Raw genomic sequence first — 123026 nt, 5'->3', positions numbered from 1 at the left:
TCACTGAGTGACCTTGAGCAAGTAACTTCACCTCTGGGTGCCTCCGTTTTCCCAGCTGTAAAATAGGATAACACTGACCTATCTCACAGGGAAGTTGAGAGGTTTCTTTAATGGTTTCATCTTTCACTCACTTAACAAACAAGGGAGTTCTCTCACTAGCCTGTGCCTATTCATTAATGTTTCCTTTCTTAGGCTGCTTTTGTTTATTAACTCAAAGTCTTTTGGATACAATTTTCTGAGTGAGCTGGGAAATGAGGGCCTGATCCTGAACTCCTCAATCAGTCCCAACTCCTATTGGCCTCCCGGGATGTGTGACATGCTAGCAAATGAATGTAACGATGAAGAACCAGGGGTCAGGTGCAGTGTGGATTCCCCACGCTCTAAAATAACAACCTATTGTGCAAACTAGAACCGACAGGCTCTGCAGCAGCATTCCTAAGCCATGCCATAAAGCTCACGCATGCCACGCTGACACATGGGCCAGAACTAACCCATCCACCCTGGCTGGACTCTGGGACACTGCTTTGCCTGGGAAGAGTGTTCGAACAATCACTGGTCAGGGGCTAAATGGGTGATCAGCTTTACTACTATGGGCATGGGGCTAAAGTTAAGCGGATGCATACATGTTTGCAGGTGCAGGGCCTTAGTGGGTTTTCCGCTTGCTGTAAAGAGCCTTTTAAGCCACACTAGGGGAAGAAGAAGCCCAGAACAAAAGTGGGTTTGTTTTTTCCCCCCCGGGTTTCTTTTAAAAGCCTCCAGATAGGCCATGTAAAGGGCGAAGGGCCTAGAAACTAACCCAACATTCAGCTGGGTGGCCTCCCTTCTGAAAGCCTGAGCCATGAGCTCGGGGCCCAGGCTGCTGGAGCCCTCCTGGCTGACACTTCACTGCAGCCCAGCCCAGGGGTGCAGGGAAATCTGTGGGGGGGCGGGGAAGGCTGAGAGCCACTGAACCAAACTGTAAACCCCGCACATGATGCAAACCGCTTCAAGCCAGGGGGGTGCAAAGGCAGCGCCCCTAGTTCCAGCACCTGTGGCCTAGGCTCCAGCAGGGCCAGGGCCAGGGCTGCTGGGCGCTCACATTTCCCTTTGCTGCAGCCTGACGGAGCCCACGATCCAGCGGGCAGAGGGACCTGACCCAGTGCCTGGCCGGGGCGGGGATTTCCCCGCTTTCCTCCTTGCACAGGACCAATAACCCAAATCCCCGGTCTCCGCCCCCCACTCTACAAACTGCTCCAGCCCCGCAGCTCCTTGCCCAGGCTCCGACCCGCTGGCCTCTGGGCACCGCGGCGAGCCCCCGCCCCCGCCCCGCTGCTGCCCCGGGAGGCGGTGGCCGCTGCCCCCCGGGCCCAGGGGCGGGGCCAGCGCCCGAGTCCAGCAGCGCTGCCTGCCCGCGCCAGGCACATCCCTGCTGCCCGGGGAGCGGAGCGCCGGCTGCAGCGAAAGCGGAGCGACTCCGGATTGCCCGGGGAGCGGGAGAAGGGCTCCCGGGCGCATGAGATCCGGCGCGCTGTCCACCCGCCGGCCCCCGCGCTGAGCTGAGCCGAGCCGAGCCCTGCCCGTGGCCGGGAACCCGCTGCGGGCGGCTCTCCTCGCCGGAGCCCGAGCCCAGGATGGTGTGGGATGAGCGGGTGGCTGCCCTGTTCCGGAGGAACCTGCAGCCCACCCTCACCTACTGGAGCGTCTTCTTCAGCTTCGGGCTCTGCATCGCCTTCCTGGGGCCCACCCTGCTGGACCTGCGCTGCCAGACCCAGAGCTCGCTCTCCCAGATCACCTGGGTCTTCTTCTCGCAGCAGTTCTGCCTCCTGCTCGGCAGCTGCCTCGGGGGCGTCTTCAAGAGAACGTAAGGCCCCTGGCGAGCTCAGGGCCCCCCCGATCAGCCTCACCCCCCCGGCCCGGGGGCCGTGCCGGCTCTGATCGAGAACCGAGCGCCTGCCCTGTCCCCCTGCTCACACCTCCTTCCCTCTCCGGCCAGCTTCGGGACCCTGCACTTCCCAGCGGCTTGGCTGTAGCCTCCCTCCCGGCGCTGTATGGGGCCTTGTGGGGACGCTCCTTTCTGGGCCCCCCTAAGTCAGCCGGGAGAGCAGGGCCCTAGTTCAGGTTGTACCGTCACTTTTGCTCTAACAGCTCCAATTTTTATTTCATGTTCCTCCAGCAGCTTGCAACTCTCCCCCTTCTGGCTTGAGACACCCCATGTGTGGGCTCCACGTCTCCGGTCCCTATTTCACATCACCTCTGAAAACATGTCTTTCATTTCTCCTCTTTTCCCTCTCTCTCCACTCCCCCCTGACTTTCTCTTTGCTTTTGTCTATTTCTCTGATTGGGGTATGGAACTCAAAGCATCTGGGGAGACAAGTTGTGTGAAAGATCCTGCACCAGCTAAACCCTTTGTAATGGACCCGTAGCCCTCACTCACCTGAGCAGTTCCATTGAAGTCAGTGGAATTGCTCATGAGAGTAAAGGCTGCAGGTTTCATTCTGTAGGAGCCTGATTCTGTACTTGGGTCCATCCAGCTAGTACCTCGCTGCATCCATGTGGAGTGTCATTGATTTTATTGAGCTCAGTGCAGAGATGGTGCATGCAGCGGGGAAACTGCAAGTCTGACTCCAGACTTCCCAATCTATTTATTTAACCCAATCGTTTAAAAACATTGTGGAAAGCCTGTTTTAATAACCCCAGTGTCAGCAATCACACTGTTATCTTACGCACGGGGAGGTTGGCCAAACAAGATTCAACCTCAAACAATAACACTCTAAACATGAAGTTGCTACAGGGTTGAAGAGGGTACAGTCCGATTTCAACTTCACACAAGGCATGTGTGAGGGACAGCAGCATTCTTCACAAATCACTGAGGCTTCCAAGTGCAGCCAGGCAGGGGATCTGTAGCAAATCTTGTGTTAAGATCTCGCTTAAATAGAAAATGTGCAACAGCACTGTGAGAGGTTTCCACACAGACGTGGACACTTGGATGTGAGGACAGCTATTGCATATCAAAATCAGCTGATTATTTACCATCTTACTGATCCCTGTAGCTGACTTTTGTAGTCTCTACCTGTATCATTATTTACATGATACTCTTGTGGATATAAAGTGTTTGTTTTGAAACTGTTCTCTTGACTTATGAAGGAGGCATTCGGTAGATAATTCTGATTAGTACCTGTAAATAGTCTTGGAATTAGAATAGAGGGGCAATTGCCATCCCAGCTGGCACTCCCGGAGCTGCATTGATGGCATTTTGAGCAGAGGAGCCAAGGGCTGTATGTACTTGGAGATGAAATAGTCCTAGAGGAGATCAGCAGAAGCATCTTGACTAGGAGACCAAACTATTTGCCAAGTCAGGGGTGGTGCGTATTGGAAGGGGACGGTGCGCGGGAAGCTTGCCCAGCCTGTGATATGGATAGTGGATTTCAGATTCCCAGGTCAGTATCTTTTGCCAGCACTTAATTTACTGCCTGTGTGTTCAAAGGTGAGATTATGCAAATACAGACCAATGATTGCTCAGTTGGAAATGCCACGTTCATGTTGATATGCTTCTTCCTGGTGTCCAGCCTGTGCTGCATGGGCCTTTTAGGGTTTCCCTAAGAATGGATTTTTGGTGTCTTGGATTTATAACCCTGTGCGGGGCAAAATGAGCAACCCCCTCCTGCCTTAATAAACCAGGGCCCTGTTTGTGGCTCTTCAGTGCACGGGCAAGATTCTTAAAACGGTTGCTGACATTCTTATTGGGAAGTGGCAGGTATTTTGGGCAGTGGGGGGTGTTTCCCATGTGTCCGAGGTGCACTGAGCAGCATTACAGAGCTATCTTCAAAATGTGCCATGGCACTCGACTTTACATATATTAGATATTAGCTATTTAAATCACAACACCCTGCTGCAGTTGGTATTATCGCTATTTTACAGATGGGCAAACTGAAGCACAAGGTGGTAAAGTGACTTGCCTGAAGTCACCGCTTGCTAGAATGCTGCATGGTTATAAAGGTTAGAACTCAGGAGCTCCTGGCTCCCAGTCCCGTGGTCAGAGCACTAGTCCATGCCTCCTACGGTTCAGAAGGTGATAGCTTCTACTAGAGCTTGCTAAGGCCCCATTGACATAACAGTCACAATCAAGCAGGAGACCTGGCTCTAATTCGTAGTGCAGATGGCATCTAGGCTTTGTTTCTTATATGGGCTAAATCCTAAGACATGGTTCTGGTTCTGTCTGCTCTACAAAATGGAATGTTATAATCAAGTCAGGGGATAACAGTGCTGTTCACTGGGCCACTGGTTGTAACTGTAGCATAGATGGGGCTCAAGATGGCCTTTCGTTCCTCTAAGCAGAGAGCTGAATTAACGTTGGGCCAAACTCTGAGCTTGTGTAACCCCACTGAAATCTAGACATTTGCAGGCATGTAACAGAGCAGAACATAAGCTACTGTGCCTGAGTTGTTATGAAAATATCAGTCTTGTACACCCCTCTTACTGACGCTGGGAGCTGCCCTTTCGTCTTACTCTTGCAATGTGCTACACTGAAACTGTAGGGCGAGAAATGCCCTGTATAACTGAAAGGAACAGAATTCAGCTAAAATTGTGAGCCTTATTCATAAGACTGGCATGTTACTGTCTTATGACTCAGTGTGTTTGTAGTTTTTATATTGCACCGTGGTACAGAGTTCAGAAGAATATAGCTTTTAGAAGATGACATGAACAGGGTATTCTCTTGCATGGGTGGTAACAGCTTTTAAGCCTATTGCGCACCCTGGATCACACCCTAGCACTACCTTAGCTTTGTTAGAGAGATGCTAAATTATATGTCAGATCCGTTAGGGTAAAGGAGGTCTATGTGCATCTTCCAGTTGGCTGGTTGGCTTCTTGTAAGCAGCCCCGTAGCTCACTGTGGCTGGAAATGCATTAAAGAATCCCATTTTATTGTGTCCTCTGGACCGGATTATCAGATGAGCTGAGCACAGTGGGTACCCGCTGAGAGCTGAGCGCTTGTGAAAATCTGGCCATAAGTGTCACACGGGGAGCTGGTCCGGGTGGAGCCTTTCTGCAAATCTGGCCCTGATTTAGGTGCTTGAATAGGAGCTGATCTCTTTGGAAAATCCAGCTCTGACTGTGGGTGCTGAATGCTAGGAAACCTGGCCCTGCGCTCTTTTGAGAAGCTCTTGTCTCACTCTCTGCTTACCCCCACCTTCCTCTGTTCCTCTAACTTCTCCTGATGGTTGATTTGAATACTGGGTCCTGCCATTATTAATACTAATATCTTATTTCCCCCCTCCACCTTGCACTCCTCTGTGCTGCCCTTCCATTGCCATCTAGTCTCTGCTCTCCTGCCGCTCCCATTGCAGTGGTATTCGGGCGCCTGGGCCCTTGTTTGCCTTTTCAGTGGCTGCGTCTGTGCTGAGAGTTGGTAGCGTTTCTCCCGCTGTTGGCACAGCACCGAGCTAGCCCCACTGAGGCTAGCCAAGCTGGGGGTGTTAATGTGGATCGGCACAGGCATGTTTGGCCCTGTGTGGTGTAACCCTGCTCAGGCTTCCTCCAAAGGTGTGTTCCCCTAGGTGGTCCTGGGAGGGCAGATGAGACAAGGTTCTTCAACTTTCCGTAATCCTAAACTCTCTCCACTCTTGGGGCCTGATCCTGCCCCAGTGAAGCCAAGGCCTGTGTCTGTCACTAGGGAAGGCAACAGTGGGAAACACCAGGACTGGTCCTACAACCACTTCCTCCTCCACCCTTCCCATCTTTCTAAGGTTTTTGTTTCAGCGTCTCCTTCGTTTGGCACCGTGTGTGGCTCCAGTATTGGGAGGGACTGAGGGTGGCACATTTGTATAGTGTCTTTCATTCCTAAGCACCCTGGGAAAGCTCTCTGAGCATTGGGCCTGACTTTGCAGGGAAACCGAACATCTGCGGCTCATAGGAATTGCCAGGCGGACTTAGACCCGTGGTCCATCTAGCCCAGTATCCTGTCTCTGACAGTGGCCAGCACCAGCTACTTCAAAGACAGTGCGAGAAACCCTGCAGTTGACGGATGTAGGATAGTCTGTCTCCCTGTGAAGGTCTCATCGTACCCCATCATTATGAGACTGGCTGAAACCCTGAAGCATGAGGTTCCATATCCCTTCCCCTAGCTCCCCTTGGCTTCAACAAAACGTGGACACTTCTGAAAATCAGATTCTCTGTTTGTACAGGAATCCCTTCCCCGCAGTGCAATGCAGCCTCGGGGGGCGGGGGGAGAGGTAGCCAATGTTTATGCAAGGCAATGCTCCACAACTGGTTAGCACAGGTTACCACTGTATCCCACTGCAGCCAGATGTAGGGGAGACAGAGAGTTAACTGTCTGGTGAGGGGTGCAATGATTTTTCATGTTCAAGACCTGGGTTTATGTCATGCCTGTTACAAAGATATAGGGAAAGAGCTGAGATTTTCAAAGGAACCTAACAGGTTAGACATCCAACTCGCACTGCCTTTCAGTGGGAGTCCAAATCCCACCTTTGGTGTTGAGGAGTCCACTCTTCAAACTTACCTGAAAGCAAATGACTTCATTTTGGATTCAGTGGCTGGAAGAGAGCAATTCCTTCATACTCACTAATGCCAGAGTTGGGGATGTGGGGGTCGATGGGCGCAATGCAAAGTGGGTTCTCTTGGTGCTTGCTCCGGGGGCTGTATAAAGAAGCGATGGGATCATTAGTGGTATGTTGCTGGAGGCACACATTTTTGCTATTTAAAAAAAAAATCTTTTTAGTGCTTTTTAAGGACATGAAATAATTAGCGATTAATGTTTAACTCCAGTAATGAATGCACTCTCTAACCAAGCCGAGGCAGCTCTGCAGTTGTTTTGCTAACACTGCAGAACATAAAAGGCACTTCTGGGATCTCTTGGTGCATGTTTCTACCATCTCATATTCACTGGCTGCTAATCCCTACAGTTCTCTTCCCCAGTGGGCTCTTGCCATACCCCACGGGTGCTGCCTTGTACCTCTGTGGCTCCTTTCTCTTATTTGCCTGTTGTTTTATTCCATGGCCTTATGTCTTTGGGGTTTGTTTTTTCTTTGTCTTGTGAATTTGCTCATGGGGATCAGGGTTTTGAAAAGGGCTAAACTGCATGAGAGGCTGGGTTAGTGCCCTGCAAAATGTTGGACCCTCAAAACCAATTACATTAGTTTTTTAATTTGAATACATGGAGCTGGGCTCCAAGATAAAATGTGTCTGTGAGTCCAGAATACCAAGTTTATGCCATCCAGCAGAGTAGGAAAGTAAATTTGCACTTAGGTCTGTTTTGCCCGAGGATGTCAAAGTGTGTTATAAACTATTCAGCCTCATGCACTCTGTGAGGCAGGAATTACCCTCATTTTGCAGATGGGGGAACGGAAGTGCAGAGAGGAGAAGGGGCCTGTCCAAGGCCAGCCCGCCAGCAAATAGCAGTCAGGACTACATAGCAGATGTCCTGGCTCCTGGCCGGCTGCTCTAGGCAACCTGCTTTGGAGAATGGATTTTGGTTTCCACAGCCCTTTTCAGCCTCTTATCTTAAAGCCCTTGGCAAGGCAGGGAGATAGCTACAGAAGCATTCAAATGAGCTTGGCGATCAGCTGCTGCCCAGCCGGGAGTCTTGCCTGTTGAGTGACAGGGGGCAGCACGTTGGCTAGGACACACAAGTTATTCCCCTATGACCCAAAACACTCGCCTCAGCGACCCCCAGAAACGGGCCCAGGGTCCCTCTGATCCGGGTCTCCTCTCTGCAGCTGCGGCGTCGCGAATGGCCCAGGTGTCCCTCTGTGCTGCCTGGCAGTGGCAGTTCGGAGTGGGGGTGGGGGTGGGGGGAAGCTGTGACTTGTGACCTAGAGATGCTGCCCCCAAGCCAAGCTGCTCCCCAAGGAGACGTGGCTGTGGATTTCCTCTGTGCTGCGAGTTGCTTGGGAGCGAGGGGAATGGATTGTGCATGCAGACGATATGGTTTGCATGCCTGTGCGAGGGGGGGCTTGGCTGTTACTGCTGATCCCGCTCTCTGTCTCCAGCCAGAACTGGAGTGGCTTGCATCACCCAGCAACGCCCCCCTCTGGTCGGTTAATGAGTGATGCTTTCATGTGCCAAAGGGACCAGCCCTGCTCCATCAGAAAGCTGTGGGTGCCTAAAGGTGGGGAGAGGTGCTAATTGGGATGCGATCTCTCCAGGGGGACCTGTCTGTGCTAGCTGTTCTCTGCTGAAGTTTTACAGTCTCACATTTTGCTACTCTTGGTCTTTTCAGTGCTTTGCTGTCTGGTCTCTGTTTCCTTCCTTCCTTCCTGCCTTCAGACTTGGCAGCTTTGCAGCGGTGCAATGCCAGCCTGGGCTCGGTTCTCTAACTCAGCGAGCTGGCCGGCTCTCAGCTGACAGTGAGAGCAGCCTTGCTCCCTGTTTAGCTCATAGCAGTCCGGACAGAAGGCAGGGAGTGGGCTTATTACCCACAGGATCTGTGACGCGATGCACTTGCCCGCCTTATGCTAAGGTCCTTTAAGCGTTTCCATACCACTCGCTTGTGGGAGTGCCTAGGGAAGTAGGAGTTCGGGACCTTTTCAGTTGGTTACTGGGGAAAGACTGAACAGGTCCTGCTGTTGTGATGTAGAGGTGATCCTCACAGGGGATGTAACCAGACTGTGAACGGAGGAAGGGATCCACTGGGGAAGATGGAACTTCTGGCACCTGGGTGGGTTCTAGCTGGGGCTTTGGGGAAGGTATTGTAGGAATAGCAAATATTTGTTATGGTAGAACCCAGAGGCCCCAGTCAGGACTGTGGCCCCACTGTGCTAGGGGCTATACAAGCACAGAAAAGAGACAGTTCAGCCTCTTACAGTCTAAGCTGAGGTTAGGTCAGATGTATTATGATGTTAAAATGATCAGTAATGGAAACAGTTGATACTGAACCTGGTATCAGTAGGTTTCAGAATTAACACTCACTGAGAGGACCACAGCAGGTCACGACTCCTGGAGCTCTCATTTCAGGCTGTCTGCAGACTCAGGCTGGCACTGCTGCACCATTTACACTCAGGTCACGGTTGGAAGGCTCTCTTCACACCTGTCCGGTCTAGAAACTTTTAATTTCAAAAGAAACTTGAGAGTCTGCAGCAAATAATGGACCTGCAGCATGTCAGATACACACGAGGCTGGGTACAGTCTGACTCCATCTCATGGTCACAATGTGCAATATAACGCTTGTGGTGTAGAGGGGCCCTAGTGGAGCAAAACCCTCCTGAACGTAGGGCACGTCCCACTGGCTTGCAGCCTGTCCTCTAGCCATCCTACAACCATTAGGTACCTGGGTAAATTCCACCTGATTAAAGAGGTTTCAGCCCTTGACATGGTGATCAAGGTTATCACCTCCCCTCCATGCAAACATTGGGTGAGATCATGGGATGTGGGCACGAGAACCTTTAACGTGGTGCCTGGGGCTGGGTGTGCAGGGCAAAGCTTGGAAGAAAGCCTCAGACGGGCGTCCTGCTTGCTCTGTGGTGGTGCAGCCAGGAAAGGAAGGAGGAAGGGTTGAACTCCCAGAAGGCAGGTTCTTGCGGAGATCCAAAGTTAGGGCACGAGACAAGCCAAATGGGGAGATGACTAAAGCAATAAATGAGCTGTTGAAATCAGACATTATGGTGCCCAGGACCCTAGCTGGGTTATATGTGGCCTACAGGCAGCAGCAAATAGAGCACCATGTCATGGTTTAAATAAAAACGGAATGGATGTAGCTTTTCCTAATGTGACATCAGTGCGATTGGTGGTCCTGGGGGCTGGAGACTGCCCACAGCGCAGGTGCAGCATGGTCAGCGCCATAGTCTCCCTGCCAATATGCCCCCTCTGGGCCTCTACAGGGGAGCAAGGAGTTAAGTGTCCATGATGCATTCAGTCCACAGTGCCTCTGAGACTAGCAAGAGATGGGGGTGGCTGGAGGGATAGGGTAGTGATGGGACATATTTCTGTGGCCTGTGTTGGACAGGAGGTCAGACTAGGTGATTGTAATGGTCCCGTCTGGGCTTAACATGTGTGGAAACCATGCTAAGGGCCACATCCTGCCTCCCTGCAGCGTAGCTGGATCCTATGTCCATTGTCTGATCAAGGAATATCCCTCATAATCCTTTCCCCACCATGTGCTGAATGGTAACGTAGCCAGCGTAGTGAATGGTACGTGCACCATGGGCTGATGTGCCATGCTCAAGTGACTCCGAGTGCACGGGGGACGGGGCAGGCCTGTTAATAGACTAAGAATGCTACTGCCAGGGGATAGCTATGGGTGTGTCCCTAGTGAGCAGGTTGATGTCATTGCTGGACAGGGCTCTCCCCAAGGTAACTCTGTCCCTCTGTTTCCCCTCTCCCTGCTCAGGTTGTCTCAGTCCCTGGTCGCCCTCTTTGCGTCGTCCCTCGCCATCTCTGTGGTCTTTGCCATCATCCCTCTCTGCCACAATGTGGTGGTGCTGGCTGTGGTCATGGCCGTGGCGGGACTGGCTATGGGATGCATCGACACCATCTCCAACATGCAGCTGGTGAAGATCTACCAGAAGGACTCGGCCATCTTCCTGCAGGTGAGGCAGATGCGTTGGCTTCCCCTTGGGGCAGTTCTGTCGGGACGCGGCAGCTCTTGCTGTATTTCTGTTGTCGGGTCTCGTTCTTTCAGGAGGAGGTTCCAGCAACTTCCCTGCAGGGGAGAGCAGAAAATTAACCTCTTGGCATTTGTCCTTTCTTCCAGGCCCTTCACTTCTTTGTGGGGTTCGGGGCCCTGCTGAGCCCACTGATAGCTGACCCTTTCCTCTCGGACACCAACTGCATCCTGTCTAACTCCACGCTCAACGCCACCAGCAACCTCCCTCACATCCGCAAGTCGTTGGTCCCCCACCATCCCGGCAACCTGTCGCAGTACGAGCTGCCAATGAAAGGGATGGTGGTGACGCGCGTGTCCTATGCTTTCTGGATCATGGCCCTGATCAACGTGAGTATCGTGGTGTGGTGGACCAACGGGAGTCCTCTGTGTCCCATGCCTTAGCTCTTCCTCTTGTTGTTCCCGCTTCCCTCCGGGCACCGTGGTTTGCCTGCCTCCAAGCAGCAGCGGGAAGCACCAGGGCCATAGAGTCCCTCCAGCAGCCAGGCTGGAGTTGAGGCTGTGGATTAGCTCCGTGGCCGGGGAATAAGTAGGCAGGAGAAGAATTCACACCCTCTTTTCTCATAGGGAGCTCTCCAGGGCCTAGCTGAGTTACTGAGGCCCAAGACTGGGCCATAGGGACTCAGTTCCTTTGTGATTTTACCGTACAATTGAGGGCCAGCACTAAACTGTGAGGGTTAATGCTTTGTGGGATGGTGACTTTAAGGCCCTGTCCCCGTCCCATTGCATCCTGACCTGGAATAACAGGCAGTGAGATGCTGGGAGCCCCTCCATGCCCCCGCCAGGAACTAGATCCCCTGAGTGGTCATTGCCCCAGCACTGGAATCCAGTCCAGTTCCCAGCTCTCCCCTCTCATCCCGCAGCCATACAGGGCCCCCAGGTTGGGGGTGGAGATCGCTGCAAAGGTCGCACTGGCAGCTCAGCCATCCGGCACGGGTGACTGCGGTTGGTGAATGTTCAGACAGGGAAGTAGGATTCCTGCCAGCAGCCCCCTCGGAGCTTTCCAATTTGCGCCGGACATTGGAACCTCTGTGTGAGGGCCCCTCCACTACCCGCCCCCGTCCCTGCTCACCCCATGCAGGGCAAAGGTTTAATAGGGTTGCTGTGGTGTTTCCCAGCAGCTATCTGGGAAATCTGGATGGCTTGGGATCCTGGGCCCTTCCATGCCCTCAAGGCTCTTCTGGTGTAAACCTCCCACATGCCCAGCCTGGGCCTTTTCCCTGGGAGATGGGCAGCAAGGAATCCGCTGTCAGCCCAGCCCAGCTCCTCTCGCTCGCTCAGCCGTCTGGTCCTCGTGTGCCAGGCTCTCCCCTGCGGCACGTTCCTGGGGTGGCCCGGACCAACTGTTGATCATCAGCCTGTGGTGCAGCCAGACTTCCCGCTCGTCACTGATGTGCGGCCATGAGGGGGGAGCTGCGCGTTTGCCCTGAAGGGGAGTGTGATGCAGAATGTGAAACAATAAATCCTGTTCTTCCCACCTGATGCCGAGACCCAGAGTTCAGCAGGGCCAGGGCAGGGCAGTGCTTGAATGGGAGACCTGGAAGGAGCAGGGAGGGTGCAGTGGGAAGCTGTGTTAATGGTTCAATAGGTGGCATTTTTCTATCTCGCACTGTTTGCAAGAGTAGAGGTGTTAGCCCCAGTGTCCTGGCCAGCGACCAACCTAGGGACCTGCCTCCTGCCTCCCCCACTCCCCCCCCCCCCCCGCAACCCCTCTTTTGGATTCAATAATCTTCACTTCCTGTCCTGAGGACTGGGATTAGTTAGATTCACACGTGGTCTGGTGCCAGGAGACCGTTCCTAGAGATCAGAGAAAGGATGAGTGGGTTTGGTGTCTTGCAAACATCCACGGGGAGACAAGTGTTGTAAGTTGCAAGGAAGCTGAGAGCCCAGCTCTCCATCGGTGGATGTCGCGTTATTCTGGCCTTGACAAGTTGTACAATCTCTGACCTGGGCTTACCCTTTCAGACTGCCTGAGGGCTTTCCCTCCCTACTTCAATTCAAATGGATATTAAGGGGTCATCGTCTTGAGAGTCTGTACAGCTAGAATCCACTGCGCTATACTCTCTTGGCGCTGAGGATCTTGGCTTTCCAACGGCATGAAGCAGTAATGCCCAGTTTGTCAGAGATCAGCTGCTGAAAATGGCACCTGAACTGAAATGAGAGAAGACAAGATGGTATCTAGAATGACACGGCTTTGCCTTGTCACCAACTGGGGCTGGAAACATTCTGACATTACGATTGTTTTGTGTAGCACCTCCAGGCCCCAGCTGAGATCAGGCTGTGCAAGGTGTATTGTGAGAGACAGTCCCTGCCCTGAGTAGCTTGCAGTCCAAGTAGCCCAGCACAGGTAGGAGACAGGGAGCAGTAGTATCCCTGTGTGACCGGTGGAGAACTGAGGCACAGAGTGTTAAAGTGATTTGGCTGAGGCCCCACAGGGAGTCTGTGGCAGAGGCAGGACCCAGATCTCCTGAGTCACAATGCCTTAACTCCCCACCCTGTCGGTATTTCAGCAGAATGGGTCAGTGTGATGTTTCCAAGTAGTGCTCAGAGAGGGAATGTTAATCTTCACATGCAGCAGTGAGTCCCAGACATGTGTCTCTCCGTCTGCCCCCGGAGACGGAGTCTGGCCATTCTCGGGCAGCGAGCCGCACTTGAGTTACAGCTGGAATACACTTGCAGGAAATGCGCTCAGTTGGCTGACGCCATGTACACACCAGCTTTTGCTGGTGAAACAAAGGGGTGTTTCGCACTCTTCTCACCAGGCAACCAGATCTCTCCTTCTGTACCGCTGGTCTCAAGCCCAATGGCCTGCCTGGGTAAGGGGCTCATGTTTTCCTCCACCCACTCTGTTCTGATACCCCTGACGTACCCTCTTCTCGTAGGCCGCCAAAGCTGACGGCCTCATCCTCCCGCTGGGGCTGAGTGCCCTCCCTGGAGGTGCTAGCCGCAAGAGAGTCAGTAAATGATGCTGATCAAGCAGATGAGCACTTCCTGTCTGCCTGCTCTGCAACCCATCTGAGCTCAGCTGTCCAAAGCATGCTCTGACCCCAGGGCTCAGAAGCAAGCAATGCAGGTAATCCATAGGGCTGGATGGAGTGCGCCAAAAGAGAGGAGACCTTGTGGTTAAGGCACTTGACTGGGACTCGGGTGTTCTGGGTTCCGTTCCAGGCTTTGCCACAGTCTGACTGTGTGGCCTTGGGTGAGTCACTTCAGCTGCGTGTGCCTCAGGCCCTCCTTTTTAATGGGGGGAATGGCCCTGCCTATGAGGAGAGGTTGTGAGGATGCGTTCATTAACGATTGTAAGGTGTTTGGATAGCATGGTGGTGGGGCCAGAGAAATTCCAGGAGAGAGAGAGAGAGTGATGATAATTCTCTGCATCCCTGTGGCACCATCCCTCGAAAGATCTCAAAGCACAGCCATGAGTGGTGGGTGAATTCAGTTCATTTTATTTATCTCTATTATTTCCATGTGCTTGCCAGGACAGTCCTGCTCTCCCAGAGCATTGACCGCGGCTGCCCACCTAGCCAAGCTGTCTAAGATCCCATCCCATTCCCTCTCCCAGCCCCAGACTGAAGCGGGGAGCAGCCCGTGGTCCCAGTACATACATGCTGTGCTAGGCAGGGGATCAGGTGTCTTCAAACCATCTTGATCTGTCCATGTGCTTATAAACCAAAACACAGCTCAAGTGCATCTCACAGCTGGTGTTCATTAGGCTGGGGTACAGGCAGCCTGTTTGATGCACTTCTCGTTGCATCAGTGAAGCAAATGGTACAAAGCGAGAATGTCATTGCAGAAGAACTCAACGAGGTGCAGCCTCCTTCGGGTGAGAATCCAGTGTTACTTACCTCTAACTCTGGGTCTGCTGTGGCGGGAGGTGTCCTCTCTATTTTAGCAATCATCCCTGATCATCCGAGTAAAGGCTGCAGTTAATGTAGGCTTTGAAGTGCAGAGGCAGTGCTTGATGGGTTAGTTTTCGTTGGGGCCCGATCCTGTTCCCAGCGAAGTCAATGGGAGCTTTGCTGTTGATTTCATGAGGAGCAGGACTGGGCCCCAAACGATGTCTCGGTTCAGATGTTCCGAAATGGCCTCTAGAATTGTATTCACCATTTTCTTTGCATCCTGGTTTTTGTGCATGCAAACTCGGGGTGTCTCTACTGCAATCACAGCGTGTGACTGCAGCTTGAGGAGACCTGCATGAAGTTAGCTCGGGTCACGGAGCAACGAAGCTGCAGCAGCGCACACTTCAGCATGGGCTGTGTAAACCCACCTGAAGCCCTGGATAACCCAGGGGCTAGCCCTGAATCCCAGGGCTAGCCCCTGCTTCGTTACTGTGATACCAGAGCAGAGCTAGGTAGATTAAAGCCAGCGTGGGTATGTCTATTTGAGCTGCCGTCACATCCTGTGGTTGCCGTATGGGCATACCCTCAGAAACCACATCTGTGCACACCAAGGAAGAAGTGTGGTGTGTAACTAGTTGACTCACAAGCACAAATCCAGTTTGCACTTCCATCAGGGTGGGGTTTTCAAACATGCAGACTTGGGCTTGAAAAATTGTGGATGCAAAAACGGAATGATGTCCACTGGAGGCCCATTTAGTGAAGCCCTCTTTGAAACTTAGTCCTTTATGTGGCATGAGACGTTGATAACAAATGTGAAGGAAAGCTGGGAAGCAGGGCACACCTTCTGTAAACTTCTTGGGGTGTGTGTTTGTCTCCTGCCAAAGTAGCGTCCTTGTTCTCTTTCCCTAGTTGTCCTATGGCACAGGGACAAAATTTGGCCTTCCTGTTGAATTATATAATCCAAATCAGTAATTCTAGTTTAACAAGAGCAGTGTGAGATTGGGATTGGCACGGTCTCTGCCACATTTCAGAGAAAATACGGGCATAATCTGGGCAAATAGCTGGAAGGGATCTGGTTAGATTGAAGGCAGAAGGTGGGAGGAGATACTAGCCTCATATAGGGAAACTTTATAGTTTCCACTTCTCTCTTCAATGAAGTTTTTATCCCTGATGAAGGGAGATAAATCCAGATCTCAAATACTTTAGGAATTTTGCATTCCGGAGTTCCCAAAGCAAGTTCTTCTCTTTATGCATCCCTGCCTTGCCACCAAACATGCTGAAAATCTTTTTAGATGGAAAGAATCAAACTTTAATCAGGTTAATATATGTAGCTAGAAAAAGGGGTGATCACACCACCCCTGTTTGAATGGTGTAAACATCAAGGAAAGAGAGAGAAACTAATTAGTACAATGAAATTGGGAACAAGGGGATGAAATGAAGTAGGCTTTAGAGGTGGCCGAAAAACTTTTGGCTATTTTCCATTGAAAAATGCAGTTTTGTCAAAATCTAAACATTTTGGGGGGAATGTGTCTTAATGTGACACCATTTCCTATAGGAAAAAGTCAAAATGAATTGTTGTGACTTTCTTGTTTCAACTTTTATTTGATATTAAAACCCTAATATTCCTGTTTATTGTATTACCCAATATTTTGTGTTATGTTTTGAAATGATCAAAAACGAAACATTTGTGTCTTATCAAAGCAAAATGATTCAACATTACCAAAGCGTTTCAATGGTTTTCAATCAAAAATGTTCAGAACCTTCATTTTGCAGGAGATGTTGACATTTCAGCTTTTCGTTCTGATTTGAACAAAAGCAAGATTCAACGCATCAGGGTTCTCCGCAGAATGGAAACTCCATTCCCGCGTTGGCAGTGCAAGTTCCTGAGGGTGGGATCTGTTTGTCTGTGGGGTAATTATCCCAAAGGAACTGGTGGAAGCTCCTTTGCTCGCGTTCTTAAGAAGAAGGCTGGGGGTAATCCATGCTCCGGGAGGGAGATTGGCTGAAATAGAATCTAGAGATGGAAGAGAGTTATGATTATAACTGCATTTGCCGCCTTGATCAACCAATTTATTGAGTTTTGAATAAAGAGCCAGTTGAGACAAATTGAGGGGAAGTTTGGTCCAATGATTGGGGTTCTACCCTGGGACTCAGAAGAGCTGGGTTCAGTTCCCTGTTCCACTACGAACTGAGTGTCCTTGGGCAAGTTACTTAGTCTCTTTGTGCCTAATTCCCCATGTCTAAAATGAGAACAGTAGCAGTGCCTACTGTCCAGGGGTGTTGTGAGGATAAATAGAGCAAAGATTGTGATACACTCACATATTTTGGTGATGTGGGCTATAAGAAGTCCCTAAGAGAGACCAGGAGAGAGGAATAACACCTGAGTTTATTGAGAGCTGATGCAAAACAGCAAGATCAGGAGAGAGATTCTGACCGCTTCCTTAGCAATGCAACCCACCAGCATTTCCCAGCAAGAGGCTAAGCTGAAAAAAACTCTGGGCCAAATTCATTGCTGCTGAAGTCTTGGGATTACCCCATGGAAGAATGAGCCAGGAACCAACTTTCATTGCCTGGCTGTACCCCGAATGGCTGGCTCTGCTAGCTGCTTGGGGAAGCAGGAGCCTTTCCAAAGGTAGACTGAGCCTTGAAAAGGTTATCCTTTCAATGAGTGTTACCACATCCATGGGGGTGCATCTCCAGCCCCGGGGGTGGGGCAGTTAGCCATGTAACGCCTGTGTCTGCTGTCTGTTCCTTTATAGTTCTGTTTAGGATCGCTGCAGGGTATAAGGAAGTCTCATTAAACCATGTGCCAAGCAGCCCAGGTGACCAGTGTGTTAGCCTAAGAAAACCAAGCCTCTCCAAGGAGCAAGTTCCTGTAATAAACGCCTCAGCCCTGCCCCATATATCTTGGCAAACAAATCACATCCGTGAGCCAACCCCGCTCCTCGCTGTTTGCCCTTTTCTGGTGGAACATAGGGAAATATCAAAGGAGGACAGAGGGCAGCTGGCTCTATAAGACACTTGGCTGGACTCAGGCAAGCAGCAAAAGCGCGCTCCAGAAGGTGCGAGTAACTAATGAGAAATCCCAGGGTAAAGCCTTAGGGACCAGTTTGTCCCCTTGTGTGACTCCACTAAAGTCAATGCACTTTGTGCCAGGGGTGAGTTTGGCTCCTTGCTTAGTGAAACATTCCCTTACAAAGCTAGCGTGGTGATCTCTGTTTGCTCGTCTGACCAACCAGCTGCTTCGATTGGCTGACTCCCCACCCCATGCACTCGCCCTGTGCTGGTTTGAGTGACATCAGCCTCTCCCACACCGCCTGGACGTTGCCCCAGGCTGTTATCCAACAGGCCAGGAGCTGGTTTAAGATCAGAGCCGCCTCTGGGGATCGGGAGCCTGCTCTCTTGGTTCCCCCATTGTCTGCACAGAGCCCCTTTCCGATTGCTCCTTCCGCTTCAAATGCCCAATCTCAGCGGCAGCCAGGCACACCGGTGTCCTGACTTCCGGCACAAGGCTAGGAATCAATCCATGCTTCAGCAGGGCCTTTCCCATCAGTAGCTGTTTGCTGTGGTAGGTGTAATCCCATTGATTTCAGCGGGGCCAGGATTTCACCCTGTATTTTCTAATATGTGAGAGGGAATGGTGTGTCTAATGGCTACAGCAGGAGACCGGGACTCAAGACTCCTGGGTTCTATTCTTGCCCCAGGCACCGACTTGCTGTGTGATCTGTGGCGAGTCACTTATTCGCCCTGTGCCTCAGTTTCCTCTCTCCTGTGAAATGAAGATGATCTTTACCTTCCTCGTATGAGGGTTGCAATAATACTAATAATACGTGGCACTTAGGAAGCGCTTCTCATCCAGAGGTCTCAAAGTGCTTTACAGTGATCCGTGCCATGCTCCCAAATGGGGATAATCTGAGGCACAGAGAAACTAAGAGACTTGCCCAAAGTCACTTGATTAGTCACTAGTGGAGCTGGGACTGGAACCTGATTCCCAGGTCTGTGTCCTGTCCGCTGCACCAGACTGTTATCAGACTTGAACAGCTAATGCCCGCAAAGCTCTTTGAGCACCTTGCACCAAAGGTGCTGCAGAAAGGCAAAGAACGAATATGTTTTGTGCATTAAACCAAATGTATGCGGAGACTACGACCTTCTCCTGGAGGAATTAAACATCTCCTGACACTTTGCTGTTGGGAACATTGGATTGCTTGAGTACCAGGATGGGACTGATGTGTATGTATGTGCTTGGTCAGTGGTACTCATACATCCTAGAGTTAGGGTAGCCTCATCTCAGGACTTGGAAGCTCAACTGATCTCTCTCTTGCTCTGCACTGCACAGCTGGCTATGGTGGCCTTCTAGAGAAGCATCCGGTCTTGGCCACTGCTGGAGTCAGGGTAGCAGATTTGAATGACCTGATATCCTGATCCAATCTGGCTGTAGAGAAACCCCATCCATCTTCATGAATGAAGCAGCTCGCGACTGAGCAGCTGATGTGCCATTCTGATTCACTTTGTTGCATGTAGTTGGCTGCCATGTTTCACTCCAGAGGTGGCTGCGCTGTGGTGGTGGGTGATAATCTGACTGTGGGTGGTATCAGAGAGGGCTCTGAATGTTTGTTACACAGTTCTTGGGTTTGGTTTAGGCCCACTGCTAATTCTGGTGTGTGTGAGTAAGGTACACGTGGTATTATTTGTATTAAGGTAAGGCCCCATTCTGCTATGGGCTATACATACACATAATGAGACAGTCCCTGCTCTGAAGAGAGAGGACGATTATTATCCCTGTTTCACGGATGGGCCCTGATGCCCAGAGAGGTCAAATGACTTGTCCAAGGTCACACAGGGAGTCTTTGAACCCTGGATTCTTGACTCTCAGTCTAGTACCTTACCCACAGTGGCCTCCCTTTTATTCACACACACTTTGGATCCTTTAGGCTGGCAGGTGCTGTGTAAATACATGGTGAGAATGTCTGCAAGGTCTGCTAAACTGGTATTTTATTATTGTGGCAAATCCGCAATTAAAATATGGTCCTGACCTCCGGAAGGATTAGAACTATCAAGTGAATACATTTTTCTTCCATGGGACTGAACTAATTGTTCCCATTCCCATTGTTCCTAGAACAATGGAGTCCTCGTAAATGAATTCAGTGCGGGGAGCGGGTGGGGTGGAGGGGAGAGAAATCCTCCATACGTTTAAATAACACCCTGAGCCAACAAAAACCAGGAAATTCAGCGTTAGCGCTCACACTTGCTCACAGATGTGTAGAAAACAAAACCAAGTAGCCAGAACTGGGACAGAGTGTGAGCCGTAACTTATGGATTTCCTGGCTTTCTCCCTTGGTTTGTCACAGAATAAACAGGACTTCAATTAAGCGGTGAAGGAGGGGACGTGACTTTACTTAATTCCCTTTATTTTCCCTTCAAACAAAAAGGAATAAATCCCTGTGGGTCTAAAGGCACCACTGAGTCGTGGGTGTGAGAAGCCCAACCTAAGCCGTGACCTTGGACTGATGCTGCAGGGAAGAGCCAGGTGGCATAGCACCAATGTGTGTTTGCACAGTGACAGCCCGGAGACTGTTCACCAGTGAGCTGCAGCTCTGTCCGGGAAGGACTAAAGTTAGCGAGCTCTTTGCAGCAGTGACTGTCCTTGACGACCCCCGGCACAAGGGAGACTCTGAATTCAGTGGGAGCTTCTAGGTGACACTGCAGTATAAAAACGCCAAGAGGGGCAGCTCAGTCTCCATTCAGGCCAGGGTCTTTCAGCTGAGGCTGCCAAAGAGGAGGCCAGTGAAAGCTGCTTGTGGGAGTGCCACGATCCTTGTGATGTGGGCACTGGGTGGAGACTCACAAACTCATCTGATGCCAGACACTAGTTAGCCACTGAGTGCTAACAATGAGGGCTGGCTGCAGAGGTCCCGTCCAAACTGGCTCTTTGTCTGAACAACACTTTGTGTGCAAACTGTCTGCTTTCCACAGGAGAACTTGGATATTTTTCATCAAAACCATAATTCCCAGGAACCAAAGTATTTCAGTTGTGAAATGCTGCCGCGATGCTTCATGGGATTTGTATTTCAGGAGCCTTCATCTTCCCATTCCCTTCTATGAGCTGGGCTCCCCAGCTGGACTTCACCCCCCATGATGCATCTTGGCCACAATGCTTGGCCTCCTCTCACTAAGAGGTGAGACCATGGCGCACCCTGAGGAATGGAGTCCTCACTGGGCTGGGCTCCCTGGTGGGAGCCTGAGGCACTGCTGCCGCATTTCACAACTGAAGTATTTCAGCTTTTGAAATGCTGCTGAAAAACTTGACATTTGTCAGCCAGTTCTTCGTTCACCCCCAACCTGCCAGGTGGCAAGTGACAGCCTCCTTCTCTCACTGCCAGCCCCCCGAGCCCTCCAGCCCTTCCTTCATTCCCCAGTTGGTTGGGACAGAGGGAAGGTGGGATATATGCTAGCCAAGGGTCTTTGCTCTGCTACCTGCAGCTTCGAGGACGCTTACACCCACTAGGCTTGCTTCAAATTCACACAAGCTCATGCCCTTTGGAAGTTGAGTCCAACACCATAACCCCCCTAGGCGGGAGCAGCTCCTGCCCCTGGAGGAACAAATCTGGAGATTGGGCAGGGGACATCTGAGTCAGAGGGAGAATAAATCCAGGCTGGCTGACCTGCCTTTTCCCATTGCTCCACCAGCTGCCAGTCCCCATCGCGGTGTTCTTCCTGCTCTACAAGGAAAGGCTGGTGCCCTGTTTCAATAACGGGCGCCGCCCGCTGCTGTCTGCAGACGAACTGGCAATGGAAACGCAGCCAGCCGAGAAGGAGAATCATTCCGTCGCGTTGCAGAGAGCCCCGCCAGACAGAGGTGAGATGACTACAGCCCCTTCCCCCTAAGGAATGTGGTTTCCAAGAAGGGGACACGGGATGGGCTCAAACTGAACCTCTGCAGGTGGGGAGGTGCCATGGAAAAGTCAAGCCAGTGTAACACCTGCAAAGGGGCCCCAATCGCCCATAGCTCCCATTCATATCAGCAGGCATCCTGCAGGCAGTGGTGAACCTAGTCTGTTGCTATCGCTGGGGTGTGCAGAAAAGCTATGTGCTCAGCCCTGCATGCTCTTGTGGATTTCCTTTGTGGTGTTCTACTCTAGTGGCTTGACCTGCATTTTGGGTCACAGATCCAGGTTGGGGGGATTGGGCTTGGCTGGGGACTGGCTTTCCCTTTAAACTATCTGGCTTGGCCAGCAGGTCCATCGGGCATTGAATTACTGCCCAATGCACCTATTCCTGCACGTGAGTTTTGCCCAAAACAGGACTGCAGATTTTATTATTGTTTATATTATGGTAGCATCTAAAAGCCCTAACCAGGATCATCATGCTAGGCCCTGTACTCACCCAGAGAGTCAGTCTCTGCCTGAAAGAGACAAGACAGACAGCAAGTGGGAGGGGGAGCAGAGGCACTGAAAGTGGTGAAGTGACTCACCTGAGGCCACACAGCCAGTGGGTGGCAGAGCTGTGAATAGTTTCCTGACTCCTCTGTTCACTGCTTGAGCTGCGGGAGTGCAATGCCAACCCTGTAGGTAGAGCGCTAGACTATGGGTAAGATGTCTGAGAGCCTAAGCAACTTAGGCCCCGAACCTGTGGCATGGAAGTCAAGGGGGGTTTGGCCACTGAATTGAAGGCAAGGGCCCTCATGACTAAGGGCAAAACTTTCAAGAGCACCCAAGTGATTTAGGAGCCCCAGCCATTTTCAATGACACTGTACTGCTCTCTAAGCTTTTATACTATGCCCAGACGGTAGTACCTGGCCACCTTCCGGTGGTGCATTAAGCAATGTGACTACATAACTATCCCATATTACTAAGTGCCTCCCTCACTTTTGGAAAGGAGACTTGGGCTGCTAAATCACATAAGCTCTTTTGAACATTGAACTCTATTTCTTTTGTTGTTGTTGTTTGCTGAGTTTGAAACAAACTCCTCTCGGCTGGATTTCTGTTTCCTTCTGAGCCATTCTCACGAGGTAGGGAGTAAAGCAAGCAAAGGAATTTCACCTGTTTGGTCCTGAATTTTGACTTTGTAGGAAGCAAGCTTATATAAAACCCAAGACCAAAAGAAATTATTTCCTTGATTTTGCTTAAATTCAGCTGTTCTTAAATGAATGTGGGGGCTCCTTTGCATTGTGTGCATCCCAAAAGCTGCTGCAGCAAACCAAACACACGTAACTGATTCTTTACCAAGCTGAGAGAAACAAATGCCAAGTATATTTAACCATTGGGATAACTAGTGGTAAGTGAATGGGTATTTTAAAATGCTTTGTTTCAGTATCTACGTTAAAGCTAGGCCATGTCTATATTCGGAGCACTTTACGGGTTAGAAATACGGGTATGCTATACCAAAAAAGCACTCCTGGTTGTGTATGCAGCTATACTGGCAAGCTACAATTGATAGGTGCAGTAAAACCACCCCTCTGAGCGGAATAAGCAATATCCATAGAAGTCCAGCTTTGCCAACAGAACTGCATTTACACTAGGGACTGCTGCTGGCATAGCTGTCGGTCAGGGGCACACCTTGACCAACAGCTAGCCTGACAGAGGTCTACAGGGTAGACCTGGCCTTCATAACGCAGGTAAAGACACTTCTTTCTTTACAATGAAGTAAAGGTGAGTCTTTTAGACAGAGAGAATTAGGGGCAGGGAGAGAGGAGGTACTGCAGAGAGGGAAGTGGATGCTTGACCACATCTATGCTACAGACTTCCGGTGGCTTCCGTTTGTCAGTCAGGGGTATGCAGAGATGTGATTCCTGACCAACAGAGCTGTCCTGGTAAAATCCCTACTGTAGACTCAGTGACATCAACTATGCTGGCAAAAGCACAGCTGCTCGTATAATCTGTGTCCACACTTGGTGAGCTTTGCCGGTGTAGTATATTAAGTACTTGTGTAGACGTAGAACAGGGTCCAAAGCTGTGTGCACCTTAACTCTAATCTTTTACCCTGTCTAGAGATTTGTACTAATGAGAAATGTGGTCAAAGCACAGGATGGATGGCCATGGATTCCTAGCGGCTAATCTTAAATGACTTTTGAGGCCACTGTTGGGTGTAAATTTATTCAGATGCAGCTATCTGTGTTATCTTGTCCTCCCCACAGTTTGTTGGTCTGTCCGCCTCTCAGGTATTTTCTAATTGAGCTCTTTGGGGCAGTCAGTCTTGGTAGTGTTTGTCTGTGTTTGCACAATGGAGCCCTGATCCTGGACTGGGGTCTTTAGGCACTCGTACAGTAGAAAGAATGGGCCTGATTCTCTATTGTCCTGCACCTTGTGTTGTCATTTATACCAGTGCAAAAGTGCAGGTGAAGCATGACTCACTAGCGCTGGCTGAAACTTTTGAGTCAAAAGGTTTTTTTGTGGAAAAATGTCTGATTTTCCAAAAAAGAAATTTTGCACAGAAAATTCTACTTTTTTTCAATTTTTTTTTTAAACCCCAAATGGCTGCCAAATTTTCATTTAACGAACAGCAGGTTTTTGGCAACTGAAATGTGTCTGGTTAGTGACATTTTTCACTTGCCAAAAACCTGCTTTGTGATCGTGTTTCAATAAAATCACCCCCCCCCAATATTTTTTTAAAGGGGGCGGAGGGCGGAAAGTCCAATTCAGATGCCCTGAAATCGAAACAAAATTGATTTTATTTATTGGTAAACCCAGGTTTTATCTTTTAACCAGCTCTTGTTCTAACTCAGCATGGTCACAACAGTGCAGGGGACTGGACTAGATGACCTCCCGAGGTCCCTTCCTGTTCTGATTTTGTCTTACACATGCCGTCTAGGCTGGAGTAAATGACGACACAAGATGCCAGGCAGGAGAGAATCGAGCGCCATATATAATGATGCTAATTCCTTTTGTGGCCTCGGGCAAATCCTTTCACTTCCCTGTCATGCCATTCCCCCCCCACACGCACACACACACAAGGTGGGATAGTTACTACTTTATAAACTGTGTTGTAGACGAAAAATACACTCAATGTGCCAAGCACTTCATTAACTTTATTGAAAGCTACCATGGTTTTTTCACTCCACCCCCCCATTTATTCTTTGTGCAGCATTAGTCCCAGCCAAGATCATGGCCCTACTGTATAGATACATACCTTGCCCCAAATAACTTACAGTCTGCATAGACCAAGGGTTGTTATCCCCATTTTACTGAGGACTAGCGAGACTCAGGGATTTGGTCCCAGAGGCATCAGGGCATGGGGTCCAGGGCCTCTCTCCAATGCGATCAGAGTGGTGACTGCAGCCCATGTGGACATACTGAGCTAGCTTTCGTCTATCAATAGCAGTGAAGTTGCAGCAGCATGACCCCGCCGAGGGCCCTGGGTTTGTACTAACACTGATTGCAGTGTAGACCCATCCTCAGCCTGTCAGCTCTTGGGACAGGGATTTTCTCTCGCTGTGTACAATGCCCCGCACAATGGAGCCTTGATTTCGGGCAGGACCTCAAGGAGCTACCGCAATGTAAATAATAAGAATAATAAGTCCATGGCTGAGCTGGACTTGAACCCAGATTTTCTAAATCATCAGCCAGGCTAGTGCTCCCCAAGTCCATCCTCCTCAGCTTCCGAGAGCTTTGAGGTGACGCTACCTGCTCCCTAGATGGCATGTGCTATGGCAAGATTTCACATGGGCACCTCTGCATAGCATAGCATAGCATACTGATAACCTCTTATCAGTGTTCCAGCTCGTACGCAACCCAGAACAGAGCTGTATGTTTGTTCTCCATTTGTCCAGGGGCAGGTGACAGAACAAATCCCCATTGTGAGTGGTAGGGCGAGCAGCTAGTTGGGAGCTCCACTTACATTTGCTTTGAATTCTTTTTTTTAACCCAGCGCATGACGACCTATTTAGCTGCTGCCAAAGCAAAAACTTCAGAGGAGCTCCTTACTCCTACTTCGCAGTCCACGTCGCTGGGGCTCTTGTCCTCTTCATGAGTGACGGGATCATAGTAAGTACTGCTGGCCAAGAAATCCTCTCTGAATCAAAGCTATGTGGCACTCTCTCCACCCTGAATCCTTTACAACCAGGCTAACCCTCAGGCAAAATACACATATACAAAAATGTTCATTGCGCACAGTGCGGGCTGGACTTCAGTGGGGTTTGAAGGAATCCTTTCTCATCACCCCACTCATGGATTGAGAGCAGCTGTGCTTTGCAGATGCAATGGCTGCTAGCTCTGTGTTCAGGGAGCTTTCCTGAGCCTACAGGGGCTGGGCTGGAAGTTCCCACCTGGATTGTTTCAGAGCATACTGTGCATTCTCTACATGCCCCTCCTCTACCCTGATCAGTGGCATCACTCTGGCTCTGCTGCATCTGGATTCCTTTCTACTTGTGGGGGATGCAGGGAGGATTCCCCCATCCCACCCCCAAAAATGGGCAGTATGGCCAAGAACTGAGGTGTGGCTGCTCGTCCTACCTTTGTAAATTGTGCCTGATTTTGCCCCATCTGTGTGAGGGAAAGTGCAAAACTCACCGAGCCTTACTGGGGCATTAAACAGTCTTGAAAACGTGCTTCGCTGTGAAAAGCAGATATGGCAGCTGCTGCTAGAACACAGCTGGCCCTCCATTTTTAGACGTAACTGACGACTTTGGGTACCCCTCCTGTGGCTCTTATCTTTCCCCTGCATCAGAATAGCTTGTTTTTGAGCCTCTGGTATTATTACATCTTTTAGGAACTGCCAGCCCCCTTCAGAGAGAACCTTTTTCTATCCCATCTGCTGACACAGGCATCCCTGGCCCTCACCCAGGCACCATCTATCACACTAACTCAGCAGCCTACTTGCCTGCTTTTGCAATCCATGTAACCGTTACAAAGGACAATGCATAGAAGGCTTAGTTCTGCCATAGCAGCTCCAGGAGAAAGCCACTCTCATAATGCAGTCAGGAAACAGGCTTGTATTTCTTGCCTAAGTCCCACACAACAGCAATTCAGGAGATGTAGAGCGGTTTTATTATTACTTATTGTAACAGCGTGCAGAATTTAGCCCTTCATTCTCTAGGTCTTACACTGCACTTTTCAGTAATAGATATCAAAGCACTTTACAAAGGAGGTCAGTGTTATCATCCACACTGCAGCTGAAGCTTTTCCACTTTAATTCATTACCAGTTGGGCCAGTAAAAGGCTCAGAATTGCTCTAAGGACTGGTGGTTAGGCTGCTGATCGCCAAGGGAGGAGACTCTGCTTCACCTCCTTCCTCTGTCTGTTAAGAACAGGTTGAAGGAGGGAGCTTCTTTTCTCTTGAGACTGTTCCCCTTTAATTAACTAGGCCAAAACAAGCCTCATTTGCAAGAAGTCCTACGTAGCCTGGTGGTTAGGGTGCGGACATTGGGTACAGGAGAGCCTGGTTCAATCCCTGTCTGTGTGAGAAAGGTTTGGCATAGCAATATTCTTTCCTATTGCAGTTGTTCTACTTTAATTAACTCTTAAATGGTCCAAAGCAAATATCATTAGCAAGCAGCCTTGTATAGCCTGGTGGCCAGGGCCTGCACCTATGGTGTTGGAGAGCCTGGTTCAAGTCCCTGGTCCTGAAGGAGCTAGGATTTGAGCTGCGTGTATCTTTTCTGTTGAAGCTGTTCTACTTTAGTTAACTATGAACTGGGCCAGGCAACAGTCTAGGGTCACTCTATAGTCCAGTGGTTAAGTTGCTTGCTTAAGAGGTGGAGGATTCTGGTTCAAATCCTTCCTCTGACTATTTAAAAGGATTTGGAGAAGGCTGTCCCACCTCCCAGGAGAGAAGTGGGAGGTTCCTGTTTAGGTCCCCTTTCGTTTGCGGAAGGCCCTTGTCTTTCTGGAAACAGAAGGGGGTTTGAACAGAGATCGCTCACTTCACAAGAGTGGTGGGTGGGGGCAAGGGCGGGAGGGGCTGGAGGGGTGGGCCTGGGAGGCGGGAGGGGCGGTGACTGGGGGGCCAGGTGGGGGTGGGGCTGGGAGGTGTAAGCGGGAGGTGGGAGGCGGGTGGTCTCCTGGGAGGTGGGAGAGCCTTGGCACAACCCCTTGCAGAGGAGGGGTTGAGCCTGGGGTCTCCCACAGCCTGGGCGGGTAGCCTAGCCGCGGGGGACAAAAGAGTGACTTGCTTTTTTAAGGTGCGCCCCCCCACTCCCAACAAATATTTAAGTAAAAGGCCCCAGAGGCAGCCAATACATGTTGTAAACCCCTTCCCCGTGGCAGGGATTGAACCAGGGCCCTCAGCATCCTAGGGGAGTGCCCAAACCTCTACACCAGAGAAGGCATCTCTTTAGAGGAGCTTGCTTTGGAGTAATTCATAGTTAAAGTGAAACCAGCTTCAAGAGGAAAGGTTGGGGGCGCTCCCGCCTCAAATGTCCGTCCCTCCCCAGGCAGAAGGAGGGATTGAACTAGAGGCTTTGCTAGCCCAGGGGAGTACCCAAACCACTACACCACAAAAGGCATCTCTTTGGGGGTACTTGCTTTGGCCCAATTCATAGTTAATTAAAGTGGAACCAGATTCGCGAGGAAAGGACAAGAGAGCGTCCTCTTCAAATCCTGCCCCACAGGAGTGAGAGAGAGAGAGAAGAACTGAAACCAGGGCATCAACATCTCAAGAAAGAAGGTTAACCCCTGAGCTAGTGAGGATGTCTCATTTTTGTTTGGCCCAATTTATAGTTCAGTAACAAGGAAACACTTCCACAGGAAAGGCTGAAGGTGCTTCCCCCTTCAGATCCCTGCCCTTCACCAGGGTCTTCATCCCACAAAAAACCCCAAGTCTGAGCTACTGCGGGCGCCTCACCTTTACATCTTGCTTTGGCCCAATTCATAGTTCATTAAAGTGGAACAGTTTCACGAGGAAAGGTTGAGAGGGGTAGGGGCCCACATCAGAACACCTTATAATCCAGCAGTTGGGCCAGCTACTTGAGAGGTAGGTGGCTGTTATTCAAATCCTTTTTCCTCAAGCAGCTGGGGGTTTGAGTCAGACTCTCCCCCAGCCGTGGTGAGTACCCAAACCACTGGACGATACAGTGATTCTCAGGCTGTCTGTGGCCCCATTACTACAGTGGAACAGTTTCAACAAGAGATGAAGAGCAGCCCACATCAGAATATCTCCTATCTTAGGGCACTTACATGAGAGACAACAGATCCCTGTTCATCTCCATCCTTATAAGGGGGCAGGTGGGGAGTGGGTGGGTGTGAGAGAGAGAGAAGCAACAGCTACCATTTAGGTGCCCATTTCCATGTGCAGACAAGCGATCATATCTGGTAAATCAGATGCATGATTCATGGCTCAAGATTTCTAACATGAATTAACTATCCTTATATTCTGAACCTGGGTAAGCATCCCAGCTGCACTGCCATGGCACGCACACATCTCCTTGCTGTGCTGTGTCTATTTGCTGTGGCTCAGTAACGTTAAGGAAAGGAGGATACATGCAGTATCCTGTCTGGAGACTGAGGTTCAAAGCCAGACTAGCATAGCTTACAAAGGGAAGAGTTTGTGGTGGCCTGCAGGGGAGCAGCATTGTTTCAGGACAGGATACAGCTCTCTAGAGGTTTGCATGGCATCCCCCACTTTCAGAAGCAGTACGTTTCCCTTCCTTTTCCCTTAGGGTTCAGTCCTGCAAGCCCTCCATGGACTCTTACTTGAATTGTATGCTCTTTGAAGCAGAGAGCATCTCTTTGTTCTGTTTGTACAGCACCTATCACAATGGGGGACACACGATAAACAGCATCACAGAGGACATATTAGAGCAGGCCCGTATTCTTCAGGGGGCTAGGGCTATGAGATGTAAAATTAATGCAGAGTGCTGTTTGCTTTCCCTGCAGGGCGAGTACTCTGGGTTCGTATACAGCTATGCAGTGGAGGAACCTCTCTCTGTGGTTCACAAGGTGGCTGGCTACCTGCCGAGCTTATTCTGGGGGTTCATCACACTAGGCAGGCTCGTCTCCATCCCTGTGTCCTACCGAATGAAACCTGCAACCATGGTGACCATAAATGTGGTAAGGCCAACTGTACTGTCACCCTCTGCATAGCGCTTCTGATCTGGAGGGGAAAGAATCTTCCCCAGAAGTTGACTGAGCTAGCTCAAAGGCTTGGTTACTCTGGGAAGTCTTGCACCAATGTAGCTACATATCCCTTATGTGGATATGCCTCAGCAATGCAAGCAGTGATTTGCACCCCAATTTAGGCAAGGCGGCACAAATCACCATGTACACCACTGCTAACCGAGTACAAAGAACCCAAAGCAAGACAAAGGACTTAGTCTGAAAACATTTTTTTAACTTTTATTGCATTGTTGATTTCTCTCATAGGCTAAAATCTGTCCGACTAGAACTCAGTGGAAATGTTGAGTGACGTGGACGTCAACTTTACTTACTCTTACGTCCTCTGACAGGACAACAGAAGACTCAAAGTCCATAAATATTTCAATACAGCCCACTGTGCCCATAATTCTGGTTGCAGTGCCCCTCGCCTTATAATGAAATCATTCTGTAGAAATAAGTAATTTAACGGAGTGCTCCAACCAATCTGTATTGTTGTCTAGTAATTAGGCAATGTCATGATCACAAATGCAAACTAACTAACGCCCATTGGAAGGAATAATTTTAACTACTCCATCTACTTTGCTGGGTTCTAATGACTGCTAATCACTTGGAGGGGTGCTCTGCCTGTCTCAGTGAAATGCTCAGCATGCAGTAACAGTCAAAAAGCAAATGATATGAGGATGTGTAAGGAATTGGATAGAAAACGCTAAAGTAATCATGCCTTTATGTAAATCAGTGGTGCACCTCTACCTAGAATACTGTTAGCTGTGGTCACCTCATCTCAAAAAAGGCAGTGGAAGATGGACTAGACGAGAGGCAACAAAAATTATTAGAGGCCAGGAGAGAGTGTTATGTGACAAGGGATTGAGAAGATTTAGAGTGGTTGAAGAGGAGATGAGATGAGGCAGAGAAATTCAGGCTCTCCTAATCACCCCTCCTTCTAATATAAGAACCAGGGGGAAAACAGCTAAATAGAAACAATTTACCAAGATGTGTGGTGGATTCTCCACCCCTGGCAATTTTTAAATCGAGATTGGATGTTTTTCTAAAAGATATGCTCTAGTTTAATCAGGAATTAATTCAGGGAAGTTCTCTGGCCTGTGTTTTACAGAAGGTCAGACTAGATGATCATAGTGGTCCCTTCTGGCCCTATAATTATGCATCTGTAAGGCAATTCATTTAAAATTGGGAGAAAAAAAGGAAACCTTTTATAGAATGTATAGTTAACCTGGGGAATTCACTGCCACAATATACATGTGAAGCTAAGAGCATGGTAGAATCATGGGAAAATGGGACTGGATATTTATGGGTCTAATTTTTCAAAAGTGAGGAGTGCTTTCTAAAAACCAAGTGCTTTTGAGGTGTTTTAAATTGGGCATCCAAACACTGAGGCACCGAATCACAAATTGCTTTAAAAAAAAATCAGGCCACAGAGGAACAGCCACGTCACTTCATTTTTTAAGATTAAGAATATCTGAAGCCCAGAGGGCTTCAGAACATAAATCAGTCACTAACAGCCTGAATTAGGGAGAAACTTCCCCCTACTGCCAGGTTATTTCCATAGTTCTGACAATTCTTGCAATTTCCTCTGAAGTGTTTTACTAGTCACCAGACTAGGTAGACCACTCCCTGGTTTGATCTGGCACGACTAAACATCTGAGGACTAAGGATCCAGACTCCTGGGTTCTGTTGTTAACAAGAACTGATTTGGGGGGCTCCTTCTAGTCCTGTTGAATTTATTGGAAGTTTTGCCTTTTACTTCAATGGCAACCAAATCTGCATTACGCAAGTATACTCACAGATAGAAAATTATGTACCTATTTTGACTGCCTGTGATCACTGAATAAAATTTGTTCTAGAATTGCAATTATTAATATTGTATGTACACAGTTTTGACAGTCATTTAGGATTAAAATTTGACTTAACTCTCATATTAAGTTAAATTTAGAGGAATGGCTTTTAGATTCCAGGTTGCTCTGTGTGTTTTTATACATGCACACATTTTTAAAACCACCTATCACTTAGTCCTGAAGGAATTAAGGGGAAAAAACAGCGCCTTGGTTTTTGGCTGGGATTACAAAATGTGGTGAGAGCTCCCCCTGCTGGGTGGTCACTAGCAATTCAGCAAAACAGCACAGAGTTGTGGCTTGAAGAACAATTGTGTGCAAATGAGGGAAATCGCAAAAATCTGCATTTAAGGCTCACTCGAAACACCAAATTGCAACATCTAGAAAATCAGAGGGATCTTGAGGGTAATCTTAATTCTTTGTCTAATGAACTTGGGACAGATGGTTCTGCTTGGCTTTTTGACCAGAATCCAAAGTAGCTGGCTTATGTCCCTCTAGTGAGGGTATTGAATACTGCATTTGAAGGTGAATCGACTCTGATTTCTAGCTGTGAGCTCAGTCAGTGAATAGTTATTCCTATGTGACGTGCAGATTATGCCTGTAACTCAATGTTCAAGAGACAAAGCTCAGTTAAGCTAGCTCGCTTAGACCAGATAAATATACTTCTTTTCCAGGCCCTCAACTATTCTTTTTAAAAGCCCGCTAGAGCCCAGTGCTACCTCAGCGATTATTTTCTTCCCTGACAGTGACTCTGGGCTTGTATTGTTGCAGGTTGGAGTGCTTGCAACTTTCCTCCTGCTCCTGATTTTCTCCTACAGCATTGTCTTCCTGTTTGTGGGCACAGCGTGCCTGGGTCTCTTCCTCAGCAGCACCTTCCCCAGCATGCTGGCCTACACGGAAGACATCCTCCAATACAAAGGTGAGCATCCCTACCCCCTGTCAGATTCTGAGCAGAAAAAGTACCAGCAGCAAGCAAGCCCCTTTTCACCTTCCTAAGATCATGCTTTGCAGGTTACCCAGGAATAGCTCCAGCTAAATTAGGATGGTGATTTCCACTACCAGTTAGCACCCCGTGGAACCATCCACAGCTCCTGGCTCCATGCACCACGTGGTAGGGTAGATATGTGGGAAAATGGAGAATGAATGGCTAACAGGGAGCACAGGTCCTTCTGCACACAGTGGAGAGTGGGAGGATCAGGTAACTTTTTACTGGTACCCTGGCTGGCTGCAGGCATTATTTTTTTAATATCCTCTGCTGTCCATAAGGAAGCAAAGGGCTTACAGCACAAGAGGTTGCCAGGCAGTAACCTGCGGTATAGACAAGCCTTGATAGAATATCAGAATGCAAAAGGGCCATATTTGTGCAGGCTCATGAATGTAGAACCGGTGGGTCTCACCTCACAGAGCTCTAGCCTGGGGACATTCTTGGCCCTCTGAAGCTATTCATTTCAGCAGTTCCTAGAACTTGTACCATTTGTTTTCAGGCTGTGCCACGACAGTATTAGTCACTGGAGCTGCAATTGGAGAGATGGTGCTACAGTTACTCGTGGGGTCGGTAAGTGCAGAAAAAAGGAAAAACCCAGGATATGCCCTGAATTGATGAGAATTTTAATTCAAGCACATACAGATCTGTATTTGAGTGAATGGAAGTCTTAAGGCTTGCCTACACAAGATGAGGCGTACACGTACCTCACAACAGCCTGCTGCCATGCACTAAAAGTCCCCTAGTGCTCTTTAAATCTACCCGATTTAGTGGATTAAAGCACACTAGGAGGCGTGTATTGCACGGCAGTAGGGTTTACATGAACACTTAGTGCATGGCCGTTTTATACAATCATGCTCAGACAGTTCTGAAAGCTACATAGTCATTCTGCAAGGAAAGAGGGGGCAGTCTTCTGTAGAGAAAACAGGCAATACAATCAGTGGGAGCTGCTAAGAGACAACTACCATCAAGCGCTGAAGAGTGCTAGGTGTAATTATAAAAGTGCCCACTCTTACAGCAGTATGCCTACAGTGGAACTGTGGTTGCCAGGTTTCCAGGGTAAATCTAGCCCAAAAAGCAGTAGAGTCATGGTGGGATGGGCTAGCTGCTCCACTCCACACCTTACCATCACCAAGCAATGCTGCTACAGCTATGGGTTGTTTCGCATTACCTCTTGTGTTAGAAATTCAGTTGTCCAAGTTGGGAGAACTGTGGAAGCAACATATTCATTGAGTGAAGTTCCTTAGAGCAGTAATGCCCCTGTAGTGGAGCAGCTGCCTCACTCCAATAAACAGGAGTTAAAAGCAGCCAGGCTAGGCTGATTGGGGAAGCAGCCACAGCTGTGGCCTGCTCAATTAGGGCCCAGCTGGCCCTGATAAGAGGGCTGTGGGTTAGAAGCTGGAAGAGTCTCTCTCTGGTCCTGGAGGGAAAGGGGCTAGCTGCCTGAGAGGAAGGTACCTGAACTGGAGCAGTGCTGGGGAATAGGGCAAGGGAACTCCAGCCTGGTAAAACGCCAGGTTGCAGGCCATGTGTTGAAGGCCTACAGAGGTGCTGGACTGCGGAGATACAGCCTGGGAATAGGCAAAGGCAGTAGGTCCTACCCCCTGGCCAAAGATGAGTGGCTATTACAGACTGTAGTCTGCCCCGGTGAGCAAGGAGAGATGATGACTGGCAGTAGCCACTGAGGCAAGGTGGGTTTAGAGGGTTGGGGATTCCCCTAGGAGGGGAGACCCAGTGTGTGGGGGTACTGTGGGGGCAGAACCCTGAGGTAAAGGGGCACCAGGAGGGACACGGGGGCCTGAGGCAGGTGAGATACCAGCCTGCAGAGGGTGCTCTGAAGCTGGAAAAGAGCTAATTCCAAGATGACCAGCAGGAGGCACCATGGTGGTGAGTCAAGCTTCGCTACATGCCCTAAATGTAAATCTACCCAGTTCCAGGGCTTCCAAAAGCTCCATTCCCCACTGTTCTTTCTGCCATGAGTTTATATAACCTTTTTTTTTTTTTTGGGGGGGGGGGGGATGGAGGAGTAAGCAGAGTCTGCCAGGTGGTAAAACAAGAATATCAATTCGCCTTGTATCTGGTTCAGGTAGGTCTTGGTTAGGCCATTTCATGGCAGGATTTATTTGTATAACACACATATAATACATGTGCATAAAACAGGCCATCTGTACAGATGGATAGCAAGAGAGTCTAGAGAGCCAACACAGCCTGTGAAAACAGATGGGCCTTGGCACCCGCCTTGCAGGCCAACAGATTGGCTTGGCCAGACCAGCAGGGGAAATGGATTCCTGAGCTGAAGGTTCCCCTATGTTCAAACAAAGGAACACTGCTGACCTCTGCCAGGCATGATGTAAACAGCCTGCTGCTCCCTGTGGCTTGCCCTGGTATGAAGTACCTCTCCCACTGGACTTAAGATCCTTATTTTTCTTTATTGCAGATTATCCATGATCAGGGCAGCTACAGTTTCCTGGTTTGTGGGATGATCTTTGGAGGTTTGGCCTTTATGTTCTACACTTTCCTTTTGTTTTTCCACAGGATGTACCCCAAGCCCTCATCAGGTAAGAAAATGCCAGCAGTTAGGCCTGCTTTAGAATGACAGGAAAAATGACATGTGCATTAACATACAGCCAGTGTGCAGCGTTCCAAGTAAAATGCAAGGAAATGTTTATTTTCCTGCTGCTTCCTGTTCCCTCTTCCTGCTCTGACTTGCCCACAAAACCCTGGCAGACACACTTTGCTGATATGGGAAGACATCAAGCAGGTTTTGAGGGGTAAGGGAGGAACCATAAATTGAGTGGGATGATAGCTGAGAAACCAAATCACTCTGCTATGTAACTAGTAGAAGCAAGTCCTGACAGTTGCAACCTGTACCGTCTCTCTGGCCTGCTTCCTAGCTAAGCCCACGAATAATGCAACCTTCCCTCTGAAAGACACAAAGCCAGAGCTTGTAATAGTGTTGACGTAACATGCTTAGACTTGGTGCCACATGACATGTTGTGTAACAAACTAGAATGATATAAAATAAACATGGCACCCATTAAATGGGGTGAGCTGATAGGTCTCAAAACATAACTGTAAATGGGCAATAGTCACAGAGCAGGTGTTCCCAATGGAGGACTGTAGGGATTGATTCTTGGCCCTATGCTAGTTAACATTATCAACAGTGACCTGTCAGAAAACACACCATCAGTTTGCAGATGACACACAAACTGGGGAGTGATAAATAAGAGAAAAGGTCGCTCACAGAGAGCAATCCAGAGCACTTGGTGAACTGGATGCAAGCAAACAATATGTCTTTTAATACAGCTAAATTTAAATGTATACATGTAGGAACAAAGAAGGTGGTAGATACTTGCAGGATAAGGGACTGCATTCTGGGAAGCAGTCGATTATCCACCACAACCTCCAGACCTTTTTCTGACCAACAGAACATGAGCGCCCAGTGTTGAGCTTTGGCCAAAAGAACTAATTTGATTCTGGGATGCAAGAATGGGAATCTCAAGTAGGCAGAGAGATTATTTCACCTCTGCATTTAGGACTCAGTGACTACTGTGTCCAGTTTGGGGCCCCACAATTCAGAAAGGATATTGAACTCATTCCAATTGATCAGAGAAGAGCAATGAGAATGATTAAAGGAATAGAAAACATGCCTTATAAAAACAGATTCAAAGTGCTCACCTGATTAAGTCTAAATATCTACAGTGGGAACAAATATTTAATAATGGGCTCTTCAACCGAGGAGAGGAAGATATAACATGATCAAATGGCTGGAAGCTAAAGCTAGACAAATTCAGACTGGAAATAAGGTGTACATTTTTAACAGTGAGTAATTCATCTTTAGAACAATTTAACAAAGATTATGGTGGATTTTCCATCACTGACCAATCACAATTGGATTTCTTGTTTAAAGCTCTGCTCTAGGAATTATTTTGGGGAAATTCTATAGCCTTGGTTATACAGGTCAGACTAGATTATCAGTGACCCATTCTGGCCTTGGAATCTATGAAATGTCTTAGTTGCAAACTCTAGATGGGCAGCTGCTTTCTTTGAAAGCTAAAGACAGCATTGATAAATTCTATCCAGGTGAGAGATGGAACATTTCCTGTGTTGTCTCTGATACAGTGGGCTGTTACAGCACCCTTTGCACCAACATCCCTGTTCCCCAGAAAGGAATTAAGCCTCCTGACACCCCTATGAAGTAAACCCATTTTGAAAGCAAGTGACTAGAGGTCCTGCAAAGTTGTGACTTACCCAAGATAAGTCAGGCAGTCCCAATGCTAGGAATAGATTGAACTTGTGCTGTGTAAACCATCCGACACTCCCCCTTACTTTTTATTGATTGGTACTAGGGATGCCTCCCAAAATTAAACCTCTCTAAGGCAGAGGAAACTGCCTCTGCACCAATAACTTCAAGAACTACTGCAACTAGCAGTAACAACTAGACTAACACGGCTGTTACTCTGGAATACTGCAACTAGGTATCCAATAGAGAGAGGGCCTCATTTTATGTTCAAACATGTCAGAATGAATGCTCATTGATTCTGTACATAGTGTTATACTGACAGGTGAACTAATCTTATTTTGCAGCAGTGGATGCCTCCTCATCTGACAAGCCAGCAATGATGGGCGACCCTAGACTTTATCAGCGCTAAAATGAAAGTATAACCCTGGACAACGAGTTATGTATTTGCAATAAACGCAAATCATCAAGCATTACTAGGAAGGATGATTTCACACTAATGACATGGTAAATTACCTGAGTTTTCTGCAATCAAAAATGTTAAATTTGAATAAGTCAGAACCAACCAAACATCCCAAGTCACCTTGGGAGGCTAAGTACAGCCAGCAGAAGTTGCTCATGTCTGTTATTCCACTAAGAAGGTCAAACTGCAGAATCCTGGAAATCTGCAATTTATGGCAGCTTGGTGGAGAAAAATTCCTCTTGTAAGCAAGCTTCTCTTCAGAGGAAAGGCTGGAAGTTGTAAGTCTTACTGTTTCATGTGTCCTATTTTGGGTATCATCACCTGGTTTAGAGTTACTATAACCAATAGGTTTCTCTATTGGTGTGTAAGCACAGGACCCATTTGTAGCCATGGTCCTGACAACCTACAGCACCAATTCTAGCTTTTAATTAATACAGAACAATCCTCTGCGTAAGGCTGCACTGCAAGAGTGGTTCAGAATTAGTTTTCCAGCAGTATCCAGAGTTTCAAATATGAGTATCCAGGCTTCAAATATGCTCCCAAATGGGAAATCACAATATTAGCAGAAAACACCAGGTGCACTTTGATAACAGGATCAATCTATATTACACAGTATCAGATATGTTCATTGCAGCAGAGCCATAATCAATGGGCTCTAGCATACAAAGTATTTAAATTAGTTATATAGCAGAGGAAAAAGTGACTTTTGCTTAAGTCACTGGTAAGCTGCAAAAGTGACTGGTTCAAGTAGCAGTGTTTTGGGGAGGTTTGTAGTCTTGCTTCTATCTGAAACCTTAAGCAGATGCATCTAGGCTCCACCTCCACCCATTTAATCTGTGCAATAACCTCTACAAAAGGTGCCTTCCATGAGAGAAACTCTCGAGGTACTGTATACCCCAAGAAAGATCTGTTACAAGACAATACTAGCAAATCTAAAGATGCTAGCTTTCTGGAGATACTTTAGGAAAGTTTGAAGAGATAAAGGCTTTAGTGTGATTGTATGTGGATGGATGTACATATGTGTGTGTATATAAAGCAATGTTAATTAAAAGTGATTACTATATTCTCACTAGGCTCTGAGTGTAACTGTTACAGGACCTGAACAATTTGAACCAAACCCCTTCCAGCCAGACAACCCTGAGGCTGAGATTAGGATGGGTTCTCCAATGAAACAATTTCAATTGTTATCTAGAGCAATTTGACTAAGTCCTTATTTATTCTGTTCAGTATGCACAATTCACTTTGGAATTCCAAACTGCAGTGCCCTCTATAAATCCAGTTGCAGTGCCCTTTGGAATTTGTATCCCACCTACTGTTTTCCCCATACTTAACAATGCAAAATCTCTTCCCAGAAAGCTCCCTTAGGAGGTAGTACTTTTGTAAAACTAGTTTATGGCCATACATTATGTAAGGTGAGCACACACTGGTCCTCACCAAAGAGAGGAAACAGAATGGAGGTGTTAGATTAAATACAAAATAAATCATTACGGGTAGGTGTCCTCCAGAAGAACAGTTTTCAGTTAGTGTGACTTTACTCCTTCAGGTGGAACTGGACATGCACTGTAATTCCTCTGTGCCACCAGCTGGTGCCACTCTTACTGTACAAGTGGTTCAGTGAGGCAGGACAACAGGTCTTAGTAATTGTTCTGCAAATATTCCCCATTACAGCCAATCAATAGCTGGTATTAGGGTGCATTTCAAACTCCTCTTACAGTAGGAAAACCCTTCTTTAACAGAGGGCCTGAGATAAGAGATCCTTTCCCACCCTCATAAGACACAAGTCCTCAGACATGTCTCTTTCCTGCATTTGGGGGGGGGGGGGGGGGGGAAAGAGTCAACCACCTGTCTCTGTAGGTACAACTGGACTGAATTAGGTTATGCACCAACACAATACAGGATTAATATGAAAAACTTTTTAAATATCCAGTCATTTGCTATCTTCAAAGGGGTCTACTCCAAATAAGACATTACCTGTATTAGAGATCCTAGTATTTCATCCTTAAAAAAACAGAGCTTGGTCTTTGCAGCATGATAGCAGTAGGCTAAATACTGTTGCCATGTTTCACATTCCCTAGCACTATAAATCCAGCTTTTTACCATCTCCAAATCCTTAAGAAGGGTGCTGTCATAGGAGATCTTACCTGGAGGAAACCAGCACTGAGCTCTCCAATAGGATCTTTACCTCTGCTAGACAAGATGCCAGTAAACACTTGAAGGTAATGAACATTCCTCATTATCAGGGGGTTAATTACAGCCGCTGTAACTGTTTCCTCTAAAGGACAGAAGAGCAAAGACTTTGTTAAAAATATTTATTTAAAAAAATACAATTGTTTTCCATGTCTGGTTGCAGGTATCTATTAACATATGATTGACTTGAATAGTTTGCTACAATGCTTTTTTCTTAAAAGCCGGCTTGCATTATTGTACAAAGCAAATCCCTCTGTCAATTCTTACACAAAATAGATTTCCACAACCATTCCCTACCCCATTTTTAAAAAAAACTGCCATACATTGTATTTTCTTCTGCACAAAAAAATTGAAGCAATAGACAAGTCACCTGCTTCCTCAGGGAAGACCTTCATTAGGTTTGAATAATGTACTTTAGCCAATGCACCAACCTTTTAAAGCAAAGTGTCGCTGACGTGCAATTCCTCAACAATTGGCTCTGCACCTTAGCATTTAGTAACTCTGCCCCAATAATTCTTCTCAAAGCTGAAACACACTCAAGTGCATAATCAGCCATAGTCAGTGTCTCAAATTCCATCAGATGAGTTTTGATCACATCTTAATATGCTGAAGGTCTCCCTAATCTCTTATGCAAGGAGGTTAAATAAAACCAGGTTTAGTAACACTGAACCGTTTCTCAGAACTTGGCTATTTATGCACTTGCATTACATTAAAAAATGCTGGTAACAGCACAATGGCATTAAGATAACTGGATAGTATAAAAGTACAATTTTCAAAAGAACAGAGAGTTACACTAAAAAGCTGCTTTATTCCCAGTTAAGTTTACCCTAGTGTACTCAGAGCACCAGGACTATCTAATATTACAGTATTTGTCCAAAACTAAGAGATCATGTGTAGTATGCATAGGAGGTTAATAGATGTACGCAACTCTGCCTCAGAGCAGAAATTTCCTTTATCTGCTGACTCTGTTTAAGATTAAAGTGCAATTCTACTCTGGAAAGAATAAGTGAAAAATGGCATCTACTGCCCCCGTGTATTCAGTCAGAGCAGCTGATTTTACTGCTTAAGGTTAGATTTTACCATTGTGGGCTCTGCAGGTAAGTAAGAGGGGTTCTTTTCAGAGTTAAAAAAATAAAATCAAATTACAAGGTGATAATTCTGCCCTCTGCTCCACGAGTTCACCATCAGTGAAGACAATAGGGCTGCATCAATGAAAATGACTGCAGAGTTTAGGCTACGGACATCATCCACAGGTGATGATACACAAAGAAGAAAAGAACCCAGCTCAACTTTCAGATCCTAGTTTGAGTTTGCAGGTGTTTTTTGTTTTGTTTTTTCCAACTTGTAAACAAAGCAAATTTAAATCTGAAGTTACTGACAAACATGATTATACTTTATTAATTTTAAAAAATTACTGTGCCATGTTACCATGTTGCTTAAGCTCTCCCAAAATTAACTCATGTCCCCCTGCTCTGAACCTTTTAGATAAAAAGCTACAGGGCCAGATTTTCTGCTGGTGTACATCAGCTCAGGTCTACTGGAGTCAATTATTCCAAGTTACTCCTGCTACAGATCTGGCCCACAATTCAAACTTTCCATCAAGAGGGCATCAGCTCGCTCAAAATACCCCAACAAAGTCTCGTGCTCATTGACTCTCTTTAAGAGTTTTCTGTCAGTATTTCCTGCTGTCTTAATACAGCTCAATGCAGATAACCAGCGCTCAAGTCAGTCCTCATAATACAAGTGGAGAGTTTTCTTGTATGCTTATCTCTATTACCAAGACTATACACCTCAGCTATACACACAAAAGTAAGAGGAGGGATAAGCATTAAATACACAACTGTACCTATCACAAACACTGTGACGTATATAAGGCCATCTGGTAACACTGCAATAAAAATACAAGTTTTTAAAGGGAACTTGAAGTGAGCTATAGCTCACGAAAGCTCATGCTCAAATAAATTGTTTAGAATATGACTTTTTTTTAAACTATAGAGAATAACCGCAACTATGGTTACAAAGAATTAACATTAGAATCTAGTACATCATATAGAAAACTTTGTGCAACTGAACAATAGCAGAACAAAGTCAACACAACTGTATAAAGCAGTAGCCTATAGATTTAAGACTTCTAGCCAAAAAAACCCCAAAACCAACAACCAAAACAAAAAAAACCACAACACATCAAGGAACCTACCACCAAAACTGGGTATTCTAATCCTTTTTCTCTCTCTCACACACACGCACACGCAGTACAAGTTTTAGAAACCATGCAAAGGCCATTCAGAAAGCCTTCTTGTGTGAAATTGTTCACAATAATAGCTTCCAGTTATTAGTATAGTGCTCCTTTAAGTATTGCTCAAGGACTGAATGGGGCTACAACAGAACTCCTGCCAACTTTTTTTCCCTCCATCAATGCCATGCAACTTAAAGTCATGTCAGCATCTCTGCTAAAAGAACTGTGCTTTCCGGAGGTTCAGAGTTCTGCTGTTAAGCCATTTGCTTTGCAGTGACCCTTCCTAATGCAAGGTCTCAACTGAGAGGCAATTATTTATTTCCAAGTTTTAAAAATAAAATCTGTGTCCAAATTTAAGGTCTATGAGGATAAAACTAATCAAGGACCAATTTAAGACACTTTTGGGGAGATGTACATCATGTCAAAGACAGATTTAAAAAAATAAAATTTGGCAAGTGGTTAGCCCATAATATGGCACAACAGATTTTAGTATTTATTTCTATTTTAAAAAATAATTGAAATGTGCAAGACATTAAAAAGTGGCAACTGCCAAGTGCAGTATTTATTTTTAATCTACATCTTAAGCATTATTTATATGATACAAATCTGGAAGGTAGTCTAAAAAGTGAACATATGTCCCTCAAAAAAAAAAAAATATATATATATATAAATATGCATATTCATGAGATTAGAGCTGTTCCAGTCAATTAAATAACATGCATAAAAACAAATCTTCAGCTGTCAAAAAATTGTGCATTTACCCAGGTGACTGGAATAACTTCAAAGTCAGTTAATGTGTTCTACAGCATTCTTTTGGTTAGAGAGGAGGGAATTAAGTTTAATATTAAATCTAGTTAACGTATGGGCTTTTGTAGAACTATCCAAGTTAAAACTGACATCATAAAAGGAGGAGACGTACAATGGTGTGCACGTCCACAAAAGAACGTCAGGTTTTGCTTGGTTTTCTTACCTCGTGTCACTTTTTTAAAAGCATTGTCACGGTCAGCAAAACTGTGGCCTCCAGAAAGGATCTGTGTTCCGCATCGACTCCGTTCTCGGACATGAATATGTTCATTTCACAAGCCAGCGCCATGGCGTTTCTAACTTCAAGCTCCATCAGTCATCTGAAGATAAAGTTCTGTTCTTTCTGCTTCATGAACCACCAGAGACAGAGCCAAAAAATTTAAACAGCAAACCGGTTGATGCACAAGGCAGACAGCAAGGCTGTTTTCTTTCCTGCAATTACAACTGCTCTGTAGTGCCAAAAGCATTACGTTCTTGTTGCTGACAGCAGGTTATGGGGAGAAGAATGCACAAACAAGGTGTCATCTTGAAAGACTTTTCTCTGTACTGAACCACCACCCTCTAAAAGAGGCCCTATCAAGAATGACTAGCTCAAGGCATAACCATTTTATTACCTAGTAGAATTCTCTCACTAGGCAACTCACTGCCATGACCCAACAGTTCCAATTAAGAAAAGACCTTTAAAAACAACAGTCTTCAAGAACTGCATACAATATTAAAAGAATAAAAGCAACTGTCACTGTATTGCATCTCTAAATCTTCATTTGGCAGTGTCTGTACTGAAAGGACCAAAACTTAGCATTTTACACAATAACCACTACTTAAGCCACTGGCACTAGCCAAACGCTTCCACATTAAGTGAAAGTTTTGCTAATCCTGTCCAGAAGAAGCAGCAGTCACTGGTATCCACCATCATTAAGTTAAAATCAGTTCCTCAAGAGACTTCCTATTTACAGGGTGACCTGCTTACCTTTTTATTTTTCAGGTATCCCAAATCAGCTTCCCAAAGACCAGGATTGCAACAGTGATGGCATATTCACCTTTGCTGGTGGGTCATGGGTTTTCTTTACAATAATGGACATACTATGCCCTGGGCTCCATTCTTAAGACAGAGTAAAAATATACATAACCCTAGGTCTCAGAGACCAGAATTTGGGTATATTTCTTGCACGAGAAGGAAAGATGCCGAGCAAAATCCTTGCAGATATCCACAAACCCAAACATCAAGTTTTAATGTCTGTCAACCTTGACAGTGTCCCTTAACTACTGAATTAGTTTATTTTGTGTTTGACACATACCAAGATAGCCTCTTGATACAACATTGAGATGTGTCTTGTAAACAAATATGCATCAATTGAACAATTTGTGAAGCTGTATAGTAAAATAGGATTACATATAAAAATACTATAAAACGGTAGCAAAAAGATAACTAAAAAGTAGATATATGATGATACAGATATATGATAAGACCTGAAGAAGAGCTCCATAGAGCTCAGACGCCTAACTCTTTACCAACAGAAGTTGGTCCAATAAAAGACATTACCTCACCCACCTTGTCCCTCCCATACCCTGGGACCAAAACGGCTATGAGAACACTGCAAATATCCAATAGATGGTCAGAACTGTAGACTGTTGAATGTAGCATTGGAAAACCTTTACATCAATAGACCAGAATTATAAATTTGTGTTCACCGGGTGAGTGGAATTACACAGATGCTACGATCAAGTTCTTGTATATCATTTTGGTTTGCCCCAGAAGTGTTTGCATGAAAGATGATTGCATGAGATATTCTTCCCACGTTAAGTAATCGTTTATGTAACACATTAACTTTTCAAAGGAGGATATACATACCACAGAATTGGATACAAATGGCCTTCACTGTGGTTAAGCTCAATTTAAAAAGACCAAAAAAGAATCTATTTGCTAGATAATTTTGAGGCTGTGAAATCATAGCAGAGATATAACTTTTCCCAAGCAAAGTCATTGAATGCCAAGGCCTTTCAGAATGCAAACCCCGTTCATAAGCCAAGGAGTGCACAGTTGTTGAAGCCTTGGAAGTTTGGGACACAAGCAAGAGTTCCCAAATTTAAGGAATCCATCTTTCATTATTTCCTAAGTTTCTGCAAAACACAACCTGAACTAACTGAAGATGACACATAGCAATAAGTGCTGTCAGGAATGTGCCAATCGGAAAAGCTGGCAATTGTACGCAATTACAGGATACAGTATTTCACTACAAAGCACCATATACAGAAGACAATGACACTTTTTTAAAGTGACCTGAAAAGTTATGAAGGGGAAAGAGAAAATGCTATGTAAACTAATCTCATAGCAAGCCTCTTCTTACCCACCTCAACCTGCTTCCCTTCTTTAACTCATATTTCCACTGCTTTCCAAACATACTTCCTGACAGTATTTAACCCTACATGGGAATTTTTTTCTCCATAGTCATTAAGGGGCAGCAATAATAGTCCTCAACAGTATCTGTTAGGAAGTAGGCAGTTAGAGTGACACTGACATATGCACACAAGCTGCATTTGCAACTTGGCTTCTCTTGTTAACTACCTCCACAGAAGGTATCCTCCTGTAATGAGAACACAACTCCCCATCCATAAGGTGGTGAATGTCCATCATCACAGACGGTGCATGTTACGAGTCAGCCAGCTATGGCAGTGCATCCCTTCAAAGCTGCTGAGAGGGGAACATGAAACTGGACCAAGCAAAACTGATGCCTGCACCAACGTGCATATGCATTTGGTTCTCTTGCATACATGTACTCAGAGATCTATGCCACACACATATGAAAAACAACACACACACAAAAACGTGCAATCTTTACACACAAAGAACCTGGCTTTTCTCCATGGAGGAAAGGGAAGCAATCAAATTGCAATTCTTTAGTGCTCATGAAATTTTTTTAAAATATACATCTTCATTCTACAATACTACCCTCCAGTCTGCACACTTACTGGGCATAAAGCTAATCAGCCTAATACAACCATCACAAAGTGCTGCTGATTATATATATATATATTTTTTTAAGTAGGCAATAAGCTATCCTGCAAACCAAAGAATCCCAGATGCCTGCTCTTAATTACTACCTGCAGCTTTCTTTCTGCATTACTACCTTAAAAAGTAGTAAATATTGCACATTGTAATTTTGAGAGCCACAGGCATGGGACTTCCTAACCATTAGCTACTGATGTTCAAAAACCAGTAACATGCCTTTAACTTGATCTGGCAGGGAGGCAACAGACTCCCTTCTGCTCTCATCAAAAGCCAGATATTCCTCTCCTCTGAATTCACTTGGGACAGGAGATTTTCTGGCTGAACAGTCCAAAGAGGAACTCTAACATCCATTTCTCAGGGGTGAAATATTAAAGATACATGATACATTGATTTATGTATTTCAGTGCTGGAATATAACAAGCTACTTTCATCTTACTACATTCAGTTTTGGGCATTCTCAAACACACATGCTTTAAAGTGAATTCAGAGCTTGCAAAACATGTCAGATTGAAAGCTCTGGAGAATGAAGTCCTCTCTTTGTCTTAAGGCCAGGTGCAATGAAAGGAGTAACACTGCAAGCTTCCCTCACTAACAAGACTCAACTTTGTTCTGAAGATACTGCCTCTCCATGCTCATCCCATCTTCAGCATCTCTTCTGAAACAGCTAATAAGGGTTGGGTGACCAGAGAGCAAGTGTGAAAAATCAGGACGGGGGTGGGGAGTAATAGGCGCCTGTACAAGACTAAGCCCCAAATATCGGGACTGTCCCTATAAAATCAGGACATCTGGTCACCCTAAATAAGGGTGACCGAGAGAAGCGCAGTCTCAGTCCACTTTCTAGTGGACAGGTTATCCAGGTGCATCCTCATTGCATATACATTGGTAGCAAGAGGAATCTGTTGCCTGACAGACAGTGGATGGCAGAAGTCCAACTGCAAACACCTGAGACATCCCCCAGTCTTAGGCGCTCTTTTCATATCTCAGACTGATTGACGTTATTGCCCTAGTTGCTGGTCTTAACTCATCAGCGTGAAATGGCTTTCAAGAACCCTCATATTAATCCTCCAACACACACCTCCACCTACCCACCACCAAAAGATAGGCATGTTTACCTGGAACATGCATGATTTTACCTCACTGTTGATACTGCATAATTCTCTTCCCATTTTAGCTGCAGACATCAAACCCAAATTTTCATGAATTCCAACACTTCCTCCACTTAAAAAGCAATGCGTTTAAAGTAGAACTTAAGACTACAAGAGCTAGGCAAAGGGGCTCCTCCACTTCTGGTTCCTCATTTCTGGGAAAAGCAGAGAATTTAAGTGTTCTTTCCCCTTGAGCTGCAGACCAGAACATCAAGCAGCAACCAGCCCCAGAGTGTCATTTGCCAAATACACAGACAACCCTCAATCTCACACCGAATATCCAATACCAGGGACAGGGGTGGGGAGAGTCCTAGGTTAGCATGATTTCTTAATCCTCTAGCAGCCAATTTACAGGCTTTACACAGATATCAGGCATCAGAGATGTGTGTATATATAACCATCAAGAAATACCAAAGAATTCAAACAGTTCAAGAACCCCAAATAATTCATGCCATGATCCATTTGTCTCAGAGCCCTGCTTGCTCACAGTATCACAAGTAGCCTCTGGGAGCTCACCAGCCCCCTCTCAAAGAGTAAAACTTAACTGCTGGATTACCTGTGTGCAACACTATCCAAACAATGGTCTGCTTTTCACCTATACCACCATAAGTACTCCTCGAAAATTTCTCCCTGCAAAAAGTTTAGATGTTTTTATAGCATGAGACATTTGCTCTTTTTGTTGTTGCAGGAGAAGTTATCATTGCCCCATAGCAAAGCTGCACTCAAACCCTTTTCTTCTTCATGCCCAGCACAGGAAGCAGAAGAATGGAGGTGTTGGAATGAGAGAGGAGAGACTTCTTAGATCTTGTTTTGCTGCAATCAATACAAATGCAGTCACTGCATCCCACCAGAAACTCCCTTTCAGAGACTTCTTAACCAAGGGGGCAAGGAAAAGATTGTGGAGCCTGGACTCCCATTAAGGCATTTCCATCTGCAGTCCCAACTGAGTCTTCAAAAAAGAGAATTTTGCAAAAAAGGCAGCTGAACTGGGAATGGCAAAAATTATGACCGTTCATGATCTGGGTGGAATTATAAATTGCTCATTTAAAAATGGATTACATTTAATGTCATCTCTTTCCATTGTTCCCCAATTTGTCCTTTCCAGGAGTTCATGTGCTATGTCTTCTGCAGATCTGGGGAAAATGGCCCAGGAGTGGAGGGTCCATCCAGTCCAGACAGAGTAAATGGCCCATGGCTGCTCAGTACTGATGGAAACTAAGAAACAAAACAGAGAGTTAGGGTTGCTTTTTTTAGTTTAGATTCTTTGTTCTCATGTCTCAGGATCTCTCCACAAGAAGTTCTACAAAGAGCCCAAAAGGCTTTGAAAAAGTCCATATAGCTTCCTCCACTACCAAGGGCTTTTACAGATCACCATCTGGCAATGGAAACTTTAATTGCTAATGCATCCAGGTGTCCCTGGACCCCAGCATTACTATCAGTGTAGCTGCAGTAGACACAGTGATTAAGTTTGTAAGTTAGACTCAGACTTTAAGGCAAGAAGGGATCATCATGATCAGCTAGTCAGACCTCCTGCACATTGCAGGCCACAGAACCTCGCCCACTCACTCCTGTAAGACACATACAACCTCTAGCTGAGGGATTCTCAAACTGTGGGTTGGGACCCCAAAGGGGGTTACGATCCCATTTTAATGGGGTCACCAAGGCTGTGTTAGCCCTGGGCCCTAGCAAGTCTGAAACCCAAACCCCACCACCCAGGGCTAAAGTTACATGCCCCCAGTCCAGGGCAGAAGTCCTTGGGCTTCAGCTTTGGCCCCCCACCCAGAGCAGTGGGGCTCGTGCGGGCCTGGTCTACGGTCCCCCATCCTGGGGTCGTGTAGTAATTTTTGTTGTCAGAAGGGAGTCACAGTGCAAGGAAGTTGGAGGACTGCTGCTCTAGCTAAGTCAATGAAGTCCTCATATCATGATTTAAAGACTTCAAGTTACAGCATATCCACCCTTTACAGTAGTTGAAATGTTCAAGTGACCCATGCTGCAGAGGAAGATGAAAAACCCCAGGGTCTCTGCCACTCTGATCCGGGGGAAAATTCCTTCCCGACCCCAAACATGGCAATCAATTAGACCCTGAGCATGTGAGCAAGAAGCCAGACACCTCAAGAAGAATTCTCTGTAGTAACTCAGAGCCCTCCCTATCTACTGTCTAGTGATATTTGCTACAGTTGCAGGTCGGCTCCATGCCATTGTAGGCAGTCTCATCATACTATACCCTCCATAATCTTATCAAGATGAGTCTTGGAGCCAGTTAGGTTTTTTTGCCCCCGCTGCTCCCCTTGGAAGGCTGTTCCAGAACTTCACTCCTCAGATGGTTAGAAACCGTCATCTAATTTCAATCCTAAACTTGTTGATGGCCAGTTTATATCTGTACTGAGCAGAGCCTTTATCTCGACTAATAAAATAATCACAGTTCTATGACTCTTGAATGCAAGTATCTGCACAGCAGAACAAGCATTCCACACTGTGCCTCAATATTATTCACAGGTATTTAGACAGTGGGGAGTCCAACTGTTCTGCAGATACACTCATTAAAAAAAACGTACACTGACAATGTCAGTACATGTAAGCTACTCCCTTCATCTCCATGGAGATGTTAAGTTCAAAACACAAAGATGGCCAGTAAAATGTCACTGTTCATTTTCACAGAATCAAGCAGAAGACGTGCTTATCCCAGTTCCATTTAATAGCACCAAGTACCAACTGTATAATTTGTATTCACATGTAGTTCATTAAAAAAAAAATCCATTTAAAGAAAAAAAACAATGAAGCTGACGGAATTTCCAGTCCATTGCAATAAAGTGGTGCAGAATCCAGGGTCCATGAAGAAAACCTGTGGTCCAGGTTGTCACAGACCTGTACAATAGGAACACTCTCCCCCTCCCAATACTCTGAAGATTGCATTAGAGAGAAAGATGTAATAAACTACACAAAGTGTTATATCATTGTCACTTACACTGTAACACTATTACTTAAGCTGACATACAATTATGGCTATTGAGTAACAAATTGCCACTGCTAGTGAAGTCTCAACTAATGAATCTACAATTTGATAGTTATTGGCAATTTATGATTTTACTGTTGATTCAATGGCAAATATTTCTTGCATAATCTTGCACTAAAAATTTTAGACCAACCCTACCCCTCACATTTCCACAAAGTGCGCTGAGAAGGCAGTCATAAGTGGAGCTCAACTGGACAGGCCCGGCTAGTCTTGCTGGAGCTTACCTGAAAAAGGGTGTTAGCACCTTGCAATCTGGCTGGACTGAGAGGAGCTACTGGACTGAGCGTGCTCCAGAAGTGAATACTCGAGAGCAAAGGGCTTGGGGTCAGCAAGATGGGAGTCTGAGAGAGATACAAAACACAGTCATTTATGTTATAGGTTATTACATCTTGTAATACTTAGTTATTCTTAACACTTGTACCCTTAGGCCAAAGTTCTCAAGCCCTAGGTGCCAGCAGTTAGATATCTAATTCCACATGAAAGAAACAAAACAAAAGAGGCCTGATTTTCAAATGTGTTGAGCAACTACAGCTCCCCCTGATTTCAAAAGGGATTTGCGGGTGCTCTGCACTGCTGAGAAATCAGGCCAATCATTTCAGTCCCTACATATACACCTAAGAATAGGCACCTAGGTCAGAAAACTTTGTTCTTAGCACCTGCATAGTTCTTTACAAAAAACCAAGGTGCCCATAGGAGGCAGGAATTATCCTCATTTTACAGGTGAAAAGAGTGGAGCCGCAAAGGTGACATGACCTGGCTCCCGGCTGCCTGCTCTAATTGGGATTCAGTGCACAGTATCCTTAAGCTGATATTTCCAAAACCACCAAAGCGATTAAAATTAAAGGGAATTTGAACATCCAAATGCCCGAGGTGGCACTCTAAACCTCAGCCGTAGATCTGGAATAACTAGTGTCCTACTTTGGCGCATTCTCTAGATTTTTCATGAGTCGCCAACAAGTATTTTGGCAAGTCCAACCAAGAATGGCTAAGTAACAGTGCAATGGTTCTCTCTCCCACATCTTCAGCAGTTTGTACTTCCAATACTGTGAATTTAGGGAAGCACCTACTTTCAATTTACTACTAGGAAAGAGATTAAAACCAACCAGAACAATGTAACAACCAGATTCAGAGCTCTCTGGATATTCTGCACATTTTCCCAAGAGATGTAAAAGCCTGGTTTTCCACAGAAGAGTAACCCCCATATTATGCTGCCACTCGGCCTCCTTTTTGTTGAAAGTAGCTTCCGACTGGATAGAGTGAAGGAACAGTTAGGCTGAGGTTTCAACATTTCTCTATTAAATCATCTAAAACACAAACGTTTTTAAGTCTGCCTGAAGTGCATCATGACATGGCCCTGGAGTGAGAACACTGGGTCACCTTCAAAGTATTTTTAATCGTGCCTCCTATGCAAATGATTTAACAACAGAGGCAGCTGGGTACCCCAGTTTGTCTTCCTCCTGTACACCAATACTGTACAGACGTCCATGGTTGAAGAACTGCTGAGCACTTTTCAAATAGGATGCCAGTAACACTGGTCATTTATGTTCCAGAATAGATTTGTTTTAAAAGAGGCAGACACACCTCATTTCAGGAGTCCAAACACAACCATTGCCATTGGCTATTCATTTTTTAACCTGCCCTCCCTTACTGTTGTCAAGTACAACAGATGCTGTTAACAGAAACAAGAGAAGGGAATAAGGTTACCTGTGAAAAAAATGCTGGAGTAAGAGAAGCAGTAGGGAGAGAAGGGCTTAGTATCCCCAGTGGGCTTGGATCACTGCCTGTAATGACAAGAGTGGGAGCAAGCTCCAGCCCTTTGGGTTTTTTAGCTCTGGAGAGGTGATTGGCAAGATCCTTCTCTAGCACAGACGAATCGTGCTCTCTGGGCTCTGGTGATAGGTGCTGAGGGTTCTGAGACTGCTCCAACTGCTGAGAAGCCACCGACTCTATGTCCGTGTCAATGTCCAGGTCAGGGTTAGAACTCAAGGGTGGTGAAGGGGGTGTGGAAGGAACCTCCAGAGTGGGAGAAATGGAAGATACAGGTGGTGTTGGGGTGAAGGTGGTGGTGAAGTTTGGCAAAGGGGCTGGAGCTTCAGTGGGAGTTAATTTTGGTGGAACTAGAGTCTCCAAGGTCGGGAGAGTTTCTTCTGATTCTGTAGGAAGAGTGGAGACAATTGAAGTGGCCGAGGCAAGGGGTGAAACTGTAGGCCTTTTGGAGGGCATGGTCACAAACTTTATGACTGAAGGTGTCAGATCCTGAGCAGGTTTTTTCTCCATCAGTTTCTCAGCTGGATTCTCAATCTTGACCGACCTGAAGAGCTTCACACTGGAGGAGTTCAGGGAGTTCAAAGTAAAAGAAGAGTACAGGCCTGAATGGATATAGTCATTGCGGCTGGATGATTTAGCACAGGTCTGGGGCTTCTCTTTCACACCATTTTCCAGGTCCTTCGGAGTGCAGCTGACTTCTGCAAAGCCAGCCATCACTGGGTCTCCCTCAATCCTGCCCACCATCAGTGGAGCAATATTCAAAATCTCCGGATAAGAAACAAACTTGTACACAAACTTCTGACCATTCACTTTTTTGATGATATTCTGTGGGTAGAGAAAATAATTTTCCATCATTCCACCTACTAATTTTCTTGCTACAGATGCTCCCCAAAACTGACTAATGCGTAGGTGGCATCTTTACTTCAGTAGGAAAAAAATTTCACTTTTAGGAGCATTAGGATTCCAACAACCAAAAAAATACCCACCAAAACTATTATTTCTAAAATACCCCAACCAAAACACAAGGAAATCTCACCTGAAATGCATTACTAGCAAGGTGGATTTGATTTAACTCACCTGTCAGGAAGACTCGATTTAATAATGGTTTTCTACATAAAAGTGCATTCTTGTTGGTTGTTATAACCTTCATACATATTCTTCACAACTTAGGGATAGATGTAGGTTTCATTTTTAGAAGGTACACACGATACATTTTTAAGCAGTGATTTATTTTGAAAACTTTTCAGATTAGTTTTACAGCTATATCAGAAAATTAATGACTGTTTGGTTATTTCGTTTACCAAAGGTAATTGAAGCAGATATTTATGAAGTCACTGGGAGGTGAACTATCTCCAATTCAACAGGTTAATCATTAATATTTGGAGGATTTTCTTGCCATCCTGTGTTAGGAGGAGAACAACACCAGACAGACATTTAAATTGTTTTATTTAACTAAAACAACGTTATGTATTCTGGATTTTTTTCTTCAACAGCAAACATAATATTTTAACAAAACAAGCATATAGGTCCCTTGCTTCTCACATTTATCTCCAGACTTCTTCTCCTTGTCCAGATTTATTCTGCCCCCAACAATCTTCTATTCATTGCACTTTTAGAGAGAGTTAAGGGATTGACCCTGCGTACACAAATTTGCAAAGGGACAATAGAGTTGAGGTCTGTTATTTCTCACCTCTATATGTTATTTATTTATTTAAAAACATTTTTGCTGTTAACAAGCATGTTAACTCTGGAGACACAAATCCACAGTTTGAGAACTGCAAAACTAATCATCTCTGATGGTATCTTCTAGACTGAGCACTGAGTCCCATTGGGTAAATAGAAAGATTAATTTAAATAATCTATACAGAAGCCTGTGGAACACCATGAGATTGGGTCCCTAATCCATGAACTATTGGAACTCATTTACAAAACTTTTCTTAAGCATTACATGAATATATTGTCCCATACTATGGAATTAGAATTTATAATCCCTATTCCATGATGAGATATCTTTGAGCTATAATGTATCTTAATTAAAGCTATCTTTAGATAAATTTTTTCCTCAAAAAGCATTTTAATCAAAAAAAAATCCGATTTACATAAAAAAAATCCAATTTAAATTGGAAAAATCAGATTTTTTTTTAAATCATTGATTTTTATCCACCCTGATTACTAGCAAGGACCTTAAAGCTACTCAGCAATTATTTTTTAGTCTCATAATAAAAAAAAAAAGGTACAATTAGCAACAACAAACAGATGCAGATAACGTCACCTGTCACCAGCATCAAGGTCAAATGCAATGAGTCAAGTACACAGCAGGTAATCACAAACGTAGGCTCCAATCCTGCAAATACGCCTCTTAACTGACATCAGTAGAACTACTCATGTGCAGAAGTGTTTGCAGGATCAGGGGGTGAGTATTCAAAACAGACCATGCTTATTTTAATAAGATGTTATAATAAAAGCAAAAGAAATAGGCAAGATGAAGTATTCAGCAGAACAGTATGCTAAACTGCAGCCAACCTATGCAGCATTTGTTGTTACTTATTTTTGTATGTATTGAAAAGAATACACAAACATTTTTGGTCTACATGGATTCTTATTTATTGTACAGCTACCTACGACCAACTAAGATTTTTTAATACAAGAACAGATTAAGGAAACTGTGCAGTCCTGGTAACAATAAATTCTGAGCAACCGACTAACAGTTAGCTCAGAAACTGTATGTTATTTTCTTATCTTAAACACCACATAATAAGAGTTGTGGGATAAACCACTTATTGAGAGGTTATTGAAATTATGGTCACTACCCCGTTTCTAATTCTAATTCAGCTCCTTCAAGTCTTTTGTCAATGCCTGGGTGGTGCCTGCGACTTTCAAAAGGTAACAAGAACTAAAATCATTAGCTAAACAAGAGAAGCTTCTCTGAGCTTCATTGACTCATTCTGTACTATAGAGGTGCGGATTTATACTGAGCACAAGAAGAAGAAAAAAATAAAAGATTTTGGGCTACGTTGGAAACCTGTTTTTCTACCGGCCACTTTGTAGAAACAGTTGCAGGAAAGATCTGAAGTAGATAGAGGGACACAAAATTCTCACAGTTATTGGCAAGATTTTAATTAGTTTTCAGCATTCAAGACTTTAAACCCTTTCAAAATATACACCTGTTTTTGTGGACTATTAATAAAGGAGTGTGTGATACAAGTAAGTTAAAGAGGTGATATTTCACTTGGAGCTCTCTGGAATCTCTGAACAATTAAAACAGTAACACTGCGGTAGGGGGGACCTTTGGTCACACCTCACCTAAGCCAAAGACACAACTGACATCTATCTTTTTGAAGAGAATGAAAAAGGAAACAAAGCTCATTAGGCAGAAGCTGGTGTAAGAGGGATAAGATCTGAGGTGGACTAATGGGTGTTGTTACCTTCACATAGTAGTATCTGAGAGCACGACTGAGTTTGTCATAGTTCATGCTGGGCTTGTTCTTGCGGATTCCCCAAAGCCGGGCCACCTCCTCTGCCTGCAGCAATTTGAACTCCCCGTCGTTGGAGGTCCAACAGATGATATGCTTGTTCTGAGGCTCCTGGAGGAGTTGGAGGAGGAACTGCCACAAGGTGATCGTACTGTCCATAGCAGTGAGCTGAAATGCAGAAGGGGTAGAGATCAGACAGGCAAGGGGTTATGAACTGTACCATTTCCTACATCTCACCAGGACAGGGAGCGGGCAAGGATGTTATTTCCACAGGCAGCAAGAGTCAAAAATTATTTGTCACCAGCTGTGGAAGACATTTCCTGCCGAATGACAGCCTAGGAGCCGGGTGCCATCGTCGCCTCCCACATCGCAGTCTCTCTCACAAGGTCTATATTTAGCCACATTTAACTAAATCAGGTCACTTTGGGAAAGTCACACTGAATCATTAGAAAAAAGGATTTCTAAACTGCTCTGTGCTCACCCACTTCTGGCTTCTGTTGCCTCCTGAAAAACAGTGCAGGTGCAGCAGTGTTAAAGAGCTCCTTCTCCCCTCCCACAAAGCCCAGATCTTTCTTCGAAAGAAAAGAGATGGCTGGTCAAGTCCCTCCAAAACAATTACAATTAGCAGGAATTAGAGAGAAAACACTGATACTGCAGGATAGTTCATTTTTCCCTTGGGCATTCAGAGCCTCTGTTACCTCCTCTGTATGGAAAAGTCTCTCAATCCCAGTGCACTAGTCCCCATTCTCTCCTAAATCAAATCCCACAAATTGGCTCTTCCCCAAATTTTTGAGAGGGTTTGAAAACAGGGAAGAAAATAAAGATCCAAATGAACACCTATTGCATCTTGTCCTATCTGTGTCTGTCTTTTACATTGCGCTCTCCTAGGGCTAGGGCTAGGGCCCCGCAGGTCTGAACACATCACCTGCACGTCAATCATGCCCGTATAGGTAAATACACAGTCCAATATACACTTCCTAGCGCTGTCTACACCAGGGCTAGGTCAGCTTAACTACGGTGCTCAGGGATGTGGTAAAATTAACTTTCCTTTCTTCTATGGGTAGATGTGAATTTAAGCCAATATAGTCATACTGGTATAACTCCCCGTGTGGACACTCTTATTCCAGCATAGTGGAGCCTTTTCCCCTGTTTGGCTCACATTGCTTTGGAAGGAGTTTAAGATAAACCAAAAAGGCACTTCTATTCCAGAATGAAGAGCCATAGTTATACTGGTATATCGGTTTAACTATATCAGAAGTAACTGTTGGCTTGGCTACATGGGAAAATACTATTGGACAGGCAAACCTAAGGGTGTAGTTGTGTACCAAAGCGAATGAATCAGACAAAAGATAAATTATCATTCATGTGTAGGCATTGTACTCCAAGTGGTTCTTGAGCAAGGTGACACTGTGTCAGGATTCTCCAAGATGCCGGTTACCTGCATTGGTAAGTTTAAGATTCAGTTGGGGTTGCCAGTGAAATAAAAGGCTTTGGTAATGATTTCATTACTACCAAGCACCTACCCACCCACAGGCCAGAAGACAGCCCCTACCTAAGGAAGAGAGCAGGCAGTCTAAATGTCTGAGTGTCAGATTTTAGTCAGTCCTGTAAATGGATTACAGCTGACAGCTTACACAGGGCTCTACATTCCTACTTAAATTAGGTGCCTCAGGGAAGGCACTTTTTTGGGCAGATCCTAATTCAGTTAATCTATTTTTGAAGTGTACCTGCCCAAAGAAGCACTTTCTCTCCCTTCTCCCAGAATGACTAAGTGAGAAAGAGCGCAAATGGAGTACCAAGAGAGTAAAGCAGCACTTCTCTGCCCCTAGAAGAGAGGAAAGTTAATTTTACCACTCTAAGGAAAAAAAAAAAAAAAGACAGGCAGACAAAACAGAAAAGACAGAGGGAAGAGTGAAAACAGGAAGTGAAAAAATAGGAGAAAAAGCACTACAGAAATGAGTCAGGATAAAGGAGATATGCTAGTGAGATGTTTCAGAGTAACAGCCATGTTAGTCTGTATTCGCAAAAAGAAAAGCTCATGCTCAAATAAACTGGTTAGTCTCTAAGGTGCCACAAGTACTCCTTTTCTTTTAGTGAGATGTTGTATCCTTCTGGACAATACCTGCAGCTCCAATATACTGGAAAGGGAAGGAGGTGTTAATGGCTTATCAACCTGTAATGAGGTTAACCAGGCAGATATTTGATTAGCACAGTTCTTAAAATGTAATATCCAGTTATCGCTAATCCTTTCATATAAATACTTCTAAGCCTTAGGGAAATGGATTCTCCTGCATTACTGCTCTTAATGTTTTATCTTATGTACAAGTTTATTCATTTTACCTAGAATAAAGTAAGGACCTTAGTGCCTATTATATGTGGGACACCATCTCCATGCTAGTCCTTAAGGTCACTATCTAGCTACTTGCATTTCCATGCCCACATCATTGTAGTATCTGAGCATCTCCCAAGTATTTCTCTATCTATTATTGTGATTCATTATTTGTACCACTATAGTGTCTAGGTGCCTAGTTATAGACAAGGACCCCATTATGACAGGCACTGTACAGATATAGAACAAAAAGATGGTCCCCTTGCTCAAGAAGTTTACAACCTAAGTACAGACAAAAGACAACTTTACTAAAATGCAAGATGTACCAGAGCAACATCTGGACTTCTTCTGCCTGCATCAGCTAGTATTTTGATGGCAAGCCACAACTCAGCATTACACATTGCCTTAAAACTCAGTAAGGCTTCCAGTTCAAACAGGCATTTGCCAGTAAAAGCCTGTTTACAATAAAAATTAAGGTAAGCAATTCACTGCAGATATTAACTTAAACTAGAGACCTGGATTTCCACACTCCCAACCAAAAGTCTGAACAAAACAAAACACCTTGTTAGTTCCCAGGGAATATCCTTCAAGTAACTTTTTCACTAAAAGTAAATGCTGAAATCCAGAAGCCAGACTTCAAAAATAAAGAATTAAAAAATCCAGCCTTCTTATCTCTCTGGCTTCCACTGAACACTGGGTTTCATGCCAGACAGAAAAACATGCCTGCTCTGCAAGAGAAACTGTGGCCAGCAAGGCAGGAGGCACCTCTGAGGACAAGACTGGAGGAGACACCCTTATGATAAGAGCTTGTCTATAATTTTCACCTTTCATGTTTTATCATTTGACAGTTATGTCTACTTCAGACTCACACTGCACAGGAGCCTCCAACTCCATATCGCAAAATTAAGTTGCAATTTTACACCAAAGGTTTTTAGAACTAAAGGTGAAATATACATCCCCCCCAAGAACTAGTACATTTACCATCAAGTAAATAAATATATCCTTGTCTTCTGTACTTTATACATTTCCATGGGAAAGTCTTGCTTGTTTCCAACACACACTGTAGGAAGATGAGCCATTGGTAACAATTTCAATTGGGATCGCCTAGACACCCTGGAATTGAAGACCACAGGCTGCTACACCAGATGGACCAACATTGTTTTTCCAACATCATTACAGAAAGCATGATTGAGACAATCTTCCATGCTTGTTGCAATGTCGTTGAAAACAATTTTGTCTTGCCTAAACTAGCATTTAAAACATTTCAATCCCTGTTCGGAGGTGACAAGTAGGGAGGACTCTTGTGATCAAGAATAATTTTCCATGCATTTCCTCCAGTTGTTGCAATCATTCTGATCCACCAGCTTTCTTGGCTGCAGACGTGATAACTCCCCAATGAGATGAGTTATGTAGTCATTGGACCTAACTTTCATAGTTTGTTTCAACATGATTGGAAGTCTGAATTTCCATGATCACCCTCACCCCACAAGGGGATACTAGACTTAAAGGGAGACATCACAGGAGTCATTCGAACTGAAATAGAAAACATTATGAGCTAAATGCCTTTATCTGGTTTTTAACCTTCCCAATGTGGGAAAGAAGACAATTATATTTTTTGTTTCCAGGATGTATTATAAAACCCTTATTTCTAAGGACACTCAGCTCTCAGTAAACTATACATGTTTTCTCCTGGTCCGCAGGCACAAAAAGGAAAAAGTGTTTATCAGCTGCATATGAAATTAGCTATGATATGCACATCTGCTAAAAGTAAAAGCATCCTTGTTTATGACTGAATGGACAATTCTCTGTAGCATGCTGTTGAATACTCCCTGAACAAAAAGGTTAAATGTCTGAATGTTGACCCTAACTTTATTATGAAAAGGAAGTCTCATTTAGGATGGAAAAGGTTTCCTTTAATAATGTTTATAGTACACATAGCCTGGTTGCTACGGTGACAGGACAACTATTCTCTACAAACAGGAGCTAAGACCCTAAAAATAAACAGGCTGACCAAAATCATGAACACGCAGTTCAGTCAGGGAGTGTCAGTGTGCTATATGGATCATGTTTGTTTTGAATACATTAGGAAGATAAGTAAATTGTAACCACTACAATCTGCACATAGTGAATGAGGCATTGTCTTGTAATTCGATCCCTTTACATTTCAGAAGCTGCTATTTAACACCAAGATCTTGTACCCACACTTGAGTGGGAAGAGATCGAAAATAAAATTAAGGAATTAGCTCAGTGGAAGCAAAAAATACATACTGTGAATGTAATATGTATACACTAGTACACACATACCCAACAATACACACGCTAATAAAACATATCATCTTGAACTTATATAATGCTATAATCCAAGGCCCTCAAACTAATTTATCAAGATGGGTATCAGCCTCATTATACAGATGAAAATACTGAGGGGAGAAGCATGCAAAAACTTGCCTATGATCACAAACAGACCATGGCAAACTTTGGAACAGAAACCATGGCCCTGCTCTAACTCACATCATCACATTGATGAGCCAAATAAGTAATAAGTACCAAATGGCAAAGGGCTTAAGTCTTGTAATTAAAATACTACATCAGAAAGGAAATAGTCCTAGTTTTAGAGGAAAGTGTTCCACTAAAAATGCCTCGATAAAAAGGCTGAGGGATGACTGCTGGATAACTGTAAATCTGAGACTAGGCATTCATACAGTAACGACTGTAGAAGTGTGTGTAAATTAGGTATATCCTCATTATCAACAACTGTATTCCGTTAAAAAAGAAATTTTTTTTAAAGCACTTCAAGCAAGGAGAGAGAGAAAGGAAACTTCACACCAGATAAAGGGAGAGCTTCCACCAATCATGAAACAACTGTGATGGTAGTGACACAGATCAAAGTCCTGAGGAGAGCTACACCATTTCAAAGCTTTTAACAGAGTTGCTTTCATTTTCCAACTTCCTGGCAAACACACAGAAATCCCCTCCACCCCGTGTCAACCCCCATCCTTTTCATACAAATAAAGCAAACACCCACCCATAAAGAACGGTACCTTACTTGCCATTTAAAAATCAGTTTATGTTTCCACAAGTTTGCTAATATGAACCATGCGGGTGTTTAGACACACAAACGAACCCAATACAGAGTGTGTATAGTTACTATAGATCTTTAGCTTTCTTTTCACTGTGACAGACTCAAAATAAGCCACTTACTGCCTCCTCTTCTGAGAGGATTCAGACCAATCCCCAAGACACCCCATCCTCAAACTTATTCAGTGGCACCAGCACCTAAATTTGTTTATTTTTCCACCCAATCCCTACCAGCCATAAAAACATCCTGTTATGTCTGGCGCCTTCCTCCTGCAGCCGCCCACTGCTGCTGCCCCATCTCCCAGCCAGGGTGGCAAGCTGGTGCGGGGGCAAGCAGTTTAGTGGGGTGCAGGGGAAGAAGGGAATGGGGGAAGAAAGAGGGGAAATGGGCAGCGGCAGAGAGCAAGGTGAGTGCAGATCATGGGGTAATTGCTTGGGAAAGGGGGCTGGGATGCATGGGGTGACTGGGAGGGGCAGGAGGCGCAAGCACTGGGCCAGAAAACGGGGCTGGGGGGGTGAGATCAGGAAGAAGAGGGACAGGATGTATGGGGAGACTCAGGGGACAAGACGGGGGGGGGGATATGGAGAGAGACTGTTGGGGTCCATGGGGTGACTCAGGAGGACAGGGCCGTTGAGCAGGAGGGGGAGCGTTAGGGTCCAGGGAGTGACTCAGGAGGGAAGAGGGCTGGACTGGGAGGAAGGGGGGTGCGTGCATGGGGGACTCAGCGAAGGGGAACGGCTGGGGTACATGGGGGAAGGCAAGAGAGGGGAAGTGTTAGGATCCATGTAGTGACTTAGAGGGGCAGGATTGAGGGACACGGAGGGAGGGGTGCAGAGTGACTCAAGGGTCGGGGGCAGGACTGGGTGGACACGGGGAGGGGGGACAGGGCACACAGCGTGACTTGGGTGTTGGGGGCAGGACTGGGGGAGGAGGGGTGCATGGGGTCACTCGGGGGAGGGGGCAGGACTGGAGGGGTACGGGGGGAGGAGGAGTGCACAGGGGACACGCGGGGGTCGGGGCACACGGGGTGGCTCACGGGGAGGGGGCAGGACTGGGGGACACAAGGGAAGGAGGGGTGCACGAGGAGGTCAGGCAACACGGGGTCGGGGGCAGGACTGGGGGGTACGGGGGTCGGGGCAGGACTGGGGTTACAGGGGATGGGCAAGGGGGGTCGGGGCAGGACCGGGGGACACGGGGGAGGGGCACGGGAGGGTCAGGGCGCGCGGGGGGAGGGGGCAGGACTAGGCGGGCGGGGGCGATTTCCGGGGGGGGGGGGGGGAGGGACCGGACCGGGGTCCCGGGCAGGGTCGGCTCCGCAGCCCCCAGAGCCCGCACTCACCGAAGCGGAGCCCCCGCTCCCCGAGCGGCGTGGTCGCTGGCAGCGGCAGGTACCGGGCTCCCCTCATGGCCGGGGGCCCCCCTGTCGGGACGGGAGCCGGGCCCCCATCCCGGGCGCTGGAACCGAACCAGAGCGGAGGCGGCAGCGCTCTACATGGCGGGACACAGGGCACATTCGCTCACACGCGACACGGGCCCGCCCGGCCGCCGTAAGCCCCACTTCCGCCCCGCGGGGAGGGGCGGGAGGCCAGAATAGACTTAGCCAATCACGGCTCGGCTCTGGGGAAAGGACTGACCTATTAAAAGGCTTGTTCCACCCCCTTCGCTGCAGAGCATTATGGGGAATGTAGTTTTTTTTGGGGGGGGGGTTGGCTCTAGTAGAGGCCAGCCAGACCATGTGCCTAAGGACTGGCCAGGGGGCTAAGACTGAGGGTGGATTCCTGGCTTCTGAGGCCAGCTGTTGAGCAGCCTGTAAGACCCAGAAGGAGTCCTGGGTGGGTTGTCTGGCTGGATCCCCCAGTCCCTGCTTGAGCCTGGGCAAATCACAGCACTGAACCTTTGTGTGCCCACCTTCCCAGGTGAGCGCCAGCAGCTCCCTACCCCAACAGCTGGAACGTGGGGGGCGCTCAGCCTTTCTGAAACCACACCAAAGACCACGGCTGTTGTGTATGCAGCATTCGTAGGCACAAGAAAGGTGTCTTTGAGAGCCTTGGCAGTGCTTTTACAAAACCCGCATGATGATACTGGCTCATTTCAGAGGGGGAATGGAGGTTGCTTCATTCATTAACAAGGGGAGTATGCGTTGGAATCCTCAGGGGAAAAAGCAGACGGACATTCAAGGTTTAGGTTGATTATGCTAATGTTTTTACATACAAACTTAAAGACTTTCTCGGTACCTGGTGTATCATCCACTGTTTTCACATGTGCACAATTACAAAACTAAATAAAAACATAAGAAGGTGAGTGAGAAAAGTAGGAGACAGCTAGTGTCAGCTGCCTGAGACTAAGAATTTTTGAGGCAGAGAGGTACAGGGAAGCTACTGGAGAGGACAGATGCTGAACAAACCATTCATCCCAGGGGTGGGCAGGGAGAGGAACAGAGGCAGGGGATGGAAGATCAGTTTGGGAAAGGAAGAGGTGAATGACTGAAATAAACAAGAGCCACGCCCTCGAAGATTTTAAAAATCCCTGCACTTTTGAAGCACATGATTGAATAAGTATCAAGTAGAGTTGTTGAAAGGAATGATGCACTAACAGATGGGAGGCAGCATTTTCCCCCAGCCAGAATATGGGAAGCTGAGACTTTAGGCCCTAAAGAAGGAAAGCTCAATAAGCAAAGTGAAAGGCGATCAAGTCACACATGACAGCATGAGCAGTGGCAGGAGTACAGCCCTAGATGGGCAACACTGTGGAAGGAGCGAGAAGGCCATAATGAGGACAGAAGAGGTGCAGGAAGAGAAGCAAGTTTCAGAATTAAGTCTACAGTCCATGGAAGGGAATGGGAGAGCGCGTGCTGTGATTGAGGATGAGGATCTTGCCCAAGAGAATTGCTTCCATCCTTGAGGTGCTTAGTTTGAAGAAAGCAGAAGTGAAGTCACAAGTTTGTGGTCAAGAGAAACTGAAGAGGCAAGGAAGGGGAACCCCTTGAAACTCGTAAAAGATGAGTGGAGTATCAGCATGAAAATGGTAGTGAAGGGTAAAAGATAAGAGCAGCAGAAAAGATCCTGAAAAGTGATAAAAGAGCAGAAGATCAGGCCCTGAGCCAGAGAGGGGAATCTTGCTAAAGCTAGGAGCTACCATCAGACAGTGTCACTTTTCTCACTAACTCTCTCTCTTCACTGCTCTCTGCTTTTGAAAGTCACTGTCTGTGCTACTGAGACAGGTTTATAAGCAAAATATTTCCTCACTGAGGAATGACACTGGTTCTTTTTGGTCATTAGGAAACACAGTAGAGCTTGGAGCAGTAGAGTCACTATATTACATAATAAATAAATTTTTTTTAAAACCCCACAGAAATCTATTCCTTGTGCAAGAATATCAGGTTCCCCAACCTCTCTCTAGACAGCTTTCTGTTCCTGTATCTTGTATATGGTTCACTCAACCTATGGTACTGGAACATGCACTGCTTTTAGGTACCCTGAGACTCCATTTTTATTAACACACCATTCCTTTAAAAGGGAAGTTAGGAGACTACACCCTCAGTGGGGAGCGGTTCTCCTGAAATCAACTGAATTCCTCATGAACTCCATTAGATTATTCACAAATGTAAGGTCTGCAAAATTGGAACCCTTACCTTGTGAGTTCCTGAAGGCGGGGACTGTAACCCCTCATTTGCTTGTACAGCATCAAGCATGGCTAACTGCTGCCAGTTTGTAACCTCAGTGATTGGTGCTGAAGGTTAATCTTTCGTAAGAGCAGAAATAGCCAACAAACCTACTAGAACTGTACATTAAATACAGATCCTAGCTCCTGGAAACTGATCTCATCACATACACCCAACACAGTAGGGGTCACATGAACAGAAATGGGATCCTAATACTGTGCCTGGCAAGTCAGTTGCATGGTGGAACATGGAGATGCTGAACTCAATCTTTTCTAGTTCTTTTTCCCCAAACCCAGCTATATTAGAAAGTCAAGTAAAGAAAGGAGAGAGTCAAAGTTTGTTCTGAAATGTACCATGACCCACTCAACGTCTGCTGGCACTGTAACTTCTGCTTGCCACTGTGCTATGGAGTGGGGGGCTAGCTGGACTCCGCTTACTTCAGTGGAGTTATCCTTGATTTACACCAGTGAAATCAGAAACAGTCCCTAAGTCAATTCATTATTAGTTTGTACTGCAGTAGCACAGAGAGACCCTGATTGGGCACTTAAGTGCTGGGCACCACACACACGATTGCCACATAAAAATCAAAAACAGGCCCAGTTCTGATCTATCTCCACGCAACTCTATTGACTTCACTAGAGTTACTCCCAATTTTTAGCAGCATAAAATAATAGGATCAGGGTTGATTAGCAGAATACACTCAGAGAGTGAATAACGTTAGAACCCTACAGGAAGGAGCATAAGTCCCAAAAAAAAAATAACTATCAGTGACATTATGTGCACAAACAATCTGGATCTGTGGGGGGAAGAAATGTCAGGAACTTTTCATCACATTCATGAGTGACTTGGATATTACTGGGTTAGTGTCCTGTTTAGATGAGACTGGAGGGAGCGGGGGGGAGGCAAAACAAGGCAGAGCAGGGAACAAGGCAGAGTTTAAAAAAAAATATGCAGAGAAGCTTAGAAGGAGTAAAAACAGTTTAATGGTTAAAGATTTATACTGGCATGGTTGGGGCCCCTTTGTGGAAGGCTTTGTATAGAGAGTACATAGTAGTTCCTGTCCCAAAGAGCAATTCTAGAAAGACAAAATCCAGTAAGATCACTGCAAGGAAAAAAAAAGTTTTTGAAAAGCATTGGCATATCAGAAATCTCACAGCAAGTTCCTGACTTCACAACCCTATAATCTTTGGCTGGGCTGGTTGAGGGAGACTCGTAGATGTGGGGGTAGCCAACACACTATGCAAAAGCAGGTCAGGCACTTCAGCCCTAGCCTGTTCCATAATTCAACAGTGCTCTTTTAAAACAGCTTTGAACTCAGCAGCTGACTCGAACAAGTGAGCTGAAAATCTGCATATCTGGCAATTTTCTGAATGACCCTAAGAGTTTCGTACCTTACTAGCAACCACCACAGTCCCAAGTAAAGGAGGAAAAAAAAAAAAAAAACCAGTCTCATTAACAGTAAGAGTTTGGGTTGCTTTGGTTTTGTGGTGTGTTTTACAATGCTCTAGTTTCTCTCTCAAAGAGTAGCACTCATTTAGGTCATCCTTAACTTTAAGCCTGTGCTTAAGTGCTTTCCTGGATCAAAGCCTTAGAGATTTTTCTAAGGCACAAAGATATTTATTGAAGCGCAAAGCTACAAACGCTAACTTCGCTATGCTGTGCCTCTCAAGATATCACAGGATCCCTTTCTCACCTCTGCCAGTCCTCCTGTGCACTTGTGTGGGCATGTTGTTGCAAGCTACTCAGTCGGACACACAAAGGTGTTGAGTTCTGCATAAAGCTCTCAATAGCACAGAAAGCATGACATGGAACTTTCAGTTCCACCACAGCAAGCTGGTGACTGTAAGTAGAAAGTTTCAGTTGGTTTGTGGGTTTGTTCTAAGGATCACAACCAGGGGTGCTAGTTTGTGCATGGGGACTAGATGGTGCTAGTCATCAAGTGGTCAAGATTCGTAGCAAGAAACCCTATTCTAGCTGGATTCTGATAATCTTCCAATGCGGCTTGCAGGACAATGGCCGAGATGCTTTGTGATGCTATTACCTATAGTTAGGGCTCAACTTCCTACTTCAGGTGAACTCTGGATGCCAAGTGGCCACCTTCATAAAACTTCATCCTTCAAGTTGCAGGTCATAGCATCTTGAGTTCACGGGGTGATGCAATATTATGACATCACTTGGCAAACATGTTTCCCAAAGATACTTCAGAATGCATCTTAAGTGCCTCGGAAGCCTCTATACTGCAGGGCTTCGGATAGTGTGGTCTAGAGTTGCCATCCCTCCAGGAATTAAAGATGAATCTTTAATTAAAGACTATGTCATGTGATGGCACCTCCAGGAATAAGTCCAACCAAAATTGGCAACCCTATACGTGGTCAAGAGTCAGGTTGTTTCCATAAATATCTGGAGACATGGCAGCCACGACTCAGGGTCTGAAGGTGGCACCCTGAAGAGATGGCAGCTCCTGTCCACACTATTTTCAGAACCTACCACAGTTTTGCCACTTTGCTCCAAAATAAGTTGTGTTGAAAACTAAAGCAATCCTATTTGGTGCCTGAGGCCATCAAGACTGCAACAAGCAGCACCAAAGCAGAGACAAAGATGATCCAGGCAAGGATAGTTTAAAAAGCCAAATTTTACTGCAGTCGGCATCAAAAAGCCACTCTCCCAACTGGCCCATATGTTGGTAGTTTCAGCAGAAGCCAAGGAGGCTGCACTCCTCTCTCACTGATGTTATTGTATTACAATAGCACCCAGAGGTCTTAGAGAGATCAGGACCCCCTGTGACGGATGCATACATACAACAAGAGAGTCCCTGCTCCTAAAGAACTTACAGTCTAAATGGACAAGACAGACATGATAGGAGGGGAAACCGAGGGGTGAAGTGACTGGCCCAAGGTCACGCAGAAGTCAGTGGCAGAGTCAGGAATAGCACTCAAGTCTCCGCACTCTGCCTCTACAAAAGGCGCCCAACCAGGGCAGGGCTAAGGCCCTTGGAAGGGGGGCAACAGAGGTGAAGCTTGCACTGCTGCTGCTCATGCTGTACCTGCTCTATGACTAACTAGGCCCCTGAGCAGTTAGTGCTGCACTAAGATCATACCACATTAATATTTTCAGTCACACAGAATTAATCCTGCACATTAATACAAATTCATCTTCCATGGCAGGGTTAGAGATGCCTTCCACGAGTATGAGGTAGTTGGATCCACTCAAGACAATGACAACCCCTGTTGTGATAACTCAGCCTACACATATACCCTAATTGTGAGCTCAGCTGTGAGCGGAAATTCACAGAACATCACACTCACCTATAACAACAAATGAAGTGCAAAAGCAAGACAGACTGAACTAGTCCAAACAAGAGGGCTACTGATATAACTCAAGGACTATGTTAAGATTGTTCTTGGTGAACAAGAAAAGTGTGGAACCAAAAATCAGTGAGCCAAAATTGGTGTCAAACTAAGCCTAACTGGTGGACAAAATAATGAAGGCAAATGGCTGTTCCACTCATCACTCTCTCTTTAGGTACTTAAAGACTTGGGGGAGAAAAGTTTCCCCATCATAGCTGCCACTCTCGCTATCTCCTGGGACCCCAGACTTCCTCCATCCTAATCCAGAGAAATATCCTGACCAGACTGGCCCAGAGAGAGGGAGCCAGATGAAAATGCCACTTCAACCAGCTCTAGCTAACTCCTGAATACCACCTGGGATGTGAAACTCTTGAATGTCTATACTACTGTTAATTTCTCACACCCCAATCAATGTAGCTAGGTCAACCTAAGTTTTAGGTGTAGACCAGACCTTTGTCTCTCCCCTCCATCCCCCATGTCCTTTTCCTTCCCCACCTTATTTCTTCTCTTCCCACTTGTTTCCCCTCAGCTCTGATCTGTCCTGTTAGTTGGCCCCTTCCCAGCCTCGTTAACCCCTTCTAGACTAAGCAGGGTGTTCATCCCACACTCACCACCTCAGCAGTGTTTTCCCTACAAAATATACTGTGTCACTCAGGAAGGTCATAGATCCACACACAAAAAAACCTAGTCACACTTCCAGCATTGCTCCTACTCCCAGACAAATCAAGCAGCCCTCTGGCGCACTCAGCACTGCTGAAAATGTGACAAGATCGGTACTCGCACCGGCCACTTGACTCATACCAATAGTCTCATTTCAGAGCCTTGCTTGTGCACGAAACCCACTGCTTGAAATAGAAGGGGGAAGATATTGTGGTATGGTCAGGTCTCTGGTACAGGAAGCCCTGAAGCTGCAGGTGGCGGCGAGGGTGCGGGGGGAGAGAGAGAGAAGGCCAAAGTTTTCAAAAATGACTAGTGATTTTGGGTGGCCGATTTTGGGACATTTTAAAAGGGGCCTGGTTTTCAGTATTGAGCACCCAACGTCCTTCGGAGATTCAGGTTCCTTTAAGGAGTCACCCTCCCCCCCCAAAAATCACTAGTCATTACTGAAAGTCTTGGTGAGACCGATGTCAGGTCCCAGCTAGTCCATGCCTTGGCTATTGCACCATTACTCCCTACAGTGCTTCCTAGGGCTTCGCCTAGACTGACCTTGATTTAAATTGAGTACATTGAGAGAGAGCACCAGCCCCTCAGAACATGGGGCAATCATGCAGACAGCATGGTACTTACCCACAGCTGGGTGAACTAGGGGTCATTACTTACCCACAGCTGGGTGAACTAGGGGTCATTACTTACCCACAGCTGGGTGAACATTTGCTTGGGGTCCTATTGAATTGTAACAGCAAAGCACAGTGGAGCAAGTGATGGACAGGGGAGAATGCTCCCTAATCTCCAGTTGATGGAGAATTGCTCTGTCCTTTAACAGAGCTTAATTAAAGGCAGACACGATTCTACTTGGCAAATGGTTTAGTTCAAGCAGCAAGTCTGAGTCACATCAAGCCAGATGTTTTAGTCTAGCTATGTTCTTCTTTAAACTTTGCCATGTCCTTAACCTCTCTCCAGGCCAGGGCTTCCTTTAGCTCAGAGACCTGCCAGCTGTCCACTCACAGACGACAGCGGTGAGATGGGAGCAGGTGTATCAGCTGAGAAGTCACGGGGGCTGCAGCATGAGGCTACTATACACCCTTTAGGAAGAAGCATAGGGTTTAATGCTCAGCCCTGACTGCATTCGGGGGGTGATTCACACTGCCTGTTGCTCCTGTGACACAAGCAAACAGCTGGGGAAGGGACAGAGATTGAAGTCCCAGCACGTCTCCACTGCGATCAGAGGTGTGACTGCAGCACTGGTAGCCACACTCAAGTGACCTTTGATCTGGCTAGGTCCAACAGCAGCAGGGAAGCCACAGCACCACAGGCAGCCGAGGAGCCAGCTGCTCAAGCGCGTACCCAGAGCCCCCAGCAAGCTTGTACAGATCCCAGCTAGCTTTAGTACGTCAGCATGTGCTGCAGTGACACGCCGATTGCGGTGTGGACACGCTCCCCGGGCTCAGAAGCCCAAGGAACTGTATTGAGCCACTTGAGGGTTAAAGTCTTGCAGATACTGCTGGAAATGTTCTCTTCCACTTGTTTCACGTTAACCAGTCTGACCTTTTTGTTTCTTATGGGCCTCTCAAGGAGGCAGGGCAGAGAAAGGATCTGGCCCAGCTGGCTGCAAAACAGAAGAACACTCAGCTCCTGTAGCTGCTGTGAATGACTGCCTGTATCCCAGCGGTCCCCAGTGTGCTAGGCCCTGTCCAGCCCCACGTGACCCTGCTCTCCTTCGAAAGCACAGACTCCAGCTTGCTTGCTGCCGCAAGCTGGTTCCTATTGCCCGCCCAGAACTGTAGGTAGAGGAGAAAGTAGGTGGGGAGTGCCCTGAATTACACGGAGGGTGTTGGTATTACACAACAGACATTATTTATTCAGCAGGAGAACTTTCATGGCTAGAGCTGTGGAGACAAGATTTCTGGGGATCCATTCCAAGCTCTTCCACTGCCTCCTTCCACAACCTCTGAGGGACTTCAATTTACTCCTCTATAACAGACATTCTACTTACCCACTGATGGGGTCCTGTGAGGCTTAATATGTGCCAATCCCTTCAAGGATGAAAGGCACCATCGAAGAAGAATCCCCATTAACACCCAGCTTTATCAATTTCCTGGGGCAAAACCACAAGCAGACCCAGCTGCTACAAACATACATGGAATCTCTCTTTCCAAAGGTGCCATAAAACCAGGCTCACAGTTCTCACCCACACGGGTTTGGTTCCTCTCATATGGAAAGAGGGTGCAACCAGCACCAATCAACTCTCCATTTTCCACCAGCAAGTGCTGTGCGGACCATAGGCCAGGGACTTCCGCAGCAGCATCAGTTGCGTGCAGAGCGCTAGGGCTTTGCACACAAGTTTTGCTGTGCCCGCAACCAAAGGCACAGCGTGAACAGCATTTTATAAAGTTCTACACACGAACACAAACGTGATCATCCCTGCTTTCATTATTAGTACCCTTGTGGCTCCCACAGCTACTTCTTTGCCTAGAAAAATGTTTAGAACTCTCAAAGCCCTCGTCTCCCAAGCACTGTACAACTAGTACTATTTCCACAGTACAAATGGGGAAACTGAGGCACAGATTTCCCTGACTTGCCTAACAGCAGAGTCTCAACATCAGAGCCAGGATTGGAAACCATGAATCCCAACTCCCAGAGCCATGCTTATACTGGGATAAAAAGAAATCAAAGGTATCAGTTGGTGACACTAGTGTACTTCAACAAAAGGAAAGACAGAAGAGTCCCACTCCTCATCCCCCGTCACTGTACAGGGATATCCTTTGTTCACTGAGGAGCATTACAGTATGAAGGTTAACACCTGACAGTAGCAGAGAACAGAGGTAATTACAGAAGTGCCAGCAAACCTTCCAAGCCATTTATTAAAAGCACCCCCTAAGGAGACAGGTAAGACAAATATTTCACAACAAATTTGTGCCCAAAGCATTTGATGAAAGGAAATGCACGCCCTCCCCACCCTAGTCAAGTTCTCTTTGGTAGGAGCCACATGGCAGGTCAGCCATACTGAAAGTCTCTATTGCCCTGCTCTCCCCATTCCACACCCAGCCCAATGGCCACCCGGGGGACTCCATGCTGGGGACAAGAGTGGAACATACAAATTCCACTTAGCAAATAAAAGATCGGAGAACTGAACCGTGGCCCAGATACTGCTAACTAGCCCCTCTTTGCCCACAGTCCCAAAGCACTGGATTCACAAACTACAGTTGGCCTTTGTATTCTGAAGGCCAAGAGGGGAAAGCAGGTGGGGCAGATTCAAAAGGAACAGACTGTGCTGTAAAATGGTTTGGGGCCAGGTTAGAACAGCGAAAGGGACTGAAAGAAGAGCAAGACTGGCATGAATCATGCTGGCAGGGGGCCTGAAAAAGGTGCCCTGAAGGAAAGAGGGTATGAATTGAATAACCAGCTAGACCAAAAACCCCAACGAAACAAAACAAAAACAGATTCTCACATACCTGTCTCTGGCTCAGAATTAAAACTTCATTACTGCATGCATTGAACTTGGGGAGTTCTTTTTGGCTTCTGGTCACATCAATCCAGGGCAGGGTGGAGGAGCACTGGGAAAGTTACACAGAGAAGCACACTGGCTTCCCCAAGGCTACTACAAAGCACAGAATTCTAGCCAAGCACCTCGTTAGAACCTGCATCAGGCTGCAGCTTTAAATATTCCCATTTAGGCACACTGGAGAGGGACCCAGCTGAAGCAGAGTTTACTCCTCAATTATTTCCCCCCCCCCATCCAGTTATAAACTAGGGGTGAGCCTGAACAAGATCTTCAGAGCCAGATCTCCTGGAGCTTTGGGGAAAGGTCGGCTCTGGATTCCAATACTGCAGCTCCACCCATTTCTGTCATAACCCCCTCCCCCTACAGATTAGGAAACCGGGCAATGCAGGTGTTGCAGACTCTGTTTCTTACACATTTCAGCTCTCTGGAAAGCCAACCCAAGATCAATTAGCCTTGGTTAGTTCAAGCTGTAGCTCTTGCAGCTGGGTAACATACAAGTCAATTTCCCGCTCCACCATTTCTGGAAATTTGCCAAAGGCCTTTGTTCAGCTGCTGGCATGCTTTTTAGATAAAGAACCAACCCCCAACCCTCATTTTTAGCAGTATTTCTTCTTTGGGGAAGCAGTAGTGCTCCTTCGAGTCGTCACACTTGAGGAATACTTTCCGCTTAGAGGAAACAATCCCCTACTTACATAATTACTTGCATTGTAAACTGTTTGGGACAAGGACTGCCTCTGTTCTGTTTGGACAGTGCCTTGCACAATGTGCCCCTGGAGGACCAGAGAGGCCGACAGCTTCAGTCACTACGGGATGACCGGACACACTATTCTACTGTCCCATTAACAGGCTAGTCGGGCTGCTGTTAGAAGTATGTTACAGGCACTTTAATACAAAAAAGGACTATTGAACAGATTATTACAAAGGTAATTGTGGGGTTTTTTGACAGCAGAGTTGTAACTATAAAGCTGGGAACACAGATGCCAACAGCAATGACAGACAAACCCTTTGGTAAGATGCTGTGAAGACCTGCCCACTGTTTTTAAGAATCCCTGTACCATTAGTAGCTGCAGCCGTTCCCTGCCCTTTCCAGCCTCAGGGCTGGGTGCAATGCCCGCAGAGGCAGCTGTTGGAGCAAGGTGTCACCAATGCTGGGCCTGTGGGCCACACTAGCAACCTGCAAGAAGCCTGAGAGCTGCATGTGATTTGTACACACAGGAACAGGATGCAGACACCCTGATCTTTGACACGGAGGGGCAGCCTGCAGACTTCAGGAGCCAGCAGGCCACGCTCCGGCTCCACCTCAGCAGAACATGGTGGGGGTAGGTTGCACGTTAGGACTCCACAAGCAGCTAGCAGGCTCCTTGCTCTTTTGTTAGTGGAACCAGACAAAGCAAGGACATGCGCAAGGACCCAGCTAAGCTTTTGCCACATATGACTGAAGACACAGTAAGTGCATCAGCATCACCTTCTCAGGGACATCTTGGGAGTTTACCCTGGCTCTGTACATGATTAACGAAGAATATTTAACAGAGAAGGACATCAGCCTTGTCAATCCTGCAGACATCAGTGATGAGCAGCACACACTGGGAGGATGGGGGGCGGGGGGTAAGAGATCAGAGACAGGGACACATCAAGAGGCAGTCCGTTTCCATACCCACTGTACAATCTGTAAGCGATTGTAAGCATCTCTCCAGCCAAGACTCCAAGCACAGGTCTTCATTGGCTCAGGCAGGATCCCTTTTGGCTTTCCCCCCAAGATGGCTGCCCATGGACGGCTGGGACACTGGTCTGACTTGCTGCGTGTATATCCTCCCTGCTATGGGGGCTGCAAGTCAGGATACTGACTAAGAAAGAAGTGCTATTAACCAGTTAGCTCCCACTCATATCAGGTAGATAGTACAGTGACAGAAGCATTCGAATTACCTAAACAGACGACACCCATTCACTCACCGAAGCCCTTTGGTGAGGCCATCCTCCCACACATGGCCCTAATTAGCTCAGGTGCCCATCATGTGAATTTACAAGTGGCACAGTAGTAGAAGAGACAAGTCCTGACCATAAGGCACCCATGAATAGAGGTAGACTTGGGATTTTCTCCAGTTTGTACAAAAAAAATTTTTCCCCTCTGAACAAAAAAACCACCCCTGTGTGTTCACTATCCAGCTCGGCTGGATTGCACCCCAGTTCCACAAGGCAGGGAGGAAAGGGTTAATGGCTGCCGCTGCCTTGAGCTGTCCGGCTGCGCTGGCCCCTGTGGATCTTCATGTGTTTGGATAAGTGGTCACTGCGGGCAAACTTCTTTTCACAGGTCAGACACTGGTAGGGCTTGACGCCGGAGTGGGAGCGCTTGTGGCGAGACAGCTCATCCGACCGGGAAAACCTGCCGGGAGAAGGGAAGCACGTTGGGTTCTTTTGGCTGCACATTTACTACTAGCTAACCTAGGAGAGGATTGCCATTCCCTGAGGCTACCAGGGCCAAACCGGAACAGAGCAGAAGAGGATTGTGGGAATTAGGAAGGGGTAAGAAGGAAGGCCTAGGGGGTAGAACTGAGACTCAGGACACCTGGGGTCAAGTCCCATCTCTGCCACAGACTCCCTGTGTGACCTTGGGCAAGTCCCTTAGTCTCTAATGGTATGCCTACACCAGAAACCCTGCAGTGGCACAGCTGTAGTGTAGACACTTATTACAGCGAGGGGGTTCTTCTGTTGCTACAGTAAATCTACCTCTCCATAAGGCATCAACTGCATTGACGGAAGAACTCTTCCACTGACCTAGTGGTGCCTACACTGAGACTTAGGTCAGCTTAAATCCATCACACAGGGCATGCAATTTTTCACAGCCCTGAGCGATATAGTTAAGCCAACCTAACTTTGTAGCACAGACCAGCCCTCAGCATCCCATCTATAAAATGTGGATTATACACCCCTGTGAGGGAACTGGTGAGTGAGAGATGCTTGAATACTACAGTGATGAGGATCAGGTAAGCACCTGGAGAGACAGAAGTAGCACGCACCAAAGGGGTCGAATGAAAACATCTTCTTGGCCAAAGTAATACTTGGCATTTGCTCAGCGCTTTCCACCTACGAGCTCTGCAGACATGAATGAAACTGCAGCTCCCTTGTGAAATACAACCCCCATAAAGGCACAGGGGTGAGTGCAGCTTGCCTGAAGTCCATGTACTTACTACAGGTTTCCCAGTTCCTCCTTTCACAACCACAGCACATACCTGGCATTTCCCCCTTTTGCTATAAACACACACTGGGCCAAGTGATCCCTGGTGTAATTTCAACCACTGATGTGGATGGATTGGCACCAGAGATGAATTTGGACAGTTGTCTCAATTTTGTGGCTGGGAACAAGGCCACAGCAACAGCAAGAATTTCATCCCAGTTAGGATGGGCTGACCTGTGTCTGCTCTCCTCCCAGACTGGGCTAATTAGAAATAACCCCAGACTCAACACCAAGTGTTTCTGAAGAAATGCCCACACACAGCCGTCCCCATGGCAGGGGACTAGGATGCTTCCCTCGGTCAGACTGTTCCCACCCAGGAGCCTTGGAAGGCGGGGAAAGCTTAAGAACAGATATGGCGGCACCTGCCCATCAGCTCAGGAAAATGCTGCCTACCATTTAATACAGCCAGGCTGATTTCTCCCTGCTCCAGGAAGCCCCCCCCCCCCCCCACTTCTGTCCCTCAGTGCTTTGTTACAGTGACACACCCCCTGGGGCATGGGAGTGTGGAGCTGAACCCGCTCTCCCCTCAAAGAGCCTGGAAACCCCTGGGGACTGGATGGACCCAGGGACTGGGAATGGGGTACACTGCTTTGCACCTCTAGGTCACCACTTCAGAGCCAGCCCAGGCAGCAGTGACCGAAAGCCAGTCCTTACCCTCTGGCAGCAGTTCAGTGGCCAGGCTGATTTTAGCAGTCTCACTACAGTTCCCTGTGGCCACACCATCAAGCCTCCCCTACAACTGGCCCCAGTTACCCCCTTGCTGGAAGTGTTGGCTGTGAGGTTGAATGGAGCCAGGGACAATGAGCTGCCCTCAGGCTTGGAGGCAGTCGCTCCAGGGCAGGGTCGAGGCTCAGTGCTATGGGGACGCTTGCTCTGTAAACGAAGGACTCTGGGGCTGTCAGGCCAGTCTCTTTCGTAAAGGTTCTTCTCCTCACCCATGGCACAGGCTCAGAGCACTCTTTCCCAGCAGCGAGTCCCAGCCCTGAATTAGTGGGACCACTTCCAGGAGCTCACTCTGCATTACCACTCAATCCCTGGCTTCCCAATAAAGAGCAGCGTTGGTTTGTCTGATGGGGGACACTGGCTCCCCCCCTAAACTGTGACATGAGTTCATTTCTCAAACGATCAACAGCCAGCAACTTCCCATCACTATCAGCCTGTGCGCTACATTCCAATCCGGGGACAGACATCTGCTCCTTGGACCAGTTTAAACAGTGAACTCCAGGTGTGAAGGCTATGTACACCAATTTCACAGTTCTAGGCTCAAAGTTTCCATCCTGCAGCATGTTACTGAAAAATCCAGATACTCACATGGCCCTCTTCCACTATGGTACCTGGATAGATCCATCTACTTAGCTCCTTAATTCCACAGATGAAATAGATCAGCTTAACCTCTCAAGAAAGCTCTTTAAGTGCATTCAAATCCCCACCCAATTTCTCCAGCACCCTCTTTCTTCCACCCTAAACTGGGCACACAGAAATCCAAATCCTCAGGCACCATCAGCACTAAGGTTTGCTGCAGAACTGGACTTGCACAAGCTTGGGTTTGGCAGCATCTGCATTACAAAGCCTCAGAACTGATGCGATATCACTGTGATGCTTCATGTTTACAACTGGAGAACGCCCACAAGGAGCGGATCCACTCCCTGTTCTAGCTCTGAGAAGCTCACACATATGGTAGAAGCGTTAGACAAAAGGGTTTTTCCATATGGCTGAAACATACTAAAAGAATGTGGAGTGAGAAACACTGGCTTATTTTCTAGCCTAGCCATGAGCAGCAAATTAATCAGGAGGTTTTTTGTTTTTGTTTTTTTAAAACCGTGTGTGATTTGATTGACAAGTTCCTAAGGGAAGCAATGGGCAATCCAATAGATGAGACATTTATAAGTGGACAAATTATAGGAAGCAAGTTCTGGAAACAACCCTGCACTGGCCAGGGAATAGACTAGGAGTAACATTTTCAAACACACCTGAGTGATTTAGGAGCCAAACCATTTAAATCACTTTCAATGGGACTTAGGTGTTTTTGAAAGTTTAACCTAAATGTCCTGACAGGTCTTTCTATCCCAGCCCTCCTCAAAGCTCTGCTTTCTAGAATTTACTGAAAAAACTGAATCACACAAGGGCAGCTTACTTCTAGTTAAAACTCTCCTGCTGCTTTAAAAGTTACAATCTCAGTTAAACCAGTCAGCATATGAACAGCTTGGGGAAGCCACGGCCTGACAGTTTACACTTGGAAGTCTTGGATTTGCGAGTCCAGGACCCAGTGCCAGAAAACACTGCTAGAGTGAAGAGACGGTGAGGTTTTAGAATCAGCTCTCTCAAGAGCGTTAGAGCTAGCAGAGGATGTTGCATACCTTTGAAGAGCAGACAATGCCAGCTATTTAAAGGGACAAGACAACTGCTGAGTCAATCATCTTGCAAATGCACAGGAAGCTGCAAGAGGGTAAGCAGAACTGTGTGATTTTCAAAAAGAGGTCACGATCTGCCAGGGCCAGACGGGACAGATTTCCAAGAGCTCAGCACCCACAGCCCTAAGCATGCTGGATGCTGAGCTCTTCTGAAAACCTAATCCCAACTGTGGGTTCCGAGCACTTGAGAAAAGCAGGCCCTACCAGACTGGCGCTAGTCCTTATAAACGCATGCACAGGCCAGATCCTGCAGGAGGCAGTCAATGGCTTGGCTGCCTGGCAGACAGTGGAAAGGCAACCTTAGCGCCAGGCTGCCGCGCTTACACACCCACCTCCAGCCGCAGTTGGGCCAGGTGCAGGTGTAGGGCTTCTCTCCAGTGTGGCGCCGGAAGTGTGCTTTGAGGTGGGAGCTCTTGGTGTACATCTTGCTGCACCCAGGGTGTGTGCACTTGTGGACCCGGATGACAGAAGGGGAGACCTTCTGGAACTTGGGGCCAGCCTCAACCCCCCTCACATTCCCTAGCGCCACTGGCCTCAGAGCGAGGGGCAGGGGGGCTATTTTGACGTACTTTTGGTCCAAGACAGTCACGGGGGGCTGGGCAGCCTGAGGGACAAAGGTCAGGCTTTGTCCCTGCACGCTGACCAGCAACTGGGCCACCCTGATGCCGTCCACAGCGCTCTGCGGTGGGGGGCTCCCACTGTTCACTTGGACGGGCTGGATCTGTAGGATAATAGGGATGCTCCCAACACCCACTGTCAGGCCCGCAGCACCGGCTGCCTCCGCGGCCTTGGCAGAGCTCAACGCACCCCCTTCCAGAGCCACCCTGGGCGTAGGCTGCTCCCCAGGGCTCCCCAGGTTGATCTCCGACTTGATCTCCAGCTTCCCTCTGACAGGCTGTTTCTCGCTCAACTCATCCTTGAGGAGCTCCATCTTCTCCTTCAGGAACTCCTCAATCTCCTCAAGGGTGGGGGTGAAATCTCTGGAGAGGTCGGTGCAGAAGTCGGGCAGTTTCAGATGAGCCTCATAGAGGGTGGCTTGGGATTTCTCGCCTTCTTTCTTTACCTTGGACACCAGGAGGCGGGCGTCTTGCGAAGGGTAGCTGCCATGGCAAAGGAGAAGGCTGGAACCATCCGGAGGGTCGGATGCTCCTGCATCGCAGTCTCCTGGCAGAACAGCAGACGGCATCTTTGTCTTACCAGCATCGGCATTTCTGTCTAGCCAAGAGGCGCCAGCTGGGAGGGCCAGGGGGTCTGAAGCAGGGAGCAACTCGCTGCAATTGAGAGAGACCATTTGTTGACTAGCGTCCCTTCTGCACGGAAAGATGTTAAACTGACTGGGTAGGAAGCCAGTGTAACAATTCAGCTGGGCAGCAGTACAGCTGGTAGTCCTGATATTGCGGGGACAGCGTTAGCCCACCTGCAAAGGAGTGACACCAAGGAGATTATTTACGAGTGCAAACACCTAGGAACAATTTGATTACACACAAGTCACTGTTGGGTTTGGTTTTGTTTTTAAATTGCTCTGTTGCTCAAACACACATCCCAGTTATTTCTACCTAAGTGGTCTGCAGAGAACCAGACTGTCACCTGATGTAGGCTTTCTTCCTTGTTTCCATAATTTGCATTAGCAGTCACCTTCACATGCATCAAACACTTTCCTGATATCGCTCTTCTGTTTCAACAATCACTGCAGTTGCCAGGCAGATGGTATGCAATAGCACATGGGATGGGAAGTGGTTTGCTTAGGCCTGACTAGGAGGGGAGGTGATTCAGGAGATAAAATCTAAGATAATTAAAAAGCAGCAAGGAGAGAGTTTAAGAGAGAAAGGAAGCCCATGCTAGAGCCGTTTGTGAGCTCTTAGTTTCCCCGTGAGTAAGCAAATGCATGGGATTCCTTCAGAGCTGTCCAAACCAGTTGGGCCAGTCCTTGCTAGTGCCATCTCCCCAGGTCCCTTACGGTCAGGAAGGGCAGATTCTGAGGAGCTTTCCAGTTTCAGCAAGCCCTGCCTTAAAAATAAAAAAAGCACCTGACTTAGTTCATGATCTGCCAAGGGCAAAATGTAGGACAAAGACCCTAAAATTGCTCAAGGCCTTTCGCAACACGGTTCTGTCCTTGGCATGACTTTGCATCTCCTGCCTGGACAATTCACAATGAACAGAAGCCAGAAGGTGTATGTGAGGCAAGAGGTGGCATTGGGCCATATCTGTCTCACCCCATCTTCAGATCCCTACACTGGGCTTCCAGCTTTCCTCCCACATGAAGGTGAAGATGAGGAGTTTGAACTTAAAGGCTCTACACAGCCCCAACCCTGCCTATAGCTCTGCTCCCCTTTCATCCTCCCCCCCAACCCCGTTCCCTCCCCCTCATCTCAATCCCGATATTTGCCTCTCCATCTCTCCTCAGATCTACTCCTTTCAGGCTTCTGGCTACATTTACAACAGCCTCCCCCTCTCCACACACTATGCACCTTCCTTAACCTCCTTCCACTCTCCCCTCAAAAGGCAGTTCTTCCCTGAAACCTGCCAGCGCTGCTCTCCTTGGGGAGATGGCAGGGACCAGTTTGCACAGTCTGGGTGAGCTGACTCTTGTTCTTGAGCTCTCCACTAATGAGAAAGACAGCTAAGAAGCATAGTCACAGGAGGGACCCTGTGACTATTGGAACCAGCCATTAGAACACTAGTCTGGGACTCAGAAGGCCTGAGTTCAATTCCCTGCTCTGCCAGACTCTCTGTGAGATCTTGGACAAGTCATTTAGTCTCTCTGTGCCTCACTTCCCCTTAGCATGGCCCTACTTCACAGGGATGTTGTGAGGAAAACATTAAGAAAGTCATAAGATGCTCAGATCAATGGGGCCAAGTAAGTACTTAAGACAGACACGCTCCAGATTTGCCAGGGGTCAATGACAGCATCTTGCCTACTGGAAGCATTTTTTAGATTTTGCAGGTTTAACTAAAATTCACAGTATCAATCTACATGGATGACAACATTCAAGAGTTAACAGACATGTCATGTGTAAAAAAACCTAAGCCAGCTTTCACGGAAGCGTATCGCTGGACTAGGTTAGCTCTTTAGACATTAGTTTGTGTTTCTACAGCACCTTTTGTTTGCAGTGTTGTTGTAGCCATGTGTTGTTGTAGCCATGTCGGTCCCAGGATATTAGAGAGAAAACACGGGTGAGGTAATATCTTTCATTGAACCAACTTCTGCTGGGGAGAGAGACAAACTCTTCAGGAAGAGCTCTGTGTAGCTGAAAGCTCGTCTCTCTCACCAACAGAAGTAGTCCAATAAAAGATATTCCCTCCCCCACCTTGTCTCTCTACAGCACCTTTTGTTATGGGAGGATCTAAAAGCATTTTAAGTCCCCCAGTCACCCTGGGAAGTAGGTAAATATGCTGAATTCACAGATAGGCAGCCAAGGCACAAAGAGGTAAAGTGATTTGCCGAAGGTCACACAACAGGCAAGAGCTGGGAACAGAACCCAGAAGTCCTCACTTCCAACCTCCTGCGCTAATCAGTACAGCGCATTCCTGCTCCTTGTTTTTAAAATATCAAAATGGCAAATGACTGTATCAACTCTTTGTGGGCAAGGACTGTAATTTACTAGGTTTGAACAGGGTCCAGTGCACTGGGACCTCTGAGCTACTGCAAAATAAAATGATAAATAATTATGATACTAAGGCATTTGCACCATCATCATCCGTGACCAGATACCATGGAAACAGCAGATACAGAAATGCCCACAGATATAATAGTCAAGGGCTAGTGAGCATGCACAGGCATTAGCATGCAAAAGCGGCTCTACAAAAATGAGAGCAAGGAGATAACTGCTCCCAGCTGAATCCCAGGTAGAATGGGTCCACAAAACGGATTAGACTTACTTGAGGCGAAGGAAAAAGACGACTGAAATATGGGACTGCGACTCAGATCTGGATTCTATCCCTGGCTCAGCCACGCACGTCCTGTGCGATCTTGCAAGCCACTTTACTCTCTGCACCTCAGTGACTTCTGACAAATCACTTCTCTCTCTGCCTCAGTCTGCCTGTCTGTGAAAGGGGGCTAATAAAACTGCCCTACCTCACAAGGAGTTACAAGGCTGAGGAGTGCTTTGTAAAGTGCTTCCAGACCCTTGGATGAGAGGTGGGGTATTACTAGCAGTAAAGCACAGGCTGGGTGCCACATGGATCTCTGGTGATTGCCATGAGCTGGAGTCTCACATGACTTATTAAATGCATCCGATGAAGTGAGCTGTAGCTCACGAAAGCTCATGCTCAAATAAATGTGTTCGTCTCCAAGGTGCCACAAGTCCGCCTTTCCTTTTCACATGACTTAGTGGCCGGCTCCATATGCTGCCCGCAGTTCACAAGGACAGGGGCCGCAAAGGAAGCGTCCACAAGCCACAAGAACACGCTGCAACACTACATGGCCTTAATGCCATTTCCCGGCTTACCATGCAACTTCCCTGCCTCCTCTAGCCACCATCATTCATGGCAAGGGGCGGTCCCTCCCTCCGGGCACGCCTGAATGGCCAGATCTTCTGTCAACCGGCTGGTCTGGGCGCCCGCGATAGGGCGCCTCCCGCTGCAAGCCGAGGGCGCCCGGACTGAGCTCCACTCCGGAATGCCTCCCCACGTGACGCCAAGCACACAGCAGCCATTCAGCTGGGAAACGCCAGGGCTTCAGCCTGTCAGTCCCGGGGAGCCTTCAAAGCCCAGCCCGGGGGTCTCTGCACGAGCACCCTCGGCCTGCACCGGCCCCACAAAACCCAACTCCCCTCCCCGCGCCCTGAGAAGCGCTTTCATCAGCCTGCCCGCGGCAGAGCCCCGGGTATTCCCCTGCCGGAGCCTCTCCCCAGCCAGCCAGCCAGCCCCGTGTGAACGCGGCCGGCCCGCCGGCATCCCCCGCCCGGCTCCCATTCCCCCCCGAGCACAGGGCGTGCGGGAACAGCCCCCGCGGCGCAGAGAGTCACACACGTGGCGGCTCCGTTTCTCCACCCTCCGCTCCCAGCGGAGGCGGGGGCTTTTCCCCAGGGTCTAATGGGGGGGCCCTGCCTCCCGGGTCCCTGGCTGCATTGGGGGGGGGGGGTGGGCCCTGCCTCCCGGGTCCCTGGCTGCATTGGGGGGGGGGGGTGGGCCCTGCCTCCCGGGTCCCTGGCTGCATTGGGGGGGGGGGGGTGGGCCCTGCCTCCCGGGTCCCTGGCTGCATTGGGGGGGGGGGTGGGCCCTGCCTCCCGGGTCCCTGGCTGCATTGGGGGTGGGCCCTGCCTCCCGGGTCCCTGGCTGCATTGGGGGTGGGCCCTGCCTCCCGGGTCCCTGGCTGCATTGGGGGGGGGGGTGGGCCCTGCCTCCCGGGTCCCTGGCTGCATTGGGGGGGGGGGTGGGCCCTGCCTCCCGGGTCCCTGGCTGCATTGGGGGGGGGGGGGCCCTGCCTCCCGGGTCCCTGGCTGCATTGGGGGGGGGGGGCCCTGCCTCCCGGGTCCCTGGCTGCATTGGGGGGGGGGGGCCCTGCCTCCCGGGTCCCTGGCTGCATTGGGGGGGGGGGGGCCCTGCCTCCCGGGTCCCTGGCTGCATTGGGGGGGGGGAGAGAAGACCACAGACAAGTAGCCGAGAATCACTGGAGCCCGCCCACTTCTCCGGCGGGGGGGAACGACAGGGAATTTAGGGGAGCTAAATATTCTTCTTTAAACCACCGCGCTGGAAGAAGTGAAAACATCCGCAACCCCCTTCCCCTCCCAAACCGGGCATCCGCCCTGCCCCGGGAACCCCCTGGCAGCTCAGAACCGCCCCCCCCCCAACGCTCCTTCTCTGCCCCCGCAGCGACGCCCCCTTCCCGGCTGCGCGCCTCTTACCAGCCCGCTGCCCCCTTCCATGCGGGCACCGCCAGCTCCGCTCGCTCACATGACGCGGGGAAGCTCCAGCCGGAGCCGCCGCCCCGCCCCGCCCCGCCGAGGGCTCGGCTCGCTCCCCGCCGCCCCATTGGTGCGCGGCCGCTGGGGCTCGCCTGGCCCGCAGCCGGAGGGAGCCGCCTCTGTGCTGAGCCCCACTCGCTGCAGCCGGGGGGGGGGCGTGTTTCTCGAGGGGTATTTCATAAAAATAGGACCATTGAGGGGCCATCACTCATGGGGGTTGGGGGGGTGTCCAATAACTAATAATCGCGTTTAATAATTAAGGGCTGCAGAACAATCATCCGCATGATTAGAAGTTTAACAATCCCCCCAGCAGCCACGAGGTGAGGATTAATTCACAATTCAGAGATAATAGTGAATAACCAGTGGTTAATCGTAATTAGAGGCTGAAGCAATGCCACGATAACTAAAGGACAATAGTGAAGAGGTTAATTAAGGAATACTGGTTATTTAAGGATAATAATATGGTCCTTAAGTACTGGTCCTTTATCTGCCATTAAGGGGCAGTGAAAGGCCAGGTTTGCAAAGGCATGTAGGCACCTAAAGGTGCTGATCAGCATGTGGTGTAATTTTCAAAAGCACCTGCAGTGCCTAACATGGACTTTAAATGCCACTGGGCACCTAGCTGCACTTTTAGGCACCTCAAATACCTTTAAAAATCTAGCTCCAGGTGTGTGGGACAAAGGCTGTTCCAGGGAGTCACAATGCCTAAGTCCCCAGGTCCAGGTAGGGGAGGGCCTCCATAGGCTAGCCCCCCATGGTCGTTTTATTGTTTGAACAGAAGTCCTTAAGGACAGGCTCAATCACTAGGGACACTGGGATCCAGGCTCCACCAGTCCAGAATAATTATAAGATATAATAATCGATTAATAACATTCTTCATGCAGGCATGTGGGGGATGCACAGATTCCATCATATTTGACATTTCTGGAGCATCCTCCATCAAAGCACTGACCATACAATCCTCTGCACTGGAGCAGTTTTGTACACCTGCTAGGACTTGACTTGAGAAAGGAATTCCTCCTGCTTCGCACTCCAAAGAGGCCTTAAATCAGACAGAGACATTAGCAACAGGCAAAGCTGGGAATTCAAGTGAAGGGGGAAAAATACTAGAGCCTGATTTAAGGGGAGATATTCAAAGGCCTAGCCTTAAGCGTAGTGACTTTCGGTGGGAGGACGGCACCTAACTACCATCTGTGCCCACAAGTGTAATGACTTGTTAAAGTAACACAGTGAATTAGTGGCAGAGCAGGCCCTAGAATCAAAGAGTCCAGATTGCTCTTCCCCTCTATTTACACTGCCTGTAGACTGTGGGGCTGGGCTTGTTTCAGAAGCTGTTGTTTCCCTCAGTCCCTTCTCATGGGACTCCTTGTCTTGTCACTTATTTTCACTCTAAGGCCCAGATCCTCAAAGATGATTGATTTTGATGGAAGTTAGGAGCCTAAATACCTTTGAGGATCTGGACCTAACTCCCTTTTTTCTAAAAAGGAAATGTCCCATGCGGGGAATTTAAAAAAACCCATCTGGATATGACACAATGGTTTTGAAACCCTCTGCGAAGTGTCCATATGCAGAAGCAAGGGTCATATCCAGGTCTACAAATTTGTTGCAGTGGACTCCTGCCTAGTCTTCAGCTAACCTTTTCTCTTGCCATCCAACAGCTCACATGTTCCTCAACGCACCCTCATGAAACCTTCATCCTTTCTTCTCCTCGTGGCATGGCCGAGCATGTTCTCTCCTGGAAGCTCACAATACTGTGTTGACTTGTATCCTGGTTTATCAGATCGCCAGCTTGGTCCTCCTGAGGCGATACTGCTTTTATTCTTCCTGCAGTTTACCACCGTGTTCCATTTCCTCCCTTAATTTATGCTGGGAATAGCCCAGGTTTCTCCAGAAGTTAAATATCATGTTCTAGCAGGTAGGAACAGTTAATGACTCCTGAGTAAATGGATTTTGAAAGAGTCTTTCATTTCAGTCGCACTTTGCTGGCAGGACAAGCTGCACGAGTGCTGCCAGGGTGTAAAAGAGACAGAGTTTGCAGGTCTCTGGCAGAGGTAGGTACGGTTTTCTCAAGAATGGTGTTTTGGGTTTGAGCCTGTGTCCATTCCAGACACTGGGAAGCACTTCTCTATCTCAGTCCCTCCTTTGTCACATGGGTTCCACACCTGCGCTTCTCATAGGTTCAGTCTGTGCTTTCCACCTCCCGTGTATGGCAATTGATTTTGTATTTGGTGAAGGCTTTGCACATTTCACTGCCGTGAAATAACCCACGAGCAGGATCATTTTGTGAAAGGAGCTGTAGCAGTCTAGCTTGTTGTTTCAAATTTGTGGTTCCCTTTGTGTTGTCGCTGTGGTTCTAATGCTATGAGCCTTTCTTGGTTGTTTGCTCTGCTGCTCAGGCTGTTAGATTTGTTGAACCATGGGGGCGATCATATACGTGACGATCAAGCTTTCATTTTGATTTATTTTTTTCTTCAGTGCCTTGATTTTGCCTGAATCATTGTAACGATTTGCTGACAAATCTGGGCCCTGAACTTCACTTCTTTACAACAGAGAGGGTTGAATTATATTGTCAGATAGTTTAATTGGATAGTTTTATCAATCTACATGGAGGGTTTCAAAAGAGCCTGAAGATAGTTGGGCATCCAACCCCTATTCAATTTTAAATGACCTTAGGTGTCTTTGACAAATTAGTGGTTTCTTTACAGCACCAAGATCACAGAGCTATTTCTTGGGATGGGTTATGCTGGTGCCGGTCAGGCACTGCAATATTAGTTTATTGAGGATGCTGCAGAATAGTTGCTCGTGTTGTTTGAGGCCATCTCTGCTTCTGTGTATTAATGAGTCCAGCTGGTCATACTCCAGCAACGTGTCTAGACTGGAAGGTTAAGTTAAATAATTTCAGAAGGGCTCCCTGCACATGTTCAGTGCTGCATTTCAGTACTTGGTTTAATACAGTGGTTCTTGGCCAGGGTACACGTACCCCTGAGGGTACACAGAGGTTTTCCAGGGGGTACATCAAAGTATCTAGGTATTTGCTTAGTTGTACAACAGGCTACATAAAAAGCCCCGTGAAGTCAGTACAAACTACATTTTCATACAGACACTGACTTGCTGATACTGGTCTATATATGATACACTGAAGTGTCAGTGCATATTTACATTCCAACTGATTTCTTTTATAAATATAGAGTAAAAATGAGAAAGTCAGCAATGTTTCAGTACTAGTGTGCTGTGATACTGTATTTTAATGTCTGATTTTGTAAGCAAGTAATTTTTAAGTGAAGTGAAACTTGGGGGCAAATCAGACTCCTGAAAGGGGTACAGTAGTCTGGAAAGGTTGAGAGCCACTGCTTTAATATATTTATTATCTGAGCTACATGTTTCCCTGAACTGAGGTTTTTCTTTAGGTCTTGCATTGTCCCAATGTGTCTAGAGAAGGCTGGTCATTTTTTAAAGTGTCTTCCAGTGTAATTGCTTTTTAAGGGTCTGTCTTGTTCTTGAGTCATTTTCCCACCTAGTAGATTCCTTTGGTTACGTCTCAGAAATGTTTTGCCCCAATTCTCTCATCTGGATGGCTTGGCTAACAAAGCCAATCTTTGTACTGGTTTGAATGTTGCCATGGTGTGCTACAAGGAACTGGAATCGAGCCCGCCTTCAGTTTGTGCTAATTTCTGCTTCCTCCATCACCCTGTTCTTTTCTGAAACTGTGTATGTGATTTTCTGTCCATGTACCAGGAGAGGGCACCACAAGGTTTCATCAGTAAAACAGCCAGGCTGCTAAGCCAATAAATCAGTGATGTGTAAGCAGAGCCGAGAGTTTCTTTATTACACCTTAGCCTCCTTTATGAATCCAGCTTCGCAGCAAGAAGGGACCAAAAAAATTATATCAGCCTTGGAAGAAAAAATTCCGTACCCCACCCCTAGAGGAAGCAACCCAATGCCCCTTGCTCTCCCTGGCCACCAGCACCAGGGACGGGTTTAATAGCAGAAGTAAGCCATCACCCGCCTGCTGCTTTGACTCACACCTGAGCATCACACAAGTTGCCTCAGTAGCAGCTGCTCTGTTATTCCATTAGGGCAAAACTCACCCATATGCACAAGATCTTTGGACTCCCTACATCCCACTGCGTGGACTTAAGGGATGGAGAGGCCTTCTGTTGTGACTCTGCACAGGGCTAAACTTCACCCAATATGTGTTTTCTTGTGCCCTGTAAAACAGGTGTTGCATGCAGGGCTGTTCCCTAGCCAGTCTTTGGGTCCAGTCCTGCAGCCCCTTACTACCGAGAGCTGTGCATACTGACATGAGCAGTCCCCCAGCAGCCTACTCACCCTAGTCAGATCTAGACCCAGTAGTAAAGATTTACAGGCTCAAGCCTTATGTTTCTCCCTTGCTCTGCAGCAGGGAGTGGCGTGGAGCGGACTACACAGCGTGTAGAGGTGCAGGAATCAGAAAGCAAGTCTGAACCGACCCTGCACCCTAGCAACATTCCAAAGTTCCCGCCTCTCTGGGGCTAAGCAGCCTCTAGGCCCTAGCTGTCAAGGCACTTTTGTAACCGCCTGAGCCGTGTGTCCGGATCTTCTGATGCCTAAATACCTTCAAAGATCTGGCCCTAGCTTAACTTTTTTTTTAAAGGGAAAGCGTTTGTGTTATTATAAATGACCTCCTCTCTTCTGTTGCTTTGTGGAAGGTGCACACAAACAACAGGGGAAACTATGAAAGGAACCACACACAGTGCTGTCCGACGCGGGGGGGGGGAATTGTATAGTGGGGGGGCTGAGAGTCATTGAACCAAACTGTAAACCCTGTGTATGATGGAAACCACTTCAAGCCAGGGGGTGCTGCAGCACCCCCAGCACCCTTAGTTCCAGCACCTATGGTCCGCTGCACAAGGCAAACACCCAGATAGACTGGAACAAAATCAGTTTTCCTCCAGTCTCTGCGCACAATTGCAGGGATTGCTTCTAAAAAATAACTCTTCTAGCTGAAAATGTTGAAGTGGAAAGGGTCTCTTTAAAAAAAAGGTGGGTTTAAGGATGAAATATGTTCAAGGGGAGCTAGATTCTGCTGTCATTTACAACAGTGTAAATGCAAAGTAACTGCATCAAAGCCAATGGAACTAGTCCAGATTTACTCTCCTGGGCCAGAGATCAGAGTTTGACCCTGAAATATTTTCATGGCATCAAATTAAAATGGCATGAATGAAAAAATTCATTAATGTTTTAATTTTGGAACAGGGGAAGCTGGCTGGTCAAGTGCTGTTTATGACTCTTCTGTTGATTTGCTGAGAGGACTGCACACAAGTCAGTGCCTGGCTCTGTGCCTCAGTTTCCCCCCTGTAAATAGGGGCCACACAATACTTAGCCACCTTGCAGGGATTTCGTGAGGATTCACTCATTGGTGCTCCCTCCTAGGCAGCACAACGGCACATTATATTGCAAACGATAAAACATTTAACTCCGGATAAAGCATTGGTTCGTACCCTAGCCCTTGCTGGATATCTGATTGTTAGCCTGGTCTTCCTCTCCCCTCCTTATTCATCACATCAGCAATGAGGCTCTTAACACATCATGCCAGTTCAGCTCCCAGCTTGGCTAACACACCAGGGACCTCTAGAGCTATAAGCAGGACTCTCTACAGCCTGAGCTACAAAGCCTGGCCTGTTCATTTAAAGTATTTCAGAAGCACCTGTCATCCTAGGTCAGAGAGTGACCTGCTGTGCATGCCCATCCATGGGTGAAAGGCATCATGGATCATAGCATAAGTCCGTGCTGGGGGCTGTAATCGACGCATGTCCTCTGTAGATTGGGCACAAAGGGGGAGAAATAACACACAGTGGGCCATGGACTACATTAGTCTCCCACTCTGCACGCTGTTCCCTGTGGACGGATGCCTGCAGTCTCATCGAGTCCCAGTGCCTTACTCTGGATGCTTCTCAGGACAGGGATGGTGTCACTGTATTTGCCAATGATACTCCTAGCACACTTGGGATGCTGTAGAAATTAGTGGCTCATCTGCAGCTGTGCAGGGCTGCAGCCTGCCTACCTTTCAGGTGTCTCACCCGCAGTCCAGTCTTGGTTCTATGTGCGTAAGGCTGTGAGCTGCTCACTTGTCAGCAAGGGATGCAGTTTGCAGAAGCGAAAAGATTCAGGAAACAGGTTGGGGACAGAAGGAAATACAGTATTCTTGCAGGTTTCAGCATAGCAGCCGTGTTAGTCTGTATCCGCAAAAAGAACAGGAGGACTTGTGGCACCTTAGAGACTAACCAATTTATTTGAGCATAAGCTACAGCTCATTTCATTGGATACATTCAGCAGAAAAACATTCTTGCAGTAGAACTCCTGTTACAGCACCATCTGCTGGTACAGCTAGAGAGAGCAGAGAAGCCAGGCTCAGCTGTGTTCTCCTCCTAACAGGGGCAATTCTAACAGTCTCCTTAAACACGGATACCAATAGCACAGGGAGCAGGGCAGGAACTAGAGCCAGAGAGAAGTGTTTTGCAGGGGAGCGGGGGAGGACATTGTGGGGAGGGAGGACGACATCAGAAATTATTATTGGATCCGATTTATTGCCAAGTCTGGGCTGGCTTCCATGGACTCTGACCCAGAGCCAGGCAAAAGTCTGCCAGGAAGGGAGGTGGTGGTGACATAAGTTGATGGCAACCGCTGCTGTAGGGAAAGTTGTGGGTGGAGCACAGCTTGCCAATAGAGCTATCCAAAATGTGGGAGGCACAGGCATCATCAACTCATCCCGCATGGAGTTTTGAACGCCATTCCTACTGCTGTATGAATACTAACAGTCATCGAGTTTGCTCCTTAGGACAGAGGATGCCCTGCTCTCCACTTGGCCAGTGCACTTTTGCGGGCTTGGCTTGTGGCCCATGTCGGACTCCGAGCCGTCATGGATTGATGTGCAGCAGGTCGGGAGCTTGTCCTCCCCAAATGAGCTCACCCCTTGCAAGGTCTTCCTGGTGCTGGTGGAAAAGAAAGGAGAGGGACATGTTTCACTGGAAGGGAGTCTTCATTCATCCGGTCTCCTCCTTCCCTGGCTGCTTTATGGTTCCCCATGTCTTCCAGCACAATCAGGCCACACAAAGAAGGGCAACAGTGGCTTGGAGGTGAGATGTGGGTCACTGCTTTATCCGGCCCACCAGTGTTCAGAGTGGGGAATTAGAGGAAGATTTCTGGCCCATCTCTCATGCACAAAGCAGTGCAGTTAACTCAGTGACACACACAGTGATCCAAAGTAAAAGTTTTTTATTTCCCTCCTTAATAAATTTTATAATATCCCTCTCCTTACACTGTACAAAATATTTACTCCACTAAATAAATAAGAGAGGACCATATTGCAGACAGTGTATCTTCCTGAAAGAAAACAGCATCAAAACATCCTTCCCTAGACAAGAGATTCACAATAATGCACTCTTATGCATTAGAAAAGAAAGACCCAACCCTACCTTTATAGTCTTCTCCACTGACCCAACACCACTGAAGGTGTTCCCTTTAAACACCCCTGGGGCAACCAAGAAGGGAGAGGCATAATATGATTCCTCAATGGAAGGGAATGGATCTACCATCCAAACCCAGCAGAGTTCCCAGGAACTGCCTGCCCTTTCCTTTACGGACCTTACACCAGTGGTTGAAGGTTGGAGGGTATGATTTGCATTCTACAGAGATTTTTACATCTACACACAAGTTACTTCAGCAACAGGTTGGAGGCTCCAAGTGCTCAGGCTCCAGCCTGAATGTCTACACCACAATTTTTAGCCCCATAGCCTGAGTCTCGCGAGCCTGAATCAGCTCTTTTATCCCTGTGTAGATGCACCATGTATGTGCTGATTATCCGGGCAGAGCTGTGGTCTTTGCATTCGCTCAGAAACAGCAGTTTTCCTACTAGAGATGGGCCTGAGACAATCTGGGCCTGACCTCACAGGGGGGCCAGGGATGTTTGGAGCTGAAGCCATGGCTAGCTCTTGGCTTGCACTCCTCTCTCCCACCCCCATCCTCCCACCATGCCACCTCCTGGCACGCAGCCCAGCAGGGAAAGTGAGGAAAAGGGAGCTGCTCAACTCAGTGCTCTGTAGGGGGGAAATCTGGACTCCCCTGCTGGCAAGCCAGACATTAAATAGCTTCTCCCTCTGAGATACCCACTGGGCTGAAGAGGGAGAGGACAACTTCTTAGCTTATTTACTATGAACAAACCCCACTAGACTGCCACTACCCTCCTTTGCCACTAGTGATGGGAAAGCCTCCATCCGGCTGAGACAGATAGAGCCCCCCACAGTTCCGGCAATTCCCAGAGCCTGCTGTGTCTTCCCAGTTGAAATGGAGAGCTCAGGAGACCAGGATCTGCTACCGCTCAGGTCAGAACGGGGGCAATTGGAGCCCCACCTAGAACTAGGTGGTGCAGATACAAACGAAAGTTAGCTGGGGAGTCAGAAGTTCAGTTGCTCAACTCTCTCTTTTCAAACACAAAAGAAGTAAACACAGCCACCTCCCCCGACATCATGTCTTGGCTACTGACTAGGCTGCTTTTGCACACAGGGTCTGCCCTCTCCTGGGACAGGCCAGGTCAGAGCATGACAGTAGAGACAAAGGCTCAGGTTTACACTGGGATTTGGGTGCCCAACTCCCTCTGAAAATCTCAGCCTATGTTTAATCAGGGGCAAAGGAGAGGCTCTGGTTCAAGATTTGTGGTGTTTATTGTTCTAGGCGGTGCCTGCCTGAGACCTGGGCATATTACAAGTAGGCCTTCACTTCTCCTCCACCCCATCACTTTTCCATGCATCTTTCAGGTGAGTGGTCAAGACGTCCAGAGCGCTCATGGACCATTATTTTCAAACCTGATTTATATTTAGTTCTTAAATAAGTGGTTTGCCGAAGTGCTGAGCCCCCAGCAGCTCCCAGTGACTTTAAAGGGTGTTCAGCGCTTTCGAAAAACCAGGCCACTGAATGGACTTGGTTTGAATATTGTGGTCAGTGGTTATTACAGAGTTTGATCATTAGGCCTGGCATCCTGAACAAATGCCATCTTAGGTAAATACATTGTGCCTCTTTAAGATTTCCCCCTGCTCCTTTCTGCTATACAATGTAAAGGGGTTTTCCTTACATAGTACATAACTTCCCATCTGCAACCCACATATAATTGCTCATTGCAAGGGTGGGTTACTTCAGCCTCTAATACATTATTAAAACACACTTCATTATATTTAACATTATGACATACCAGTCTGAGATAGGTGCCGTGGCTGGTCTACTTCATCCAAAAAATGGTGGATGGGATTTTGTTTTGGGTGGTGTGGGGGATGGAAGGAAATTAGAAGGGTGATTTCCAGCCACTGGCCCTTCCCCCAGAAAATTCTGTCGATGGAATCAGAAGACATGACCTTTTGGGCCCAGAACACAGATTTCTACTCAGTGAGCTGGAGATTAATCTCCATGAGCCCAGCCAGAATGGAGGTGTGCACACGTACACCCACACTCTCCAGAAGCGTGCATGGGGGAAAATCCAACCCCCCCGCCAAATGAGCTCATTGGGAAGGTTCTCCCTACAGCTGGAAAACAGAATGACTTGGGGTAGGCTTGGCAGTGAGGGATCTAGGTTAAAGCTAAAGAGATTGGGAGTGCTGGAAGCAAAGGCCTCTATTGGCATATGGGGCACTGTGAACTCATTTCCCATGCTATCAGCCCCATGGCTTAACTTGACATGGTAAAGTTCCACACTAGCTCCTGACTGGCTGCTGGCCCTTGTGTCTGCCCTTCCCTCTTCTCCCCGTCCTTTGGAATAGGGGCATTGATCCCACTGGTTAGAAGGTGGTTTATTGAGTTGGCTCCTTGGTCCAGGCATTATCTGGACTCACAGGATTCTTGTTAAAAAAGGTTTGCTGGTGGAGCAGTTCCCCATGGGAAGAATGATAGCAAGGGGCAGGGGAAGCCAGTCCCACTGTGAATGAAAAAATAGAAGAGCCAAGGATTTAAAAAACCATTAGAGAGATTTTCAGAGGCCTGAGTGGCAGTTTGGTTTTCAATGGGAGTTAGGCCCCAGCTGGCATTTCTGCTTTTGATCATTTCCCCAAGGTCTAATGGGTTTCTGAAGTTAAAATGGGAGATGGGAACAGGTGCAATTTAATCATTGAAGACTTTATAGGGGTGTCTACACTGCAGTGTAAGCCCAGGGTTTGAACTCAGGCTCAGGCCTAACCCCCCTTCTCCATACACACAAATTGCGCTAATCCAGGGCTCAGAACCACATGGGGATGGAGAGTCCAAGTCAAACTGGACCCAGCGTTCAAGCCCCATGGCTTTGCAGTGTAGACACAACCTCCCTGGATGCATGCTCTGGGAGTCTGCCAAAAGTATCCCACAATCCCGTAGGCTAGACTTTCTTTGGCTTCTGGACAGTCAAGTTTGGTGGACAGTCAAGTTTTCCAACACTGCACCACAAATAAAGGGCTAGAGCAACCACATGTTGGTAGGGTGTGAGGAAGTCCGGTCTATGGGTGGTTGAATTTGGGCCCACATAATATAGTATAGATGCTGGAGCCCCAGGTTGGGCCCAGGGTTCAACAGTTCCTAACCTGGGGTTCCAAATGAGCACAGATGCTCAGGCCCTAGGTTAACAAACCCACAGTTTGCTAACTCAAGTTCTACTAGTTCTGGCTTGTGTTGCAGTATAGACACCCCGTGTTTCCATAAGGGTGACTCATGGCGGGTGGGATATAACTGATCCGGGAATATCCTCTTAGCTGGGAATGACCTCTGCAGCAGCAGGACCTCAGAATCCAGACAGCTCTGCCATCAATTCATGGCAGCAAGAGCAGGGCCAGATCAGTGGAAAGGTCATTCTTGGCTTCTTCCCTTTGAAAAAGGGGCAAAGCAGAAAAATGACCCTACAGAGGAGTAGAACCCAGGACATGCTACAGGGTCACCTCTCAAGTCTGCTCCAGCTTACTCTCCTGTCGGAGGGAACAACTGCACCCAATCAGCATCAAGGCTATTCCCGAGTGGAGGGGAATAGGCATCAAGGGGACCCAATGTGGGTGGAGCAGACAGAGAATGTGAGGAACAAGAGATTTGAAATGGAGGAAGCATCTCATGAGGTGGGGAGGGAGGGGGCAGGCACAGCCATGTGAGATGAATAAGGACAAGGAAGGGATGGCAAGGCTAGGCACCAGCAGGGGTTTATGCAGCAGAAGAGTCTCCTGCACACCCTTCAAAGGGCAGGGTATACGTGCCTTTTCACACCATCAGTGAACGTGGCCCAAAGAGAGGGCAGCACGTCCAATTATTCAGCCATGCAACAGGGCAGCCGGGACAGGATCTCGTTCAAGGGCTTCGTGCATCTCCTACATGGAAAGGACTTCATAGCAGTGACCTGGGACAGGGTGTCCCGTTAACATGCCTCAGGCAGGGGGACAAAGGATAAGTGCTTCCAGCCCCTGCAGGGTACAGAGGACACCAGACTCTGCACATCCCGCTGGGGATTATTACACTTGAATACAGGGTAATGTTCAGGCTAATGAGGTCTGAGCAGTGCCATAAAAACACGGCCCTGGAGCCTTGTTAAATCAACTCTGCCTACTGCCTTGAACCAGGCCATTTTATAAGGCCACTGCAAATAGATTTCAGGCACTTGAGGTGCACAGAGCGGCCAGCCAGTGCAGCAGGGTGGCCTGGGGTGCACTAACACCGAGTGGTCACTTAGTGTGGTGCTCACCAGAGCAATGGGATTACTAGCCCTGGACAGAGCCAGACTCTGCCCATGCACCTCCAGCACCCCTGTGCCATGCAGGACTGCTTCCACACAGCTCTGCCAATGCACCCGCGTCCTGACCGGCAATGCCCCATTCCAACCCTGGAGGTCTTCCCCCCGCTCTGCCAATGCGGCACCCTCCCGCCTGTCCCCCGAATATTCCAGTCCACAGCAGCCACCAGTCAGAGAGGGGATTTACATTTCCGAAGCAAGGTGAAGCCTGCCAGAGCAAGGCAGGATTTAAGCTGGTCTCTCCACAAATGAGAGGAGGAGCACTCTCCCTCCGGGATGCAACTGCCTCCCTCCCTCGGGGGAATTGTACAGAAATTTAACCCTGTGATTGAAGGGAAACTCTTCTCCTTTCACCTCATTGATGCCCTCTGTGCAACACCGCTCTCAGACAAAGGCACCACGGGGCAAACTCTGATGGTGGGAGATAGAACAGCATGGTGCCCTTCCTAATACACCCGCGCTGAGCCCAACAACCTCTCCCCAGCCACGTGCCCCACAGAAACAGCATGAGAGACAGAAAGGAGGGGTGCACAACGTGCAGCCTGCCCTATTATATAGTGTCAATGCACGTGTACAAACAAGTTGGCTGTGTGCCACGTGCACACGTACCCCGTTTTACACCGAATACTTGGCCATGTCGCTTTTATCAAAGACGACTTTGGTTGCAAAGTAAATAGCCACCAACCCGAGGCCGGTGGCGAACGCCATGTAGGCAGTCACCGACTGTGTAAACTGGACGATCGACCCCATGACAAGGGATGGGACCACCTGAGAAAGGAGGAAAGCGCTGTCTAAAATGGCCAGGTCCAGGCAGATCCCTCGACCGGGTGCTGCAGGGTCAGAGTCTCCCACCCTCATCATGAGCGAGACCTCGCAGGGGGAGCCGACGCACATGGCCGAGCTGGCAGCTGGAGGAGAGGAGAAGAGGCCCCCAGAATGGCCATTCTGGTAGGTCAGCTTCTGGCTGGAGAGGGGGCCTTTGGGGAAGCCTGATTTCTTATCCAGCTGAGCCTCATCTTCCTCTTCTTTGCTTTTGTACTTATGCAAAAATACCTGAGAGACAAAATAAAGAGAGAGGGAAAGTGAGAAACTGCAGGGGGTGGTGAAGCCCTAAAGAGCCAGAGAGCGGACCAGGAGAGTGGTGCCATTAGCTAGACCAGGGCAGAGCTGGAGCGATACACCCCTTGGCCTGGCAAAACTTCCCCTGGCTTCAAATTGTTCCAGTCCTGTGAAAATCCTCAGGTCAGGTTTGGCTAAAGGCTGGAGACATTTGCAGCAAGTCTGGGGCAAGTCTGATGGTTTCCAGCAGCAGGTAAGATTGGCAGGAACTTCTTTGTTAGGCTTCAGATTCAAGGTGACACTGACCTGCTGCGGTAACTTGGCTCCAAGTGGTACCTTTGTGTGTTCGCTTCAAGCATCACCAACACCAGGGAGCGTCTCAACCCAAAGCCAAACAAGGCTCTGCCATTTGGGGCAGTTTCTCTCCGAGCCTTGAGAGTCGTCTGATCGCTGGACTCTCAGAGAAGCGGGTGGTGCAAACCCAATTCTCCTCTCGCTCCAAACACAGCTCCATGAACTTCAATGGCCCAACTCCCAGCACATACTAGTGTGAGAGGAGAATCCCTCTAAATAGAAAGTGCTCCCTTACCTAGGGAGAATGGGCCAAAGCCCTCCCCACCCTCATGCCACTGCAGCCAGGCCAGGGATGAACTTGGTCCAATGCGGGAATGATACCATCGCCCAGGGCTACAGGAATCATCTGGGGTGGGTGCAGTTTGTGCAGCTGATCTAAGGGACTCAGTGCCCTCCTGCTGCAGGACACGTGAGCTGCTCACAGCCAATACTTGCTTTGGAAGCATGGGCACCGCCCACATGGACTGAAGGGCACGTGTTGGACTGTGGATTTGGCACTATTGTTTTTCAAAAGCAGAGTGTCAAAGTTATAATCTCAAGACCGGAGCACAGGCAGGCAAACAGGCAATTGTGCGTTCAAAGGTGTATTGCTGCAAATAAGAGGTGAGTAGCTGCATAACTGAAGTGCTCAAATGGTCAAGCAATGGCCCTTACGGCTTGTCTATACATGCAGTTATTCAGGACTAGCTATTGTACTCCAAATTCACACTCTACCTTAGTCTGAATTAACTTTCCATCATAGGTCTTGTCTACACTACGAAATTAGGCCGACTTAAGTCACGTCAACCTACAGCCACGGCAGCAATTTGATCGGCTGTTGGTGTCCACACTGCCCTCCTTCTACAGGTCCTTACCAGGAGCGGTTGTGCCGACTGAAATGGAGTCCCCCCGCCCAGGGCTGACTGCCAGAGCCGGAAACAAAATGTGAAATCCTAGCAGCCGTGAAACTGTCAAGAATGTCAATTTCACTGCTAGTAGGGTCCCTGCTGTGAAATTGAGCACCTGCCATGCTCCAGCTGTCAACCCTGGGGGCAGGGAGGGGGGAGTCCAGCTGTGAGCCGGACACCCAGCTAACAGCTCAGGCTGACAGTGCTGGGGCAGGGGGGGAGGTAGCTGTCAGCCCTGCACAGGGCAATGTAAGTAACATCGTATCTACACGGACACTGTGTCACCTTCACTACATTGACCTAAGCACTACACCTCTTGTGGAAGTGGAGTTCTTAGGTTGGTGTCGTGGGTGATGCACACGGGCAATAGTAGCACTGTAGTGTGTATGCTGACAGAGTTAGGTCCATGTAAGCTGCCGGACATCAGCCTTGCTCTGTAGGGCAGACCAGGCCTTAGATCACTTCTGTGACACTATCCAGTGTGAACTGTGACATCGCTCCGTACAACCTAAGGCTGCACAGGTTCCCTATGCAACTGGGCAGCAGAGCGGCCTCTCAGGACAATCTGCCAAGGCCCCAGTGCTAGGGAAATTCCACAGCTGGTTAGTTAAGCTCTTAGTGAGAATGAGGCAGGGAGTATCACTGCAAAGGCATCATTCCTCTGGGTAACCCAAGCAGCCTCTTCTGGCCAAGTTCCTTCCACTGCTACCTAGAATTTTACATTGACACCCAGCTAAGTTAAGGTCCTGCACTGGGACTCTGTTCCCAGCCCTGCCACAGACACCCCAGATGATCCTGGGCAAGCCATTTAGTCTCTCTGTGCCTCACGTCTCTATCTGTAGAATGAGGAGAATAATCCTGCCTTTCCTCTCACCCTTTGTCTGCCTGTCTATTTAGACTGTAGGCTCTTTGAGGCAGGGACTGTCCCTTTTTGAATGTATGTACAGCACCTAGCACCTTGGGGCCCTGATCTCAGCTGGCACCTCTGTGGGCTACTGTAATACAAATAATCAATGTTTATGTGCAGCAAGAGAAACTGCTGCAAAACTCATGCCTTGAAATTTCGAGACATCTGTGCTTAGACACATCCCATGAACTGTGGCGAGCCAAGGACATATTAATCCGTTCTCCATGTGATGGGATAAAACCAGCCAGGAGAAAGAAGACTGCCTGGTTGAGAGAAGAGAATTTTATACCAGGAGTGCAAGGGTAGAAGCTGCACTGTCCAAAGGACCAACGATATCAGCTTTTCACTCACAAGGGAAACGGGGGGCCACTGGAGAATTACACAAGCTTACTCCAGGGTGTGCAGGCATCTCTGCTGCATTCTGTGTCCAAGCCACACCACAGCAATCGGCAGCATCTAGTACCTCCCCTGACACACACAGACTCTGCTGTGGTATAGTATCGCTAGCTATTTTCCATTAACGTTCCCTGAAGCCACGGCCACAGCTCTGCAATGCACCCATTTCAGATCCAAGCAAAGAACTGAAGCCAGATGAGACTTTTGGTCCCCAAGAACCTTTTGTTGAGAGTCAAACAGCTTTACATGGACTCTGACTAGCCACGAATCTTCCTAAGACAGTGTTTTGTAATAAAGTTGGTCACTTCACTGGTCTTATGAATCTAAGTCAAGCCACCTGAATCCCACATGCAATGGCTAGAGCTTCACGAAACTCTCAGTTTACACCTACCACACCAAGGTTAGAGGGATCCAGAAATTAAATGGTGCAAAACCCAGCACAGAAGAGAAGTTGGTTATAAACTGTGAGTGCCAAACTCCAGCAAACTCCTCAGAGCTCTAGATGCCTCATACTAGATGCAGGATGGTCCACGAAGCCTACTTGGATACCCTGAAGGCATGTGCCACAATTTCTTGCTCTTTCTGACTTGGTCTAGACCAGAATTTTAAAGGGGTACATGTTCTAACACACACATGAACACAAAGCCTCGTGTAGACTTAAAAACTAAGGGCATAGCTACACCAAAAAACTACGTTGACTTAAGTTAGGTCAACCTACAGCCACTGCAGTAATTAAATCAGCTCTTCATATCCACACTACCCTCCATCCTCACCAGGAGCACTTGCACTGACTTAAGTGAGCATTGTGGGGCATTGACAGCCAGAGCCCCATTGCCCCACACAGGGCTGACAGCTGGAGCCCTGTTGCAACTCAAGTTAGTTGAGTTGAAGAAATCCTAGGTTTTAACTCAACTAGCTAAGCGTGTGTTAAATGCATTGTGCTTCGTCTATGATAGACATTCAAATGCATTAATTAGAACATCTTTTATCCTACTCTAGACAAGGCCTCTTTGGTCTCACTAGTACAGGTAGAATCGAGAGCATGCACGAAAAGAGACCAACTTACACAGTCCATGTGAGCAGCGTCAGATGGGGTTAGTCTTGCTGGCTTGCACTAATGTTCCACACAACGCTGGAGGGGCAGCTGTTATGCGGCACCCTTTCATTGACTCACTTCAGGAGGAGAGGAAGAAAAAGAGAGGAAAACAGAAAGCAGGAAAAAAGGAACGACAAAAGGCAACAAAGAAAAAGAATTAAACCAGTAAAAAAGAAAAACAAAAAGGAAGTGGATCCAAGAAGATGGATACATTTCTGCTTGACAGGAAAATGCCCTGGTGGGTTTAATTTTTTGCTGGCTGGAGTAGATCCCAAGGCCAGGACTTTGGAAAAAACCAAAGTGGAACAGGCCCTCCAAATGCATCCCTAGTTTGACAGGCATCCTAGTGCACACTGGGACGGGCTGCCTGGAAGTGTTAGTTCTAGGCAAGCCCCGGGATGCCTGCAGTAAAAGCTCCTAGTTCTTTAACAACACAGCAAGGTGCCTGCAATGGGGCCGAAAGATGCTGTCATGCCACAAATCACTGGTGCGTTTACAGTGTGAGAGAGGCTCCCAGCGCTGCGGAACAACAGCTGCATGGCCAAGTATTGTGATTTTATCATGTCTCAACATTGGATGTTTTTCTTCAAGCCCCAGCTCTCAGTTTTCATTTCAACACCCTGGTGGTTACGGACAAAAGCTTGAAAGCGTGAACCCTAAAGGCTCAACAACCAGAATGAAAACAGAGAACCCACCATTTGTAATTTATTACTTACTGTCTCATGGGGGTTTTGGGGACCTGACTTGTGATTTTTGAGCTGGGGTTGGTGATGCTGCAAAGGTGATTGGGTGCAAGACGCGCAGAAGCCTCTTGGGACCCTGGACTGATTTCCAGCCAAGCATTCAGAATGCGGAGGAGATGAGGCGCTGCCTTTAGAAATACACACTCCTCATTCAACGCAATATGAACATCCATGTGCTGGCTGTGGCAAGCAGGGAGGGGCTAGGGAATTGGATCCCCCCCGCCCAAAACCAGCGCTGGGTTAGAGCCAGATTGTGTTTTTATTCAGATTCCCAAGATCAAGAGGGTTCAGGTGAGAGGCCCCATTTGTGTTGCGAGGCACATGTGACACCCTTTGTGTGTGTGTGTGTGTGTGTGTGTGTGTTTTTCTTTCCAGCCACAGGCCAAGCTGAGCTGCAACCCCATGTTGTGATCACGTTGTGCATCATCCCCCTTTCCCCCCAGAAGTGGCCCCCACCTGCTTGTCATGGTGGTACAGCGATGCCAGGGTGTACGGCAGGATCTGGAGCGCAGAGAAGGTGAAGCCCGTCAGGGCAGCCGAGACGGTAACGACGAGGATGCTCTGGGAGAAGCATATGACGAAGGGAACCAGGGGGAAGAATGCCACGCTGGCCAGGTAGACCGCCCGGGTCCCAAACTGCTTCACCAGCCGGTCCATGATTGTCGAGAAGAAGATGGAGATGACGCATTGGAGGAACAGGCCCAGGCTGCCCACGCGGACGCCTGAAAACAACAGACACACCGGTGGGGAAGGGGTGGTGGGCAGGCTCCCCCTGCTCCGCTTTCCAAAAGCCAAGCAACTATGGGGACTCTGTAGGATCCAAGCAGGGTCTTTCTGCACTACTCCATAGAGGTCAGCACATTTCAACACAAGCTCTGGAGACTAGAGTCCCATCCTTGCTCGGAGCACAGGTACAGGATGGGCAGCAACCATGCGAGATTCCCCACCCTGCCAGTCTCCACAGTCCATTCACTCCTTTGATTCTCTGCCAAGATTACGCACAAAGGACCCCCAGACAGTGCTGGTGAGAACACCACCCACGCATAGGGGAAGAACCGAGGGGAACATTTGCAGAGGCACAAAGGGGGGGTTGGGCAGCTGTGCCTTAGAAAGTCACTCCCCCACCTTCCCCTGACTTTCTCCCAGAGTCCATCTCTTGCCTGCTTGCTAACCAGGAAGTGCTATCTGACACCAAATCAGCAACAAAACAAAAGGGAACAAAGAATGGTTTTAAGCTGGTGAGACACTCTAGAGTCTGGCATAGAGTGAGATATCCACAAGCTGCTCTGAAGCATCTGGCAGCCATCCTGCCCTTCCCCTTCGGAGAGGCAGGTCGGACTATAGATAATTAGACCATTAACTCTTTGGGGCAGGGACTGTCGCCAACAGGATGTTTGTACAGTGCCTAGCACAATGGCCCTGACCTGGTGGAAGCCTCTGGGGCTACCACAGCAGAACTGTTAAACACCAATTAAGCTGATTCTTGAGCTAACAGAGACATTAATATGAATGATTACAGCCTAACAAAGGAGGAAATGTACAAGGCAGCAATAAGGAAATCTAGAGGCCAAGGTATATAGAGGCCAAAGTATACAACTAATGCACACAGGACAAAGAGGACGATGGCCTTTGTGCTTAGATCTGAGAGGACCAGAAAACAAGAGGCTGTGAAGCTGAGCCAGAGGGCTCCAACACTTCCAGAGAGCATGCACATGAAGAGAACCCAGGAAGAGAGCAGTGCTGGAATGAGTGAGTCAGCCAGGAGACAGGGGTCTGAACATCATTATTGCAGCTTGGCTCATCTCACCGCTACTTAACACTCCCAGGGCTTTGCACCACCAATCGCTAAGTGATTTACAAGAGGTAGGCAGGCATCATGAGCTCCATTGTACAGATGGGGGAAACTGAGGCACAGACTGGTGAGGTGACTTATCTGAGGTGACAGTGGATCAGTGGTAAAGCTGCAAACTGCCGGCTGAGTGTGCTAGCTGCTGGACTACAGTATCTCTTAAGAATTCAGGCACCAGACCTGCGGCTCCACTGAATCAGGCTCTAGGCCCATATTTTATGTTTCAGAGGAAGAGGAAAGTCACCCTGTAATGTAGCCAAGCAACTGTGTAATGTTGTCTGACGAGTGGGAGGAAGAGAATTCCTTCCTGCCCCTCCACCCCCCAAGATGATCAGCTTACATCCCTTGGAGCATGAGATTTTATGTCAAGGAAACTAACTCAGTTCTTCACACTGTTGTCAGGTGCTGGACACCGGTAAAAACTAGGGGTGGGTTTGGGGTTTGCAACACCGTGCAGAGAGAAGTTGACTTTTGGTTCTGCTGATCACATACCCATGCCTCAGTTTTCCCCATCTGTAAAATGGAGAAGAGTTCCATTTACCCACCTGTCAGGTTTTGGGATGAAATACCAAAAATAATCATTAAAAACCTGGTAGATTCAGACAAGCGGTTCTGGTCCTGGCAGATTCTCACCCCAGCCTATGCAGCGAAGTCACATGTGGCCGAAGCAGAGCACCAAGTGCTGGCAGACATAGATATAAATACACCTACCTCCCTGCCCATATCTCAGCTAGAGAGGATACCCAATTCAGACACGTTTATACTGCAACTGGGAGAGTGCCTCCCAGCCTGGCTAGACAGGTTTGTGCTGGCAGAACTCATGCTAGTGTGCTAAAAATAGCTGTGTGGATGTTGTTGGAACCAGCAGAGGCTCGGGATACGCACCTGAGCTCAGACCCAGGAGCAGGGAGAGCTGAACCCTAAAGGTAGAGCCCATCTTTGATCCCATCTCAGCGTTTCTACTCCCCTGCGTATGGAAGCAAATTCTGCCTCTGCAGCCTTGAAGGCACTTGGCTCATTCATTACCTTCATCATAGTGACGTCTGGCTTCTGTTCCCGGTTCGGCCCTGGGAACACCCTGGTACAGCCCTTCGCCAACAAAGTCAGTGTAGAACAGCATGAAAGTCATGAGGGCCATCCAGCTGCACAGCTCGGCCACGAAGAGCCGCCGGATCACCTTGGGGATGCGGCAGCAGAGGCCACGCAGCCGTGGGATCAATGTGCAGAGGTCCCTCAAGGCCTGGACCACATGCCTGGCTCGCAAGAGGCTTTTGGAAACCCGGCAAGAGCAACCGCTGGGGGACGAGGGCTTGGGGGAAGAGTCCTTCAGTGCAGGGCCTGCCAGAGCATCCACCTGCCCCACTGCTTCCTCTGTCACAAAGAGGGTGGCCAGGACGCAGCCCAGGAAGATGATGGTGAGGAGGCTGAAGAGACACTTCTCCTGCCCCCCCAGGTAAGGGGCCAGGAAGCTACTAGCCCAGTCGATGGCCGGAAGCAGATAGCCGATGCAGCCACCCAGGCTGATCATGAAGGCGTACATGGAGAAAGCCTGCCGGCAGTTGTCAGGCTCCTGGAAGAGGTCCGAGAGCAAGGCCTCTAGGGGAGTGAAGCAGACCTGGCCGCAGAAGTCCAGCAAGCCAATGCCCAGGATGAGGAAAGCAATCTCCAGGGGGTGGGCACTGAGGGCGAAGAAGCCTGCCAGGCGACCGGCATGGGGGATGATGAAGAGGCTCAGCATGACTCCCAGGCACAAGACCCAGATGAAGGGCCGCCGCCGGCCGTAGCTGCTGCGCCAGTGGTCGCTGGCGGAGCCAATCAGCGGTACAAAGACAAGGCCCAGGACAGGCCCGATCCCTGGAATGGAGACAGAGACGTGGCTTTAGGGGCAGTGTCCAAGTGCTGCAGCCGATCCCTGTGCCCAGCAATAAGAGCTAGGGCCAAGACTTTCACAAGCGACAAGTGATTGCGGGTGCCCATCTGAGACACCTTAAGGGGGCCTGTCTGTCCAAGTGCTGAGCACCCGCCCTCCAACAATCAGGCCCCTTTAAGCGGTCTCAAGTAGGACATCCATAGTCACTTGTGAAAACCTTGGCCTTAGCTCAGCCCAAGAAACCAGACCCCACCATCACCTGCCCCCTCACCACTTTGAACTTTAAGGCTTCTAGGCAACTTGGTAAGCGCACAGTAGAACAGCCCTCCACCATGCGTGACAGAGCACTTGATCGACACTAAGCCCTCAACCCCTCAGGGAAGTATCCCTGTCTTAGAGAAGGGGAAATTGAGGCAAAGACATACCAAAGCCACACAGGCAATTCAGTGGCAGAAGCCAGGAAAAGAACCCAGGAGCCCTGGCTCCCAGTCCCTCGCTCTAAGCCAATAGGCTGCACATTCTCCCTGGAACAGAGTTGTCTCAACTGATCAGAGCGTGGGGATACAAATCTTCATGCCCCGATTCCCCACTGCCCTCTGAACCCACCGAAGGGGTGAGCATCTCAGTTGAAGAAAGGAAGAAGCCACCTACCCAAAACCATGGTCATGAACTTCTCCTCCACACCCACTTCCAGCAAGAGCGGTGGCACGTAGGTGATCCCAGCAGCCAGGCAGACCTCCAGGCCGAAGGTCAGGGAGTTGACCAGCAGGAGCTGGGCTTTGCGGTTGTGGAAGAGCATGCTGACCCACGCTTTCTGAGCCATGCTGCCCTCACTCCACTTAATATTAGAGGGCTGTGTCAACCAGACAGCAGCCTTCCTGGGGCTCCCAGACGGACAGACACCAAGGTCCAAAGTCTCCTTTCACAGTCCAATGGAGACACAGTGGCTGCCATTTTTATCAGCAGTGAACATCTTGTCCCTTCTTCCTCCTTAGGTTGCAAGATGCAGTCACTACAATGCAGAGTCCAGGCACCGGTAGACAGGCTTCATATTCCAGGTCTCTCCCCCAGCTTCACATTTTGTACTACGGAGAAAAGAAGAGAGTGCATTAGAAATCAGAGATCCACACCAGAGGGGGTTCCTTCTTTAGGGGACCAAAGCAAGAAACAGTTCTCCATTCCACTGAAGTCAACAGCACCACCCGTCTGGAGTGGGACACAAAGCTCCAGTCACAAGGAGGGCACTGGAAGGCGTTCCAACACAAAACCACTCCCACTAGCCTTTGCAAATAGCATCAATATCGGCAATATCAAAGGACCATGGTTCACAGAGAGGCCAAGCCTTGGAAGGCTCAGCCCCTTCACTGGGTCACTTACCCCAGACTCTTTTCCATTTCTTATTGGCATCCCAGTAAGTGCTTAGAGGCCCTAGCAGAGATCAAGGCCCTGTTGTGCAAGGTGCTGTACAAACACAACATAAGAGATGAACCCTATCCCAGAGAACTCACAAGCTAACAAGACAAGACAGGCAAAAGGAAGAATTATCTTCGTTTTACAGATGGGCAACTGAGGCAGAGGGAGATGAAGTGACTTGTCCAAGTCACATAAGGAGTTTGGGGCAGAACCAGGAGTTGATCCCAGATCTCGAGGCCTAGGCTAGTGCCTTGATCAAGAGGCCAACCCAAAAAGTCAGAAGGATTGTGAGGCCCCGCTTTCACGGTCTATATTCATATTGAAAATCAAGATCAAGCGAGCTTTTGCCCTTCTGCTCCACTGCTCCTTCCCACAGCCTAGATGCACAAAGCTCTCAGGTCATTATTTTTATCTGAACTATGTACCCATCATCTTGGCAGGGGCATGGTATTCAGCAGCACAGATGGTGCCTCATTGAGTTGCACAAATAAATATGACCCAGTTCAGCCTCCTCTGCCAGTAAATGGCAATTATCGTGAGCATTAGTTTGTCATCTGAGCTAATACTGTCAGCTGAGTCATCTGGGTTTCCCTTTAACATGTCCCATCTCTCCCGCCTCGCTCATGCAGCTTCTGACAGGGACTATGTGAGGATGGGCTTAAAGCAAGGGGAGGGGCATGACGAGAAAGAGCCCTCTGCCGTGAGCCTGTAAATAGATATACCAGGGTGCTGTTCCGCCTCCGACTCTGATTGCATTAGAGCCCGTAAACTCAGCAGGAGCTGGCCTGGGCAGTCATAGGACAGGAGGGCGAACAGCGGCTCTAGGCAGCTGTGCTTCAGGAAATGGAATTGCTGACTGGGGCAATACTGAATCAGCGCCCTTCAATGAGGGATCAGCCGTTCACGTGCCTTAGAGCTGGAGATCCGGCCACTTCTGCTCTTTGATGTCCTTGGGGCATGTTTTCTACCTTGGTTCTTTGTGACCCATATCCCACAGCAGTGGAGTGTCTGCCCAAGTATTTATGGGGTCATCACAACACCCTGGGGAGGTAAGTCTCATAGCTCCCCAGTTCATAGATGGGGAGCTGCAGGCTTGTCTACACTGGGAAATAAATTTGGATTAAGGCAGGGTGTGAAATTTAAGTAGAATTCCCAAATAACTCCATGGGTGGATGCTCTTTTTCCAGAATAAGCGTGCCTTATTCGGAATTACCTTAATCCAGATTGGAAGTGGATTAAAATAATTCCGAATAAGGACAACCACACATGGGGTTATTCGGGGATAGGTAATCAGGAATAGTTATGATGGAAAAAACTCCCCACGTGTACAAGCCCTGAAATCCAGAGAGATTAAGGGTTTGTCTCTACAGCCCCACAGTTCAGACGATAGAGGAATGAACTACAGTAACTCCCCTGTGTGGACGCTGTGGGAGTGAACTACATATAGGATACCTTAGTTTGCGTTAACACTGTCCTCTTTAAACAGGACTAATGTTCACACCCCCATAGTCTGAACTGTGGGGCAATGTAGACATAGCCTAAATGACCTGTCCAGTGTCACACAGATCTCCCCAGTCAATTGTTTTGCTAAAAGAATGCTGGAGGAATGGCATGAGGGTTGGCTACACACGGACACTCAGGCAGGTTAGGACAAATTTACTTAAAGTGGGAAGTTAAAGCACATTAACATCCCTCCCCCCTCCTGGATATTCGCACTCAGAAGTAAAGTGGCCTCAGGTCTTGTCTACATGAACAATTAGTCTGCCGCAAGCTGGGCTGTGAATCTACCCTGTGCTAGCCTGCCAAGGACTGTTATGTAGGCCCTGCTGACATGCACATTAACAGTTTGTTAGAGCGCTTTGAGTGGTATGAAGACCAGACTTCATGCACACGGAGAGGTTCCCATGAACAATTAACCTGTGGCAGGCTTTCCTGTGGGGTAGATTCACACGCGACAGATAAACACCTAGTTTGTTGTAGCATAATCCTCACTAAAACAAACGAAGGGCCCTTTACTTTAGAATGCACTTTGCCTCAGTGGCCTGGGGAGATTTGTTAACACCACAGAGCGAGGCACTGGATTAAGTTTAGCCAGGTTTGGATTCCTGCTGCAGCCTTGGACGAGACAGAACTGTGCTTTTTACCCCCGTGACTGAACCACCACAAGAATGTGGGTTTTTGAACTCCCTAGGGCAAACGTATATGATCTGTCTATCCAGGGTCCCCTTCATTGCTGCAGTAACTGAGCAAGTCTTACAGAGTAGAAAGGGAAGAGTTGGGGAGAGTTTGGGATTTCTCCAGCAGCCAATAGCTCAGCCCAGACTTGGAACAATCTATTCTTGGAGCATGTTGATGAGGATTCACGGAGCATCATTCCCAGCCTTCCCCTGCTGTTGCAATTATGATCATTGAAAGAGGAGCCTCTTTCCTCCACAGATTTGAGAAGTTCATGGGCAGTCATTAACTCATTACATATAATGAACGCCCCTGGATTCATGCCTAATGTCTCTCCGCTCCCACTCAATTCTTTGTGACTCATTTGCTTGCCCTCAGCTTCCCAAGGGTTAATGACTTCAGGGTGCCTCTTATTGTGTTTTATCGTCCTTCGAGGATTATGTGGGAGAGACAGACAGACAGCCCAGCCTCTATGTGGCATGGGGATTGATAGAAAGATCCATTCCAGGAGCTCCAAGTAGATCAATTGTTGATTCATTCACCCACCTCTGGGGTGGAGTGCAAAGCATCAATTTTACAAAGTGAGCCCCACAGGTGGACCCCTATGGCCACAGTGACTAAATGGGGCTCCCAAACATTTGTAAGGGTACAACCGCATGGAGTGAACTGCAGCAACTGTAAATTGCTTTGGGAGTCTTCAGAATGCAAGGTGCTACAGAAATAAGATCAAACCTCATCCAAGTGGGTAGTTACTGCTCTGTGAGAGTGCTTAACACAAGTACTTTGCACCTCCAAAACAGCTGGGCTTTATGAACCATTAAAAAGAAAAGGAGGACTTGTGGCACCTTAGAGACTAACAAATTTATTTGAGCATAAGCTTTCATGAGCTACTTTTCTTTTTGCGAATACAGACTAACCCAGCTGCTACTCTGAAACGAACCATTAACACTCTCAACCCTTGGGCGGGGGGGGGGGGGGGGGGGGGGGGGGGGGCGCCAGTATCCTCCTTTCACAGCAGGAGGAACAGAGGCATCCAAAGAGGTTTTAAACAACTAGCCCACGGTCAAATAGCAAGTTAGTGGCAGAGGTGGGAACAGAACCCAGGAGTCCTGTCCCCTAAACTAATATGGGAAATTTGAAGGCCCATTTGGGATTGGCTCAGATATTCTGAATCCATGAGATACATTAACATCTATTAGGAAAGGATTGGAGGGGCAGAAATACGCCCTTCTTAGATGTAGACTAGACCAAGGACATCTCAACAAGGCCAAGAATCATGCATATGACAGCCACCATCCTGAGCAGCAAACTGGAGACTGAAGCAGTGACATACCTGACAAGTTTCAGAGTAACAGCCGTGTTAGTCTGTATTCGCAAAAAGAAAAGGAGTACTTGTTGCACCTTAGAGACTAACCAATTTATTTGAGCAATATGACAATATGAGCCTTGATACTCTGAGCCGGACAGCCACTCTGAGAGCTATAAACACACCCTTATCCTCTGTGGATAAGGCACAGAGCTGAAGACATAATGTACACTGACCAGTGGGTTACATGGGCTGCAGTCCCAGATGCCTGGGTGGTTTACGGACTGGGGTTTAAAAATACAAAGACCTCAGATGCACAACCCCCCTTCCCACTTTGTACTGTAGTGGAATTTCTAGCATTAATTAAGAGTAGCCGGAATGGAGGGAGCAGGAAGTAGGATCTCAGACTGCCCTAGAATTTCAGACCAAGGCAGAAGGGCTCAGCCTCTCTTGTATCAGGACAGGTGTCTCTCTCTCCCACACATCCAGCCCCCACTAAACTTAATAAGAAGATTAATCCCAATGTACGCAGCAGCAATGCCAGGTGTAAAGCACGGATTGGGAGCTACCAACTGTGACCCAATTACAGGTGATGCTGCTGCTGCCAGGAGCCCTTGTGGTGTAAATTGCACCTTGCTCAAACATCCCTTTTCTTTCTCTCTCAGGATAAGTGTTTACCAGTCTGAAGTTAAATGCCAACTTGGTTTTGGAGAGACAAGATGTGGGGAGGTAATTGCTTTTATTGGACCAACTTCTGTTGGGGAGAGACAAAAGCTTTCGAGCTGACACAGAGCTTGTCTTTCTCACCAAGTAGGTCCGATAAAAGATATTACCTCACCCACCATATCTCTGTAATATCCCGAGACCAACATGGCTACAACAATACTGCATACAACTTGGTTTTGGCCACACAAGTGGAGCTGGGTGAGTGAACCACAAGAGAAAGACTCACTGAACTGGAAAGGGGTTTCCATTAAAACTGGTAAAGGCACAGAGTTAAAAAGCATTAGGATAGGATCAAACCACTGATTTGGCCAAACATAACCCAAAAGCGTAGTCTTGGGACCCCTCAAAGAACCAGTGTCTCTTGAAATGAAGCCCATAACACCAGACTCACCTCCCTCCCTGGAGAGGAGCTAACAGATGATCCAGGTAAATTCCCATCTTTACCCTGCAGGAAGTTCATTTAATAAAGCCAGCCTGGCCTGGATGCAGAGAGCTCAGCACTCCTTGCACAAGTAATTAAGTAGAGTTTGCAGGAAGGGGGAGGTGGAGCCAACCTGTGGGCACACACAGCACACCTATGGGGTTTGGTTGCAGAGCCCTCCCTGCCTCTGATCTTTTAAACACAGAACCACAGTAGATTATAGTATTACCGCAGCACCTAGGGACCTCGCCCTGTTGTGCCAGGTGCTGTAGAAAGATAGTCCCTGCCCCAAAGAGCTTACAACCTTCATGTTACAAAGGACACTGTTCTTCTGCTTGAAATTCTACATAGATGGGTTTGAAAGCAAACTCCACCTCACTTCAGACGGGAGCCCCCCGGTTCAGATCCATATCCAAACCTTGCTGCTCAAGCCCAGGTCCAATACAATAGTAATACTGCTTAGCACCATCCACCTCCAAGCATGCTAGGCAGCTGAGGGAGTATGGTCATCATTCCTGTTTACAGCCTGGGGAAACGACACTGACTTGTAACTGCAATGGTAGCGATGGGAACTCAGCACATCGGAGGATGGGGCCCAGGGCTTTGCCCAGCTCTGCTTTCAATCAAGCAGATGCTTGAAGGTGGACTATATGACTGGCTCCAATCCTGCAAGCTTTTCTATGCCAGGGGACCCCTGAATCTCCACGGAGCACCACAGGGCTCTGCCCTTAAGGAAGAGTTTGCAGGACTGAGGCTATGCTTCAGGTGACCATACATCCCGTTTTGACTGGGACAGTCCCTTTTTTAAGCCCTGTCCGGCTATCCTGACTTCTTTTTTTTTTTTTCCTCCAGAAAGAGGCATGTGTCCCCGTTTGCTCTTGCCGACTTGATCAGTTGTCAAGAGCAAACAGGACAAATGCAAAAGTGGGGTGTGGTGCACAGCAACATGTGGGTGGAGTGGGGGAAAGGCCAGCGCCCCGCAGAGGGGGAGGCAGGGTTGAAGGGTGGGGACAGCATTCCAGCATGGGAGGGCGGGGAGGGCAGGGTTCCAGCAATGGGCAACAGCCTTGCGTGGGGGCCCCCAAAGGGTTCCAGCCACCGGCAGCAGCCTCCCGTGGGGGGAGCCTCAGGCGAGCGGCTGGGGTGTCCCGTTCTCTCTTTGGAAAATACAGTTACCCTAGCTATACTTCCTCCCAAGGAACAGCACTAGGGTAAACTCAACATTTTCCATTCACAGGGGAGTCAGGGCTCACTGTTAGCCACACTCACGTGCACTCCATCCCCATGAGTGTCAGGATCAACGGAGACCCCCAAAACTCAAAGCAGAACTCCCTCCCATGACCGAGTGCCTCACCAGGACTCACACGGAACACCTTCCTTGCAGAAGGTGGGGCTTTCGTCTGAAACTTGCTCAGATTTGCAGACCTGGCCCACCAGTGGGCTTTTAGTGCAGCTGGGGAGCATGGGGTGCCATCTGCATTGACTATTATGGATCTGCCCCTGCCTGCCCTCCGTACCCTGCCCACAACTACAGATTTAATCCAAGATTTTGGTTTAATTATTTTGACACCCTACTGACTGAACCAGCAAGAGCTTTTCACTCAGAGAAACAACAGATCAGCTTGTAAAGACTTCCTCACCTGGTAACCAGGTAGGTGGGTGGGACTTGAAGTGATTTGAAGGGAGCAAGCCAGAAGAAAAGGAGCTCCCTGGCCAGACAAAGGGAAATTAAGCTCTCAGTGGACAGGGGATCCATTTCAACAACAAAAAAAGGGCGAACCCTGGATGTTTGACATTCTTGCTGTTCCAGCTTCTCCAATAAAGCAGGAGAGGAGAGACTTTAAGTGTTCAGAGACTGAAGGATTGACTGGGTGCAGCTAAATATAAAGTGACCTGAAAAGATTGGCCGTTTATTATTCAAGCAGTCAGAGGAGGTGTGATAAATCCAAAAAAGAGAGCTACCTAAGGGACACAATCCCTGGAAGCTAACTCATTTTAGCTAGTAGCCCTGTGGCTTCTTTAGATTCTTGCAATTCCCTTGTTAATGTCCTCTCCTTATAAAAAGGTTGCAAAGCAGATTTCAATGGGTTACTAATTATTTATGTTGTGGGAGCACTTAGGAACCCTGGCTGTGAACCAGAACAGAAAGGTGATCCCTGCCCCAAAGAGCTCACAGTCGAAATAGAAAGACCAGAGGTGGAACAGACAGATGGGAACACAAGGGAACAATACAGAGTTTAAAGCTGATGAAAGGAACTAGTAAGACAGCCTTGGAAGCTAGAGTAGTCGGGGTGACTCATGGTAGCTGGTAGAGGTGACCCCTACACACCCCCTTTGCCAGCTAACGTGTAAAAAGACAATTTGCCCTGGCTACACTAGGGTTTTAAAGCCTTTTAGCTAACAGGCTGTAAGCAATACCTTTTGGTTCAGCCTCCCCACAGACACTGGGAAATGGCCCATACACAACCTGCTGTCAGATACACCAAACTAGCTGAAGAAAGGACTCTCTTTTTACTCTGATCTCTTCAAAGCCAGGGAGTTGCAAGTAACAACAACATTGCTCAGACAGAGGGGAGATTATTTTTAACTCGGCGTCCTTTCAATATCTGGGTCGATCTATGATCAGCTGGCTGAGAAAGTTCCATGGGATGAATTCTCACTGTGGATAATTTTCTTAGGAAAAAAAAAATCACAATTTCTGATTTTTTTTTAAAAAAGCAAAGTAGTTTGAGTGAGATACCCCAACTAGCAAATCAATACTCTGCAGACTGAATGGCAAGGTCAGCTAGCATTTTCTCTATCAAGAAACCTGATGTCCTTACAGGAACGAATCGCTGACAGAGACAGCAGGTTGTCTGCCCTTGATGTTCTTGGCCTGCCTCAGTCTGTCACTTCTCTACCTCTCTCCTGGTTACAATACACATTCCCCTTGGACCCAGGGCCTGATTCTTCAGTGCTCTGCATCTCCTCCAGTGCCACAGGGTCAAAGATATTCCCAAATCAAAATGGCAGCCATTCAGGTCTGTCCAGCCTTTCACCCACTTGGCACTAGGTATCACTGACTGTACCAACTGCAGGGCAACAGAGAATCAGGCCCAGCGAATCTCTGTGAGCCACCAAGGGTTGGTATGAACTGCTAAGCATCATCTTAAATGCAGATGAAGTGGAGGGGAAAAAGAGAGTAACAAGACAGCTCCCGAAGACTCGTTGCCACGTGCAAAGTCTCTCTTAAGCAGTTTTACTGTCCAAACTTAAACAAACCGAAACAGTTCCTCAGCTCAGCTTTTATATCTCAGGCTTTTGCTGCCTCCCCGCTAAACCCCAAGGATCCTGGCAGTCCTCTGGACTGCCTATTCCCAGGGAGAGCAGGCAGTGAGAGCCCCATATCCAGCTCAGCCTGACACACCCAGGCTTCCCCTCACCAGCTCTCTGTCTTTTCAAGCTCTGATGCCCCCTTTTAAAGCTCAACTGGGATCAGTTGACCAGTCACAAATGCACTGGCCCTGCTCTCTTCCAGGGCCAGTGTCACCCTGCGATGGGGCATTACTCCGATTTTGTAATGAATAGTGTCTTGGTATTTCGCATTTGTACAGCCTCATTTATCAGGTCTCAAAGCACATTACAGAATAGGTCAGAGGGATCCCCCATTTTACTGAGAGGGCAACTGAGGCACCTAATTTCAAAGACTTGCTTAAGGTCCTGCAGTGAGTGCAGCTGTAAGTACATCTCCAGCCTTAACTGCCGGGGGCGGCCGGGAGGGGGGGGGGGGAAAACGGGACAAAGGAACTTGGGTGTTGCAACACTGAGTGTCGTGGTGTCTAACTTTTATGCACCTAGAAGAAAAATCACAGGAACAACACTGCAATCCACAAAGCCTGAGCTGGCTGTCTAGGCTCTCCTTCTGATGGATGAGAGGAGAGAGGACAGGAGCCTTAGACGGTGATCCATAAAGCCAGCATGTGGGAGACCCTGATCAGGGGCCGGGGGTGTCCTAAGCCCTGCCCCCCTCACAGAGATAGACACCTAAGTCAGGACTGCAGGGAACTCTGTTATTGAGCCGCAAACTTGGGGAAGACGGGCACTCAGCTGGCTAAGTGCAACCATGCAGGGTCAGGAGGAAGACAGCCGGGGGCAAAGCTCTCCTTTCTAGTTGTTAGTGTAGTGGACAGGATACTCAGCCAGGATGTCAGAGACCAGCCCTGGTTCCAGTCCCCTCCTCCCTGAGGGGGAGAAGGGGTTTGAACACGGAGCAGATGTAGCATAATGCTTCAGCCAGCATCATCCTGCCTGCCCCTTTGCCTCCCCACAACCCAGAAGGTTTGATGCAGAAAGTCCTTCAAAGCAAAGGGCAGAGAAAGGGGTGTGGTAAGTGTGTTGCTACCAATGGGGTTTCCATTTACAACCACACTGTTATATTTCTAACCTTTGAGGGACATTGTTAGGATGATTATTAATTCCCCTCTCGCTGTACGCCCTCTGGAATCAAGGATGTGTGGGCAAAAGAGCGGCACGAGCGTTTCAGGAAGGGCCGCTCAGATAGTGCCAGATCCCTTTACAGCTATCAGAATCTATTCACTGCAGCTGACTGTGAAAGACCCCGTGGAGAATAGCTCTGGCAGGCTTGTGCGGAATGAAATGGAAAACTCACCTGACCTTCTCTGACTCCCCCCCACAATCTCCTTGACCCCTCTCAAAGCAGGGGAAGAGGGAGTGACCACTGAAGAGGGGATGTGGAGAAGTGTAATTTATTGAGTCTCTCTGAATTCACACTACGTTTGCTTTGAGCCCAGGACTCCATTATCTCAGCCTCACTGGGTTCAGTCAATACTTTAGGGAAAGAGAGGAAACCAAATGCTGGAAATCCCTTCCCTTCGGTACCAAACGTGGGAGGTCCAGGGAGGCTACAAGCTCCTAAATCCACCTGCAATTCCATTGCTTTCCCTAGTTCTTCGGAAAGCAAGGTGTGGCACAAAGACTGCAGTGTAGAATTTGGGCACCATGTTTGGGGCTGCAGGTTGGGAAGACCCTTGCACTTTGATTTGCAGGGAGATGTTAGACCATCAGGAGGACATTGATATTAGTCAATAAAAAGGCCTTGGATTTCTAGTGCCATGACAATAGTCTCTTCCTTGTCAATCTATCCGCCATTATTATTTGTCTTGCAATAACGCCTAGAAGCCTCAACCTATATCAGGGCCCTAATGCTCACCCCAAAGAGTTTTCAGTTTGAACAGATGAGACAGAGGAAGGATTGTCCACCATTGGGGAATAGAGGCCCAGAGAGAGATGAAGGATCAGACTTTCAACTGCTCAGCATCCACAATTAATGGTAGATTTTCAAGAGAGCTCAGCACCTAATATGCACCCATTGTGCAGAGCTCTTTTGATAACCTGGAGTAGGCCCTTTCATAGCGAACCACAGTTACGGAAGTGAACAGTGTTGTATTCGGCTGCTGCCCAATGTCTGTTCAAAACTATGGTGACGGAGTCCATTCTCTTGCCAAGTCCCCGCACACAGCCGGTACTGGCTGATCCATGACTGGAATGGAATGGCTCGGCAGGCGAGGCTGATGAATGAAGCTGCTGTCAGCCATACCCTTGGTCAGCTGGGCAGGCTGCTTTGCCTGGATGGAGTTGTTTAAGATGTAAGCTCTGGCCATCTCATGGAAGATCGTGGGCCTGGTTCTGCTCTCAGTGCCGCTGGTGTGGATTCAGATGGATTCCCCTGATATCAGTACATGAGCACCGTGTAAGAGCAGACACAGGCCAGACAACACCAGCAGAGGTTTGCTGAGGGGATTGAAAAGCTAAATTGGGATGGTTGGTGAAAGTTGCCAGCTTGTTAGGGAACAGGTCAAGGAAAGAGGCTGAGATCTATTGGTCTTGGAAGGAACCCAGGAATCCAGAAAAAGCCAAAAAATGCAGAGGAGGGGCAGAAAAATCAGGAGTTCTGAACTTATTCCAGACACCAGAGTGTGTTTCATTCCGGTGCCATTTGTGTATTGAACGGGTGACTCAGCTCAGTTTGTTTTATACTGCTGCCTACGTACGTCCCATCGTCTTTGACGAGCACGGCACAGAAACAAACAAGGCCTCAGGTAGCCAGTCAGTAATTATCCCTGTTTGACCAACAGAGCTGCTAAGGCACAGCTCAGCATGGCCACTTGCCAAGGCCGCATGCTGAGTCAACAACGGAGGGGACGAGAGCAGTACAGAGCGTTTGTGTTGGGCTTCTCATTCAGGGGCCTGAGTGCTTTGGAAAGGAGGCAAGTAGAGTGGGATTTTTCAACAATTTTTTTTCTTCCCCCACCCCCCCTCCAATCGCCTCTTCCTTCTAAGCCCCTTTTCAGTGGCAAAAAATATGAGAAAGAAAGAAAAAAAACCTACAATTGTATGTTGAAGAACTGGGGGTGGGGGGGAGAAGAGAGACAAGAGGACTGAAAATATTTGGTAAAAGATTTCAGCAAGTCCGTTCTTTTCAAAACCTGTGAAACACATTTTTCCCCCTTCATTGTTTGACTAGCTCTAGAGACAAGCATCGTCATCTCCATTTCAACAGAGGGGAAAACTGAGAAGAGGGAAGTGACGTGACTTGCCCTCGGTCACCCAGGTCAGTGGCAGAGTCAGGGATTACAGCAGAGATCGAGGCCCGCCAGTGCTCAGGCCACTAGAAAACATTGCCTCAGAGGTTGCGTATGACTCAGACAGGCTACTCCTTTTATCATACTCTCCAGGCAAACCACTTTACCTTGCTAGAGAGCAGAGGGTGGATGGGGGTAATCAGACAGTGTGATTTTACAGAACAGTCTATCACCTTGAAGAGAGAATTCACGGTTCTGAAGAAGTACTAGCCCAGGACTCTTTCCCAGCCTGGGGACGCTGGGCTGGCTAACAGCACTGTCTACGCTTAGCCTGTTGTATAGAGACGAGTGTGTCCCTGAGTGGATCAATCCCCCTGCCCTTCACCCCGGCACTTCTCCCCTGCTTCTTGCTTTTTGGTGGTGCCATGGCAGAGATTCTGTGGGGCTCTTAACCTGAACCCTCACCCTTCCAGAGGGTTCAGCAGCCTGCCAGGATCCACAGACCTCTGGCCCTGCCACCCATTCCCTCTATTTGGTTGACAAAGGAGGAGCACCAGGCAGGGAGGTTCTCTCACACTGAGCTCCAGTGTCCTGCTACCCGGTCCCTCACCGTCTCCAACCCAGAGGAAAGATACTGCAGTGGCCAGTTCAAACCTGACATTCTCCCCTGTCCCTGTTAAAACAGGAACCACATGCCTGACCAGGAGGGGAACTGACTGACTCACCAGAGGAAGCAGAGGCCATGGGCGGATGCTGGACACTACAGAGAGTGCATTACGCTTCCAGAGAGGGCAGTGCATCAGCAGCCCAGTGGATGCTGGGTAGGATCATTGTGGTCAGTGCTCTGCGGAGGTGAGCCCACTTCAGGTCTGTCGAGTAGCTGAGGAAGGTATCTCCTGCCTGGAAGGCTCAGTTGCAGCCCACCATGGAAGGGCTTAATCAAGTGATTAAGACAAGGAATGAGGAGCCAGTGCTCCAGGCTTCTACTCCCAGGATTAGGGGGTATTGTGGTGTAGCGGTTAGTGCAGAGTGGTAGGAGCCAAGACACGGTGGGGCCCCTGACCGTGACTTGCTGGGCATTCCTGTGCAAGGGAGAAATGCCAGAGCCAAGGCTCCCAATCCCAGCACTCTCATACACTGGGGAAGCTCAGAGCTGGATTGGAGCTTTGTAGCTCAGACCCATTTCCATCAAAAAGAAGCTAGATCCTGTGAGGGAGAGAAGACATCAATCAACTCAAAGGGTCAAATCAGCCCTAGAGCAAAGAGGGGCCAAATGCACTGACCGAGATACGCCAGGGTTGAACTTGGCCATAAGAGGGAGATCTTAAGACAGTGTTGAGGGAACAGCAATGGGACTGCTACACCTACGGCCCTGCAAGCCAGCCCTGAACAACTTTGTTTGCCCAGAACCAATTTCTGCTTCGTCATCTGCATCCAGCGCCTGGGGGGGTCTCAGACACAACCCATTATTCCCCAGGACAGCTGAGGCTGGCCCTTGTGCTGTTTCTTCAACACAGGAACATAAACATCGCCAGACTGGATCAGACCCAAGGTCCATCTAGCCCAGGATCCTGTCTCTGACAGCGGCCAGCACCAGTTGCTTCAGAGGAAGCTGTATGAGCCCCACCAGAGATAGATAATCAACCTCCCACATTGGTCTCATCCCCATCTCTAATCGTTGGAGATGAGCAAAAAGAGAGGGGGAACAGGAGCTCCTGATCCGCCTTCTCTATACCAGTCATTGTTTTAGATACTTTTATCATCACCTTCCCTGTTATTCAGGGATGCAGTTGCTAAAAAGGCGAACATCATTCTGAGGGGTATGAACAGGAATGCTGTGTGGAAGACATGGGAGGCAACTTCCCCACTCTACTGGCCTCAGCTGGAGTACGGTGTTCAGTTCTGGGTGCCACACTTTAGGAAAGAGGTGAACAAATTGGAGAGAGTCCAGAGGACAGCAACAAAAACTGATTGAAGGTTTAGAAAATCTGCCTAGTGAGGAAAGGTTAAAAAAACTGAGCATTGTTAGTCTTGAGAAAAACAGTCTTCCAGTTGTTATGGGCTGTTATAAAGAGAACCAGGATCAATTATTCTCCACGTCCACTGCAGGTAAAACAAGAAGCAATCAAGAGAGAGTAAGGTTAGATTTTAGGAAAAGCTTTCAAACTCTCAGGGTAGTTAAGCTGTGGGACAGATTTCTAAAGGAGGTTGTGGAATCCGCATCCCTGGAGGTTTTTAAGAACAGGTTGGACAAACACCTGTCAGGGATGGTCTCGGTTTACTTGGTTCTGCCCCAGTGTAGGGGGCAGGACTTGACCTCACGAGGTTCTTTTCAGCCCTACATTTCTGATTCTCATCACCCTCCTGGGAACCCCCTCCAGTCTTGCAAGATCTTTTTTTGAGATGGGATGACCGGGCCGGTCAATGATGCTCAATAACTAACTAGAGTTTCACTCCAACTCCTCTGTAAGTGGGTCTCACTGCACCATGCCTGCTCAGACTTTATTTTAAGAGATCGGCTCCTGACTTCACAACATGGGCCCAACACCTCCAGGAGTCAGGGAAGACTTGGTTCTGCTTTTTATTCTGGTTCGCCAACTATGCCCATCACCATGACATCTGACCTAGTTTGCCCATCTCCTTTCCCTCCCCTGCTCAAGTTTTTATTATTAGCAGAAGAATAAAAATGTAAATTGAATTGGAAGAGTCGGGGGGAAATAATACACTCCAGCCAGGTTCCCTCCCCTCCTCCGTGGCGTGGTAACTGACACAGATTATATCCGAGGAGCCCCACATGACCAGGGCCCCGTATTTATATGTCAGTGTGTAAAACACATTCTGCTGATCTGCCTTTTCTCTGCCAGAGGCTGGGGGCTTCTGCTGCGCGTCTGGTCAAGCAGACGCACAAAGGGGATTAGGGAGAGCCTCTCAGCCCCACAGCGTAATCCATCAAATTATCCCCTTGTTGGCGTTGCCGTCCTCTTTAAAATATAAAAAAAATGAAAAAGCCTCTGAAGGTTTTTAAAGGGACTGAAGTTACGCTTGAGCCTGAAAGACTCCACCCAGCTGCTCTAATCCGGCATCACAATGGGCTGGTTGTGAACTGAATGCTGGGGCGTAGGGAGTGAGGAGAAAGACACAGACACTGTGAAAAAGGACAGCGGCCTCTGCAAGTGTGGAAATCCAACAGGTGGCTCAGGATCTGCCCTCCCGCCCCTCCTCCCCTTTCTGTATCTAGGAACAGAAACAGCAGCGCTCAAAAGGGACGAATAATAAAACAGGACATGTGACAACCCTCCTACTTCCAGCCACACACACACAGAGCCCGCTCATTCGCAAAAGAAGTCTGTCTGGTTTTCTGGAAGCAATTGGGTAGGGTAGCCATGCCTCAGGCGGCTCCAGTTCAGGATCTGCCTTTGCCTCTCTCAACACTAGAGACAGGCCCACGCTGCCAAGCAGGAGGAGTTCAGAACGGGACTATCCCCCGTTCAGTCACTGTGTAATAGCACATGGTCACTGTGCATTCCCGGGTGACCTCGTGGGCTTTTGTAACCCAGGGCCACATTTTCAACAACAAAAAGAAAAGGAGTACTTGTGGCACCTTAGAGACTAACCAGTTAGTCTCTAAGGTGCCACAAGTACTCCTTTTCTTTTTGCGAATACAGACTAACATGGCTGTTACTCTGAAACCTGTCAACAACAAAAGAAGCTCAGCACCCACCATGTCCCTAAATTCCCAGCTGTTGGTAGGAAGGGGTTAATTCATATGGAGAGAAATAGGTTCCCCAATACAGCCCACTCCGCCCTTCTTCCTACACGAGGGAGAGACTCTTTCAGTCCTGACACTGATACTCTTAGCTAGATACAGAGGGTGCCAGGAAAGGCAGATAGGATTCAATTTGCCCTTTCCCAGCACCTTGCACAGCCATTTACACTGGCACAAAGTGGGTGTGAAGTGCTCCCGTTCTGACCAGGTAGCATTTTCAACTAGCACAAGTGACTTTGCAAGGTGCAGCACAATGGTGAACCAGGCGCATGGGTCTCATTTCCAGTAGTGACCAACTTTCAGGGGTCAATCTGAGCCTGAGCCACGTGGAGCATGCAGAGTCTCTGGATAGATCCCCTGGCTCATTGCTGCACCGGTTGGTTTATGCCCATTTGTAGCAAGTGTGTCCCAAACCTCTTGGTCTGGGACACACTTTGAGAGACTCTCTTGAGTAGGTTCCCAGCAGTCCTAAAGAGAGCGGTTGGGGACTTTTGTGGAGGAAGAAGGTTAAAAGTCAGCCCTGATATATTACACACACACACAGCAAAGAAAGGAAATTACAAAAAAAAAAAAAAAAAAACCCTGAAACATCCAGTCACAGATAGGAAACTAGCTCATCATTACATTCCACAATTAGAAACATTCTGACTAACAACTAAAAGAAAGCAGCACATGATCCAGGGATTCCACACTGACCCTCCTCCACAGACAGATAACTCGCCAGCTTAACATCTCTCCATGGTGTCAAGAATCTGAAAAATGTAAGAGGCTTAGAAATGTGAGACTGAGAATGGCAGCAAAAAAAACCAAACAACCCACCCCTGCAATTACAGAACTTGAGAGCAACCAACACGGTCAATACCAAATCCACAGGGTCAGAGGAAGTGTTGCCACCAACCAGACATTCATTTAAAAACCAGACCATTTTTGCACCACCCCGCACTAGCTAGTAAAGGGCTCAAAATAACTTAATTTCTTGGACAGATGTACCCTATGGACTAGGGATGGCTGAAGCTGGACCACTCAAATCTCCACTTAGGATGCCATGGACAAGGGCCTCCCCCAGCACACCCCTCTGCAACTTAATGTCCTGGCAGAAGGCGAGACAGCCCCAAAGCTCTTTCAGGGTGCAGGGGGAATTCCAGTGTAAATCAGATCTGCCTGGGGAAACATAGGAGATTTGACAGGTCTTTTTACCATGATCCACTGCATTACAAAAAATAATGCTTCCACAGATTGCTTGAGGGAACAGGCCAGCACTGGCCATAAAAAGGGGTTAGGGAAGAGAACAAACAAGAAGGAAACTTATAAAGTACCTGCCCCTCTAATTTCCATTCTTGGAAACACAATAGGAAGGAAAACTAGTTCAGATGGAACTAAACTCAGTCTCTTCTTCCCAGCTGAGCACTATGTGCTGAAGTCACACTGAATTGAAGTTACACTACTGGCAAGTCAGCCCTGGCTCCCGCGGCATCCGCATTATCGTTGCTTTGCTCATTTATGATGATGAGGGGGAAAAAAAGTCTCCAAGACTGTAATCACAGCTGGGGGGGTGTTAGTGGTTATCTTGTCTCGAGGCCACATTGCCTGCGAACAGAGCTGGGAAAATAGGAAACGAGAGCTGAACTTCTTGTTTACAACAGGAAGGTGGATACTGCACAATCGGGGATTGAAGAGCTTAAGATCAGCCATACTGAGTCAGACCAATGGTCTATCTATCCTGTCTTCTGACAGTGGCCGAGGCTAGATGCTTCAGACTGAACTCACCGCTGAGCCAGCATCGTGCCTTGAACTCCCAGCACCAGCCTTGGGGAGAATTTGCAATGCTAGAAAGCTGCAGTGCTTGAGACATTCCACCTGATGTAGTTAATTGCCAGACGAATGGCTCTGTTCTGCACTGACATACAAGACATCCTGGCTGGATTAGTGAAATGATTTGTGGTTCTCTGGGAACACAGCAGAGACAAAAGGCTCAAACCCTGTGAGTGGTGGCAGAAGGGAATGACTCATTAGCCTTAATAATACCCCTGCTGGCCAATTCAGAAGTAGCAAGAGGATTCCAGTAGCACTCCCTCCAAAGGGAGTTCCATTGCAAGGCGGGGAAGGCGCTGTTTGCGAGCACGGTCTTGAGGACTTCGTGGGGAAATCTATCTTTTGCTAAACACAGAGGAGCACCACTGGGGGCGGGGTGCTGTGGGGTGGGCATGACAACTATCCAAAAATCATCCAGGAAAATCCCAGGGGAGAGTAAAACAATGGGCTCAAAAAGTTATACAGCCCTTTGTGCTTGACATTTCAAGAGTGTGATGCCATGCTTTTCCTTGGAGGATCCACTTTGAATCTCAGATGCACAAAGAACAAATAGGCTCTTTTGTAATCACATTGTAATTAGTACATTTTTTCATGGTAATTTTCTGGTCTGCAATTCGAGTTATTTGTGTTCCTGCTGAAGGAGCCTGATGCGAACATATCTTTCGGCATGCCCTTTGACCTCCACCGGCAAGTTGGTGGGTTTCTCCCTCTCCGTTTTCAGTCGCCAAAATGAAATCGTGGCTTTGAAACAGACAAAAGACCTTGCCATTTGAGGACTAGCCTCAAGACAGCTGGAAGCAGGAGGCTTCCATAAGTCCTATCAGACCAACATGAGTGTGTGAGAAGCAGGTGGACTGGGCAATGAACCATAGTTCTCCCTGAAGTGTCTGGGATTTACCCTCCCCTGCCACGAAAAGGTGTTAGAGCTGTTTTACAGCCCCCTTTATAGCACCAATCCCTTCATTTCTATTAATTAAGATTGTGGCGGTCCTGGCATCATCCATTCAGCAGGTCACAGATCTTTCATCAAAACGCTTTTCTGATGAAACAATGGCTTTATGACCAAAACAAACATTTTCAAGGTGGTTGAAATTCTCCAGCTTTTTCAAAAACAAACCAAAGATTTTTACCAAAATATCAAGTTTAATCAA

General features: G+C 47.8%; 4 protein-coding genes across 5 annotated transcripts; 1 reads left to right on the top strand and 3 right to left on the bottom strand.

Moving 5' to 3' along the window:
- The first annotated feature begins 1610 nt into the window (after positions 1–1610).
- On the top strand, positions 1611–36940 carry SLC60A1 (solute carrier family 60 member 1). The gene is made up of 10 exons (XM_077839386.1): positions 1611–1840; positions 10322–10520; positions 10685–10924; positions 21121–21289; positions 25297–25412; positions 29241–29414; positions 32078–32225; positions 32791–32861; positions 34726–34846; positions 36876–36940. The coding sequence occupies exons 1-10, from the start codon at positions 1611–1613 to the stop codon at positions 36938–36940; spliced, it is 1533 nt and encodes a 510-aa protein (XP_077695512.1).
- A 2346-nt stretch (positions 36941–39286) lies between these two features.
- Positions 39287–61546, bottom strand: ELK4 (ETS transcription factor ELK4). The gene is made up of 5 exons (XM_077839189.1): positions 61374–61546; positions 54579–54794; positions 51091–51978; positions 49611–49727; positions 39287–47588 (listed from the first exon to the last, which is right to left on the bottom strand). The coding sequence occupies exons 2-5, from the start codon at positions 54783–54785 to the stop codon at positions 47490–47492; spliced, it is 1311 nt and encodes a 436-aa protein (XP_077695315.1). The 5' UTR covers positions 54786–54794; positions 61374–61546; the 3' UTR covers positions 39287–47489.
- A 10520-nt stretch (positions 61547–72066) lies between these two features.
- Positions 72067–82767, bottom strand: LOC144278193 (Krueppel-like factor 15). 2 transcript variants are annotated; one of them, XM_077839405.1, is made up of 3 exons: positions 82694–82767; positions 77180–78264; positions 72067–73584 (listed from the first exon to the last, which is right to left on the bottom strand). In XM_077839405.1, the coding sequence occupies exons 2-3, from the start codon at positions 78136–78138 to the stop codon at positions 73413–73415; spliced, it is 1131 nt and encodes a 376-aa protein (XP_077695531.1). In that variant the 5' UTR covers positions 78139–78264; positions 82694–82767; the 3' UTR covers positions 72067–73412. The 2 variants fall into 2 exon arrangements, with proteins under 2 accessions (XP_077695531.1, XP_077695532.1); XM_077839406.1 differs by lacking the exon at positions 82694–82767 and adding an exon at positions 81296–81397.
- Positions 82768–95129: 12362 nt separating this feature from the next.
- On the bottom strand, positions 95130–104498 carry SLC45A3 (solute carrier family 45 member 3). Its single transcript, XM_077839488.1, has 4 exons — positions 104327–104498; positions 102832–103659; positions 100413–100678; positions 95130–95567 (listed from the first exon to the last, which is right to left on the bottom strand). Exons 1-4 carry the CDS (start codon positions 104496–104498, stop codon positions 95130–95132), a joined length of 1704 nt encoding a protein of 567 aa, XP_077695614.1.
- Between the last annotated feature and the right edge of the window lie 18528 nt (positions 104499–123026).

Source organism: Eretmochelys imbricata, chromosome 21, assembly GCF_965152235.1.
Source record: "Eretmochelys imbricata isolate rEreImb1 chromosome 21, rEreImb1.hap1, whole genome shotgun sequence".
Taxonomy (NCBI): Eukaryota; Metazoa; Chordata; order Testudines; family Cheloniidae; genus Eretmochelys; species Eretmochelys imbricata.
The sequence above is the reverse complement of the archived record's forward strand: the minus strand, read 5'-3'. Positions and strand labels throughout refer to the sequence as shown.

What these genes read in the sequence shown, in the direction of transcription:
- SLC60A1 (XM_077839386.1), top strand. Translation starts at nt 1,611, where the DNA reads ATGGTGTGGGATGAGCGGGTGGCTGCCCTGTTCCGGAGGAACCTGCAG. An exon ending in ACTCGGCCATCTTCCTGCAG is followed by an intron (nt 10,521 to 10,684) that starts GTGAGGCAGATG and finishes CCTTTCTTCCAG; the next exon opens with GCCCTTCACTTCTTTGTGGG. An exon ending in TACAGTTACTCGTGGGGTCG is followed by an intron (nt 32,862 to 34,725) that starts GTAAGTGCAGAA and finishes TCTTTATTGCAG; the next exon opens with ATTATCCATGATCAGGGCAG.
- ELK4 (XM_077839189.1), bottom strand. Translation starts at nt 54,785, where the DNA reads ATGGACAGTACGATCACCTTGTGGCAGTTCCTCCTCCAACTCCTCCAG. An exon ending in CTCCAGCATTTTTTTCACAG is followed by an intron (nt 49,728 to 51,090) that starts GTAACCTTATTC and finishes TATCTCTCTCAG; the next exon opens with ACTCCCATCTTGCTGACCCC. An exon ending in GTGCTAACACCCTTTTTCAG is followed by an intron (nt 47,589 to 49,610) that starts GTAAGCTCCAGC and finishes TTTGTTTCTTAG; the next exon opens with TTTCCATCAGTACTGAGCAG.
- LOC144278193 (XM_077839405.1), bottom strand. Translation starts at nt 78,138, where the DNA reads ATGGTCTCTCTCAATTGCAGCGAGTTGCTCCCTGCTTCAGACCCCCTG. An exon ending in TGGCCCAACTGCGGCTGGAG is followed by an intron (nt 73,585 to 77,179) that starts GTGGGTGTGTAA and finishes TTCTCCCGGCAG; the next exon opens with GTTTTCCCGGTCGGATGAGC.
- SLC45A3 (XM_077839488.1), bottom strand. Translation starts at nt 104,498, where the DNA reads ATGGCTCAGAAAGCGTGGGTCAGCATGCTCTTCCACAACCGCAAAGCC. An exon ending in GTTCATGACCATGGTTTTGG is followed by an intron (nt 103,660 to 104,326) that starts GTAGGTGGCTTC and finishes TCTCCATTCCAG; the next exon opens with GGATCGGGCCTGTCCTGGGC. An exon ending in TGTACCACCATGACAAGCAG is followed by an intron (nt 95,568 to 100,412) that starts GTGGGGGCCACT and finishes TTTGTCTCTCAG; the next exon opens with GTATTTTTGCATAAGTACAA.